Here is a 144,179-nt window from a genome sequence, read left to right as displayed (position 1 = left end):
CGTTTCATCTCTCGTTTGTACGACTTTTTATCCCTCGTTTGTACGGCTTTTTATCTCTCCTTCGAACGACTTTTTATCCCTCGTTTGTACGACATTTTATCCCCCGTTTGTACGACGTTTATTGTTTCGTTCGTATGACGTTTTATATTTCGTTAGTACGACTTTGTATCTCTCGTTTGTACGACTTTTTATCAATCGTTTGTACGACGTTTTATCTCTCGTTTGTACGACTTTTTATCCCTCGTTTGTACGACGTTTATTGTCTCGTTCGTATGACGTTTTATATTTCGTTTGTACGACTTTTTATCTCCCGTTTGTACTACGTTTCATCTCTCGTTTGTACGACTTTTTATCCCTCGTTTGCACGACTTTTTATCTGTCGTTTGTACGACATTTTATCCCCCGTTTGTACGACGTTTATTGTCTCGTTCGTATGACGTTTTATATTTCGTTAGTACGACTTTGTATCTCTCGTTTGTACGACTTTTTATCTCTCGTTTGTACGACTTTTTATCTCCCGTTTGTACGACTTTTTATCAATCGTTTGTACGACGTTTTATCTCTCGTTTGTACGACTTTTTATCCCTCGTTTGTACGACGTTTATTGTCTCGTTCGTATGACGTTTTATATTTCGTTTGTACGACTTTTTATCTCCCGTTTGTACTACGTTTCATCTCTCGTTTGTACGACTTTTTATCCCTCGTTTGCACGACTTTTTATCTGTCGTTTGTACGACATTTTATCCCCCGTTTGTACGACGTTTATTGTCTCGTTCGTATGACGTTTTATATTTCGTTAGTACGACTTTTTATCTCTCGTTTGTACGACTTTTTATCTCTCGTTTGTACGACTTTTTATCTCCCGTTTGTACTACATTTCATCTCTCTTTTGTACGACTTTTTATCCTTTGCTCACAGATAACGTCGTTACTTCAAGAGTTTCCCTGATAAAGCCATAATTCTCTTGGCCCCCGTATGGTGTCATACCTGCATTTTCAATCCTCCTCGTGCCTTGCTTAACAACACCGTACAATGTAGTACACTGTGACAAGTAATCCACTGATGATACCATAATGTTTAGGATTTCCCTGAAATCTTATTTGCATGAGTTTTCCCTGGAAGTTCTCTGGGTTTCCCCTGATAATTTCTTACTTGCATGGGTTTTCCCTGACAACACAATACATGTTTGGATTCCCCTGACAACATCGTGCTTGCTCGGCTTCCGCTGACCGCAACGTTCTTGCTGGGGTTCCCCTGAAAACACCATACTTGCCTGATTTCTCCAGACAAATATATATTTGTCTGGGTTCTCTTGACAACACCATATTTGCCCGGGTTCCCCTGACAACACCATACTAGTTAGGGATCCCCTGACAATACTATTTATTTGTTTAAGTTCCACTGATAACACCATACTTGCTCGGGTTCTTCTTGGCAACCCCATATTTACAAATGTACTTGAGTTTCCCTGATAACTCAATATTTGTTTGGATTCTCCTGACAACCCCATATTTGCCGGAGTTTTCTTGACAATACATTGTTTGTGTTCCCTTGACGACACCATACTTGGTTAGGTTTCCATGACACTTTACATAGGTTTCCACTGACAACAACAAACATTTCTGCACGCATCTGTCTATGTACTATACTATTTTGTTGTATATCACGTGTTTTCCTTAGAGTATAGATTTTTTTATCAAGATGAACGTCTAATCGTGGTTGTGGATTATTTTTCAACCATTAAAACAATGTCCTGGACAGGCGAATTACGCTGCCGCCTGAGGTTGTAATAGGGCCAGAAATAGCGACCGATTCACCGATCGGTGCATTAATCACGTCACAAGGAGGTGGTAAATTTATCTGAAAGGGAGGAGCCCAATCGACCGCGCGAAACATCACTATCAATAACACAGCAGAAGGCAACACCGTCGTGTACTGTACACCACGTTCTGATAGGACATCATACACTGGTGTAACTACAACAATCAACCTTTACAGACGGCAAACCAGGCTCTATCAATCAACAATATACTACTTTCAAGTTATAATGGAAATTGAGGCTGTTCAACAACAACAACAACAACAACAACAACAACAACAGAAAGAGGCGACAAGAACGCGGCGCTGTTAAATAGTGTTCATCGCAGTTTACACGAGTTTGTAGCAAATGACAACTTTATGTTGTATAGCTGTTGCAGTGGTGACTACGACACGACAATCACCATTGTAACTGAGTATAGCTACACGAAGAATTGGGACATTTCCAATGTAAGACAGTAGGTTATTCCATACCGTAGTACTGACAGGGTCCCGATAACTACAACAGCGGATGTATCTTACGATGGATGAAGCTTGGAGGGCGTCAGAAGAATATTGGTGACACTAGGTGGAAACAGTCATAAGCAGTCTAGATAACGGCTAGTACCTGTTTAAACATGTAATTATGATATCGTATTAATACGAAAGAATACCAGGAACATCACTTCTTCATCGAAGTGCGCAGCAGAGATCAGCATTGATCCACTACAGCATAAGCCACAAGATGTCACCACTGACTCACTTCAATAGATGGCAGCACTACAGGGTCCAGTAGTAGCCACAAGATGTCACCACTGATGCACTTCAATAGATGGCAGCACTACATGGTCCAGTAGTAGCCACAAGAGGTCGCCATTGATGCATTTCAATAGATGACAGCACTACAGGGTCCACAGTAGCCACAAGAGGTTGCCACTGACTAACTTCAATTGATGGCAGAACTACAGGGTCCTCAGTAGCCGCAAGACGTCACCACTGATGCACTTCAATAGATGGCAGCACTACATGGTTCTACAGTAGCTGCAAGATGTCACCACTGACTCACTTCAATACATGGCAGCACTACTGGGTCTACTGTAGCCGCAAGATGTCAGCAGGGTGGACTTCAATAGATGGCAGCACTACTGGGTCTACAGTAGCCGCAAGATGTAAGCAGGGTGGACTTCAATAGATGGCAGCAGTTCTTGTACCTTGCGGTGTTTAGAGGAGACGATATTTGTTTTCTTTCGGCCCATTTTAATTCTAATTGTAAATCAAATATTTTATTTCAAATCAATATGGTTATCAACGAGGTGATTATTTATCATTGATTACGATCTCTCGTTCCATTCAATTCCCGTCCTCCTCTGCTGACTAAATGTGGCGATAGCCATAAAGCGTGTGCACTAATTCCCCGTTATTACCACTGTAATCGCCCCTGTCATTATGAGCTGTAATAGACAGCCTGGAGTTAGTGGTCAAGACGTATATGGACCATCCTTAGCCAAGGCTAATCACGTGGCCTCATCAGTTCGCCATACGTGTATGTGGCATGACTTGACTAATGTAAATGGCAAACTGATGCTCCGTGTTATATGGTTATCCCTGAGACATATCATATCAATTATTTTGAAACATTATTGAAGCAAAAGATGATCACCTCACAGTTATAGTTAGAATATACCAGGTGGTGAACATATCGACTGGACAATGTATAAGCGAACTCAAACAGGTTACAAATTCAATAAACTGCATATTTTATCGTAGAACGGAATGAAATCTTCCGACCCGTTGATTGGATGAAAAATATCTTTTCCTTTCAAGCTTTTATAAGAAAATAATTCAAATAAGCTTTACAAACACTTTCGAGAATAATTTGAAAACACCAAAAACGTTGATGTTTGAAGAGAAAAGAAGTAATGATATAAACAATGAAGATAAGAGTACGTCTAATTTTCTGTTCACCTGATATCCTGTGTAACCAGCTCAGGAACATAGCACATTTCCGTAGCCGAGAAAGGTATTGTCTCTTACACTTTTTTACACTGTAAAATCATCATCATCATCGTCGTCGTCGTCGTCGTTATCGTCGTCGTCGTGTGTGACTATGCATTTAACTTCCCGCTCACCACTCTGTCGTTTATATTTCCACAGCAAGGTTTTGATATGATCTGTTGCGGTTATTCTGAGAAATGACAAATTTTATGTTTCGTCCCCCGCGATTAATTTCACTTAGCCGTTGCCGACAGCCGACTTTGTAATTCCCCGGATGTAAGGTAAATCCTGCCAAGATGGTTATTATCCCGAAGGCCGGATGTGTCACGTTGGACGTATGACAAGAAGGAGAAAGCCTTGCCGGGTATTCCAAGTCTGGTAAGCTTGGTTCCGGGAGTATTCACGCTAACCGGGGACTGTTATCATCAACCTCTTCATGGTTTTTGGTGGAGTGTGGATATACCATGCCAACGAATATTTCTTATCACACCTGTACGCTATTACAATGGAGCTGAAGTGAAACAAAGATTTATCATGTTTATACACTTTAGTTGAAGCTAATGTACACATCAGTTACAGCTCATCTTATAAGCCGTGTCGGATAAGCTGGATTCACCATGGACGCAGCGCGATTAACGTCATTTTTTCTCTTCTAACCCCATCCCCTCTGTTAATCTGTGGGAGGAAACAAACTTTTAGATGACGTTACACTAAAACGCAGAATTATTAAATGCCTGTCAACGAAAAGACAATAAACAAAGTGCAATCAGAAATCGCGAGTTTGCTCAGATTGTTTGTCACGTGTCAAAAATTAATGACGTCATTAATCTAGGATTGGCACTGATATAATTAATTTGTAATGTTCTAATGTTTTCTCAATTAGAATAATGAAATGCCTGCCTTCAAGCTAAATACTTTGGAATTTTTAGGTAATACCTGTTCGTATTGGCAGTCTCTTTGTCATCTTATTGTTTATGCGTTATTTTACTTGGGCTCCTCTCCGGGCGATGAACATTGGCCGTTTTTAAACCTTTTTTCTCACTAGTGTAATATTCACAAAAGTCACGAATTTAGATCAGGTTATATCGATAATCCCTTTTCATTTTTACTGTTGGGTGACCTTAGATCTCTTTGGCAAAATTATTTTCATTTTCTGGTTAACGGGCGATGTAAGACAATACTCCAGCTTATGGAGCAAAGCGGAATAATACTTTCCTTGTTGGTCGAACAAGAGTCTGGATTTAGACTATGCCCAGGTGAAATTTCGAGTTGCGTCCCTTGTTGAAAACGAAAGGAGAAAATGGCTGGAGTTGCGGACGACAGTAAAAAACTAAAGGTAACGAGCGATATGGAATCATATGGCGTCTTACAGGCTGTATTTATACTCCAGGTGTAAAGAGTGTAGTCATGACTATTGTCTTAATGTTTGTAGTCCAGTTGAGTGAAGCGGCCTTGAGCTTATTGTACACCACACGTGGACCATGGTCTTGTGCTAACGATTACACTATGAGTTTAATCAATAGTCTGAATAAGCTTACGTATACATGTACACGTGTACAACACATATTGTAAATGTTAGATTTATCTTGACAGAACACTGTGTCCGACGATATAAATATATGTTTTTTCTAGTACGTGTACTTTATTTTTTGGGTGGGAGGTGAGATTGAAAAGGTTATCAGAATAAACAACATCTATTACTGTTTGACCTTGTGACAGCCAGCAAGATCACGATCGAATGTCAAGTCATCCAATAAGCGCACATGTTTTATAATAAGATCAGTTGGTCAAATTGTTCCTTGTGACAGATGCTTTGCAAAGTTTGATGTAATTTCAAAGTAATTTCAAGAGAGACAGACTAGATGGTATATGAAATAGTATTTCTATAACTTCATGTACATCTATGTCATTATCTGATTATAAGCAGTGATGAATTTTAAACCAGACAGTCTGAACACGGGTGTCTAGGCTCTGGAACATACAATTTGTACAGACGTTATTTTGTATTTATACCAGTTACATGTATAAAAAAATACTTCTGAACTATCCAATCACATTCCATGAACATTCTTCAGGAATTGAACCTCTGGCACGAAAATCGACTGGCTGTACCAGCTGAGCCAGAGAAGCATGTTCCGTCAGCTGGGTGACAGCTGAGACTGTATTTAACAATGTGTACAAATCACACTATAATACATTCACCTGTGTAACACTGGATAGTGTCATTTCACCATTAAAAATACTAAGACACAAACTGCTTTCATTATAAATATTTTATCAGAACAATTAACTGGAAAATAGCTGTTAGTGACAAGTTTTGATATTTATATCAAAAATTTTTAAAATGTGAAACAAATACATTAAACACACATTGATGTTTAGATGCTGACTTAAGTAGTAGATATGCATGCCAAATAAAATCCTGATAAAAGGAAATCAATATTTTGTAGGTCATCTTTTCTTTAAAAAAAGTACAAAACGAAGTATTTTTGTAACTATATCTAACCACGTCAGTGATCTTCATATGTAACAGAGGGGGTAATTGAAAAAAATCCATATTCAAATACTAGTTTGAGTCACAAATATGTTGAGAATAAGTGTTGTTATTTTTCCAGGCCATCCTAATATAAACCCAATATGGCTGCCATGGCTGCCACCTTGACAAACATATTTTTAAGCTTCTTTTCAAGCTCCACTATCGCTATTGCACTGAAAATTGATGGGGAGGTAAAAGAAGGGAAGCTGACATTATTAAGCCTCATCAAAAGTTCAATATGGCAGCTATGGGTGCCATATTGTAACTTGATTAAGCAATCATGGTTTCCCTGAACGATACCTATTTTAAACTTAAAACTCCACTTGTGCCATTGCACTGAAAATTGGTGGGGAGGTTAAAGAAGGGAAGCTGACAAAGTGTCATTATTTGGCCTCATCAAAAGTTCAATATGGCAGCTATGGGTGCCATTTTGTAACTGATTAAGCAATCAAGGTTTCCCTGAACAATACCTATTTTAAACTTCATCTCAACTTGCACCAGTGAGATTCAGCAACAAATAAGATATAATGCCTCTGTTAGAAATCTGATATGGCTGCTGTGTTCCAAAACACATTTTAAAATCCTCAAGTTCACAAGTGGTATTGTCATTGAGCTGAAACTTGCCTGAAATGATCATTAGATAATTGTGACTAACCGTTATTATATTTTTTTTGGGTTAGTCCAAATTCAATATGGGTGCCATTTTGAAAATTTCAACTTCTTTCTAAGTTCCATTAGTGCAAATTTGTGAGAATGTGGAAAATCTGAAAGGAAGACTTTCCACCCCTACCCTTTCCCCTTTACTGTTTAAGAATTTTCCCTGCTACAGGTAATGTTACTGCTGATATATATATCATATGTAGGTCTTTGTAGTCAAATGACCTTTAAGGCTACATGTGGGCCTTTTGTTATTATTGGTTTTAGTAAAGCAACAGCTTCAAATCAGCATCAATTCAAATCAATTCGGAGCACAACTTTTTCTCCTTTGATTAAAGTACATACATTGATAAGGTAATGTCATGTGTGTCTGCTAAGTGCATGCATAATGTTCTGTTCATTTATCCATGAATAAGAAATTGTGATTTTAACAAATAATGTTACTTTTGAAAACAATGTCACAGGTGAAAGTGATTGAGTGAAACAGAACTTTTTTTTCCCCTTTGAAATTCAAAATTTGTATTTTGTTATGTAAGCAAATTGTTTTGTTACTGGTGAAACAGTGATATGGGAGCTTTAGCCAGTCATTACTTCGCAAGATGTTTGCATGCTGTACAAAATATAATGATTGTACTGCAAACTGGCAGCTGTGGTGATATAATCAACTTTATCATACCACATTGCCAGTAAATTAGCTTGGTGGTCTCATTTTGTCGCAAACTTACTATCAACACCATCAGGATCACTTGACCTACTTACCTAAGAAAGCAAGAAATAAATATTATGATAAGTTTCTGTGATGGAGTCAACTGAAAAAGTAATATCCTTTTATTGATTAATGTCGCAAATCTTGATTGGTCCATCCATGTGGTGGTCAGTTGTTGATGGTGATGGTCAGTTATTGTGAGATGTGTGAACAAGTCCCTGGCCAGTTTGTAGTGAGCAATCCTGGTGATGTATCTTCTGACCAGGTCACCTTGTCAGTAGGGTCATTGATGTTTACCAGGACACTGGACCAGGTTGTAGAATGTCTCCACCACCATGCTGACCCTCTGTCTGGCTCAGGACAGTTTGACTGTCAGTACTGCTAGACAGCCTGGGCTGATATCACAGAAATGTTTACTTTAAACCAATCTTATTCTGTCAATATAATCAAGATGAAAACTGGTAATGTGTTTACTTCGCATGCTAGTTCCCATGTAATTATGTCAGAGTTATAGCGAGCTTGGATTGATCAATAATTACATGTACATTTACTAGAATGGAAATATTATAAGAATCCTTTTAATTTTGGACAAGGTTATAATGCTGTTGTTCTGATTATAAAAATGGTTTGCCTGCACCACCCCAAGGACTTAGTCCCATGTCTGAAATTATACATGGCATGGAGTAAGTAGAAATATCTTCTTTGTAAACAATATACAGACACTGTGAATTAATATCCAGATGGGCAAGTCAGGCCCTATTGGCTTCTTCTCAGTTGCTAAGGTTAACAATTGTTGTTGTTATCAGATAAAAGCAGTTAAGAAAATACAGAGCAAGCAGATGAATACTTTTACTAATCGTAAAACAAGTTGGAGTGATCTTAAAATATGACAAATTAACAAGATTACTGCAGGTTACTGTTGAGTGATTCAGAAGCATCTGGTTTGTAATCATTATGTTTAGTACTACTTTGTGTTGGTTTCCCTTGTTCACTCAGTTATACAAGAGATTAACAACAAAATGTCAGAATCTATCATCAAACATTCATCATTTGTAACAGCTTCATTTTTTGGGGTTTTTGAAAAAAAAAAGTCATTGATTTTACACATGTATACCTGTGATTGTGCTTTGGTATCTCAGTATTTCATTAAATTGCAAGGTTAATTCATCAATATTTCATAATACACTGTGAGCTGTGAATGTTCTCCCTACGATTATAGAGAATGTATTTGTCTCATTTCAACCTTTGTCCCAGTAGTGATATTTTGTAGAACATAAATCATTTTTGTTTAGAATTCACTGGTTACAGATTTTGTATAGATTGTAGAGAATCCAAGCTATAGTTGTAAAAGGCAGGGCCTGACTCTTGGGTAACCTAGCACACCCATCAGTTATCTCACCTCCTGTTGAGTGAGATGTGAGAACTGATTATGTTATACGAGACCCAGTGTGCCTTCTCTGGACTTGGTGTTCTAACAAATTACTTCTTAACATTGTGGTTCTAAATATTTGAACGATTCTTGTCTGAGGTCTTGGTGGCAATTAGCCACTCTGATGCCGTGTTCGGAGCGGTGACCCAGGAAATCCAGTCCAAGACTTATGGCCCTGTGTAAAAGCCACTTTATCCATTCACCTTGTTTTACGCCTTCAATGCTCCAACTTATACTGGAAAATTAATTTCCTCCAAAACCAGCCATTTGTTTCCTAGGGTTAGATTAAGGGGATAGATCTATTTGATTGTTCTGGTGAACATGTCATTTTTGGATGTAGGGCTAATCAATTTCCATGCATTAATGATAACACACAGCTGTTGTTGCTAAAAAGTAGGCCTCATCTTGACATTTAGGATATTTTCAGGCGCTCAATTACCACTTGATATTTTGTAGGTGTACAAGTTAAATTGGTATTTAACACGGATTCAGGAATCAGTCTAGATTCAACTCAAATAAATTATTTTCCTGATCATTCAGAAGATCTTTGGAGAGTGCTTTCTCGTAGACTACTGTAAAGGTTTTTTTTTTCTATTTTAGGGTTTTGTTTTTTGCAGTTATCAAAAATGCGAAAAAGAAAGAATGAAAATGAAAGAGAAATCCATGTATGACTTCTGTCAAAGCTCATGAATTTGGAAGCATCAGAGATAGATGCCTATACTAGGATCATGATATTGAACTACTTAAAAATAACATGCTGGAATTACAGGAATTGGGCTTATTTATGTATGACCTTGACCCAATTTGAAGGCTTTTTTAATTCTATATGGGATCTTTAGATGTGATACTAGAAGGAAGGGTAACATTTACTTACAAAGTAATACTATATGATATGGTGTATTATGCACAATGTGTTATATCACAGTGCTTTATTTCTATGATTTGATTTTTTATATATCTTTTTTTCAGATACTTTGTCTGCATGGATATAGGTAAGATTGTGAAATTTCTCAAGTTACACAACACACCAATAACATTTTGTTGAAAATACCAAGAGTGTATCCCTACTCTTTTATTCCATACATCATACCTGTAATCTCTGTTAGAGTCGCCTCCCTTACTTAAAATTATTAAATAGTTTATATGACATATGCAGGAGTAATCTCCGTTGTATATTGTAAATGCTACCTTACACCAAAGTTCAGGGTTACAGTAATCTCCCTTGCATATTTTTTAGTTAATGACGCATGCTACCTTACATTGTAGTTCTTATGATTTTGAGTGGCAGTAATCTCCCTTTCCTACTGTTAGGGCAAAGGACCATAAACCATAGTTTCTGTGATCTGTGTTAGATATTTTGTAGTGGTCTTATGATATTTCAATATGTATCGATACCAGCAAAATTTTAGCTTTGATACAATACAGTGATGTTTTTGTGACAGTGATCATGATTAAATAACCACTTGTTATCTAAAATTAAAATTTACAAGTTTGTTTTAAATTTGAAGTAAAGGTGTAGGAAGGGAAGATTTTTTTGGGAGGTATATATCATGTTTCTTTTGGTTCCTTATCATATTGTAGTATCTGTATCACTATACATATATACACCATTTATCATATGGTGAGTTGTTGGCAAAACACAAGCCTAACTTATTTCCCTTAGAGAACATTTATTGGGAATAGCTATTGTGTGATGATATAACTTGCCGAAGAAACTTTGTATACCTTAACCGTTAACCGTTAACAATAATAGAAAAGTAAAAGGATTCATACCATTAGACAATGCAACACAGGATATCATAAAAAGGAAGCATTCACTTGCAAAAAAAGCAATAGCAAACAAAGACCCCCTAGTTCAAAAGGAATATAGAAGGGCAAGGAACCAGGCAAAAAAGGCCACAAGAAAATTAAGAAAGAAATTTGAAAGAGACCTGTCTTTAAAGGCCAAAGAGAATCCAAAGGCAATCTGGAAATATATAAAGTCAAAATCAAAAACTAAAGTGCGTATTGGAGATTTATATACGGATCAAACAGACAGAACATCCCCGAAAACAAGTAGTGATAAAGATAAGGCAAACATACTGGCGGAGTTCTTTAAAAGCGTGTTTGTTGAAGAAGATGGAAATATACCAGCAATGGAAGTAAAAGATATGACAAGTGAAATGCAAGACATGGTAATAAATGAACAACAAGTTGTGAAAGTACTGCAAAAGTTGAAAAAGGATAAATCCCCAGGACTCGATAACCTACACCCACGAGTTCTACGTGAAATTTCTTCATCGATAGCCTCGCCGCTTACTTTATTATTTAACCAATCTCTTCAACAAGGTGCTGCACCAGAAGCATGGAAGAAAGCTCAAATAACGGCCATATACAAAAAAGGCGATAAAAGCGAGGCTGGTAACTATAGGCCAGTTAGCCTCACTTCAATTATTTGTAAAACGATGGAAACACTGGTAAGAGATCATATTGTAAGCTATATGAGACAGAATGATATGTTCACACCACAACAATTTGGATTCTTGGCAGGGAGATCTATTTCATTGCAGATGCTTGAAGTTTTGGATAAATGGACAGAAGCTTTGGATACAGGCCGTTCAATAGATTGTATTTATTTGGATTTAAAAAAGGCTTTTGATACTGTCCCCCATAATAGACTATTGAGTAAACTTAAGGCATACAAATTCTCAAACCAAATTTTAAACTGGATCAATAGCTTCCTGAACAACCGAATGCAAAGGGTAACTGTAAATGGTGAACATTCAGAATGGACTAGAGTGTCATCGGGTATACCACAAGGATCCGTCCTAGGACCAATCCTCTTTGTCATGTTTGTAAATGATCTACCGGACTCGGTCAATTCGTGCATGTTTCTATTTGCGGATGATACGAAAATATTTAGGATCATAGAAAATGAAGAAGATAAGGCAATTCTCCAAAAAGACTTACAGAGCATGGAAGAATGGAGCAAAAGATGGCTTTTGCAAGTACATCCACAAAAATGTAAACATATGCGCATTGGAACTATGGATAAGGAAGAATCAACATCATATACAATCAACAACCAGGAATTAATACAAACAAATAAAGAAAAAGACATCGGTATCACAGTAGATCATAAGCTCACATTTGAAGATCATTTAAGTGAAAAAGTAAACAAGGCCAATTCCATGTTCGCCATGCTTAGGAGAACTTTTGAATACATGAACAAACAGACATTCATACCATTATACAAGTCATTAGTAAGGATTCATTTGGACTTTGCCAGTTCTGTTTGGTCGCCTTACAAAATGAAGGATATTGAAAAGCTGGAAAGTGTCCAGAGAAGATCAACTAAGCAACTGCCAGGAATGAAGGATATATCCTACCCGGAAAGGCTAGTTAAATTAAACCTTCCAACGCTTGCATATCGACGAATAAGAGGAGATATGATCGAGGCTTACAAGATTATTAGCGGAATATATGATCAGGATACCAACAGCATCTTAAAACCATGGAACAGCGCAGCAGCGAAAAACAGCAGCAGAGGAAACTCTAGAAAGATATTCCCAGAGAGATCCAGAACAAACGTTAGAAAGAACTTCTTCTCCCAACGAGTGGTCAATGTATGGAACAATTTACCTGAGAATATAGTATCAGCACCAAATATTAACACTTTTAAAAATAGACTGGATAAACATTGGGCTTCTCAAGAACTTGTTTATAATTATAAAGCTTCAATTATTTAGGAAAAAAAAAATAAAAAAAAATGTTGCTTCATTGTACTTGGAACCGATAAAACAAACGCAATATAACAATTATGATAATCTAACTAACATTTATTGATGAGATGTGGAAACACATATTTATGAACATTGTATTCAAATGTATATATTTGTGTATACATGTATATATATGTATTATGGTTGGAGTCTGGTGTAGAGGGTCGAAAAATCGAGCCTGTACCAGAAATAAACTTAACTTAACTTAACTTAACTTAACTTGTAATCAATTTGATAAAATAGTTCAGGCAAATATTGTATATTTTGCTTTAGAAGGAATTGATACAGAGTCACTTCACCAGTACTTTGTGAGGTATAAGTGAATATTGACTGTAGACTCAGATCCTATACCTAGTTTTTGTTCTACAACAAACTTTGGGTTTTATGTTTAAAAACATACCTAGTTTCTACACTAGGGTACTTCTATTTTCAGTTGTTAAAACAATTCAAATAGTTTCAAGTCTGTGACTACTTCTTTTTAGGTCAACTGAGATAAAGTCTTATTGTGACCTATTGTGATCACTGTCCAGTATCTTGCACCATAAACTTTTTCAACTTCTTTCAAAAACCCCTGAATCGATCCAATGAAAATTTTGCAAAAACCTTCCCTGGCCTGAGATGTACCAGAGTAGTGAAGTATACGGTCCCCACCCAACAGAGGGCTGACCGGGTGGGGCCAAAAGGGTCAAATTGAGTCAGATTTCAAAAATCTTCTCAGCACCCAGATGTGGTAGAATCAAATACTCTTCATGGTTGGAATCATCTTAAGGTGCTATCCCAAAATTGTAATCACACATTTCCCTTTGTGGAGGGGATAAATTTTATTATAGTTTATATAGGGAAAATAGGTTTTTGAGCATTATTTGTGTAATTTCCATTGGAAATACTTTAAACTTGGTTAGAATCATGGAGGATAATGGCTAGATGGTATTCCTACATTGATCCTGACTGACCTCCAGGGGCTGATGGGCGGAGCCAAAAGGGGTCAAATTGACTCCAATTTAAAAAATCTGCTCAACACTGACATTTGATAGAATCAAATACGCTTCATTGATGAAAGTGTCTTAAGGTGCTTTAATGACCAAAATGGATCTCACATTTCTTTCTGTGGCGGAGTTAACTTTACATTAATTTTTACAGTAAAATTACATTTTTGAGCATAATGCTGTATATTTCTCACTTGAAATAACGTGGTAAGAATTATTAGTATAGGATGACAGTTTTGATGGTATGTATGTATGTATTGACACTAGCTTACTATAATCAACGTCACAATTTCTGTTTCATGACACTTGATAACTATCCTTTAACCTTTATATTCAATATTGCTTATCTCAGGTGAGCATTAAGGCCTCTTGTTTGATCATACATCAAGAGAGACAACTCTTACATATCATAATCTTCATGATGTACACATCCTGATTAGCTTGATTTATGAATTTTGATAGAATTTGATCATTTAAACTATACAGTGTTGCCAACATCTCATTGAATCTGGTCATACACCCTTCCAAATCAAGGGCATATGTTAAAGGTCTACAGGTATAAAGGCCTTCTAACCAATTCTTTTTATAGTTATCACATTAAATTTTTATAGATTTAGATGATGATTTGCATTATGGTTGAAAATGATTTTGACTGTTGTAGATCCAAATATTAAAACTGAAGCTCATAAATACTGAGCAAAGCTAAGGAAATACCTCATAATTCTATTATTCTGTTGGCATTTTGTCTCAAGATCATGATATGATCAGGTTGATGTGACAAACTCTGGTGAGTTGGTGAGATGGTACTGTGATGTGCTGAATTATTATAATGTTTGCTGAGTGAGTTGGTGAGACTGTACTGTGATGTGCTGAATTATTATAATGTTTGCTGAGTGAGTTGGTGAGACTGTACTGTGATGTGCTGAATTATTATAATGTTTGCTGAGTGAGTTGGTGAGACTGTACTGTGATGTGCTGAATTATTATAATGTTTGCTGAGTGAGTTGGTGAGACTGTACTGTGATGTGCTGAATTTTTAAGATATTTGCTACCATAACACATATTTGTTCAACAGGGGAAGACTACGAAAGATAAATAGTTTTGAAATGCAATGAACATTTACCCACACATAGGGTTATACAATGTACAGTTTACAGTGTTCATTACATGTGTCCATCCTTTTCAGACAAAATGGTCAGACATTTCGAGAGAGAACAGGTGCATTCAGGAAGATCATTAAAAGTCGAGCAGAGCTAGGTAAAGTCGTATCCCTGTTTCTTATTAACTTTAGTATATGGAAACACCAATTTTCCCTGAAAGTGATTATAAAAAAGTGATAAAATCACATCTTTAGAGGGCGTATCATCCTTTTTTGGCTTGAAATTTTGAATGTGTTCAGTTCCTCTTGTAGAAATGACAATGGACAATTCATAGTTTTAGTACAAAGTCTCATGATGACCTATTGTGATACCATTTTGTCTGGGATCATCTAGCATCGTCCATTGTCTATCCATAAACTTTTAAAATTTTTGACTTCTGGAAAACCCTTGGACTAGTTTCAATGAAACTTGGCAGAGAATTTCCATGGTCAAAGGTTAACTCAAATTGTAAATTAGATGGTCATCAACCATCAGGGACATGAGAGGCGGGGCCAAAAATGGCCACATTGACTGAAATTTCAAAAATCTTCCCAATACCAAATATGGTAGAATCAAATACTGTTAAGAGATGGAAGGGTCAAAAAGTAAAATGTTTCTGTCCTTGAACAATTAGCATTTCACATTTTCTCTTCTCTCTGCTACACATTCTTTCCAATTGTTTGTATTGGTTAGTTCACTCAGGTGACTGTAAAGGCCTCATTTCAATCTGTGGAATTGAACTTTAGTTTAATGGGAATGCCAAGGAACTCAGGTCTGCAAATTGTTGTTTTTTATTGCCTTTATCTCTTTATTGTAACAGCACAATGGATGAAATTAGGATTTGTATACATGTACATTAGTTCATAGTAAATACATAATGCTTAGTTTTAATTACCAATGATTTTTTAAGCCCAGGTGCCTCTTGCTTTTATCTAGTATTTGTGACAGCCCCAAACCGTGTCCCTCCATTGCCAGGAGAGGAAGGAGACACACCTAGTGATGCTGCCTCTGACACACCCAACAAAGGTAGATATACTATAATATGTATCTGTTGTCAAAATTACATAGATCACACAGGTATGAGTGTGACAGGTGTACAGATTACACAGGTATGAGTGTGACAGGTCTACAGATTACACAGGTGTGAGTGTGACAGGTGTACAGATTACACAGGTGTGAGTGTGACAGATGTACAGATTACACAGGTGTGAGTGTGACAGATGTACAGATTACACAGGTGTGAGTGTGACAGATGTACAGATTACCACAGGTGTGAGTGTGACAGATGTACAGATTACACAGATGTGAGTGTGACAGATGTACAGATTACACAGGTGTGAGTGTGACAGATGTACAGATTACACAGGTGTGAGTGTGACAGGTGTACAGATTACACAGGTGTGAGTGTGACAGATGTACAGATTACACAGGTGTGAGTGTGACAGATGTACAGATTACACAGATGTGAGTGTGACAGGTGTACAGATTACACAGGTGTGCGTGTGACAGATGTACAGATTACACAGGTGTGAGTGTGACAGGTAAACAGATTACACAGGTGTAAGTATAATTTTGTTGACAGATGTACAGATTACTGTAACACAACGGGTAAACACGGTGTTTACTTGGGTTGACCGAAATGTTTATTTCATCGTAAAGTGGTTTTCCATAGTAAGTACTTTGCGTTAATATCCATTACAAAAGATAGTTCCTAATCAACATACAGCAGCATGTCGTGGCACCAAAAATAAATACCTGTGTAAGGCAGACAAAAACTAAACACCTGCCCGTCCATACCAAAGAGTTCCATACAAATGTCCATTAGCCAACTTGGCCAGGGTGCGCTCCATCACGGGGCAGGTCCCATACGGGACTCTGTCTGTCTCCACGTCCGACTCCCAACTCTCTCCAGCTACTCGATCCCAGATTCGACTAACTTCTGCTAGCTATTGTCTTAGTATAAATAATACCCAAATACTTAATTTCAGCATAGTCCCTATTGGACAAGAATAACCCAGCCCCTAGAGCATCTAATTATGAATGCATGTGCGACTAGGAGAACCCGTTATCAACTTCCCATCTTTGATCTACTCTCTACATTGTTTCTTATTTTGTTTACTTAAAAATACGTTCGCCAGCGCGAGACATACAAAAGAGAGCATCTATCTGTCCTTATCAATCATACTGGCGATATTCTGCCATTGTGCTTCAACACTGGGGTACACACCCCGCCCGTCATCAGGCGTGCATCACTACCTGTCACTCACGAAATTTTTACCTCGGTCCAGCATTGACTGACTTTTGACCTGATGTACTTTAAACTAAGATGCTGCTCTCTACGACACACATCATTCCAAAGTTACCATTAAATCCATTTTTTACTCATTTTGCTACATTACACAGGTGTTAGTGTAACTTTGTTGACAGATGTACAGATTACATAAGTGTGATTGTAACTTTGAAGTTAGATATACAGATTTTACAGGTGTGAGTGTAATTTTGTTGACAAATATACAGATTACAAAGTAGTTGATGTAATTGTGTTGACAGATGTACAGATTACACAGGTGTCAGTGTAATTTTGATGACAGATGTACAGATTACACAGGTGTCAGTGTAATTTTGTTGACAAATATACAGATTACAAAGTAGTTGATGTAATTGTGTTGACAGATGTACAGATTACTCAGGTGTGAGTGTAATTTTGTCGATAGATGTACAGATTACACAGATGTGAGTGTAATTTTGATGACATATGTACAGATTACTCAGGTATGAGTGTAATTTTGATGACAGACGTACAGATTACACAGGTGTGAATGTAATTTTGATGACAGACGTACAGATTACACAGGTATGAGTGTAATTTTGTTGACAGATGTACAGATTACACAGGTATGAGTGTAATTTTGATGACAGACGTACAGATTACACAGGTGTGAATGTAATTTTGATGACAGACGTACAGATTACACAGGTATGAGTGTAATTTTGTTGACAGATGTACAGATTACACAGGTATGAGTGTAATTTTGATGACAGACGTACAGATTACACAGGTATGAGTGTAATTTTGTTGACAGATGTACAGATTACACAGGTATGAGTGTAATTTTGTTGACAGATGTACAGATTACACAGGTATGAGTGTAATTTTGTTGACAGATGTACAGATTACACAGGTATGAGTGTAATTTTGTTGACAGATGTACAGATTACTCAGGTATGAGTGTAATTTTGTTGACAGATGTACAGATTACACAGGTATGAGTGTAATTTTGATGACAGATGTACAGATTACTCAGGTATGAGTGTAATTTTGTTGACAGATGTACAGATTACACAGGTATGAGTGTAATTTTGATGACAGATGTACAGATTACACAGGTGTGAATGTAATTTTGATGACAGACGTACAGATTACACAGGTATGAGTGTAATTTTGTTGACAGATGTACAGATTACACAGGTATGAGTGTAATTTTGATGACAGACGTACAGATTACACAGGTGTGAATGTAATTTTGATGACAGACGTACAGATTACACAGGTATGAGTGTAATTTTTATGACAGACGTACAGATTACACAGGTGTGAATGTAATTTTGATGACAGACGTACAGATTACACAGGTATGAGTGTAATTTTGTTGACAGATGTACAGATTACACAGGTGTCAGTGTAATTTTGTTTCATACTATAAGTCTTACATTGACGAAATTCAAAGGTAAATGTTCCCTCCAGTTAGGGATAACAGAAGTAGATTTAACAACTGAACAAAAACTTAGTTACTGACTTCCCCAGGTTTTCTTTTGTGTCGCAGATAAGTAGAAGGACTTGTGGTTTTCATTCAATGTTTCTTATACATTATAGCTGACCAGATGGGTTGGTGGTTTTCACGAGAAGATGACTATTACATGGCTCAGGACTATACTGACTGTTGCAAAGGCTACAAGGAATCACTGGATGTGGTAACACAGGCATTTAAAGAACAGGTAAAGGTAACAAGGGGTCACTGGATGTGGTAACACAGGCCTTTAAAGAACAGGTAAAGGTTACAAGGGGTCACTGGATGTGGTAACACAGGCCTATAAAGAACAGGTAAAGGTTACAAGGAGTGACTGGATGTGGTAGTACATGCCTTTAAAGAACAGGTAAAGGCTACAAGGAGTCACTGGATGTGGTAAAACAGGCCTTTAAAGAACAGGTAAAGGTTACAAGGAGTGACTGGATGTGGTAACACATGCTTTTAAAGAACAGGTAAAGGCTACAAGGAGTCACTGGATGTGGTAACACATGCTTTTAAAGAACAGGTAAAGGTTACAAGGAGTCACTGGATGTGGTAACACAGGCTTTTAAAGAACAGGTAAAGGTTACAAAGAGTGACTGGATGTGGTAATACAGGCCTTTAAAGAACAGGTAAAGGTTACAAGGAGTCACTGGATGTGGTAATACAGGCCTTTAAAGAACAGATAAAGGTTACAAAGAGTGACTGGATGTGGTAACACAGGCCTTTAAAGAACAGGTTAATGTTACAAAGAGTGACTGGATGTGGTAACACAGGTTTGAAAGAACAGGTAAAAGCTACAAGGATTCACTGGATGTGGTAACACAGGCCTTAAAAGAAAGGTAAAGGTTACAAGGAGTGACTGGATGTGGTAGTACATGCCTTTAAAGAACAGATAAAGGTTACAAGGAGTCACTGGATGTGGTAACACAGGCTTTTAAAGAACAGGTAAAGGCTACAAGGAGTCACTGGATGTGGTAACACAGGCCTTTAAAGAACAGGTAAAGGTAACAAGGGGTCACTGGATGTGGTAACACAGGCCTTTAAAGAACAGGTAAAGGTTACAAGGGGTCACTGGATGTGGTAACACAGGCTTTTAAAGAACAGATAAAGGTTACAAAGAGTGACTGGATGTGGTAACACAGGCTTTTAAAGAACAGGTAAAGGTTACAAAGAGTGACTGGATGCGGTAACACAGGCCTTTAAAGAACAGGTAAAGGTTACAAAGAGTCATTGGATGTGGTAGCACAGACTTTTAAAAAACAAGTAAAGGTTACAGGGAGTCACTTGATGTGGTAGCACAGGCCTTTAAAGAACAGGTAAAGGTTACAAAGAGTCATTGGATGTGGTAGCACAGACTTTTAAAAAACAAGTAAAGGTTACAAGGAGTCACTTGATGTGGTAACACAGGCCTTTAAAGAATTGTTGATGGTTCAAAGATAAAAAATGTATCCTGTTATTTACTAACAACTTAGCCCATGGTACTATTATTTATAAACTGTTCATAGAAGAGTATCAAAACTTCTTTTACTTTTATGGTCACATATCTTTATCTGTATATTGTATCTGCTGTAGCCATGTTTGGTATCTCAACTGCTTGCTTACAGGGTCCATTTGATGGGGTGCTGGCCTTTAGTCAAGGGGCTGCCTTCCTGTCCCTAATCTGTGCTTTGAGGGAGCAGAACCCCAAAGGTAAAGAAAAACCAAAATTCTACAGTGTCTAAAACAATAATGAAAGTATATCCAGATGTAGAGGCAATGGCTTGTCGTGTAGAGTGATGGATGAATCCTGCACCTTTTGCATGGATACCTGACAGTACGTAGGGCATTGATTTATAAGGTTTAAGCAGAATCAAGCTCAACAGGCAGGAAATTGGTTCATGTATTTTCTAGCTCACCTAGCCTGATTGGCCAAGTGACCTATCGGCATACCGTGTCGTTCTTCATCTGTCCATCCATGTGAAATTAGTTCTGTACAAACCGTGCTCTTACCTACTTGGAATGGAGAAGCAGGGAAAATTTACATGTGGTAAATTAACTTCAGCAAATTAAACCATTTGAGTGACACAGGCCCTATGGTATTGCTAAAGAAGTAGATATAGGTCATATGTTTGTGTCCACTTTGAGAGCCTTTGTTGTACAGGGATAAACAATCCATAATGGAATTAAGAAGAAACCTACTGATATGGGAATCTTACTAAAAGTTTAACTTGCATTTAGATCCAAATGCCATGGAGAATTTGTTTAATTATTGATATATTCAGTGAATAAGAAGCTGCTTATAAAACAGATGTAAATTGCTGATTCCATTGCGATTTAAAGCTAGCATTATAAAAGCATTTCTATGTCCTTATAGATGGTATGACTGTATTATAGGATTGAAGTTGGTATTGTTATCTGCAAGTCCAGTTATACAGTAAGTTTTATCAGTTTACCGTCATATAAGAAATTGATGATTATCATAGGAACTTTATAGTTCTGACCATATCATGCTATTTTATGAATAATATTACACATGTAGTCTGCTATTCCTACAAGAAGCTGAGTATAGATAACACTTGTCCTTTTAGTGAATATCGTGTTTTAAATTGTCCTCATTAGCCAGATAACTTTTGGAAATGATGATATGGGTAAGGACAAGAAGAGCACATCCTTTTGATAATTGTAACTTGATACAGGATTTGTAATGTGCAAGGGCAAGGAACTTCTTGTGAGAATATATGTAGTTGTGAGAAGACATTTGATTGTCTGTGAGAGGTCATGTGATCATGTAAGAAATGTATAAAAGGGAAAGTAAACCCCTGGACTGTTGAAACCTCTGTGCACCTCTCCCTAGTGTGACTTTAGGATAGTGTTCTTACTAGTGTTGTCAACAAATTGTTAGAATAATTAGAGTTAAAGACTTTGTTTAGTGCTTAAGTTTACCAATGTGTTCATTAGTGAAGTTAGTGTGAAGGACTTACCTAAATTTACAAGGTATGTAGTCTATAAAGAGGTATTAGTGAAGTTAGTGTGAAGGACGTACCTAAATTTACAAGGTATGTAGTCTATAAAGAGATATTAGTGAAGTTAGTGTGAAGGACGTACCTAAATTTACAAGGTATGTAGTCTATAAAGAGATATTAGTGAAGTTAGTGTGAAGGACTTACCTAAATTTACAAGGTATGTAGTCTATAAAGAGATATTAGTGAAGTTAGTGTGAAGGACGTACCTAAATTTACAAGGTATGTAGTCTATAAAGAGATATTAGTGAAGTTAGTGTGAAGGACGTACCTAAATTTACAAGGTATGTAGTCTATAAAGAGATATTAGTGAAGTTAGTGTGAAGGACGTACCTAAATTTACAAGGTATGTAGTCTATAAAGAGATATTAGTGAAGTTAGTGTGAAGGACGTACCTAAATTTACAAGGTATGTAGTCTATAAAGAGATATTAGTGATTTTCAATCCTTTGTACTTCAGTTTAATCAACTTACTGCAAGGCCAGGCCTGTTCCTGTCTATACTATGAGGCCAGGCCTCTTATTATGTATACTACGAGGCAAGGCCTGTTACTATATATACCACTAGGCCAGGCCTGTTACTATATATACCACTAGGTCAGGCCTGTTACTGTCTATACTATGAGGCCAGGCCTCTTATTATGTTTACTACGAGGCAAGGCCTGTTACTATATATACCAATAGGCCAGGCCTGTTACTATATATACCACGAGGTCAGGCCTGTTACTGTCTATACTATGAGGCCAGGCCTCTTATTATGTTTACTACGAGGCAAGGCCTGTTACTATATATACCAATAGGCCAGGCCTGTTACTATATATACCACTAGGTCAGGCCTGTTACTGTCTATACTATGAGGCCAGGCCTCTTACTATGTTTACTACGAAGCAAGGCCTGTTATTATATATACCAATAGGCCAGGCCTGTTACTATATATACCACTAGGTCAGGCCTGTTACTGTCTATACAATGAGGCCAGGCCTATTACTATATATACCATGAGGCCAGGCCTGTAACTGTCTATACTACAAGGCCAGGCCTGTTACTGTCTATACTACAAGGCCAGGTCTGTCACTGTACATACCTTGAGGTCAGGTCTGTTACTATATATACAGTGAGGCCAGGCCTGTTACTATTCATATCGTGAGGCAAGGCCTGTGACTGTGTATACCATGAGGTCAGGTCTGTTACTATATATATTGTGAGGACAGGCCTGTTACTATATATATTGTGAGGCCAGGTCTGTTACTATATATACCACAAGGCTATATATACCATGAGGTCAGGCCTGTTACTATATATATTGTGAGGCCAGGCCTGTTACTATATATACCTCGAGAACAGGCCTGTTACTATATATATACACCGTAAGGACAGGCCTGTTACTATATATATACCGTGAGGCCAGGCTTGTTACTATATATACCATAAGGCTAGACATGTTACTATATATATATACCATGAGGACAGGCCTGTTACTATATATACCGTGAGGTCAGGCCTGTTTCTATATATACCGTGAGGACAGGCCTGTTACTATATATACCATGAGGACAGGCCTGTTACTATATATACCGTGAGGTCAGGCCTGTTTCTATATATACCGTGAGGACAGGCCTGTTACTATATATACCATGAGGACAGGCCTGTTACTATATATATATTGTCCTGTTACTATATATATACTGTGAGGACAGGCCTGTTACTGTATATACCATGAGGCTAGACCTGTTACTATATATATATACCATGAGGTCAGGCCTGTTTCTATATATACCGTGAGGACAGGCCTGTTACTATATATACCATGAGGACAGGCCTGTTACTATATATACATGTACCATGAGGCCAGGCCTGTTACTATATATATACCATGAGGCCAGGCCTGTTTCTATATATACCGTGAGGACAGGCCTGATACTATATATACCGTGAGGACAGGCCTGTTACTATATATACCGTGAGGCCAGGCCTGTTTCTATGTATACCGTGAGGACAGGCCAGTTACTATATATATTGTGAGGCCAGGCCTGTTACTATATATACCGTGAGGACAGGCCTGTTACTATATATATTGTGAGGACAGGCCTGTTACTATATATATTGTGAGGCCAGGCCTGTTACTATATATACCACTAGGACAGGCCTGTTACTATATATATTGTGAGGCCAGGCCTGTTACTATATATACCGTGAGGACAGGCCTGTTACTATATATATTGTGAGGTCAGGCCTGTTACTATATATATTGTGAGGTCAGGCCTGTTTCTATATATACCGTGAGGCCAGGCCTGTTTCTATATATACCGTGAGGACAGGCCTGTTACTATGTATACCACTAGGACAGGCTTGTTACTATATATATGGTGAGGCCAGGCCTGTTACTACATATACCTTGAGAACAGGCCTGTTACTATATATACCGTGCGGACAGGCCTGTTACTATATATATTGTGAGGCCGGGCCTGTTACTATATATACCTTGAGAACAGGCCTGTTACTACATATACCTTGAGAACAGGCCTGTTACTATATATACCTTGAGAACAGGCCTGTTTCTATATATACCTTGAGAACAGGCCTGTTACTATATATACCACTAGGCCAGGCCTGTTACTACATATACCTTGAGAACAGGCCTGTTACTGTATATACCTTGAGAACAGGCCTGTTACTATATATACCTTGAGAACAGGCCTGTTACTATATATACCTTGAGAACAGGCCTGTTACTATATATACCGTGAGACCAGGCCTGTTTCTATATATACCGTGAGGACAGGCCTGTTGCTATATATATTGTGAGGCCAGGCCTGTTACTATATATACCATGAGGACAGGCCTGTTACTATATATATTGTGAGGACAGGCCTGTTACTACATATACCTTGAGAACAGGCCTGTTACTATATATACCTTGAGAACAGGCCTGTTTCTATATATACCTTGAGAACAGGCCTGTTACTATATATACCACTAGGCCAGGCCTGTTACTACATATACCTTGAGAACAGGCCTGTTACTGTATATACCTTGAGAACAGGCCTGTTACTATATATACCTTGAGAACAGGCCTGTTACTATATATACCTTGAGAACAGGCCTGTTACTATATATACCGTGAGACCAGGTCTGTTTCTATATATACCGTGAGGGCAGGCCTGTTGCTATATATATTGTGAGGCCAGGCCTGTTACTATATATACCGTGAGGACAGGCCTGTTACTATATATATTGTGAGGACAGGCCTGTTACTATATATATTGTGAGGCCAGGCCTGTTACTATATATACCACTAGGACAGGCTTGTTACTATATATATTGTGAGGCCAGGCCTTTTACTATATATACCGTGAGGACAGGCCTGTTACTATATATATTGTGAGGACAGGCCTGTTACTATATATATACCATGAGGACAGGCCTGTTTCTATATATATTGTGAGGCCAGGCCTGTTACTATATATACCACTAGGACAGGCCTGTTACTATATATATTGTGAGGTCAGGCCTGTTACTATATATATTGTGAGGTCAGGCCTGTTTCTATATATACCGTGAGACCAGGCCTGTTTCTATATATACAGTGAGGACAGGCCTGTTACTATATATACCACTAGGACAGGCTTGTTACTATATATATGGTGAGGCCAGGCCTGTTACTACATATACCTTGAGAACAGGCCTGTTACTATATATACCGTGCGGACAGGCCTGTTACTATATATATTGTGAGGCCGGGCCTGTTACTATATATACCACTAGGCCAGGCCTGTTACTACATATACCTTGAGAACAGGCCTGTTACTATATATACCTTGAGAACAGGCCTGTTTCTATATATACCTTGAGAACAGGCCTGTTACTATATATACCACTAGGCCAGGCCTGTTACTACATATACCTTGAGAACAGGCCTGTTACTGTATATACCTTGAGAACAGGCCTGTTACTATATATACCTTGAGAACAGGCCTGTTACTATATATACCTTGAGAACAGGCCTGTTACTATATATACCACTAGGACAGGCCTGTTACTACATATACCTTGAGAACAGGCCTGTTACTATATATACCTTGAGAACAGGCCTGTTACTATATATACCACTAGGACAGGCCTGTTACTATATATACCTTGAGAACAGGCCTGTTACTATATATACCTTGAGAACAGGCCTGTTACTATATATACCTTGAGAACAGGCCTGTTACTATATATACTTTGAGAACAGGCCTGTTACTACATATACCTTGAGAACAGGCCTGTTACTATTTATTCCTTCATGGTTATTATTCTGATTGTTTATTACCTTATAGGAACTACATCATCCTTCCTCCTGCCTGTTTAGATTGTTTCTACTTGCTTTAATTGTAAAAACATTGGTTTCATAACTCTAATATTTGCGTTTTGTTTATTTTGTGTCATATTTCTGAACTGCAGATACTCCATATCAGTTTGATTTTGTGATCCTGGTGGCTGGATTTAAGAGTAGACAGTCTCCACACCAAGACCTTTATACCACAAAATTATCTTTGCCTTCCTTACATGTATTTGGCGACACTGACAAGGTCATTCAGAAAGGTGAGTCAAGGTTATAAATAAATCTTATTACAGGCAATGTTATAGAAAAGACGCAACAAAGAAAATCAAGCCAAAAAGATTATCAGGAAATAAAATGAATTACCATGACTGTAACCATTTTTGAGGATTGATATCCCTTTGTTGAAGACTCACTTGGATTGTATCTGATTATATCTATACCCTGTCCCGTTTAAACTGGCCTTGTCCAAAGGATCGGTGAACTTATGCCATAGCACAACGTTCTGCATCCATCAACTTTGAACTAACCATCACTACTAGTCATGAACCACGAAAAAAGACTTGGAGACCAAATCTGGTCTGAAGCATCAGTGGGGAATGATAGGGGGAAAAAAAGAACAAATTCTTTAAAATCCTACTCATGTAGGAATGATTGAATTTTGCCCAAATTTGGTCTGAAGCATTCTTGGGTGAAGGGAAACAAGTCTTGTATAAAAGTACGGGTTGCTACCCTGGGACAAGAACGGCAGGACCCAATGGGGAAATAGAGCAAATTCTTTATATCCTCCTTCTCCTGTAGAAATGATAGAAATTTGACCAAAATTGATGAAGTACTCATGACCCATTCTTGAATCTTTGCCTCAGTTCTTGTTTTGTTAGGTCAATGGTTAGGTAGAAGCAGGTCAGTGTATTAAAAAAACTCATTATGTGATGAGGGATGTCTTATAAGATTTTCCTGATCATAAATATTGTTTTCATGGATGTAAAAAGAAACAATTCATATTGGTTTAAATTTTGTCATTGTTTTACGGAAATATTTATGGTTTACAGGGTTTTGATTGAGAAACCCATTTGTGGTAACAGCTTTAAAAAAATGTTTGGTTGTTTAGGATAAGCATGCTCAGGGGAAATAAATGATCCTTCTGATGAGAGTTGATGTCTTTGTAACAGAGATGAGTGAAGAACTCCTTCCCTGCTATTCTGACAAAATGATCCTACAACATCCTGGTGGCCATTTCATCCCTGCCTCCGGACCACAGAAGAAGGTGTACATCGAGTTCTTGGATAGAATGCTCGAGAGGAAGAAAGCACGCACATGATTTTGAGATGTAATAGTTAGCCATTAAAGAGGTAGAATTGTGATGCTTTGTTGATTTATTTGTCAGAAAATTATTTATATTGTTGATCATTTTGAATTACAGTAGAACTTTGTTATGTGGAAATTGGCAGGACTGTGGGAAAACTTCCAAGTTATCTGGGTATTCGATTTTAAGTACGTTCAAATGTTTAGTGTGAAGTTTAGGTAGAGGTGATGAAATACTTTGAATTATACAGGGTCTTTGAGTTATGAGAGTCAGAGTTGAGATTATTCAACTGTATCTTAATTTAATGACTAGATATTAACTAAATAGTGAGATACAGTGAACTTTGATTGAATCATGTTTATAATATCTTTATGGATTTCACATTTTACTCGTATTAACACAGAATACTGAATACATAATAACACCTTGGTTAGTTAGCCCACCATCATCCCTCCGTCTGTCATCCATCCCTAAACAATTATTGTTATCCGTATGAGAAGTACTGGATGGATCTATCTCAAATTGCAGATGTAGGTTCCCCTTGGTCCCTAGTTGTGCCCTTTGATTTTGGGACTGATCAAAAACACAAAATGGCGGACAAGCATCCATCTTTGATTTTTTCAGTGAAGTTTGTCATTACTATTTCTTGAGAAGTACAAGATGGATTTTTCTTAAATTTCATATGCAGGTTTCCCTTAGTCCTCAGTTGTGCCTATTTGATTTTGGGTTAGATCAGAAAGCAAGATGGCCGAAAGGCAGCTATCTTGTATATAAACTTTGAAAGTTTGTGATTGCTATTTCTTGAGAAGTACTTGATAGATATTTCTCAAATTCCATATGTAGCTTTCCTTTGGTCTCTAGTTGTGTCTGTCTGATAAAATAAAAATGGCTGACAGGCTGCCATCTTGTATTTTAACTTTTTGCAAGTTTGTTATTGCTACTTCTCGAGAACTACTGTATAGAACTTTCTCAAATTGGACTGATCAGAAAAATAAAATTGCTGACTGACAGCCATCTTAGATTTTGACTTTGAAAGTTTGTTATTGCTATTTCTGGAGAAGTATGTGATGGTTCTTTCTTAAATTTCACATTTACTTTCCCCTTTATCCCTCGTTGTGCCAATTTGATTTTTTACTTAAAATCACTGCTTATTATGATCAACTGAGCTGATTTTATAAACTAGAGTGTTGAAACCCCATGGGATTTGAGAGCACAATAGAGGAAATATTGCAAATTCTTCAAAATCCCTCTTTTGCATGAATGACATTTGGTCTGCAGGTAAAGTTGGTCTGACCCCTTGGAGCAGTGGAGCCTTAGCCTTATTGTGGATAGAGCTTGAATATCATTCTTTTATTTTGACCAAGTTGATCAGAAGTATCCTTGCGAAAGAGAAACCAATTTTGTGAAAATAATGAGTCTTGATCATGGGACCAGAGGGGATAGTGTAATAGGGAAAAGTTGTAGGTGTGAAATGATTTTGTCAGAGGACTCAATTTTATGTAAACAAAACAGTGGTGGATGGATAACTAAGGCTGGGTATGGGACAGCAAGATGAAAAACAGAGGGAAGAGGTTCAAGTGATGACAGGATTCATCCTTTTTTTTTCTTCCTATTAAAAATTGAATTCATTTTGATGACAAATATTTTATTAGTTAACCTCGTATACAGAGGCAATGATCACAGAGTATTACATAAAACAGTGGAGACTGTAGAGACCAGTCCAATCTTTGTAACTGTCTTGTTTCTTATTTTAACAATATCACACAGTTTGCATTCACTCATCTTCAGTGTAAAAATAAAACTGGTAGTAATCACTGTATTGCACAAACTTGGTTATCAATCAAAAACATACCAAATTGCAATACCAATTTTGATGAAAAAAGCTGCTGAACGCTCTGACCTCTGTTGCCAGCCAAGCCTCTGATCACTGAGCATATCAGTAAAGACATATTACCACCACCTAGTTTTCTAACCATCGCCTTATGTTATCAGACTAGTCTCTCAGCATTGTCCAAATCACCTGACTAGGTCTGGCTATCCATCTATCTAGCAAAGGTCTCTGACCATTGTCCTTGTGTCCATCCCAAGGCTCAGCTAAATGTTTGTGTCAATTCTAGGTTTCTGAGTATTGTCCATCCTACGTTTCTTACTATTGTCCATTTGTCGATTCTAGGTATCTGACCATTGTCCATTTGTCCATCCTAGGTTTCTGACCATTGTCTATTTGTCCATCCTAGGTATCTGACCATTGTCTATTTGTCCATCCTAAGTTTCTGACATTGTCTATTTGTCATGCCAAGGTTTCTGACCATAATGTCCTTTTGTCTTTTAGATTTCTGTTCATTATCCATGTGTCCATCCTGAGTCTATGACCATCATACATTTGTCAAACCTACATTTGTAGGTCTCTCACCAAAGCTAATTAATACAGTACATCAGAAGATGATTTTGTATCTGCAATTGCATTTGAGTTAGTCCATGAGAAAAAGCATGTGAAAAGTAAACCCTGAAGAAGGATTTGTGCAGTGTATGGCGCATGGGTGGGGAGTGGGGGCGGGAGTTTGACCAGTCTGATCTGAAGAAGGTGATGATTTGAGTCCTGGAGCAATGTCTCAACAGAATGCACCTGCAACAGAAGGAATTGAGAAGTGATTACTGGTACGAAAAGTACACTGTTGATGTTAAGATATCCATATTCAATATGTTACTATGACAACATACCTGTTATCACACCCACATGTAATAGTTGTTATGACAACATACATGTTTTCACACTTATATTTAAATGTTGCTATGACAACATAACCATTGTCACACTTATATTTAAATGTTTCTATGACAGCATACCCGTTTAAACACTCATATTTGTCTGTTGTTATGACAACAAACCTGTTCGTATTTAATTGTTGTTATGACAACATATCACACTCACATTTTTGCTAAACATATTATTGTGACATACCTGAGATCACAGGCACATTGTGCATCGCAGAAACTGAAAAAAAAATATGTTCAGTGCTATTTTATTATGACATTGATTTTTTATTTCAAAACAAAAGAATCACAGTAATAATTATTGTATATAGTGTAATTATTGTATATAGTGTAATTATTTATATAGTGTAATTATTGATATAGTGTAATTATTGATATAGTGTAATTATTATTTATATAGTGTAATTATTGTATATAGTGTAATTATTGTTTATATAGTGTATATAGTGTAATTATTATTTATATAGTGTAATTATTGTTTATATAGTGTAATTATTTATATAGTGTAATTATTGTTTATATAGTGTAATTATTGTTTATATAGTGTAATTATTGTTTATATAGTGTAATTATTGTTTATATAGTGTAATTATTGTTTATATAGTGTAATTATTATTTATATAGTGTAATTATTGTATATAGTGTAATTATTGTTTATATAGTGTAATTATTATTTATATAGTGTAATTATTTATATAGTGTAATTATTATGTATATAGTGTAATTATTATTTATATAGTGTAATTATTGTTTATATAGTGTAATTATTGTTTATATAGTGTAATTATTGTTTATATAGTGTAATTATTATTTATATAGTGTAATTATTGTATATAGTGTAATTATTGTTTATATAGTGTAATTATTATTTATATAGTGTAATTATTTATATAGTGTAATTATTATGTATATAGTGTAATTATTATTTATATAGTGTAATTATTTATATAGTGTAATTATTGTATATAGTGTAATTATTGTTTATATAGTGTAATTATTTATATAGTGTAATTATTGTTTATATAGTGTAATTATTATTTATATAGTGTAATTATTGTTTATATAGTGTAATTATTTATATAGTGTAATTATTGTATATAGTGTAATTATTGTTTATATAGTGTAATTATTTATATAGTGTAATTATTGTATATAGTGTAATTATTGTTTATATAGTGTAATTATTATTTATATAGTGTAATTATTTATATAGTGTAATTATTGTATATAGTGTAATTATTGTTTATATAGTGTAATTATTATTTATATAGTGTAATTATTGTTTATATAGTGTAATTATTTATATAGTGTAATTATTGTATATAGTGTAATTATTGTTTATATAGTGTAATTATTGATATAGTGTAATTATTATTTATATAGTGTAATTATTGTATATAGTGTAATTATTGTTTATATAGTGTAATTATTGTTTATATAGTGTAATTATTTATATAGTGTAATTATTTATATAGTGTAATTATTGTTTATATAGTGTTATTATTGTATATAGTGTAATTATTGTTTATATAGTGTAATTATTAATATAGTGTAATTATTGTATATAGTGTAATTATTGTTTATATAGTGTAATTATTGTATATAGTGTAATTATTGTTTATATAGTGTAATTATTATTTATATAGTGTAATTATTGTATATAGTGTAATTATTGTTTATATAGTGTAATTATTTATATAGTGTAATTATTTATATAGTGTAATTATTGTTTATATAGTGTAATTATTGTATATAGTGTAATTATTGTTTATATAGTGTAATTATTAATATAGTGTAATTATTGTATATAGTGTAATTATTTATATAGTGTAATTATTGTTTATATAGTGTAATTATTGTATATAGTGTAATTATTGTTTATATAGTGTAATTATTGTATATAGTGTAATTATTATTTATATAGTGTAATTATTGTTTATATAGTGTAATTATTCTTTATATAGTGTAATTATTATTTATATAGTGTAATTATTGTATATAGTGTAATTATTGTTTATATAGTGTAATTATTGTATATAGTGTAATTATTTATATAGTGTAATTATTATTTATATAGTGTAATTATTATTTATATAGTGTAATTATTATTTATATAGTGTAATTATTGTATATAGTGTAATTATTGTTTATATAGTGTAATTATTATTTATATAGTGTAATTATTCTTTATATAGTGTAATTATTATTTATATAGTGTAATTATTTATATAGTGTAATTATTTATATAGTGTAATTATTATTTATATAGTGTAATTATTTATATAGTGTAATTATATATATAGTGTAATTATTATTTATATAGTGTAATTATTATTTATATAGTGTAATTATTGTATATAGTGTAATTATTGTTTATATAGTGTAATTATTATTTATATAGTGTAATTATTGTATATAGTGTAATTATTGTTTATATAGTGTAATTATTTATATAGTGTAATTATTTATATAGTGTAATTATTATTTATATAGTGTAATTATTTATATAGTGTAATTATTATTTATATAGTGTAATTATTTATATAGTGTAATTATTTTATATAGTGTAATTATTGTTTATAGTGTAATTATTATTTATTGTGTAATTATTATTTATACGTTGTAATTCCTGTATATATCAAATGTAATGATTATCTTTACTATTGTTTATACAGTGTAATTATCGTCTTGAGTGAGACCTCTGGTCATCCTTACATCATCATAGCCAAAGGTACTAGTACCGGTCTCCTGTCCATGTTGTTGTTGGTCTCGCCGCCGGAACGCATCTGTGGCAATAAAAAATACTGACATCAGTAATTGAAACCTTATCTTGATATAAAACCACTGTAGCCAGGACAGTAACATACAATGTAAACCCTCTGTAGACAGGACAGTAACATACAATATAAAACCTCTGTAGACAGGACAGTAAAATACAATATAATAGCTCTGTAGACAGGACAGTAACATACAATATAAAACTTTGTAGACAGGACAGTAACATACATTGTAAAGTCTTTGTAGACAGGAGAGTACATACAATGTAAAACGTCTGTAGACAGGACAGTAACATACAATGTAAAACCTCTGTAGACAGGACAGTAACATACAATGTAAAACCTCTGTAGACAGGACATTAACTTACAATGTAAAACCTCTGTAGACAGGACAGTAACATACAATGTAAAACCACTGTAGACAGGACATTAACTTACAATGCAAAACCTCTGTAGACAGGTCAGTAACATACAATGTAAATAGCAAAATATATGAAATTTCTGTATTCTACAGAGCACATAAAAGCTCATATTTTTGCATGAACATTAAACAATTACATAAGTTCAATATATGGCTAGAACTGAGAGAGAGGCTGTTGCAGAAGACTATCTACATATTATGTACGTCTCCAACAAAACTGGTCAAACCACCATTTATTCCTTCATGCCTATCAATATACTGGTACGTTGTATGATGTGATTTCTAAGTAAAGAATATGAAGGCATAAATCTGATCTCAAACTTACCTGTTAAGGCCCGAAGTTTGACACACACAGTTACAAAGTCGTCAAATGAAAGCACACATCTTCCATTGGGTTCAACATAGGAAAACCTTTTCAACAGTGTTGTCACACACTCTTGTGACAGATTAAAACCTGAAACAGATCAAGGTCAATACCTGATTCTCAGCTCAAACCTGGTGTAAGTTAGTGATTACTGATATCATTAGACACAACCTGGTGTAAGTTAGTGATTACTGATATCATTAGACACAACCTGGTGTAAGTTAGTGATTACTGATATCACTAGACACAAATAACCTGGTGTAAGTTAGTGATTACTGATATCATTAGACACAACCTGGTGTAAGTTAGTGATAATTGATATCATTAGACACAACCTGGTGTAAGTTAGTGATTACTGATATTATTAGACACAAATAACCTGGTGTAAGTTAGTGATTACTGATATCATTAGACACAACCTGGTGTAAGTTAGTGATAACTGATATCATTAGACACAACCTGGTGTAAGTTAGTGATTACTGATATCATTAGACACAACCTGGTGTAAGTTAGTGAATACTGATATCATTAGACACAAATAACCTGGTGTAACTTAGTGATTACTGATATCATCAGACACAACCTGGTGTAAGTTAGTGATTACTGATATCATTAGACACAACCTGGTGTAAGTTAGTGATTACTGATATCATTAGACACAACCTGGTGTAAGTTAGTGAATACTGATATCATTAGACACAAATAACCTGGTGTAAGTTAGTGATTACTGATATCATCAGACACAACCTGGTGTAAGTTAGTGATTACTGATATCATTAGACACAACCTGGTGTAAGTTAGTGATTACTGATATCATTAGACACAAATAACCTGGTGTAAGTTAGTGATTACTGATATCATTAGACACTAATAACCTGGTGTAAGTTAGTGATTACTGATATCATTAGACACAACCTGGTGTAAATTAGTGATAACCGATATCATTAGACACAAATAACCTGGTGTAAGTTAGTGATTACTGATATCATTAGACACAACCTGGTGTAAGTTAGTGAATACTGATATCATTAGACACTAAAAACCTGGTGTAAGTTAGTGATTACTGATATCATTAGACACAACCTGGTGTAAGTTAGTGATTACTGATATCATTAGACACAACCTGGTGTAAGTTAGTGATTACTGATATCATTAGACACAACCTGGTGTAAGTTAGTGATAACGGATATCATTAGACACAACCTGGTGTAAGTTAGTGATTACTGATATCATTAGACACAACCTGGTGTAAGTTAGTGATTACTGATATCACTAGACACAAATAACCTGGTGTAAGTTAGTGATTACTGATATCATTAGACACAACCTGGTGTAAGTTAGTGATTACTGATATCATTAGACACAACCTGGTGTAAGTTAGTGATTACTGATATCATTAGACACAACCTGGTGTAAGTTAGTGATTACTGATATCACTAGACACAAATAACCTGGTGTAAGTTAGTGATTACTGATATCATCAGACACAACCTGATGTAAGTTAGTGATTACTGATATCATTAGACACAACCTGGTGTAAGATAGTGATTACTGATATCATTAGACACAACCTGGTGTAAGTTAGTGATTACTGATATCATTAGACACTAATAACCTGGTGTAAGTTAGTGATTACTGATATCATTAGACACAACCTGGTGTAAGTTAGTGATTACTGATATCATTAGACACAACCTGGTGTAAGTTAGTGATTACTGATATCATTAGACACAACCTGGTGTAAGTTCTACACTGATATCCTCTAATAAATTCCTGTACACTTACGGAATTGATTTTTCACCACAGTAATAAGTTCATTGGCATCAGCTTTGTTATTGCGGTCCATGTCATGGGTCTGAAACATTCTGTACCATGCAATCAGACACTGTTGTAACTCCATAAACTCCTCCCACTGCAGAAATCCATCTCCTGATCGCTCGACTTTGGTCAAGGTAGAACTCCAGTAAAATCTCACAGAATCATTAGTTTGTGAGATATCATCCCTAGGCTTTTGACTTGAAATGTCACAATTATGTTTTTGTTACAAATTTTGATTGATACAGTGATGAATTATTACACAATGTACCCAATTTTTGTTTCATTGATTTTGGAAAAATAATCAGTTTAAATAACTTCCAATACAAAACTATCAACTCTGGAAACCTGGATTCCTTCCAACTTAGACAATTTAACATTTTATTATTTAATGTAAAGGATACATCCAACATAGCAACCATTACTCTGAAACAAAAATAATCAGTACATCAATATCATGTAAAACAGTAGGTCATACTACATACAACTGTCACCATCATGTCCCTCTACACAGTAGGTCATACTACATACAACTGTCACCATCATGTCCCTCTACACAGTAGGTCATACTACATACAACTGTCACCGTCATGTCCCTCTACACAGTAGGTCATACTACATACAACTGTCACCGTCATGTCCCTCTACACAGTAGGTCATACTACATACAACTGTCACCATCATGTCCCTCTACACAGTAGGTCATACTACATACAACTGTCACCATCATGTCCTTCTACACAGTAGGTCATACTACATACAACTGTCACCATCATGTCCCTCTCAGTAGGTCATACTACATACAACTGTCACCATCATGTCCCTCTACACAGTAGGTCATACTACATACAGCTGTCACCATCATGTCCTTCTACACAGTAGGTCATACTACATACAACTGTCACCATCATGTCCCTCTACACAGTAGGTCATACTACATACAGCTGTCACCATCATGTCCCTCTCAGTAGGTCATACTACATACAACTGTCACCATCATGTCCCTCTACACAGTAGGTCATACTACATACAGCTGTCACCATCATGTCCTTCTACACAGTAGGTCATACTACATACAACTGTCACCATCATGTCCCTCTACACAGTAGGTCATACTACATACAGCTGTCACCATCATGTCCTTCTACACAGTAGGTCATACTACATACAACTGTCACCATCATGTCCCTCTACACAGTAGGTCATACTACATACAACTGTCACCATCATGTCCCTCTACACAGTAGGTCATACTACATACAACTGTCACCATCATGTCCCTCTACACAGTAGGTCATACTACATACAGCTGTCACCATCATGTCCCTCTACACAGTAGGTCATACTACATACAACTGTCACCATCATGTCCCTCTACACAGTAGGTCATACTACATACAACTGTCACCATCATGTCCCTCTACACAGTAGGTCATACTACATACAACTGTCACCATCATGTCCCTCTACACAGTAGGTCATACTACATACAGCTGTCACCATCATGTCCTTCTACACAGTAGGTCATACTACATACAACTGTCACCATCATGTCCCTCTACACAGTAGGTCATACTACATACAACTGTCACCATCATGTCCCTCTACACAGTAGGTCATACTACATACAACTGTCACCATCATGTCCTTCTACACAGTAGGTCATACTACATACAACTGTCACCATCATGTCCCTCTACACAGTAGGTCATACTACATACAACTGTCACCATCATGTCCCTCTACACAGTAGGTCATACTACATACAACTGTCACCATCATGTCCCTCTACACAGTAGGTCATACTACATACAACTGTCACCATCATGTCCCTCTACACAGTAGGTCATACTACATACAACTGTCACCGTCATGTCCCTCTACACAGTAGGTCATACTACATACAGCTGTCACCGTCATGTCCCTCTACACAGTAGGTCATACTACATACAGCTGTCACCGTCATGTCCCTCTACACAGTAGGTCATACTACATACAGCTGTCACCGTCATGTCCCTCTACACAGTAGGTCATACTACATACAGCTGTCACCGTCATGTCCCTCTACACAGTATGTCATACTACATACAGCTGTCACCGTCATGTCCCTCTACACAGTAGGTCATACTACATACAGCTGTCACCGTCATGTCCCTCTACACAGTAGGTCATACTACATACAACTGTCACCGTCATGTCCCTCTACACAGTAGGTCATACTACATACAACTGTCACCATCATGTCCCTCTACACAGTAGGTCATACTACATACAACTGTCACCATCATGTCCCTCTCAGTAGGTCATACTACATACAACTGTCACCATCATGTCCCTCTACACAGTAGGTCATACTACATACAACTGTCACCATCATGTCCTTCTACACAGTAGGTCATACTACATACAGCTGTCACCATCATGTCCCTCTACACAGTAGGTCATACTACATACAGCTGTCACCATCATGTCCCTCTACACAGTAGATCATACTACATACAGCTGTCACCATCATGTCCCTCTACACAGTAGTTCATACTACATACAACTGTCACTATCATGTCCCTCTACACAGTAGGTCATTAATATATTTAACTTTCATCATCATCATCATCATCATCATCATCATCATCATCATCATCATCATCATCATCATCATCATCATCATCATCATCTAGATGGTGACACAGTATACAGTTGGTGGTGCCACAGTATACACTGAGTGGTGCCACAGTATACACTGGGTGGTGTCGCAGTATTCACTTTATGGTGCCTCCGTATACACTTGTAGGTTCCAAAGTATATACTGAGTGGTGCCACAGTATACACTGGGTGGTGCCACAGTTTACACTTGGTGGTGTCACAGTATACACTGTGTGGTTCCACAGTATACACTGGTTGGTGCCACAGTATACACTGGGTAGTGCCACAGTATACACAGGCTGGTGCCACAGTGTACACTTGGTGGTGTCACAGTATACACTGTGTGGTGTCACAGTATACACTGGTTGGTGCCACAGTATACACTGGGTGGTGCCACAGTATATACTGGGTGGTGCCACAGTATACACTTGGTGGTGCCACAGTATATACTGAGTGGTGCCACAGTATACACTTGTTGGTGTCACAGTATACACTGGGTGGTTCCAAAGTATACACTCGGTGGTGCCACAGTATACACAGGCTGGTGCCACAGTATACACTGGGTGGTGCCACAGTATACACTTGGTGGTGTCACAGTATACACTGTGTGGTTCCACAGTATACTGGATGGTGCCACAGTGTACACAGGCTGGTGCAACAGTATAAACTGGGTGGTGTCACAGTATACACTGGTTGGTGCTAAAGTATACACTGGGTGGTGCCACAGTATACACTTGGTTGTGCCACAGTATACACTGGGTGATGCCACAGTGTTCACTTGGTAGTGCCTCAGTATACACTGGGTGGTGCCACAGTATACACAGTGGAGCCACAGTTTACACAGTGGAGCCACAGTATACACAGTGGAGCCACAGTATACTGGGTGGTGCCAATGTATACACAGGGTGGTGCCACAGTATTCACTGAGTGGTGTCACAGTATACACCGGGTGGTGGCACAGTATACACTGATTATTGCTACAGTATACACTGGGTGGTGCCACAGTATTCACTGGGTGATGCCACAGTATACACTGGGTGGTGCCACAGTATACACTTGGCGGTGCCATAGAATACACTGAATGGTTCCACAGTATACACTGGGTGGTGCCACAGTATACTGGGTGGTGCCACAGTATACACAGGCTGGTGCCACAGTATACACTGGGTGGTGCCACAGTATACACTGGTTTCTGCTACATTATACACTGGGTGGTGCCACAGTATACACAGTGGAGCCACAGTTTACACAGTGGAGCCACAGTATACACAGTGGAGCCACAGTATACTGGGTGGTGCCAATGTATACACAGGGTGGTGCCACAGTATTCACTGAGTGGTGTTACAGTATACACCAGGTGGTGGCACAGTATACACTGGTTAGTGCTACAGTATACACTGGGTGGTGCCACAGTATACACTGGTTAGTGCCACAGTATACACTTGTGTGATTGGTGGCACAGTATACACTAGGTAGTGCCACAGTATACTGGGTGGTGCCACAGTATACTGGATGGTGCCACAGTATACACAGGCTGATGCAACAGTATTCACTGGGTGGTGCCACAGTATACACTGGTTTGTGCTACAGTATACACTGGGTAGTGCCACAGTATTCACTGGATGGTTCCACAGTATGCACTGGTTTGTGCTACAGTATACACTGGGTGGTGCCACACCACAGTACACACTGGATAGTGCCACAGTATACACTTGATGGTGCCACAGTATACACTGGTTTCTGCTACATTATACACTGGGTGGTGCCACAGTATACACTGTGGTGCCACAGAACACAGGGTGGTGTCACAGTATTCACTGAGTGGTGTTACAGTATACACCAGGTGGTGGCACAGTATACACTGGTTAGTGCTACAGTATACACTGGGTGGTGCCACAGTATACACTGGGTAGTGCCACAGTATACACAGGCTGATGCCACAGTATTCACTAGGTGCCACACCACAGTATTCACTGGATAGTTCCACAGTATACACTTGATGGTGCCACAGTATACACTGGGTGGTGCCACAGTATACACAGGCTGGTGCCACAGTATTCACTGGGTTGTGCCACAGTATACACTGGTTTGTGCTACAGTATACACTGGGTGGTGCCATGCCACAGTACACACTGGATAGTGCCACAGTATACACTTGATGGTGCCACAGTATACACTGGGTGGTGCCACAGTATACACAATGTGTTGTACTTACTTACAGAGCTCCCTGCTCCAGTTTACTGTGTAGGAAGAAACAAAAAATACTATCAATTTAATAGGAAACACAAGAGCGAGGATGAATAGACATGAATAAGACAAGAGGTTTAAGATAAATAGGCATTACATAATGAGTGGTTGTTGTATATGATATTCCATACACTTGCTCAATCTCATGAGATAATAAAAAATAAAACCACATGTCATTTGGTTCTACCATAATAAAAACTATTCTGAATGTGAAGTGCTCTATTATATTATGTTCTGTACCAATATTAACATGTGATTTGGTTATGTAATCAGTTTGGGTGAAATTATATGATATATAGAGAAATGTCAAAATTAATAAGCAAAATCGACAATTCCAGAAAACCATGGGAATACTATGATTAATTACAAGTCATGAAAAGTAATAAATCAAACTTATTTTCAAAGAAATCAATTGATAAATCCATATCAAAATCAAATTATAACAAAAACAGTTGTGAACTGCTTGTTGTATGTTTTAAATTTCCATGAGTGGATGGAATGCCCTTTCAGTCAAAGTTCCACTTCTCAACCAATCAAAATGCCGAAAGGTCATATACCACTAGTGGTATATATGATACATATTCCTTTATCCAAACATCAGCCTGTTTAATCAATGGTTTGAAAATGGAATAACACAATATTTTGTGGTAGAAAATGAACATTTTTCAGAACCTTAAATACTATTCATTTTAATGCAATGCCTATGTTTAGTTGTACCTAAATAGATACAATTCAATTCAAGAGTAGTGTTCTGTGAAGAATTTCAATTTTAATCACTAATACTTTCAAGTGGATGGACATTAAATTTTTTGTTGACAAATATTAAATCATCTGAGTTTAAATAAATTTTCAAACAAACAAAAAAAGAGAGATATATTTAGAAGGAAATCTTTGTTTCTCTTCAAATACATTTGAAAACAATAAACTGTATTAATTTTACAAAAAATGCAAAACAAGCTATGAGATCTGAAAACAACAAAACCTTTCCACATCTTGGTCACCAAGGTGAAAGGCTAATGTGTTATCCCTGTACCATTCCCCTTTAGATCTGAAAACTGACACAAAACCTTTCCACATCTTGGTCACCAAGGTGAAAGGCTAATGTGTTATCCCTGTACCATTCCCCTTTAGATCTGAAAACTGACACAAAACCTTTCCACATCTTGGTCACCTAGGTGAAAGGCTAATGTGTTATTTCTGTACCATTCCCCTTTAGATCTAAAAATACAAAACCTTTCCTCATCTTGGTCACCAAGGTGAAAGGCTAATGTGTTATCCCTGTACCATTCCCCTTTAGATCTGAAAACTGACACAAAACCTTTCCACATCTTGGTCACCAAGGTGAAAGGCTAATGTGTTATACCTGTACCATTCCCCTTTAGATCTGAAAACTGACACAAAACCTTTCCACATCTTGGTCACCTAGGTGAAAGGCTAATGTGTTATTTCTGTACCATTCCCCTTTAGATCTAAAAATACAAAACCTTTCCTCATCTTGGTCACCTAGGTGAAAGGCTAATGTGTTATCCCTATACCATTTCCTGTTATATTTGCATATGAGGCTGAGTTTCTTGAAGAGCTTATCAAAACAGGTCACAATGACCTTGAAAAGTCATTAAAGAGTTTTACTTTCAGATATATTGATGATGTCTTGTCTTTTAATAACAAGAAATTTATTGACCATGTTCATCCTACATATCCACCAGAATGAGAAATCAAAGACACATTCGTTCAACTATTTGCTTGTCATTTTATACTTTGTTCTCATTTGAGAATGTGACATTACTTAATTGAATTGATGGAGATTTACATGGTGGGTGTCAGCGATGAAGCAGAAGATGCTTACTCTTCTGGGACATCTGGTTGTTTTCTCCTTGTACATTTTCAGGAGTCTCCATGTAAATCATTCTTTTGTTCATATTTTGCCCTAGTTTTATTAAATTTGTGTTTAGATTATGATTTTGCTGACACATTGGTATTTTTTTTGTTTTTTTACGAAGCTTTTGTGGTCCTTACAGTAATATTTACTTACTGTTAAAGAAACTTCGGATCTCAGAGGAATTATTCATTATCCCTACGAGGTCCTCTGACTGGATTGCCCTTCGCATCTACAATGATCAAAATACTGATTGGTTATAATCCACAATAGTCTACAATCAGAGGTACATTGTAAGAACTGGCAATCACTGTACTGTACAGCCAGTCTCACTTACCTTAACTTTTTAATATTCATTTGTACTTTAAACTGAATAAGGTTTCTGACAACCAAGTAGCTTTCTAATAAATAGCAAGAGAATATTGTAATTGACACATGAATTATAACATTGAATTTTAGTTTGAACATACTGTATTCGGTTTGGGGGATTTCATTCTCTTTAAGCTGTATGACCATATGTTAAGTGCTGAGAGCAACTGGATATCTATAATGTTCTCCATATGAACAGAACTCACTATTAGTTAGTATAATACTGAAACTGTAGTCAAACTCACAGATATACATACCCTATTTTGCTCATTTGACTGGACACTTTGATCAAAAAGAATCTGTAGTTCATTAGGGCTGTTAAATCCAAGAGCCTGCAAAACAAAATGGTTGTTGTGTAGTGATTTAACATTCAAACTTTTCTTTTTTTCCCCAACTGGAAAAAAAGTACAAAAATATCCCCAAAAACGAAGATTTTTCTAAATGAACCATGGATCAGTTTGTAAAGATTTAACATGGTTATTTACAGTGTTATGGCTCAATTAGTCAGTACTGTAAAATATCATTTAATAATTATTTAATATATGTACTTATGATTTTATTCAATTTTAACACGACACAACTTTTTCACATTTCATTCACAGCCTTTTCCATTAAGAAATTATGTACACCACACATCTTTACCAGTGGATAGAATAATACCAGCTGGACAAGACACAAGGAGGTCAGGGGGACAAATAAGTCAGGATGAGGGTTATAAATGAATGTAAGAGTAGAGCACAATGAAGGCCAGGGAGCAGGACAAACTAAGGCCAAGGGAAGGTGACAAATGAAGGTCAGGGTAAAGATACACATTAAGGTTAGGGTAAGGGCACAAATTAAGGTAAGGGTAAGGGCACAAATTAAGGCCAGGGAAAGTGACAAATGAAGGTCAGGGTAAAGATACACATTAAGGTTAGGGTAAGGGCACAAATTAAGGCCAGGGAAAGTGACAAATGAAGGTCAGGGTAAAGATACACATTAAGGTTAGGGTAAGGGCACAAATTAAGGCCAGGGAAGGTGACAAATGAAGGTAGGACATTAAGGTTAGGGTAAGGGCACAAACTGAGGTAAGGGTAAGGACAAAAATTAAGGCCAGGGAAGGTGACAATGAAGATCTGGCAGAGGGTGTAAAAGAAAGTCAGCCGGAGCGGGCAAATGGAGTCAGTAGTGAGGTTGTTGAAAATAAAGATCAGGTAAAGGGACAAAGTGAAATCTGTGGGAGGGGACAAACTGGGTTACGGGAAGGGACCAAATAAAGAAAGAATGTGGGGGGAAAATGAGAGACTGGGAAAGAAGTAAAATGAGATAACATTAAGGTTGACAAGAGAAGGACGTGAAAGGGGAGGGGGGGGGGACAAATGAAGGTATGGGGGAGGGATGCAGGGAGTAATGGAGGTCTGTCAGAGAGAAGTGTATGATTAAAGCATTTCTCCCTAGTTTTATAAGGAATCAAACATATACGGTTGCAGGGTTGAATAGGATTTTTTCCATGTTTGCTAAAGAAAACTGTTAGCTATAGGGTTGTTTATAGGGTGTATTTTTCATACGTTTTGGTTATTTTCCTTTCATCACGTTGAATATTGAATTCTGGTGATGACATAAAGAACGGTGCAACTTCTGTACGTACAAGAGGTACTGCGTCGGCGCCCGTCAAAATTACTTGTCGAGTTGGACATCTAACATTGTTGGTGTACATGAATTAACAATCCCTTTCGGGGTTCCTCCTTGGTGCTCATTTATATCGGACGTTTGACAATGTCCCTAGTCGGAGGAATACCAAAAAGGATTAATGTGTACATGCTTACTGTCACTAATGTGTTTTAGCGTCCCTGTGTGTGTATCTATATTTACATATCAGATATGTCATCAGCTGTTTTTACCAACCTGCCAGGCGTTACACGCGAATGCGTCACGCTGCAAAACCTGTCCATATCCGCCATAATGTTGGCTTGGTTGTTGGTAGTGCTGGTAGTTTTGCTGGTAGTACGCCATTATTCCAAGTCTTTCTAATGCTTGTATGACAGGTGCTTGTTTACATTGTTGCTAGGTAAACATTCTAATCAATAAACCGACAAAAATCCCGAACTATCCGTATTTTTTGTTTTTCGTTTTTTAAAGTTACTAACTAACCTTCATCATCCCATCTATGTAATTTTGGGAAACGTATCTGAAATTTATAGTTTTGCCAATGGATGTAGAATGCACTTAGGCATCAAAATACCAAAGGATTCTTTACACCAAATTTGGTAAAACTCGCATCATACAGAAGACCAGGAATCACACAGAATTCCCTCTCTGACTTAGACCTACTCCTTAAACCCCTGAGGGTCCAGATTTATACCACTACTTATACAAAATTGTGTTCCTTGCCCACATGATGCCATTGACAAAATGTGGTGAAAATATTTTCATCCCAACAACAAAAAGAAGCATTTCAACGATTTTCTTAGTATATATCATGTCAATTTTTTTTAATTCCCTCAACTTTTTTCTGTAAACACTAATAATCATAATCAACTAAGTGGATTTTGACTAAATTTGGTTTAAAAGCATCCTCAGGGAACAGGAACCAGTTTGACATGAGCATCCTTGGTAAAGGGGACTCAAAATAAACAGTACCAGTGGGTCTGAACCCTGCCTGGCCTGATCGCTAAGACACAATGCTGGTATACACTTAAACAACACCTTTTTGTCAGAGGTTGTCTATAAAAACATTGTCAGCAACCACAAAAGCAGTCAATTTTTGTGAAGTGTTGTGTCTGCAAAAAGTTTAACATGTAAATACCATCTCTCTAAACAAGCTTATAAAAGTTTGCCAGCCAAAATTTTGACCTGTGACTATCTCCCTCATAACAGTTTGTCTACCAAAAGTTTACTCTGTGACTATCTCCCTCATAACAGTTTGTCTACCAAAAGTTTACTCTGTGACTATCTCCCTCATAACAGTTTGTCTACCAAAAGTTTACTCTGTGACTATCTCCCTCATAACAGTTTGTCTACAAAAAGTTTACTCTGTGACTATCTCCCTCATAACAGTTTGTCTACCAGAAGTTTACTCTGTTACTATCTCCCTCATAACAGTTTGTCTACAAAAAGTTTACTCTGTGACTATCTCCCTCATAACAGTTTGTCTACCAAAAGTTTACTCTGTGACTATCTCCCTCATAACAGTTTGTCTACCAAAAGTTTACTCTGTGACTATCTCCCTCATAACAGTTTGTCTACAAAAAGTTTACTCTGTGACTATCTCCCTCATAACAGTTTGTCTACCAAAAGTTTACTCTGTGACTATCTCCCTCATAACAGTTTGTCTACCAAAAGTTTACTCTGTGACTATCTCCCTCATAACAGTTTGTCTACCAAAAGTTTACTCTGTGACTATCTCCCTCATAACAGTTTGTCTACAAAAAGTTTACTCTGTGACTATCTCCCTCATAACAGTTTGTCTACCAGAAGTTTACTCTGTTACTATCTCCCTCATAACAGTTTGTCTACAAAAAGTTTACTCTGTGACTATCTCCCTCATAACAGTTTGTCTACAAAAAGTTTACTCTGTGACTATCTCCCTCATAACAGTTTGTCTACCAGAAGTTTACTCTGTTACTATCTCCCTCATAACAGTTTGTCTACAAAAAGTTTACTCTGTGACTATCTCCCTCATAACAGTTTGTCTACCAAAAGTTTACTCTGTGACTATCTCCCTCATAACAGTTTGTCTACCAAAAGTTTACTCTGTGACTATCTCCCTCATAACAGTTTGTCTACAAAAAGTTTACTCTGTGACTATCTCCCTCATAACAGTTTGTCTACCAAAAGTTTACTCTGTGACTATCTCCCTCATAACAGTTTGTCTACAAAAAGTTTACTCTGTGACCATCTCCCTCATAACAGTTTGTCTACCAAAAGTTTACTCTGTGACTATCTCCCTCATAACAGTTTGTCTACAAAAAGTTTACTCTGTGACTATCTCCCTCATAACAGTTTGTCTACCAAAAGTTTACTCTGTGACTATCTCCCTCATAACAGTTTGTCTACAAAAAGTTTACTCTGTGACCATCTCCCTCATAACAGTTTGTCTACCAAAAGTTTACTCTGTGACTATCTCCCTCATAACAGTTTGTCTACAAAAAGTTTACTCTGTGACCATCTCCCTCATAACAGTTTGTCTACAAAAAGTTTACTCTGTGACTATCTCCCTCATAACAGTTTGTCTACCAAAAGTTTACTCTGTGACTATCTCCCTCGAGAAATATAGCAAATTTTCTTCTTGTATTCCATAGCAACAGTTCTAGAAGCACCTGATTGGTCAAATTGCAGGCATTGATAAGTTACACCATTGATCAGAGAATTGATGAGTTACAGCCATTACAATAAAATCTGTTTATAGTGACCTGGTAACCATGGCAACCCAAATTTCTGCTAAATAAAAAAAAAGCCACTGGTAAGGATTTCTGTACAGTCACCATTAGCTACATTGTACTGATAAAGGCTTCTGTACAGTCACCACTAGCTAACTTGTACTGGTAAAGTCCTATGATAACAGGTAAACTACATTTTTGTTACCAACATGAGAATATTTCCATCTTGTACAAGGTCACCACTAGCTACCTTGTACAGGTAAAGACTTCTGTACAAAGTCACCACTAGCTACCTTGTACTGGTAAAGATTTCTGTACAAAGTCACCACTAGCTACATTGTACTGGTAAAGATTTCTGTACAAAGTCATCACTAGCTACATTGTACTGGTAAAGATTTCTGTACAAAGTCATCACTAGCTACCTTGTACTGTAAAGATTTCTGTACAAAGTCACCACTAGCTACCTTGTACTGGTAAAGATTTCTGTACAGTCACCACTAGCTACATTGTACTGGTAAAGATTTCTGTACAAAGTCACCACTAGCTACCTTGTACTGGTAAAGATTTCTATACAGTCACCACTAGCTACCTTGTACTGTAAAGATTTCTGTAAAAAGTCACCACTAGCTACCTTGTACTGTAAAGATTTCTGTACAAAGTCACCACTAGCTACCTTGTACTGGTAAAGATTTCTATACAGTCACCACTAGCTACCTTGTACTGTAAAGATTTCTGTACAAAGTCACCACTAGCTACCTTGTACTGGTAAAGATTTCTGTACAGTCACCACTAGCTACATTGTACTGGTAAAGATTTCTGTACAAAGTCACCACTAGCTACCTTGTACTGGTAAAGATTTCTATACAGTCACCACTAGCTACCTTGTACTGGTAAAGATTTCTGTACAAAGTCACCACTAGCTACATTGTACTGGTAAAGATTTCTATACAGTCACCACTAGCTACCTTGTACTGGTAAAGATTTCTGTACAAAGTCACCACTAGCTACCTTGTACTGGTAAAGATTTCTATACAGTCACCACTAGCTACCTTGTACTGGTAAAGATTTCTGTACAAAGTCACCACTAGCTACCTTGTACTGGTAAAGATTTCTATACAGTCACCACTAGCTACCTTGTACTGGTAAAGATTTCTGTACAAAGTCACCACTAGCTACATTGTACTGGTAAAGATTTCTATACAGTCACCACTAGCTACCTTGTACTGGTAAAGATTTCTGTACAAAGTCACCACTAGCTACCTTGTACTGGTAAAGATTTCTATACAGTCACCACTAGCTACCTTGTACTGGTAAAGATTTCTGTACAAAGTCACCACTAGCTACCTTGTACTGGTAAAGATTTCTATACAGTCACCACTAGCTACCTTGTACTGGTAAAGATTTCTGTACAAAGTCACCACTAGCTACATTGTACTGGTAAAGATTTCTGTACAGTCACCACTAGCTACATTGTACTGGTAAAGATTTCTATACAGTCACCACTAGCTACCTTTTACTTGTAAAGGCTTCTGTACAGTCACCACTAACTACCTTGTACTGGTAAAGATTTCTGTAGAAAGCTGGTAAAACTTTATATTCTCACCTAATATTTCTAGAGTAAAGATGACTCTGTCTCACACATGATAGGAAAAAGCCTGCTGACACGCGCTATGATGGTATTAACAGGAGTGACAGTGATATTGTGTTAATGTTAGGTCAAGCCGTGTAAGCGATACCCATGTCTCAAGTAGCTAGTGCCATCAATATAGATATATTTCATGGATTATTGTTGATGATAGAAATTTTTATAACAACAACTTTCAACAAATTACAATTTTATTTGCAATGGCGTGAGAAAAATAATTAAACCTAGGTCTGTTTGGTGTACAGAGATATCTCAGTCCTTGTATGTGAGTTTGGCTGGCCAGCACTTGGCAAGTCTGAAGCTGACCAGCTAAACTCAAACTTTGGTTGAGAGATAGCCATATCCTTGTAACAGACCTATGTAAGGTTTTATAGATATATATAACCATACACATGTAAGGTATTGACTATATGCTATATATTGAATTATGACTTGTAACCATGGCAATACTTATCCTAAACAGACATTCATAAAAAGTATTAATGGGACAAGAATGTTCATCATAAACAATTTGAAGTAAAATTTTCACAAATTTAACATATTTGAAATGTAATCATACACATTAAGCTTTAAAATATTCTAACATATTTAGCAGTATTACATTTTCAAAACATTTTCTGACATAATTCAAAGTCACAAGGAAGATAATCTGATTTAGATAAAACTCAATGAATTGATGACTGGTCATCACACATGATAACTAGTCACATTATTCATCATAAATCAATGTTATTTTTATTTCATTCAAATACAGTTTATATTAAACATATACGGAATATCAATACACTGTTTCTTCAGATATCTGATGAAATTACCCTCTCTGATGACATCCCACACACAGTGATGCACAATATCTCATTACATCCCACACACAGTGATGCATAATATCTCATTACATCCCACACACAGTGATGCACAATATCTCATTACATCCCACACTCAGTGATGCACAATATCTCATTACATCCCACACACAGTGATGCACAATATCTCATTACATCACACACTCAGTGATGCACAATATCTCATTACATCACACACACAGTGATGCACAATATCTCATTACATCCCACACACAGTGATGCACAATATCTCATTACATCACACACTCAGTGATGCACAATATCTCATTACATCACACACTCAGTGATGCACAATATCTCATTACACCCCACACACAGTGATGCACAATATCTCATAACATCACACACACAGTGATGCACAATATCTCATTACATCCCACACACAGTGATGCACAATATCTCATTACATCACACACACAGTGATGCACAATATCTCATTACATCCCACACACAGTGATGCACAATATCTCATTACATCACACACTCAGTGATGCACAATATCTCATTACATCACACACTCAGTGATGCACAATATCTCATTACACCCCACACACAGTGATGCACAATATCTCATAACATCACACACACAGTGATGCACAATATCTCATTACATCCCACACACAGTGATGCACAATATCTCATTACATCACACACTCAATGATAAACAATATCTGATTACATCACTTATTCTGTGATATACAATATTTGATGACATCACACACTCAATGATAAACAATATCTAATGACATCACACACTCAATAATCTACAACATTTGATGACATCACACACTCAGTGATAAACAATATCTGATTACATCACTTATTCTGTGATATACAATATTTGATGACATCACACACTCGGTGATAAACAATATCTGATGAAATCACACTCTCAGTAATATAAAATATCTGATGATATCCCACACACAGTGAAATACAATATCTCATGACATCACACACTCAGTGATACACAATATCTGATGACATCACACACTCAGTAATGAACAAGATCTGATGACATCACTTATTCTGTGATATACAATATTTGATGACATCACACACTCAATGATAAACAATATCTAATGACATCACACACTCAATAATCTACAACATTTGATGACATAACACACTCGGTGATAAATAATATCTGATGACATAACACACTCAATGATATGCAGTATTTGATGACATCACACATAAATGGTTTTCAAGAGCTGAAATGATGCATGATAAAACAAACTAAAATTTTAGAAACACAACAGAAATACAATCACAAATAACACAATCCTGAGTCAGTAATGACAAAGATTATTTCATCAGTATACTCTGAGTTAGGTTGGACGGCACTCTGGTTTGGAGAGTATATATTGTGATGCATGTATTATTTATTTGGCATCCATGTACACCTCATGACATGACCTTCAAGGTCAACCATAAAAACAGGGAGTCAAAATGTAGCTTGTATATAAGGTAAACATTGGCAACACTTAGCTCTTAAAAGCAATAAATAAATTTAAGTAAAATATTAATAAATATATAACTGTATAGCCTATGCAAGCAATGGAAGAGACTACATTTTTAACCAATGTATCAGATCTATAATCCCACATCATTACTTACATACTTATCAATAATACAAACATGAACACATTAATCAGTGGAAAGGCATATAGTAAGTACTGTATAACATAAGATGTATGTTCAGTAGAAGTTTGTCTTTTTGTGGCTATAAACAAATCAAGAAAATCATATGCAACAAAAAACACTTCTGATGAAGTAATTTTGTGCATATATACTGGTGTACGATATCCATGAAAGTGTTTGTCATTGAAACGATTCACCGGGCTCAAGCCACTGAGGAAAGTATTCACAAACATTTTCTGTTATACAGTTGTTCATATGTAAAGTCTATTAAGTCACTTTCTTGAGAACCTGTTGCTATGGTTAACAGAAGCCTTTTAACTTGGGGTGAAGTTTTTCACTTGTCAGGTTCCTGTATCACATAAACTCAAAGAATGCCCTCCAAACAAATATTCTTAGTTTATTTTAAATGATCTCATCATACCATGACAGTACCGGTTTTTAAGGAATTTCTTAGTATACATAAAAAATTACCTTTAAATTACTTTAAAAAAATTCTAAATTATTTTTCCAGGAATATCAACCACTAAATTCAATCTTACTACTTATACACGTTTTGATGTATTGGCAATGGTTCAAAACGTTTCATAATTTAGTGATGCAAGGTCAAGGCTAAATTTGAATATAATAATAAGGTATAATTCAACCCTTAAATAAAACTTGTTTACAGTCTTATTTCTTTGCAGTAAATGTGTCAACTCTCATCAGGTTAAGTTTTATTTTTGATAATGATGGAATATTCAATTTCATATTTGATATCAGTAAATTTTACTTGAAGGACTAAAATAGTCACGGTACCACAGCAGCACGGTCTATTGGCACTAATATCAGAGTTCTTATCCTTAATTTCTCGTTATTCACTGTATCAAGTCATTACTTGGTTTTAAATTATCAAATAAAGGCATCAATTGCTTGCTATACTATGGACCTTCACCAACAACTTTCTAGTGATTCTCTGATGATTAAACTGCTTCAAGTCAAGGTCATCTGGTTATTTTGTCAGTGCTTAACAATGCAGTGTGATACATAAGATTTGTTACAGTTTTCCTTTGTAAATGTAACACAAATATTCTAGTTTTTTTTGGTTCTAACAGCGTTCTGTTTTCAGGACACACAGGGTCTGTATTAATGACTTAATTTTTCATGTGGAACACAAGGTCCTGGTTCATTAGCCACTGTATTTTATGACATGCAGTATTCTGATTCAATGACTGTTTTGTATGATACACAAGATCTGGTTCAATGACCTTTGTTGTGTACAACATCCAGCCTTCTGATTCAGTGAAGACTGTTTTGTATGACACACATGGTTCTGGTTCAATGACCTCTGTTGTGTACAACATGCAGCCTTCTGATTCAGTGAAGACTGTTTTGTATGACACACATGGTTCTGGTTCAATGACCTCTGTTGTGTACAACATGCAGCCTTCTGATTCAGTGAAGACTGTTTTGTATGACACACATGGTTCTGGTTCAATGACCTCTGTTGTGTACAACATCCAGCCTTCTGATTCAGTGAAGACTGTTTTGTATGACACACATGGTTCTGGTTCAATGACCTCTGTTGTGTACAACATGCAGCCTTCTGATTCTGTGATGATTGTTTTGTATGACACACATGGTTCTGGTTCAATTATCGTTGTTTTGTACAATACACAGGGTTCTGATTTAAAGATGACTATATTGTATGAAACACATGGTTCTAGTTCAACTATCTGTTTTGAACAACACAGTGTTCAGGTTCAATTATGACTGTTTTCTTTGATACACAGTGTTCAGGTTCAATACAACTGTTTTGTATGACACACAGCTTTCAATTTCTGATGACTGTGTTGTATGACACACAACTTTCAATTTCTGATGACTGTGTTGTATGACACACAGCTTTCAATTTCTGATGACTGTGTTGTGTGACACACAGCTTTCAATTTCTGATGACTGTGCTGTATGACACAGAGATTGACGAGTCTGACAACTGCACTGTATGACATACAGGGTTCTATGTCTAACTAATGTTTAGTGACTACCTACATCACCTGATATATAGCCTGTACAGTTTTAAAGCATTTTGAGTCACCAGTGTTGTACATAAAATAGTATAGTCTTAAGCTTTATCCTCTTTACGTATACAGAACCCGGTATCATGGTCAGTTAGATTTTATTTGGGAAGTTAATGTAGAGGACCTCCAGCAAGATGTACTACAAGTTTTATCACTTTGTAATAATATGGATACGTCCTTCTTATATATGGTAAGTAGTGGTGTAGAAATTTTTTGGTTTTAACTGTATATTTGATGAGACGTCCCTTGTCATAACAGTGGCTCTGTTCCATTCCAGTCAACAACAGCACCTTTCCACCTGTAAGAAGGATATAATTCAGAATTACACTGCCTGTACAATATTTGTCCTAGTAAATACAAACTTTATTTTTTTACAACATTTGCAAAACAAGCTATCAGCTTATAATGATCACTCTTATTGGCTCAGATGGAAACGTGCAGGGGTCTTTAATGAAGATGGAAACCAGAGTAACCAGGGAAAACCAATGTGGTGAGGCAGGTGACCCCATATCTTTTCACATCCATTCCGGGAATAGAACCCCGGAGGCTAGGTGACATTTGAGTGTGTTACCACTGTGCCATCCGATCAATAGCCTATTAATACAGTTCTGGTAGAATTGTTCCTTCTGATTCTTTGAACAAGGAAGAATCTGTGATAGGTAAAGCATTAGACTGGTGAAACAAAGGTTCAAAAAATCTTTATCAGGGTAATTGTATTAGGATGCGAAAGACTTAAATCAGACCTGATGTGGTCTATCAGTGGAGAGGTAAGAATCAATGTTACAGAAAGAAAAAAACCTTTTTCTAAAAGCCAGAATATGATAGTCATTGTCATACTAGAAAGACTTACTTGGTTCTGATACAATGTTCCAGTGGAGGTACTAATTCTTCTTCTCCACCTTCATATTTTATTGTTGTGTCTGTAATAAACAGATTTACATAGTTACCATGTTTCATCACCATAGACAGTAGACAGATGTTCTGATTTATATCTTAACTCTCACTACCTTACCTATCTCTTCAGACAGTAGACAGATGTTCTGATTTATATCTTAACTCTCACTACCTTACCTATCTCTTCAGACAGTAGACAGATGTTCTGATTTATATCTAAACTCTCACTTCCTATTCCTACAGAGGGTAGACTTCCTATTCCTACAGACTGTAGACTTCCTATTCCTAAAGACTGCAGACTTCCTCTTCCTACAGACTGCAGACTTCCTATTCCTACAGACTGTAGACTTCCTATTCCTACAGACTGTAGACTTCCTATTCCTACAGACTGCAGACTTCCTATTCCTACAGACTGCAGACTTCCTATTCCTACAGACTGCAGACTTCCTATTCCTACAGAGGGTAGACTTCCTATTCCTACAGACTGCAGACTTCCTATTCCTACAGACTGTAGACTTCCTATTCCTACAGACTGCAGACTTCCTATTCCTACAGAGGGTAGACTTCCTATTCCTACAGACTGCAGACTTCCTATTCCTACAGACTGCAGACTTCCTATTCCTACAGACTGTAGACTTCCTATTCCTACAGACTGCAGACTTCCTATTCCTACAGAGGGTAGACTTCCTATTCCTACAGACTGCAGACTTCCTATTCCTACAGACTGTAAACTTCCTATTCCTACAGACTGCAGACTTCCTATTCCTACAGACTGCAGACTTCCTATTCCTACAGACTGTAGACTTCCTATTCCTACAGACTGCAGACTTCCTATTCCTACAGAGGGTAGACTTCCTATTCCTACAGACTGCAGACTTCCTATTCCTACAGACTGTAGACTTCCTATTCCTACAGACTGTAGACTTCCTATTCCTACAGACTGTAGACTTCCTATTCCTACAGACTGCAGACTTCCTATTCCTACAGACTGCAGACTTCCTATTCCTACAGACTGTAGACTTCCTATTCCTACAGACTGCAGACTTCCTATTCCTACAGAGGGTAGACTTCCTATTCCTACAGAGGGTAGACTTCCTATTCCTACAGACTGCAGACTTCCTATTCCTACAGACTGTAGACTTCCTATTCCTACAGACTGCAGACTTCCTATTCCTACAGACTGTAGACTTCCTATTCCTACAGACTGTAGACTTCCTATTCCTACAGACTGCAGACTACCTATTCCTACAGACAGTAGACTTCCTATTCCTACAGACTGCAGACTTCCTATTCCTACAGACTGTAGACTTCCTATTCCTACAGAGGGTAGACTTCCTATTCCTACAGACTGTAGACTTCCTATTCCTACAGAGGGTAGACTTCCTATTCCTACAGACTGCAGACTTCCTATTCCTACAGACTGTAGACTTCCTATTCCTACAGAGGGTAGACTTCCTATTCCTACAGACTGTAGACTTCCTATTCCTACAGAGGGTAGACTTCCTATTCCTACAGACTGCAGACTTCCTATTCCTACAGAGGGTAGACTTCCTATTCCTACAGACTGCAGACTTCCTATTCCTACAGAGGGTAGACTTCCTATTCCTACAGACTGCAGACTTCCTATTCCTACAGACTGTAGACTTCCTATTCCTACAGACTGCAGACTTCCTATTCCTACAGACTGTAGACTTCCTATTCCTACAGAGGGTAGACTTCCTATTCCTACAGACTGCAGACTTCCTATTCCTACAGAGGGTAGACTTCCTATTCCTACAGACTGTAGACTTCCTATTCCTACAGAGGGTAGACTTCCTATTCCTACAGACTGCAGACTTCCTATTCCTACAGACTGTAGACTTCCTATTCCTACAGACTGCAGACTTCCTATTCCTACAGACTGCAGACTTCCTATTCCTACAGACTATAGACTTCCTATTCCTACAGACGGTAGACTTCCTATTCCTACAGAGGGTAGACTTCCTATTCCTACAGACTGCAGACTTCCTATTCCTACAGACTGAAGACTTCCTATTCCTACAGACTGTAGACTTCCTACAGAGGGTAGACTTCCTATTCCTACAGACTGCAGACTTCCTATTCCTACAGACTGTAGACTTCCTATTCCTACAGACTGTAGACTTCCTATTCCTACAGAGGGTAGACTTCCTATTCCTACAGACTGCAGACTTCCTATTCCTACAGACTGTAGACTTCCTATTGCTACAGACTGTAGACTACCTATTCCTACAGACTGCAGACTACCTATTCCTACAGACTGCAGACTTCCTATTCCTACAGACTGTAGACTTCCTGTTCCTACAGACTGTAGACTTCCTGTTCCTACAGACTGTAGACTTCCTGTTCCTACAGACTGTAGACTACCTATTCCTACAGACTGTAGACTACCTATTCCTACAGACTGTAGACAGAAGTCCTAGTTTCTATTTAGACACCACTCTTACACCCATCCCTCTCTTTACTGCAGGATTAGTGTTGAGTGTATGATTTTAACCAACATATAACCAAAAGGTTATTGTATAATACTGACCAATGGTCAGCTTGATGAGTTCCTGCTGTCTGGCTAGGCCATCATAGTAGAAGAGGTCAAACCTTCGCTCTGCCTTCCAGTTACTGACCAACTCTTTATTCAAAGAAAAGAGCACACTGAAGTGACTCTCACTACATATCACCCATATAGGAAATCGTGGTGTCTTTAGATATGTCCCCACCTGTCAAAATAGAACACAACAAAATCTTACTAAACAACACAAAGTCAGGTAAATATGGTGTCTTAAAATAAATTCTTGTCTGCTATGAAGAATCAGATTAAATCTTACCGAGAGAAAGGCAGTATATCATAATGTATGTAGGTGCCTGAGGAGGTGCATCAATGTATGTTGGTGTCTCAGGTAGTGTACCATAATGTATGTAAGTGTCTCAGGCAGTGTATCATAATGTATGTAAGAGTCTCAATCAGATAACCATAAAGTATGTAAGTATCTCAATCAGATAACAATAATGTATGTAAGTGTCTCAGGCAGTTTATCATAATGTATGTAAGTGTCTCAGGCAGTGTACCATAATGTATGTAAGTGTCTCAGGCAGTGTATCATAATGTATGTAAGTGTCTCAGGCAGTTTATCATAATGTATGTAAGTGTCTCAGGCAGTGTACCATAATGTATGTAAGTGTCTCAGGCAGTTTATCATAATGTATGTAAGTGTCTCAATCAGATAACCATAATGTATGTAAGTGTCTCAGGCAGTGTACCATAATGTATGTAAGTGTCTCAGGCAGTTTATCATAATGTATGTAAGTGTCTCAATCAGATAACCATAAAGTATGTAAGTATCTCAATCAGATAACCATAATGTATGTAAATGTCTCAGGCAGTTTATCATAATGTATGTAAGTGTCTCAGGCAGTTTATCATAATGTATGTAAGTGTCTCAGGCAGTGTACCATAATGTATGTAAGTGTCTCAGGCAGTTTATCATAATGTATGTAAGTGTCTCAGGCAGTGTACCATAATGTATGTAAGTGTCTCAGGCAGTTTATCATAATGTATGTAAGTGTTTCAAGCAGTCTTTCATAATGTATCTTATTTTATTATACTGTGGTAAATACATGCCTGACAGGATCTGTAGTGTTCAAACAGGGACAGGAGACCAGTATCTGCGCGAGTATTTGGGCCCTTTAGGATGGTACCAGGTGTACCATCGCCAGATTCCAGCTCCACAACATCATTGAACACATTAGACACAGCCCTTCCTGTCAGTATCAGGTTCACCATGTCCTGTCAACACCACCATATAGACAAACATGACCGTTTAGTGTACCATATTTGGTAAAGCAGAGTTAAAAGTCTTAATTTGTATGCTGATATTGATTACTAACAACATTATATCCAATAAATGTCCACACACTGAACATGTTGGCCCCTTACTGCAGGATAAAAGTACTTTACTTACCAACTATTTCACTACATGTAATTGACAGAAGAATTCTTGTTTCAAACTACTTTACATTTTTATATTTAGAAACCTTTTTCAAGTGCTCTTCACCAGTAAAATATAATCTCTATCAAACTTACGAGAAATATTCTAAGCCGATACAGAGACATTTTTCTCCACTTTAATTGTTCACCTGTTCTTACCTGAAGGAATAATACTACAGGAAATTACACATTACAAAGCCATGAAGGTGATTAAGATAAAATTCCAACCAAATATGATCCTCCTGGTACAAATGAATACTGTTGTTCTCCATAATGTGTATTGTTCTTCTGTCTTTATACACAGTGTATGTACTTGGAATATTACGGTAATATTTATTTATAAGCAAGTTTCCCTCATTACATTACTAAGTACAGTATCCTGTGTTACTTACCTGAGTACAGTACCCATGGGCCCCCATCAGTTTACCTAACATTACTAAGTACAGTATCTGTGTTACTTACCTGAGTACAGTATCCATAGGCCCCAATCAGTTTACCTAACAATACTAAGTACAGTATCCTGTGTTACTTGTCGAAAGTAAAGTATACATGGGCCCCCCTTTAATTTACCTAACTTTACTAAGTACAGTATCCTGTGTTACTTACCCGAGTACAGTATCCATGGGCCCCCATCAGTTTACCTAACATTACTAAGTACAGTATCCTGTGTTACTTACCTGAGTACAGTATCCATGGGCCCCCATCAGTTTACCTGTGGGTTCATCCATATCACTTCTCACTCTGTAAAAAATAAAATAAAGACTTGTATAACATCTGTTTTATTTAATCAGCTTGGTGGTTTCTTCATGATCATAACATTACTACAATCGCAAGAGGTTATGGGGTTTAAAAATAACAAGAGGCCCATGGGCCTTAACGGTCATCTGACAAAAAACAAGCCAAACCTAGAAAGTGGGTTGAGGTCATTCATTTGAACAAACTTGGTAGCCTCTCCTCCAAGCATCTTACAGGCCCAATATCAGCACTCATGGACTTTTGCTTGTTGAGAAGAAGTCGTTTGTATATTTTAACATATTTGACCCCTGTGACCTTGAAAGTGGGTTGAGGTCATTCATTTGAATAAACTTGGTAGCCTTTCCTCCCAGCATGCTACAGACCCAATATCGGCACTCATAGACTTTTGCTTATTGAGATGAAGTCCTTTGTATATTTTAACATATTTGACCCCTGTGACCTTGAAAGTGGGCCAAGGTCATTCATTTGAACAAACTTTGTAGGGCTCCATGCCAGCATGCTATGGGCCAAGTATTAGCCCCCTAGGCCTTCTAGTATTTGAGAAGAAGTTATTTAAAGATTTTGACATATTTGACCCCTGCGACCTTGAAAGTTGTTCAAGGTCATTCATTTAAATAAACTTGGTAGCCTTTCCTCCCAGCATGCTACAGACCCAATATCGGCACTCATAGACTTTTGCTTATTGAGATGAAGTCCTTTGTATATTTTAACATATTTGACCCCTGTGACCTTGAAAGTGGGCCAAGGTCATTCATTTGAACAAACTTTGTAGGGCTCCATGCCAGCATGCTATGGGCCAAGTATTAGCCCCCTAGGCCTTCTAGTATTTGAGAAGAAGTTATTTAAAGATTTTGACATATTTGACCCCTGTGACCTTGAAAGTTGTTCAAGGTCATTCATTTAAAGAAACTTGATAGCCCTTCATCCCAGCATGCCACAGGCACAATATCAGCAATCTGAGCCTTTTGGTTATTGAGAAGAAGTTGTTAAAAGATTTTAACATATTTGACCCCTGTGACCTTTAAAGTGGGTCAAGGTCATTCATTTGAACAAACTTGGTAGTCCTTCATCCCAGCATATCACAGGCCCAATATCTACACTCTGAGCCTTTTGGTTAATGAGAAGAAGTTGTTTAAAGATTTTGACATATTTGACCCCTGTGACCTTGAAAGTGGGTTGAGGTCATTCATTTGAATAAACTTGGTAGCCTTTCCTCCCAGCATGCTACAGACCCAATATCAGCACTCATAGACTTTTGCTTATTGAGATGAAGTCCTTTGTATATTTTAACATATTTGACCCCTGTGACCTTGAAAGTGGGCCAAGGTCATTCATTTGAACAAACTTTGTAGGGCTCCATGCCAGCATGCTATGGGCCAAGTATTAGCCCCCTAGGCCTTCTAGTATTTGAGAAGAAGTTATTTAAAGATTTTGACATATTTGACCCCTGTGACCTTGAAAGTTGTTCAAGGTCATTCATTTAAACAAACTTGATAGCCCTTCATCCCAGCATGCCACAGGCACAATATCAGCAATCTGAGCCTTTTGGTTATTGAGAAGAAGTTGTTTAAAGATTTTAACATATTTGACCCCTGTGACCTTTAAAGTGGGTCAAGGTCATTCATTTGAACAAACTTGGTAGTCCTTCATCCCAGCATGTCACAGGCCCAATATCTACACTCTGAGCCTTTTGGTTAATGAGAAGAAGTTGTTTAAAGATTTTAACATATTTGACCCCTGTGACCTTTAAAGTGGGTCAAGGTCATTCATTTGAACAAACTTGGTAGAGCTCCATGCCAGTATCCTCTGTGCCAAGTATTAGCCCCCTAGACCTTCTAGTATTTGAGAAGAAGTCGTTTGAATGAAAAGTTTACGGACGGCGCACGGCGGACGGCGCACGGCGGACGGCGCACGGCGCACGGCGGACGACGACGGACGAAGCATGATGACTATAGGTCATCGGACCCTTCGGGTCAGATGACCTAAAAATCTAAACAAGGATATCCACCTAGAGATTACAGATTTTATAACTTGGGGTAGACAGCTGGCCTTGGTTTGTCAGTGAAGCTTATGAGGATCATTTCTTCACAAACCAAACATAAAAGGACTATAATAAAACAGCAATAGGATGAATGATATTGACTCAGCAATGATATATACTTTTAACACTGAGGACACTTACAAATCCATGAAGCGGGACATAATACAGGAATATAGAGCCAGGATTACTCCACTGGTGCCGTCCAACTCAAACTGTCAACAAAGTAATGATCAGATTCCAATCTGTTTACTATATTATGGTAGATTTACAATAAAAGCTAAATCAAATACTATTGATGACCCGTGTTTTCCTTCGGATGACAATTTTACTGATACAGATTTATTTTCTTAATTTCTAGACTTTTTTGCACACTGATCAGTTTATTTTAGCAGTATACATTGAATTATCATTGTTTTGATGATTGCTAGTTTCGAAAACTATACCAGCAAATGTACATCCACTTTTACAATACTAACCTGACTCAAATTTTGGATTATGAAATTCTTCAGGTCTGAATGTGTTTTAAAGTGGTTTATCATCAACTGTAAGAAAGAAAACAAGTGTAGATTATACCTATCGGGTGTTGACTTAGTTCATAATGAAATCTTGTCTGTGAACCCAAGCAAAATGTACAAACATAAGTGCAGACAAGGTTGGAAAACTACCCCATCCCTTGGAAGCTTAAACTTCATTCACGGACCACTAATTTTGTTAGTATACTAGAGCTAATCTTTGACATTACAATAATGTAATGAAGTACATAATTCAAGTACCTGGTATGCGTCTCAGAAAATAAGATTCTGAAGCCTCTTAATGTTTTAATGCTGTGACTACATTTGGTTTAAATCGACCAAGAGTCTTGAGAAGAAACTTTAACAAACAATGCATGACAACAGACAAAAGGCAATGGCAATAGGTAACAACTGCTAACATGAATCGGCAAGAACTCATGCCAAGATATATACAAAATGTATTGTATGGCTGTAAAGTATAGAGACCTAAAGTAAGAAATTGTAGGGGCTGTAATCTAGGTAGAGAGAAAATCACAAAGGGACATTTTTCCTACAAGTAGTCAGCAAGTAAGAAGTCATAGGCCTCATATTAAAGTTACCACTCCTCACTATGATAATATATATATATTTATAGGGGTGATGGTCCAGAGAAAGCAACAGCAAAAAGGAAAATTTATTGTATATCATATACTAACAGGATCCTTTAAGCAGTTTTTTCTTTGGAACCTAACAGACTTAATCTCCACAAGATTTAGGCTTCCCACACATAAACAATAAAAAGATGGGGCTTCAAGGCTTTCCACACATAAACAATAAAAGGATGCGGGCTTCTAGTTACACAATTCTTAGTTTCCATACAGCTAGTATATTTACCGTTTCTGTTAAATCATCTTGTTTATATTTGCCTTTGCTTGCTTGGAATTGAGGCTTTCCTGATGGACTGAAAAAGTATGATACAACAATGTAAAAAGCATGACAAAAAAAAACAATTGGAAATAAACTTACAACTAGTCAAGTATCAGAAAAACAATTTCAATCTATTAAAGAAAGTGTGGATCACCTACAGGACTACTACGGCTGTCCTATTCTCGCCAGCCCTCCAAAAGATCCGTGCCAGAGCAGTTGCCAAACAACCACTGCGCTCCTCAATACTGGGGTCACTGCTGTTAACATCACAAACAGAGAGGATCTTACATGAGCTTTCATTCTGATCAAATTTATGAAACAAGCCTTAGAATTTTTCATTTTACAGAGGTTCTAGCTAAATAAATCTTAAATAAAATGGAAATTGTTGTTTGACTATGATTATCACATAACTTTGATAATTTTGCCAATACATCACAGCACATCATTAGACTGATACAATTCTGGGCAATATCGCTATCATACATATTGTGCCATGAAGTTATGACATCACAATGGAAACAGTAGAAACTTTCCACCAATCACAACTAAGCTTGGTCATATATCACATTGTGTAATAATAATCTTGTACAATGGGGTAGTTATGTGATAAAGCACTTTAAGCTATAGAAAGATGATATATGGCAACAAACTTTGCTACCATATGTAAATAAGGATTTACTCACAATCTACTGGAGGGAACAGGAGAATCACCAAATAACATCTCCTGTAGAACACAAGCCTGTACCGCTGCCAGAACACCACAAGGTCCACCCTAAAACAGTCATACAACACAGTAATACATGTTCAACCCTGCAACAGTCATACAACACAGTAATACAGGGTCCACCCTACAACAATCAAACAACACAGTAATACAGGGTCCACCCTACAACAGTCATACAACACAGTAATACAGGGTCCACCCTACAACACTCATACAACACAGTAATACAGGGTCCACCCTACAACAGTCATACAACACAGTAATACAGGGTCCACCCTACAACACTCATACAACACAGTAATACAGGGTCCACCCTACAACAGTCATACAACACAGTAATACAGGGTCCACCCTACAACAGTCATACAACACAGTAATACAGGGTCCACCCTACAACAGTCATACAACACAGTAATACAGGGTCCACCCTACAACACTCATACAACACAGTAATACAGGGTCCACCCTACAACAGTCATATAACACAGTAGTACAGGGTCCACCCTACAACAGTCATACAACACAGTAATACAGGGTCCACCCTACAACACTCATACAACACAGTAATACAGGGTCCACCCTACAACAGTCATACAACACAGTAATACAGGGTCCACCCTACAACAATCAAACAACACAGTAATACAGGGTCCACCCTACAACAGTCATACAACACAGTAATACAGGGTCCACCCTACAACACTCATACAACACAGTAATACAGGGTCCACCCTACAACAGTCATACAACACAGTAATACAGGGTCCACCCTACAACACTCATACAACACAGTAATACAGGGTCCACCCTACAACAGTCATACAACACAGTAATACAGGGTCCACCCTACAACAGTCATACAACACAGTAATACAGGGTCCACCCTACAACAGTCATACAACACAGTAATACAGGGTCCACCCTACAACACTCATACAACACAGTAATACAGGGTCCACCCTACAACAGTCATACAACACAGTAGTACAGGGTCCACCCTACAACAGTCATACAACACAGTAATACAGGGTCCACCCTACAACACTCATACAACACAGTAATACAGGGTCCACCCTACAACAGTCATACAACACAGTAATACAGGGTCCACCCTACAACACTCATACAACACAGTAATACAGGGTCCACCCTACAACAGTCATACAACACAGTAATACAGGGTCCACCCTACAACAGTCATACAACACAGTAATACAGGGTCCACCCTACAACACTCATACAACACAGTAATACAGGGTCCACCCTACAACACTCATACAACACAGTAATACAGGGTCCACCCTACAACAGTCATACAACACAGTAATACAGGGTCCACCCTACAACACTCATACAACACAGTAATACAGGGTCCACCCTACAACAGTCATACAACACAGTAATACAGGGTCCACCCTACAACAGTCATACAACACAGTAATACAGGGTCCAACCTACAACAGTCACACAACACAGTAATACAGGGTTCACCCTACAACAGTCATACAACATAGTAATACAGGGTCCACCCTAAAACACTCATACAACACAGTAATACAGAGTCCACCCTACAACAGTCGTAATGGACAGTTATTCAGGGTTGACACTACAAAACACATACAGTATAACAATACAGGGTCCACTTTACAACATACATGGAGGTACATCACATTAATACAGGGTCCATTTGAATCTAGGAAAGTCATAGAGGCTTAGTAGAATGATTCTCATTAAAATCTCCACCTTTCTATGTATAATGCCTACCTTGAGGCTAGAGAGATAGCTGTTAGTAAATATTACATTTAATATCATAAATATCTCTACCTTTTTCTGTACAATGCCGAACTTGAGACTCGGAAGATCACAAAAGGTAAAGCTTTGATGTCGCCACTCATCATTGAAGTTCTGGTTGGCGCTGCCAAATATAATGGTCTTCAGGTTCTATAATTAAAACAACTGAACTGAAGTTATTAGGTAAAATAAATATCAACAAAGAGGAGACAATGGCATGGACACTGGAATCAACTGAAATATTTCTCTTCCCAATTCTTGATACTGATTACATACTCTGCACATATGGGTCTATACCTCTTCTTGCTCATATCAAAACAAACACTCCTATTTAATTATGGTAAAAATGCAGTGCTCTAAAAACCCATAGTGAGGAAAATACAATTTGAAATTTTTGAATAAATTGTTTCATGCTACCTAGTGATTCATAATTTTTGATAAAGCATTTTTTGTAATAAAGAAAACGAAGATAATTTTTCCTCAGTCAGTGGCCTGAATCCTTTTAAAATACAGACAGCATATCTTCGTACGATGCCTCATATGGCAGTTATAACAAAATACAAAAAGATGAAATGGGACACAAAGCAACAGGACAAGATGGATGAATGTAGATAACACTATCTGCCCCACCCCATAAAGTGTTGGACGCATACAAATAAAAATTGCTGACAAGACGTACCACAGCTGTCTGTAGTGATATAGGTCGAGCTGCTAAAAGATTCTGGATTGGCCGCCCTACAGGAAGTCTGGGTCCAAGGTCAAGATTTGCAACTTCATTGTCAAGGTCATCCACATCTCCAATTTCCACATCACCAACCTTTGTTGAAGTAGATTTAAAAGAGGAAGGCCTACCAGAAAACAAAAGAAAAAATATTTAAACTTTTAAGGAGGAAAACTTTTGAGAGGTATCAACTCACAGTCAAGTGGTCAAAAACAGAGATATTAGCAATCAAAACTTCAGGCAGAACAGAATTGAATTATTTTCATGACAACATGAAGAAAACAATAAAAATTAAATCAAAATGCTTCAGAAATTCTTCAGTGAGCACCACAATTCTAAAACATTGGCTGTGAGCCCCGAGTGACAGTCTCTGTTAATTTCATGTACTGAGCTTCCTTGTGTGTATTGTACATACCTCTGTTGCACTGTATCACGGGACGCAGGCTGTTTACTGATACTTGACTTATCCACGCTATAATGGGGCTCTTCCTTCTCAACAGAATTCTGACGCCGGCTCATTTTCCCAGTCTTCACAGGTGCATCAACATCTAAAACATTTTGTATTGATTTTCTGTGCTCTAATGGTCGTGAGATCAGTGAATCTATACTCTCCAGATCAGTTTTAGGAGTCACCATCAAAGGTTCTTTGTTACTGGCCATCACTGTGGACACTTCCTTTTCATTGGAAGTTGAAGATGGAACACTTCCTTTTCTGGATACACCCGACATTGGCCTTGGACGCTGGCCCCTCCGTCTGTCCTGATAACAAAGTTTTACACAAAATATGCTCAGAAAGTGAAATAATTATTATGCAATGTGATCTGTATATTAACATATGCACATGAATTTTCTACAGTACCATTACTATGGTATATTGACAGAAAGTCATCAGAAAAGACAAGTCCTTATCACCTGATCTGATGAAACTGTCTAAAGTCCACTTCACAGACCATAACTATATATTATCCTCTTAACTAATCCTAGCTCTCATGAAATCATACTTAACAAAAAGAAAAAAGTAGAAACTAGTCAGGGCTACATGAATACTCAGCCAACAAAAAACTAAGGAAAAGGACAAGTTGGGAAGTTCTGTCAGCAGATCTATATATGTGTGTTAAATAGCTATCTTTCATATTCAGACATTCAGCACAGCCAGACCAAAAATGATCTTCTTCAGATCATTGGGAAATTCTATTGTGTTTATTAAGCAGATAAGTATGTCCAGTTTACTTACATCTAGGTTACTAGTGACTGGTCCAGACAGACCTCTGTGTTTAGTAGAAGAGCGGGGACGAGACTTCTGTGTGGAGGGAGTGATTTCAGGACTCTCCTGGGCAAGGACGCCAGATTTTCCATCACCAAGAATAGTTTCGCTCTCAAGATTGTCTTCAATCACAAGGTCTCCTGTCTCTGACTTAGTAGGGGCTGTAACAAAATTAATTTTCAGTAAATATTTATACCTATATCTGGCTACAACCATCAGTGTGCTTTCTATGAAATCCCTGAAACAGCATTTCAGAGGTTGTTGCAAAGACACCAAATGTTTCTTTTTTTGTATAACAAGATTCATTTCAGGAATGTTGCTTGATGATATACATAAATACTTTATCAATGCAGTGTTTACCTAAGTAAATGTTAAGGAATCATCCTCCAGTTTGCCACTGTTGTGAGGAGTGTGAAGAAACGGCTTTGTCTCTATATATTAGACAGAGCTACATTTTCCTTTAATTGAAGAAGATAACATACATGAATTATAAATTATTTGAAACCTGTCCGGATGGCTGGGGATGACAGAAAGCATTATAATTACCTGCACTACTTGCAGCAGAGCCTGCAGTTTTCCTCTTTGAAGAAGCAGCAGCCATTGCCTCACTAGAAAACTTGAAGTCCAGTTTATCTGTTCCTGGGGAGTATTGTGTGTCTGGACTACAATCATCTTGTTGTCGACGATCCTTCGAGCTGATAGGTCTGTCAAGGTTTCCATCGTTTCTGTCTAGTAGGTACTTGGTGATAACTTCAATCATAGCCCGGAGGGGGTCCACCATCTCCTGTACAACATATTTTGTACACACTGAACTCTAATAGATGACATTCAAATCTTACCAAAAGTTAAAAACATAATACTTCCTTTTTTGAATATTCCAGACAATGGACAGTTGAAACTTCATCTGTCCTGCCATGACAAAGTTTTCTATGACTTGTGTAGCATCATCCCCACATAAATTAACATCTTATCAAATGCAAATTGGTAAGAAATATTCAGAACATTAGAGCAAAATGTAATAATGATAAAAAAATAACAATATTTGGGTGGAACTTTGGTCTCTCTTCTGATGTTTTATAACACTGTCACTTTTCAGACAGACAGTGGAGTTACAAAAAAATAATATTTACAAAGAAACTCAACTTTTTAATATATCATCACATATTCATTGATACCTTGTTTTTCTTCATTAATTTTTCGATACGCAACTCCTTCATCAAAGCCTGGCGGTTACTGATACATCCATCTGACCGCGGCATTTCCTCATCCATTGACTGGAGAGTTCCTTTTAAACCCTGTTGAAAGAAACAAAAAATGTTTTTGATTTAAAAACACTTTTATTTGACCTCAAATTTCAATTGAGGGTGTTGGTGTTATATCACCTGTATAATGAATTCTAATATCAGGATAAATGAGATTTTTACAGAAAGTTTGACCTGTTTTAGTCAGCTGTTGGACAACAAATTAACACCACTGTAAATATGCCTATAAATGTATATTAAATTTGGTTCATCAATGTTGATAAGTATTCAACATACTTCAATATAGTAATGATTTTGGTAGTATGTATATGTTTACAAACAATAGAAAAAAAAAAGAAAAAAATAAGTGCATGGTTTTCCATAATTTTGTTAGTAGTAGTTTGTGTAGTGAAAGGAGGAGGCTGGCGAAGCCAGCCGACCCGAGCCGCAAAGCGGCGAGGTGGGGGGTGGCCTGCTGTGTACGAGTAGTCGTGTACGGAACATTATTACGGAACTGGATTGGTGTAGGTGGCGAAATGATCAAAGTAGCCGGTTAAATTGGCCGGCGACCAGCTCTTATGGAAAACCCTGTAAGTGGTATGTGAATCATTTCACATAAGATCCAAAACAATGTACTGTATATTAACTAGTCTAGTTTTAAATGACTGAACAATGAAAAAATATTTCTGACAAGTGCTACAACAGGTATTGAATCCTACAGCTTTATATCAATGAGCGAAAGGAGCATGTAACATTATGGAGGCAGCTGAATGACACCAAGACTACATACACAAGCAACACTGACCAACTTTTTTTTTTAACACTATTCTATCTTTCTCTCCCTAAGACATTAATACCACATGTGTAATGCAGCTTGTGGATTATTGTTGTTTTTTTTTTTTTTTTTTGTGGGTGTAATAAGAAAACTTGGAAAAGCATTTTCCCTGCTGAATGCCCATACAGAAATAGAATCTGGGTCTTCAGTATGATAATCCATACATTCATCTACTGAGCTGAATTGAATAACAAAAATCAACTGTGTTTAAATTTTGCTGTTTTAAACAGGGCAGATTTATTCGTAACTAAAAATGTTATCTCAAAACTGTGACTGTCTCAACTTTCCAAAGGGGTACCCAACCTGAAAATGCAGCCTTATGAATGCCTGTGATATTATTTATCTGTAGACCTTAATTTTGTCGAAGGCAATTGTATTAAACAATCCATAAAAGCATTATTAATGGATGACACATTTTTACTTTGGTTTTTTAACATTCTAGATACAAGTGCTGGTGGTAGACTGATTGTGATTAGCATATGATTTTATTCCCCTTTCGGACGTGAAAAAAGTACAAGTTTCATCTGTCCTACCAAAGGTAATATGTTTTCTCACGTCTCTCCCGTTATGAAGTTGTGACATAAGTGTACATCCATCACGGTCAACAAGAATTATCAAAGTTGGTAGAACTCGATGTAATAAAGTTTATATTTTATACCAATAGGCATAGGTGATCCCCTCTTATTTTAGGACCGATTTCCTATGGATCTTGAGGAATGGTGCTGAAGTGAAAGTCCTTCTTTATCAGGCTGGGAAATTAATGTTATATATAATATATTCATAATCAGGTTATAAAGTTTGTTCCCAGGCTGTTAATTACTAGCGATTAAAGTTGCTGATAGAAAGAAAATAGGGCACTATAAAAGTACAGCATGAGCTCTGTATAAGAACGGATATCATTCACGACCCGAGAAAAAAAACATAAGCTGAAACTTGAATAGTGCCGAATTGTTCGACCGGCAACTGCCTAGAGTTCCTAGACTAGGGAGGTCGGCGACGGTCATTTACAGGCTTATTACGTTCTGTTGGAGCAAAAAACCCCATTTTTTCGGGTTTTTCACACTAAAATTAAAATATCAAATAAGCGTAGTTGGGGGATAGAAATATATCAAAATAAAGTTTAAGACTTCTATTTTCTTATTTTGGTAATTATTTTGTAATAAGATATAAATTCCTACCATTGCATGGAGTTCGAAGTGAAGTCGTTTCCAAAAATTCGGCCGCCATGTTGATTTATGTGTCAACAAGTGTGCCAAGTTCAGAATTAAATCCGCTGGCTATTACTGGACCAATTTTTACCATTAATGGCTTAAAATTTAGGAAATATAGTCTAGTTTTTGAAACTGAGTGATCTCTTTTGAAAAAGTATAGGGATCACACTGTAAAAAATATAAATTTGCAAAACAGTGTTTTTTTACCGTGATATCACTTCGCCGCGAACAGGGATCACTCGGATTATGGTAGCCTGGACCTTCATCTAGCGATTGGTAACCAAGGTTTCAACAAAATAACAAGAGCAGCCAGCGGAAATCATTGGATATTTGAATGACTTTTGCCACAATGTTTTGTTCGTATGAGTTATCGAACTTTGCTGCTGCTGCAGGCCGGGTGCAAATCCTCCCGACCCGGTAAACAAAATTGACCAATGGGACATCAGTATGTCCATTCGGAACATTTTGGGGTTTTTATGTTAAATATCAAAGGAAACATTCGATTTTCTTTAGGATTTATATAAAAGTATGTTTTAGAACAAAAGAAAAAACGCGGGGGGGTGGGGAATAGTTGCTGTGGTTAAGAAAATATGTTTGGGGGTATAACAAAAACATTTTCTGAACACAGAACCATACTTTACTTTTCTTAATCTTTTAAGTCACAAATACAAATTATTTTCCATGAAATAAATGAATGAACATTTGATAAGAAAACAATTTTCTCTGTAAAATATCATGATTATACTCCCTCTCAACTAGCCCATTCTTCTTAACTCAGAAAGTTGATTTTGGTCTATATCTTGGTTGTTAAATTCCTTCTGAATGTAAGAACTGCCCTTCTTTATCAATGCAAGGGGGTATTGTTGAAGTGAAAGAAAGTTGTTTTATTTATTTTGTTGAAATTCTTTATATTTTTAATTGTTTTGCTAATTTATGACACTTTTTAAAATCTCTTTTATTTATTTAAGTTTTATTTTACCTTATTTTGGTTTCTTTTTAAGTTGTCAAATTTTTCAGAGGAAGAATAATAATTGTGATTTATTTTATTTAATTTTTAATCTAAATAAATCTTTTTCTAAAAAAAAAAATTATTTTGATTTATTTTCTTTTTAGTTTTTTTACACGCTCTGATATACTGAATTTCATTTTATTTTTGGTAAGTGTGATAAGTTTTATTTACAATCCAATACACTTTTTTATTTGCAGTTTGATAAGTATGTGATGATTGTTTTTACTTTTTTTTCAATACTATCAATGAATTAATTAGATAACAATTTTTATGACCGTTAAATTTTAACATTGATGTTAAAAGTAACTTATGCTAGATAATGACAGATTTACCAATTTTTTGTGCTTTTATCTTAATCTTAAGGATAAACTTATAAAGACAAGAATAACCGTGTTTCAACTCTTAAGGCTTATAAAAGGTGAACTAATATCAACAGGAACATTTTTTCTCAAATGATATTGTTTGTAGGAGTAAAAAAAAAAATTGGGGGGGGGGGGGGGGGGGGGGGGGGGGGGGGGGGGGGGTTCACCTTCTGAGAATGTTTGATTTTGGGGTAGGGCTAGGTTTTTATAGAAATACTTGGTGCTGTTAATAGATAGAGGTACAAATATGTGCTAGTTGCATTCTACATATTTCTATCTTTAAAATGATACCTTATACACCATACAATAGTTTATATTCTTCTCGCATTTCATGATTAAACACAAATTTCAGGTTTTATCCAAAATTTTCAAAACGTAGAAAAACAACCTTAAATGTTGCAAAAAATTGTTGTTTTGAGTTAAAACTTGATCATTTGTATGTAGAAATAAGCATTCTTATATAAATTGTCATTTTATTACCACCTGGGAGTAGTTGAAGATCTTTTTGTCCTGAAAAAATGTTATTTTTCGTCTTTTCGGGGCTAAAAATATACCTCTTTGGCAGCTGTATTTTGGAGCTGTTGCTTTCAAAAAAAATTTTTAGGGGAAATATTACATATTTTCTGATAAAACATACAAAGATCAACAAGAAACACCATATAAAAAAAATTCCAGATTTTTTTTGAGCTTTCTGCATCAAAAAAGTCATTTTTTCTGAAATTTTCGATTTCGTCTCAAAAAGGGGCTGCGCAGGGTATTTGATATCAAAATATTTAAAAAAATAATGATCTTAAACCCTAACTGGAATTTTTTTTCAAGAAAATGCATTGTGATCTGTAAAAATAAGGAGATTTGGATAAATTGGGTGATTACTTTTTAAGATAAAGTTCTTCAAAAGTGGTAGTCTAGCAAAGAGGGGTGCCGACACATTTCTCAAAAAAACTAAGTCCAAACGAATAATTCCTCATGTTCAGCTGCCAATTTTTTTTTTATCTGTCCCCACCTAAACTAAGTAAATGTTTCTTTTTGAAGCTTAAGGGGAACTTGGCACCCTACAACAATCAGACAATACATATCATAACCACATTTTCAGATATAAGGCCTCAAACATGCCTCTTTTAGGGACTATTTGCTAAAAACAGAAAAAGGGTCGCTTTTCGAGGTACAAAAATTGATGTAACTTTTGAACCGCTCAACCGATTTCCAAAATTTTTGCACCAAAATTCCTCTTTCTTTGAGTTTTGTCCAAAAAACATGTTTTAAAATGTTTTCTAGGTGGTCCATTTTTTGAGCTGACCTCCCTACCTAGACGCCATGGGACGATTTTATATTTTAAGTAAATCTGTGATTCTATGTACCTTTCGACTGAGATATTCTCGAACTATGGAGGAAGCTATAGCCTCCACACGTACGTTGCTCATAATAAGGCTATTTTTCTAACAGGCCCTCATAACTTAAGTAAATTACAACCGACTGTTGAATTATTGATATTCACAATCCATGGTCCGCCATATTGAAACATTCCGCTGAGATCTCGGTCTCGTTTAAATACGAGCATATGTTATATTTTATATATGAAGCAAATCCCTGTATGTTTCATCTGTTAATATCAAAATGCAGAGTTTCTAAAATACAGATTCCAATAAGCATAGCCTAACAATAAAAATAAAAAGAAACACTGTGTATACTAAAATCATATTACTTCACACAAGCAAGTGCTTTTTTACTTTCGAATGTTATTTACAAAATTTGCATTTTTCACAAAAGAAAAGACTAATTTTGTAAGCAAAATTTAATGCATTTTATATCATGTAATATGTCACTTGAAAGTTCATCATTAAAGCATTATTGATATTGAATATAATGCTAATATTGTTTAGTTCAGAAGATAAATAAAACCCACTTTGTGGCAGTAGCATAAATTGTTTTCCAGCGGGAAGATTTGAGGAGCGAAAAATTCATGTTCTTGCTTATCTTTCGATTAGATCTACGTTGATTCGGGATTCAGAATATGGGCTACGATTTATTCCAGCATTCTATAAAGTGATGCGACTTATCTGCAACTTTATTTGAGGACAACCTTCAGTGTACAGTGGAATCATCACACAACTTCATACATGCACGTTTTCATTGAATTAGCTTTTTGTAACTTTATCATATTGGTGTGCACAGACACTTGTATCTGGAATGTAAACAAGTGCAGTAAACATCCATAGTCCACGTTCCAAATACAAGTACTTCACGTTTAGTCCTAGGTTTCATATTCTTATTTCTACATATCTATTCTTGTCTTTAACTCACATTCACACAGCGGGTGTGAAAATTAACTTGACCCACACCTGGGACAGCCAGTTCCTGTGCTTGGAGAAATGCAAAATGTTGGTAAACTTATTACAAGGGCATACGTTTTTTAAGAGGGGTGACCATTAATATTACCTGATAGACTAAAGGTCTGAAAAAAGTTCAATGGACCTATCATCTGAAGGCTTAATTTTTGGGAAGAGGTTTTCATTACTTGTTTTTATGTTTTCATTCCTGGACAAGCTTCTCTCTCTGCAGTTATTATTATTATGTAGTATTTCGAACTAAATTCTTACATTTTTATTGATGTGTTTGTAGGGAGAGTTTTGGTGGGTATGCAAAGCATGCTTACAAACGGCAGGTATTAATGGCTTCAGACAGATCCACAGACAAGTCCTACATATCCCCAAACACAACGCAGAATGAGAATGTATTGTCTAATAGGAAAATAACACATAATACTAGAGACTCTTCTCAAACAGATGACCAACAATCCAACACAATGCAAGCAAAGAGGCACTCAACACATGATGCAGGTATCAGAAATGTAATGCCGACTGAAAGGAACCTTGACAAAATTGATAAAAACATTGTGATCACGGAGAAGAATATAATGGAGACTTGTAGAGATAATTTTCACAAAAACATTACTGAAGAAGGAAATGACAATATTCTACAGGTACATGAAAAATATAAATAGAACTTTCCAGTCTTCTAATCTTGAATTTTGCAAGTTCCTAAAGCAGTGCTATTACTTCAGTTTTAATCTTTTTACTGAAGCTTTATATTTAGATTGTACTTACCTTGTGCTGTGCCATATATATCACACATAGGATTGTAGCTAGACTTTCTTCTGGTAGCAGTTTTAAACATAAACTTCCAGTCCATCAAATCTTTTTTAATGAATCATGACTTTGAAAACCGCGTTCTGTCAGAAAATGACTTGTTTTATGATTTTTTTCTTTCATTATTGCTTTCTTTTGTTTTGTTGTGAAGGAGAGTCAATTAGTAATGCAATGTAATTTTCTGAGGCTAGTTATACTTGACAATCTCCATGAAGACAAAGAAGGTTATACAAAACACTGGCAAGTGTCATGCATGGATATATGGTATATTTACAATATACTATTACATAACAGTTAATGTATACATGTACCTCTTGTTTTTTCTTTGGAGGAGGAATTATGAAAACAATGTATTTCTCAAATCATTAATTGCTAAAAATACGATATGCTGTTTTATATTGTGTTTTGGAATAGGCATCATCCTCACATCAAAAATATCCTGACATGTCGGTGCAAGATTCTGGATTTAATGATGAGGTAAGTATACTCTTTGTTGTACAGTTGATCAATATAACTATAAGCATCACACAATTACCATCATTTATTCAATAAATGCAATAAAATAATAGTTTTTATGTATGAACTTACATTGTTTTCCAAAGTTTTATTTAAACAATAATTTGTATATATAGAGGGAAGATGTTGTCAAGAAACCAAGAAAATCCCATAAAAAGCTTTCATTTGAAAAATATTGTGACAAATTTGTATCAGAATTTTCTCAAAATTTAGCTGGAATCTGAAAGATATTAAGGCCATTAAGGAATGTGTATAAATATGTATATATGAGCAAGTTAGATATCTGAATTGCAGCCAATCATAAGGAAGATATCCCTGGCCAAGACTTTGTCAAAATCTATAGTTACTGGTAGTCTGCAAGCTCATCATTCAAGGACACAGTTCATTGAAGGTCAATATGAGAGGAAGATGACAGAACCATCGAAACTCCGGGAATTTATGGGATCAGAATCTCTAATGTAAGTATACTATCTTAAATTTAAAATGAATCTCTTCTTTGGGTAATAAAACCTCCCTAATGAAAGTGAAAGTGCAGAGCATTTGAATTCAATTAGTGTAGGAAAGATACTTTTTTTAGGGATGGGATGAGGGTTGGGGCAAGTTCTTTGAAATCCTGTAGTAATGATTGGATTAAAGGAAGAAGCTTGGAAAATGGCATAAGTATTTCCCATTCTTCAAAAAATTGGGAAAATATTGTTACAAGAAAATTTGACACTGTCGAGGAAAACATAACATAAACAAACCCATTTCAGACAAGGGGAGAATGTGCTTGATTAATTACCTGAAGTATGATGCCGACACCAATCTGATAAATCATGTTCTCCCCAGCAGAGCAATTCAGAATGAAAATTTGAATTAGCACTTTTTATTATTCCAAGGATAGACCTGAAAAATAACTTCTTATCAATTAAAAATGTAAGAGATAATCTTACGAATAAATCATCTATATCACTTGTCAGGTTATGACAAGAGCTATTGCACAATACAGTTACCAACCAGGTCATGTGGATTTTCTCATTACAAGAACGATTGCCATTACCCCGATCTGTGTTCGTCAACAATTTCTTGATCTGCAGTGAAATGTGTGGCTAAGCCCAGAACAATTTAGTTTGATTTTTGCATTATGTCTGGTGTTAGCCCCCTGTGGCTTCTGAAATGGGTTGCCTGGATGGATGATTTTTATGCACCAGCCATCTCCTGTGTATGATACATAATTAATGATAATAATTATTATTATTACATTCTTAACAGCCTGTCAACACATAAAAGGTCATTAGGGCCATCAAACGTTAAAACACACAGCAATCCAATAATGAATGATGATAGTTTCATATGAATAATGAATATGTGTGAAATTATATAAATTCTATTTTTCAGAAGCGAATTGAAAAATATTATATAAGACAATATAAGTCCTTATTGACAAATTGATATGAACCAGGAAAATTCTTTTAAAATCCAGGAAATGATCTGGAATTTTGTGTGTTGAAAAGTGTGGGAACTCTGAATATAGTAAACTCTTTAAAATCCTACTCCTCCTGTAGGAGTGATTGGAGTTTGGGGCAAGAAGAATCAATGAGTAGATTTGGTCCAGGGTTAAGGGAAATCAATTTTGAATAAACACACAGGGTCTTGGCCCCCTTGGACAGGAAGGGCAGGACTCCATAAGGGAAAAACAGCAGATTCTTTAAAATCCTACTGCAGCCTGTTTGGGTGAAGGGAAATCAGTTTTGTACAAATGATGGGTCTTGGCCCCCTAGAGGAAGGGCTGAATTGCGGAAATGTGTTATATCTTTAAAACCATTGAGATTCCCACCCCATAACCACATATAGCATTGCTAGGCATCAAAAGATAAACTCAATCATGATGTAAAAATTGGCCCTGGGGTGTGCCCCATCCCTAGAAACTAAGTTTCTGGGTAATATATTTGAAACGTTTGGGATCTCCACCTCATAACTATATGTAGCAATGATGGGCATCAAAAGATAGACACAACCAGCTGAAACAAGGGTGAAAGGGTCAAAATAACAACCTTTTTCCATTCATTTTCCATATTTTGTTATTAAAACATGGAGTATAAAACATGTACACAAAATTGGATAGAGGCACAGGATCAGAAATGTTAAAATACATAATGCATTTCTTACAAGTTTGCGTTAAATGACTCCCTTTTTTATTTTTTATTTTTTTTTGAAGATGTAAACCAATTACATGTATCATTTTATAGCAATAAGATCTCATAGGAATTTTGATATTGGTGCAAGTCTGTCAATATTTACTAGAGTTACAGGACTTTAAATCCTTACAATTGAATATTGCTTTATGAGTAAGAATTTGTTATCATTAAATATTCATTATAACCAGAAAAACCACTTTTGAAAATTTTCAAAACAAACTGAAACACAAAATTGTAGGCAATTTCACATCATAAAATAATGATGCATCCTGACCAATAAAGGAGAGGATAGTTCTGTTTTGAATAACGGGAAAAATACAGCTGTTTTGTGACAGGTGCCTGGATGTACTAGCCGATACTGACACCAAAGATTGTAGTTCAGGAGTATATTTTCTCCTCAAGTATATTTTCTTGTCAAATTCATGATAATCATTATTAATGTAAACATGGTATTTCTTGGAATATCATTAACCTCAATTCTAAGCCACAAAAGAGGCTTAATTTACAAAAATAATCAGCGGTTTTAAAAGGACACCAATTTTGCAATTAAAAAGGGATTTTTGTTGATTCTCTAAAATCATGTCCGGGACTGATCAATTATCACATCATCAACTGGCTGATCCTCCATCACCTCAACATGGACTTGTCCTCCATTATGCCATCAACTAACTGGTCCTTCCAACACCTCGACAGGGGCCCGGTCCTCCATCAACTCAACTAGGGCCTTGTCTTCCATCATGTCATCAACGTGTCTGGTCGTCAAACACCTCGACAAGGACCTGGTCCTCCGCCATGTCATCACAAGACTGACCCTCTGTCATGTCATTGTAGGGCTGGTCCTCACTGATGTTATAGATATCAAAATCTGTAATAAGACTGTCAAATTTCTTCCTGGAATGTCTGTTGCTTTCTTGAGAAGCTGTTCATGTTTTATAGAATGTTTAAAGTTAAGTCACTTTTCAGCTAGACTCTTAATTGCAGTTAGATCAGAATGCCTAGCCTAAGGACATAATCAAATCAACCCAGGGTGGCCAGTTAACTTGGTTAATCAAATCAACCCAGGGTGGCCAGTTAACTTGGTTAATCAAATCAACCCAGGGTGGCCAGTTAACTTGGTTAATCAAATCAACCCAGAGTGGCCAGTTAACTTGGTTAATCAAATCAACCCAGGGTGGCCAGTTAACTTGGTTAATCAAATCAACCCAGGGTGGCCAGTTAACTTGGTTAATCAAATCAACCCAGAGTGGCCAGTTAACTTGGTTAATCAAATCAACCCAGGGTGGCCAGTTAACTTGGTTTCACAAAAACAAAACCCCAGTTTGATTTGAACTTACAACCCTGTAATCTCTCTGTATGGATTCCTTCCTTCACTCCATCCAATGGGACACTGTTCCCACTCATTATTGTACATCACACAGAACTTAGTACTTACTGATCAAGAGACTTTAGTAAATATGGGAGCATTTCATTCTCTAGGGACATGCTAAAGTCCCCATCCTTTCCTGTAACAGTGTGTCTTGTTGTTCTAGTGGAGACATCCTAGGATCCAGCGGGACAAAATGATTTGGAGTCCAATTATCTAACCACATATCATTCTGTGTTAAGGCCCACAAAACCAATGCTGTTTTGTAGCCATTTTTCTTCCTGTTTTCAGCTTCCCTTGGTAATATAACACAATTAAGGTCACATTTTGGAAGATCAGCACCACATACATAGAGATAATATTGCAGTTCAGGAAAGTTGCAAGTGCAAAAAGTTGTCAAGTACCTATAAACTTTATTTTCTCATATTAATTGTCTCTTCTGCAAAAATTCATTCTTCTTGCTACAGTTGGTGTTATTTATTCACCTGGTTAATACATGTCAGAGAACATTGTGTAAGACTTTATCAGATGTTTAGCATCTTTGCTAGACAGATGAATACCCGTAAATTACTGATCCAATCATAAATACCATATTGTTCTATTCCTAGATACACTTCAACAACTATTCTAGGTCTCATTTCTTCGTGGGCAAGCTCATCATCTCCAATTGTCACAACAATCATGATCATGGAAAGCAATTTCAAGTTGCCTTAATTAGTACAGGAATTTATTATCACTGAGTTAATCAATCGGCAACAGTCCCAATGCTACTTTGTCAACTGTATGCTTGTTGTTGAGAGCGTTAATACTCAAATCAACCCCAGCCAATGGACAACTGTTCATGTACACATGATTTGCAACTATTTAAAGTTATTAACCTTCTGCAAGTCAAGAAGTTTTCTGAAATATTCTCTCCTTGTTTCCCTCCTATTCAGTGTTTGAGGCATAGATTCATCAACATTTGTATCTGATTCTTGTGTTTTCATTCCTGGATCCGTGTTGGCAGTTTTCAGATACTAAGTTGTTTGTGTCGAAGGCTGGATTTCTTGAGGCCGTGTTAATGCTTTCCTGTGAGACTTCTCTTTTCTTCTTTGATTGCGGTGATTTTTTTACAGCCATCCGTTTGATAACACTGTGTTTCTTCAATTTCCAACGTAATATTTATTTTAGCTCTCTTGCGCCACTTTACGACATTTAAACAACTAATGCAAAAACAACTCAGCTTTCTTGCTTTGATAATATCATTTCTAACTTCACCGAGTGTTATAGAGAGAATAGGAAAGTTTTGGATGCCAAATAACTTTATACCAGTAGTTCCATCACAGAAATGACATATGCAAACATGGTTACCAGCAACCCACCACACTCGCCAACATCTACCCCCAACGTCAACCCCCAACAAGCTTGACTCTACATCTCCAACATTCTCTAAAATTAAGTGCAAGCCATCTACAAACGATCACCTTTGCTGGAAATTCTAGACCATTCCACCAGGAAACAGGATCGCCTTCACATCCCACAAAGACGGAAGCTTTCCACTTTCCACTTGGAGTATGAGCTCTGGAGAGACTACACGGTATTTTTTAACATAAACAGATTTAAGGACCTGAGCAGGGTAATTTCAATCGACGTTGATGCCTCAAACAATCTTGACATTTGAGATGCCGTATTAAGGTCACTATTCATAGTTATTATCATAATTATACAAGTTTTCCATTAAATTTTCAATCAGTAATACTGATCAACCATGATACCAATGCCACAAAATGTGTAATCCTATGGCTTAATTGTGCACTTAAGGTATTGTATCGTGCATGTGTGCAGAAAGTGTATTGCATGGTGTTCGAACAATGTATGCACAATGTTTTTGGTGCATTGTACAATACAACTGTAGATATTCATATATATTTATTCTTATGAAACTTTGATGGCTTAAGTAGTTTCGTGTCATATGATATTGAAACTGACACAGTATTATAGAAAATTCTTTATTCTTCATTCAACAGAGTTGATAGATCAAAAAAACTACAGAAAAAGAATGTACGTGCCCATATGAATTTTCTAACTCTCCTAATTCACGATTTCAAGGTAAGTTTTTCTGTTCTAGTAATTTTGTAAATAGTTATTTTGACCAATTATTCATCCATTGATTGATTAGTTGATTGAGATTTGATTGGCTTATTGAATATAAACATAAACTTTATTTATTTTCCAATATTTGTGAAGTAAATTTTTCCAAATTACATAAATCATGCTTGTTGACCCTGCTGGAAGCATGTGAGGGGTCTGACTGTAGGGGAACATCGGTACTCGAAAACCCTTACCTTTTCAAGTACCTGGTAGGTCTTGGTGAAAGGCAAGTGTTTAAACCCTGTGCCACATGACCTCCTTAATTGATTGATTGAATGATAGATATTTGATTGAGCATATCGGATGGAATTGATGTATTGTATACACATATGATATGTAGGTAGAAGATGAATTGATAAAGTGTAGTTTCTTCTGTTGGAGTGAAGTTAAATAACCACATTATTACAATGTATTATGTGCTGGAAAGAGCTGAGAGCTTTTCCTGGACACTCTCAAGTGTAGACAATATGACGGATCTGTCTTAGTGTGGAAAATGATGCTGTCTGTTCCAGATCATTGATTGGTTAATGCTTAATTGTTATCTAACCTTTTTAGGCCTGGTACAGACGATGGAAAAACAAACGTTGGGAACTACCCCTCCTCAAAAAGTACATTGAAAGGATAGAAAGTAAGTCATGATATTATTTTCTTTTGAAACCAAAAAAAAAGTTAGTATTTTCTACTTTATGAACAGTTAAAATGATCTCACTATGATAAACGCTGCTTTAATGCACATCCTATCAAGTTTGAAATCATTTACGTTTAAGAAACAATGAAGATTATTTAAACAGCTTATTCATTTTTTTTTTTTTTTTTGTCTGATTTTACATTGACGTATCATACATCTGTAAATTAGAAAACTTGAGATTTAATAGATTAGTCGGTAAATACATGTATATATAATTGATGTTTGATCATGGCTTTCTGAAGAAATTTGTTTACCAACAAGAATTGACTGAATGGATCTATAAATTTTTATTGTGAAAATAATGGAAGTTTATACATGTAATTTGTATGTGGAAAAAATAAGCTATTATTTTTCAACAAAAACCATAAGATATGTCAAGTAAATCACTTAGCTTGCATTCTGGCTTGTGTAAAAAATGACTGTAGACAAGCTTTGATCAGTTTCCTAGCAGTAATGAACAATAATAAGTGATACAGGCCTTTTAGGTCTCTTGCCTTAGACTTTGAGCTTTTCTATGTCTCATGGGTGAATCCAGTGGCTCATTTCAAGAAAACAACATTGAAAGGGACTTCAAAATGTTTTTAAATACTGAGAGTCTCTTGACTGATTAAAAAAGCAGTGGACACTAAATGATAATGGGATAGAAACTGAAGTTTCCTATTTACTGTTGTAGGTAACTTTGGGTCTGGTCTGGGTTCTCTGTTTGTGTTTACACGCTGGATTCTGTGTCTGAACTGTGTACTGAGTTTACTTTGGATCTCCTTGGTCATCCTACCAACAGCTATTACATTCACCTACCACCACGTTACAATGGAATTCAACTTTAAAAATCTGCTGGATGGCAGGGTAAGAGGTCAACAAGGTCAATGTCAAATAAACTTTGTGATCTGAAGACTTGGGTTAATGTTTTTAAATTAGTCTACACATTAATTAAATTGGGGTTTTTTTCATAGTAAATTATTTTGTGAAAAATAATGTAATTAAACATTTGAATTATTATTTGTTTTGCTATGTAAATGCTAGAAGTACTCAGATAGTATAAGCATTCTGGTAATTGCAGGGAGCAGTAGGGCAGTCATGGCTTTTCTTTGGAAAATACCAAGAGAAAGTAGGTGATGATTACTGGTTGTCTGTGGCATACCTTTTCCTCCTCCTTTTCACCTACTTTGGCAGTCTGCTGCTGGTTATGAGAAGGTATAGATTTTACGGGATCCCTTAAAAAAAATTTAGAGAACAGTTGTAATAAGTCCTGCAATGATGTTACATAGAGCAAGAAAATATTAGAATAATTATCCATACAAATTTCAATCGCCCTACAATGAAATATTTGGGGTTTTTTTTTTCATGTTTTCTCTTAAAATCTCTGACAAGCATAAAAGTCATCACCTAGAATGATCTGAGATGTAAGTTGCAATAGGGAATGAATGAATTAACTAAGGTAAGGTATGAATCCTATTTGAAAAATTCACCAGCTTCAGAAGAGAATAACATATTGGAAAATTTTTATATCAGATAATTTAAAGATAATAAATTTAGAATTTGGCTTAAAGCAATTCACATAAAGCATTAAGCATGTTACACTGGGCCTAAACCCCTTATATCTAATTTCTACATCAGATAAATGTTGTGAATTGTAGTATTGGAGAAGCTAGCATGCCCACATCTGCCTCCTCAAGCCAGAGCCAGAACAAATTCTCTCTTCTTCTGTTTACGTCCTGGGATCACTCCATCACCAATGAAGAGGCAAGCAGTAACATGGTGCAGGGTATAGCTAGCATTATCAAGGTACAACATTTAAAACTTCTCATACAAACCTGTTCTCAGAGCAGCTAGATAGAACTATTATCCTATGTACAATATTTCTACAACAGCTTTAAGAAAAAAAGGACAATTATATCCTATTGTCAATATCAGATGACATCACTGGCCACAGATTCTTTGCACCTCCAGATTTTTTTTATTTTTTATTTTTTTTTTTTTTTGTGGTGTTGAAGAACACAAAATTGATTCACTCTCCTTATCACAATTAGCAATTCAAATTGATACCTTTTCATTTGTACCCTGTGATCTTCCATTTCTTTTGACAAAGTTTGTTTAAATAAATTACCTTGACACATTTTTGAGGTCAATGAAATCTGTCATTAGATGATTTCAATGACTTCTCAATATCCAAAACGAAAGCTGTATCTAGGTCAAAGCTCAAAAAATAAAAAAGAAAATACATTTACCTAAAGTCCACATCTGTCATTGTTAAGAGTTGAGTATTAGGAGCTATTTCTAGAAATTTGTTAAAATTGATTAGATGTGTCCACTTTGAATGCCGATGTTAATGTCTTTGTGATAAACATTGATTCTATTTTCAATGAATATTGGATACCAGTTGAGTGATGCAAGCCCATTGGACCTCTTATTTATTCAATTTCTTTTTCAATATATAAATGAACTTGATATAGTTTCCATGGTTTAGGGAAACAATTTTGAGTAAATACATTTCAGTTTTGTGATTTCACCTGAGTATTGTAAAGTGGTATTTAGTTTGGGATGAACACTAAAGGGACATCACAGTAAAATCCTTATTTTTGTTCTTGATTGTATGTGTTTTATACATAGGTATGTGCGTTTCTATGCTTTCCCGATATTCACAGTCGAATTCCAATGTCTAGCTTGATCACTTCTGTGGTTTGAGAAATATAGTGCTGATAAGGTCTAACAATAATTTCAAAAATGAGGCAGTTCATTTTGTATGAACACATGATGGTGGGAAGAAATCACAACAACAGTAGTGACAGTCGGTAAAATAACGTTTTTCAACACCTGGTTTTGTTCAGTAAATGTTATTTGTCAATTCAAAATAACAAAATAAGTAACATTAATTGCCAACTGATTCAGGCGGGAAGCCATTTTTGTTTTTCAGGTGACAATGTTTTGTGCACATGTGTTATCGTATACCACACAAAAATTAACATATCCAGACTTAATAAACAGAAAAGGTTTTCTTTTTATGATTACTAATTGACCTCTTTATTTTTCATTGGAAAAGAATTGTTCTTCCATGATGTCACTTTAAAGTTACTAGATTAAAAATCTTTAAATAATTTCTTTTGTTTTGTTCAATATTTGCAACAAATTTAACAAACCTTAATTTTAATGTTATGAAGATACTCTCATGTTGGACAAATTACAGAAAACCAATGATAAAAAGATAGTTCGATCACAACCAAAACAGAAATGAAACCTTGCACAGATTATGTATATATAGTCAGAACCCTTTAGACTTGCTTCTCACCTGCTGTCGATATTTGATTTGTTAACAGGACAACCTGTACGAAGTAAAGGCGTCAGATGCTGAACGTAACCGCAGTGTGAAGGAGAGACGAGGCATTTACTGTCGACGAGTCCTGGCCTGGTTCTGCACCATGTAAATACACAGTACACTTTTGCTGCATGTCCTGTAATTGGTGTCCTCAGTTGGTATAAGTATTGTAACCTTTAGATGTTATTCACGAGTTTTAGTTTAACAATCATTGACGTTTTATACAATATACTGAGTAGAAGACAGGGAAAGAATATCCCTGCTGTATCACACATTTCCTAAGTGCTGACTAGTTGCGGGACATTCCTGCAATTGAGCATGATTATTCTAATGTCTTCTGTTAAAGGGTTTTGGACACGGTTTTGATTAAATTCAGTCACATCATCATCTACATAGCACCACCACTCAGATGGCACAGCTCAATTACTTTCCGATACCTGTTTATAGGCAGTCAAAAGTACATGTGCTCATTACACATGAGTGAGAAATTCAATGAGGCGACCAGTCACATGGTACATGTGATGTCACAGTGTTACTTTTACTTATCTAATATGTAAACAGTAGTGTATTAGGCAGACACTTTTCTATGATCCTGGCTTTTTGTGATGCCTTAATTTGGTTGAAAGTAAATTATCTTGCTTTAACTAAACACTATATATTGTTATACAAAAACTTGTACACAGGTGCCATTGAGCTGGACTAGGTGGGAATGTTAAGGAAAGGATACCAACATTGTTATTTTCTGATCATGTTAAAATATGAATGTGGCAGCTACAGCAGCAATTAATTTTATAGCATGATTGTGGTCTTCCTGAACATGTGTTTGCAGGGGATATTGAGTTGTGCTCCGTCTGTCTGCCCCTACGAGGGCTTTTTCCAGTCTGTAACTTCAAAACCATTCAACTCAACTTCACAAAACTTTAGTAAGTTAGTGCCATAGTTTTGCCTTTTGCTATTGAGGACATCTCATGTTCTGTTGCCATTTAGTGTTAACTTTAACTTCAAAATCATTTCACTCAACTCTGCAAAACTACCTGCATATATTATATTAGTGCTCTAGTTAGTGCCCAGTTACCATGGTAACAGATATCCCTCATCACAAATTTCAGTTTTTCAGGACCAAGGCTCTAAAACCATTCAATATGATTGGTCAAAACTTTTTACACTTACTAAGCTAGTAGTATCTTTTGCTATGGGGAAGTTCTCCATTTAGATACTTTTTCTGTTACCATGGAAACAGATCTGCCAAAATACAAGGATTTTTCCGACCAGTTCTCTTAAACTGTTCAAGATAATTACCCAGTTCTCAAAACTTTATACAGGCATCAAGCTAGTACTCTAGTAGAAGTTCTCTATTTCAATACTTTGTACAGGCATCAAGCTAGTACTCTAGTAGAAGTTCTCTATTTCAATACTTTGTACAGGCATCAAGCTAGTACTCTAGTAGAAGTTCTCTATTTCAATACTTTGTACAGGCATCAAGCTAGTACTCTAGTAGAAGTTATCCATTTCAATACTTTGTACAGGCATCAAGCTAGTACTCTAGTAGAAGTTCTCTATTTCAATACTTGCATTATCTTTTCTGAAGTTAGCTTTATACTGCTTAAATATTCCAAACTGTTTCCTTTAATAAATTGGAAGTCTTCATAGTCTGTTAACTGTTAAGATCCATAGGCCTCTAATGTAAATGCCTTATTTAGAAAATTAACAGTTGGTGACCGTTAGCAACTCACATGTGTATTGAAAGCTAACCACAGGTCATAGTCTGTTTGCTATTTACAGATCTAGACCTCCATTTATGGAATATGCAAAATCTATGTTATGTAAATAAATGATTTTTTATTTTAGTCTGTTGGTTGGAGGTGGATGTACACTGATTGTTTTCCTGGTCATTTTCAATGTCTCCAGTGTCATAAAACAACAGGTTTGTACCTTTTTTTTGCGTTTACAGATACTACAGGGATGACATCTTGTAGATAGAATAGTAATTTGATCCTTTTGTGTATATCAAACAAATCTAATGGTGACATAACAGTATCTTTGCTGGCTTTGAAGATAAAAACAAGATCAGAAGAAAGTGGAAAGATTTTTATTTATTTTCTCCCATTTAACATCTTTGGCTATTAGCTAGCTTGTCCTGAAGTGAGCTTATGCCATTGTGAGTGGTCCATTTGGCATCAACTCTTCCATTTAAACAATTTCTTCTCAATAACCAACCAACCAGATGTCATGGTATTTGACTGGTGGATTGTCAGGATAAAGTCTGACAAAGTTTGCAAAAAGAAGTGACCTTGACCCTTATTCAAAGTCATAGGGGTCATATTTAAACAACTTCTTCTGACTAAACCAAAGGCACAGATTAAAGCATGGATGACAGTATGAAGCCAGTATAAGATAATCTTCATCCATATTCAATGTCACAAGGGTCAAATTTTTCAAAACGTTTTAAATGACTTCTTCTGACTAACCAAAAGGTGCAGGACTATGGTGTATGGCTGACAGGTTTCTAGAAATAGTGACAATCAACATTCAGGGTCACGGGTTAAATTTGTTTAAAGATTTAGATGGCTTCTTCTGACTTACCAAAAGGTGCAAAAGCATGGTGTTTGGATGATAGGTTCCCAGGATGAAGCCTGACACAGTTTGAGAAAATTCTGACCTTGACACATATTCAAGGTCACAGGAGTTGAATATGTATTTGTTAAAAGCTTAGAATAACTTTTCTGACAAACCTCAATGCTCAGAAGCATGGTATTTGGCTTATAGATTCTTAGGATGAAACCTGACAAAGTTTGCAACAGAGAAATGATCTTGGCATTTATTCAGAGTCACGGTGATCAAATTGCCAAAACCTGTAAAAGAGTTCTTCTGGTAAGCCAAAAGTCCAAATAGGTTATTTGGTAATCAAGTGTTTCTAGGTCAAAGCCCGACAAATTTGAATGTGCCCACTTTGAATGCAAATGGTTTACGTCTTAATGTATTTGTAATAAACACTGATTCTAATGAACATTGAATACGCAGTGATGATGCAGGTCCATTGGCTCTCTCATTCGGAAATGACTTTGAGTGACAGTCGGTTGTAATAGTTATGTTACTAGAGAATTTGAGACAATCTCTGAGGACAGTCTGTATTTGTTTATATTTCAGGAAAGTGTGGGGCTCTCAGAAGACAGCATAGTTGTTGTGTACAGCACTCCAATCATCTTTACACTGATCAATGTCTTGGTGCCTTTATGTATCAAAAAGGTTAGTTGAATGTGTATCTGTTACATCATCTGATGTGGGATAAAAGATATGATACCTGGCAATGAAGCATGATGGGACAAAATGTTGTCAAACTTGCTTGAATTAATAAATATGACCAGTTTCAAGGTCAATATTAAAGGGGATTAAATGTATTCAGATTTTAAATTGGACTTCTGTATTACCAACAGGCCTGTATATTGATATGATGAGCTACAAATTGTTCAATAAATGACCATAACTTTCAAGATCTTAAGGGGTCAGATGTGTCAAGTCTGAAAAATCAGCACATAACTGATATATGATACATATGTACCTGTAAAAATGGGATAATCACCAACAGCATATTCAGCACTTCCTGCAAAATCTTCTTATACAGGCTGCACAACAGGTGAGAGATTACCAGCCAGTCTGTTTGTAACGGGCAATTGTATCTCTGCAGGTGAATTGGCATTGTAAACTTACACCAAGTTGAAGTGACAAATTTTTAGTGTCTAACCTCACAATGTAGTGATGATATAAAATGTGCTGCAGTTACCCCAGATGGAGGATTATCATAGTGGCAGAACAGAGCTGTACATCACACTGGCACGAGTCTACTTCCTGCGAATGGCCAACCTCTTTTGCCTGCTTATATCTCTGTATACCAATATAAACTCCCATGTAAGTCTATAACAACTCTTTTACACTACTGGTAATGCATGAGAGTAACAACTCGCACACAATAAGAACTTCTATATACTTGTATCTCATGTGTAGAGTATATAAACAACTAAAAACTGAAATACAGAAAAGCTCTCCCATACTCTTTTACAACTTGATCTAAACCTATAGCCATCAATCCACCAAAGCAGCAAGTCCTCGCACACATATAATACTATATAATACAAACTTTAGTGGTGACTTTACTTTAACCTTTTCATCAGAAAGTAAGCTCTCCTGACCAAAATTGGATTGCCTTCAACTTGGTGCAGTTTCTGTATCTCGTTTATATAGCAATTGTTACAGTAGTGTAAAGTCATCATTAAATTTCTTAAAAAATAGGTAAATGTTTCCTTGTTTGCCTATTTATTAGCCAAAAAGTGATAATGCACTGAAATTTTATGCCACTGAATCGGCAAGTTTCCAGTTTTATATACCACACTTCTATTACATTTTTATATGCTGCAGAGGCAGTCATATATTGGCGTCATCTCCGTCCGTCCATACGTCCATTTCTTGTGAACGCAACTCCTCCTAAACTAATCTTCAAATTTTCACGAAATTTGCTCAATGTCACTACTACAATGGGTAGATGTGCATGAAGGGGCAATTTTTCCGTTCATTGATTTTTGTAAGATTTATGCCATTTTCAACTTTGAATCTGTAGCTTGCTCTTAGTGGAGCTTTGTGAATGCAACTCCTCCTAAACTAATGATCAGATTTTCATAAAACTTGCTCAATGTCACTAATACAATGGTCCTATGTGCATGAAGGGGCGATTTTACGGTTCATTGATTTTTGTAAGATTTTTGCCATTTTATCTTGATCTTTATATTTTGTGGCGGCGTATATTGTGTCCACAGCACTCTCGTCTTATAAGTAGGAACTCTTTACACTAAAACAACCTTTTACCATGTTTGTCACATTTTTTTTACAACAGATTGAAGGTGGTGGATGTCTTGGAACTGTCATTGGTCAGGAGATCTACAAACTAGTTGTCATGGATACCATCATTCATGTAAATTTCTTTAATTCTTAAACTGTGTTGATGAAAGTAACATTATGAAAAACATGCAGCAAGGGAAGGAATTGATTGTGTTTCAGGAATAACAGAATTAATACTTAATTGAAGCAGCATTTTAAAGGTTGTCATAAATATTTACTCTGTAACCATTAGTGTGACCTACACAACCATTAAACATAAGCACTCTGTAACCACAGATGTGACCTACACAACCATTAAACCTATTTACTCTGTAACCACAAGTGTGACCTACATAACCATTAAACATATGTACTCTGTAACCACAGATGTGACCTACACAACCATTAAACATATTTACTCTGTAACCACAAGTGTGACCTACACAACCATTAAACATATGTACTCTGTAACCACAGATGTGACCTACACAACCATTAAACATATTTACTCTGTAACCACAAGTGTGACCTACATAACCATTAAACATATGTACTCTGTAACCACAGATGTGACCTACACAACCATTAAACATATTTACTCTGTAACCACAAGTGTGACCTACACAACCATTAAACATATGTACTCTGTAACCACAAATGTAACCTATACCACCGTTAAACATAATCTGTAATTACAAGTGTGACTTACACAATCATTTAATATATGAAAATGTGATCTCTATACAAGTTTTCATAACCAGAAAAAAGCATTCTAAAAGTATTGTGTTTGTATTTTCAGGTAATATTCATCACTACTTCCAAATTTCTACTTTATTTCTGGACCAGAAAGAAGTCCGAGTTTGATCTATCATCAGCTGTTCTAGTCTTAGTGTACAGACAAGGATTGGTGTGGGTTAGTGTTGGTTGTGTGTACTTTGATGTAGGAATGTATGTGCATGCATACTCTGTGTTTGCAGTGAACAATTATAAGTATAGGGATGATTTTGTATTTTCATGTTGTAAAAGAAAATTGTTGTTACTTGTAGACTACATCAAATACTATATGTGTTGCAGGTGGGGACAATAGCTTGTCCATTGATGCCCGTTGCAGGTGCCATTTCTTGTCTTGTATTTTTCATCACAAATTACAACATTGTTCGGTGTGTGTGCAGGCCACCCTTGAAGCGGTGGAACCAGTCACGTAATACCAGGTTTTTGATGGGATTCCTTATCATTACACTTACTGCTGTCATATTGCCTATGTCTGTGGTCATTGGCAGGTAAGATGTCCTACTGTTCTACAGAATTAAAACTTATTAAAATGATTGAATAACTATGGAGTCAGGATTTACAGTATAATAAATGTAGTACTCTGAGTTCACCAGCAGTCATTTTCTTTGAAATTGCATTACTGTAATTCACTTAGATTTTGTTACAACTTAATTTCGTGAAAATACTTCTTCAGACATATTCACAAATACATGATTTCACAAACGGTGATCTAGAAATGACTTTAAATTCACAAATGATGGGCTATTAGATATATGGATCTAATGTCAGTAACTGAATCAGCATGGATGTCATCAAGACTTATTTCAGTACAAGTAATCACGAGGGATTTGTTATATACAGGAAGTAAAAGTAATTTGAAGTATAACTTGCATAAACAATATAAGAATGATGAACATGCTTGTTATCTTGCTATTAGTTGCCGAGTCTGTACAGGTCAACTGTAACCATGGCCCATGTTTTGAATCATAAATCCTCAGATATATTCATTAAAGTTAACTGTATACATATGACAACATACTCACAAATGCTTTTCTCTGCCAGTCGGGACTTAATCCATTTAGGTCAGACCTCATCCCCTCATCGTTTCTGTGGACCATTCGCTGGGGGTCGCCCTACTGATGCCTACAGACGTTTTGTTGCCAAACTTGACAGCTGGCCAGGCCTGGTGCTAAAATGGTTGGGCTCCGATATTGTCACTATCCCTCTAGTCCTCATCATCATGTAAGTAAGAGAAAAAAAACAGGTTTGGGATTTTTCTAAATTCCCCTTCACTCTCGAATTTTGTAAAGCAAATCCACTTATTTAAACAGAAAATGTTTCAAAATCTATAGATCTTTGTTTCCTCTATCAGGTCAAGCACCTCTGCCACCAAGGGAAGTGCAGACAAAATAGATTTCCCTTCACCAAAGGATGCTGTTGACCAAATTGGTCAAACCCCTTTATCAAAACGAACAATTTTAGATGTTCATATTACAATTTCTCTTAGGGTATGATGTATCTCTTTTCTACTAGTCCTCAATCACTCTGTAAATATAGAAATTGTCTTAACTTACAGAGCAATACTGAGCTACCAGCGAAAACTTTTATCTGGGGAGAAGCATTACCGTGTCCTGCTCCAAGCAGAGCTTCAGCAGGTGGGTATAATAGTAGAAGTGACTTTGAATTGAGATATGCAGGTACTTCAGTTAACATTTACAACCATTGTCAAAAGTTAATATTTTGTAAAAGTTAGGATGAACTATTATATATTGATACTATTTATTGATTTAAGTTTATTGTATCTATTATGATTCAGTATTTTTATTGCCATTAATTTCTTAATTACTTCAAATAATAAAGTTTCATGTGCAGTGTCACAGTGAGTTCCAGATATGTTTCATATTTCTACATTAAGAATGATGTTGCCAGGGTAACCGGGTCATAATACATATGTTTTTATGTAACGGCTGTAACTCATCAATCCTCTGATCAATTTTACTGATACTTGGTCAAGTGGTGTAATTTATCAATGGCTGTAATTTGACACATTAGTTGTTTCTGGAACTGTTTCTATTGAGACATGATTGTGGTAAAAGTTGGTATGTAAGGACATTTAGGGAAGGCAATTACCATGGTACCATGGTGTCATTTGGTTTCTATGGTAACCACATAAGGTCCATGATATGAGCAGTCTTTTCCAGACTGCTCCTAATGTTGTGGACTGATTTCAATGAAACTACACAGGGATGTTAGGGACTATGTGTAGATGTGCAAATGTGCCACAGTAACCAGGTCACTGTGCACAGGTTTACATATATGTATGCAGTGCCATAGCTCTAAGCCCTTTCATTGATTTCATTTAAACTTGATCAAGTACTGTAGTAAATTATAGTTTATAATTTGACATATTAAGTGTTACAAAGCCATTACCATGGAAACACATCGGAGGCTTCTGATTGGTCAGAAGTAAGATATTACTTATTTAAGTTGATAATTGCTATAATTGGTGGTTGTATTAGTCAGTCATCCTGGCGACAGTTCTAGTGAATAGTCAGGTCTGGGCCAAATAGTCAAATAAAGAGGGGAACAAAGTAAGTATTTTTAGTTCTTATGGAGTATATGTAAACAAGAAAGAGATAAGCAAAGAGGAAAATGATATATGTAGTTTTGCTGTTGCTTTGTTTTGGGGATATGAAACTAGTTCAAAGATATGAAAACTTTCAGCGTTAATAATCACGATAAAAAATTATTTTGGTTTTCATAGGAGAGAAAGGATAACCAGGAACTCATCAAAAAGTTACAGGTGGTTGGTATAGATATGTGATGGTAGTCCAGGAACTCATCAAAAACACACAGGTGGTCAATACAGATACATTACAGGAGACAGTGAAACCAGGAACCTGTCATAAACACACAGGTGGTTGGTATAGATATGTGATGGTAGTCCAGGAACTCATCAAAAACACACAGGTGGTCAATACAGATACATTACAGGAGACAGTGAAACCAGGAACCTGTCATAAACACACAGGTGGTTGGTATAGATAAGTGATGGTAGTCCAGGAGCTCATCATAAACAAACAGGTGGTCGGTGTAGATATGTGATTGGAGACAGTTTAAAGAGGAACTCGTCATCAAAATACAAGTGGTTGGTATAGATATGTGATGAGAGGCGGTATAACCACGATCTCATCAAACCCAACAGCTGGTCGCTATAGGTATGTGATTGGAGACAGTGTAATAAGGATCTCGTCAGCAAAATACAAGTGGTCAGCATAGATATGTGATGAGAGGCCGTATAACCACGAACTCATCAAAACCAACAGCTGGTCACTATAGGTATGTGATTGGAGACAGTGTAACAAGGATCTCGTCAGCATGATACAAGTGGTTGGTATACATGTTCGATGATCGTAGATATGTGATGGTAGACAGTATTAGCAGGAACTCATCAAAAACCAAAAGTAGCCAATGTAGATATGAGATTGTGACTTGGAAAAATAATGAATGACCACTGGCTACCAAACACAAGAATCCTAGGTAAATTCACCCAGCTTGATGGGCTCATTCCCCGAACACCAACTCTGCCAACTTGAAAGGAGGGTGTTTATAAAGGGAATCCTTTGATGTTAAAGTTATAGTCTGTTTCAACTAAGAATGTCAACTTGTCCTTGTAAATAGGATACGTACATATCAATAAGGAAATAGGTAAAGTTTTTTTTTTGTTTTACATATATAAATGTAACACATTTTTGTAGTATATGAAGTATTACAAAATAGTTATTACTTATTAGTATTTAAAATTGTTATTTATTATTTTAATGATTATCATATAAGATTATATTTAATTGATAAATAAAATTTAGTAAGTCACAATGATACACTGATGTCTGTTATTAAATTGTATTTGTATTACATATATATAATGTTGAAACATTATCCACATCTTAGCATTAAATAAATTATTATCTAATATAAATAGTAAACCCCTAAATGAAGCTGAATTAGCACTATGTGTGACAATACATTATCCATTTATCTAGATATTATGTCCTTTTACAACCTGTGATAATCAAGTAATCCATAAGTCCAGAAAACACAAAACACTCTATCCAAGATGCAGAAGCTCGGATTCTGAATCGGCATAGGTCATCAGGTCGATTGTCCCAGTCTGGTAACGGTCCTTCAAGGTGGCCAGGCGTCTGTCAATGTTGGCGTATTTCTTCTTCCGGGGTTGAATGGTGCCTCCTGCATCTCTCTGAATCCGGCTGATGTCGTTCATGTCCTGTATGTCCTTAAACGTCTGGATAATGGTGTAGATGTTGGGGTGGGCATGCAGTACCTTCTTCAGTTTTCCGTGCCAAGCTTCCAGATGGTTGGTAGTCCGGGGTCCCTCGGTTGAAAAGTGGTTCCAGGTGGTACGATCTCCCTCTATCCATTGTGTGCAGCTACCTCGAAATCGACGAAGGCTGTAGTGGGTCGGAATGGAATGTCGAAGTGTACCATGTGATCCTGGAAAAGGGTGAAGAAACGGCTGTAGATTGCCTGGCTCTTTCCGGGAAGTAATGCGTATACGACTGGTGTCATGATGCCTTCATTCTGTACATGGACGCTGTAAATCTGATGAAACATTGTTGGACAGTTGTAGAAAGTTCCGTCACAGAAGAAGGTGTCAGATGCTGCAAGTTCGGCCAGGTTCTCCGACGAAGCGAATGCAATCATCCTGTTGTTCTGTTCACCGTTGTCAAAGAGGAGAAATGGTTCGCCTGTAGATGCTTCTGTCCATCTTCCATCCAAGGTGATGTCGGCCAAAGTCTTTGGTAGTGGAGGAGTCTGCTTGCGGCGAGCACGGTAAAGAGACAATTTCGCTGTGTAGAATGTTGGTAGTCGCTGGACCACGGCCTTGGAAGTGTCATCCCAGTCGTTGTCTCGGAGTTGATTGAGCTCTTCCTCAAAGATGGACGGAATAGGCTGGACCGATTATACGCATTTGTTGGTGATCTGGTTCATGATCTGTTTGGCTACAACACTGGCTGGGTCTGAGGCGTGGGTGTGTGGATTTCTTCCGAAGTTAGCTGGTATGTTGTCGATTGTCGAGAGTGATGCTGAGCAGCCTGAGGTCGAACATCTCCAGAATGTCCTGCTGCCGTTCTTTCGAATCTGTCTGAAGATGAATCCATTATGTGAAAGGTTCTGTCCGCCTCTTCTGTTGGTGATGAACTTAACGTTGATCTTAGCATTAGCCATACTGTCCTTGTATCAAACAACAAATATAATAATATCACTCAAATTAAACACAATTTACATAAAAACTGAGAGAAAATACAAGATTAACTAATTTACACAAAAACTGAGAGAAAATACTAGATTAACTAATATTTGACAAAAGTTACAATTTACACAAAAACTGAGAGAAAATACAAGATTAACTAATATATATATGACAAAAGTTATGATTTGACAATATATATCTGTGACAAAAGTACAGTAATAAATCAAGCAATGATTGAGACATTGATCTTTCAAAGTGCAGATTGAAATATGATAATTTCCCAAAATGAACTTGGCTTTTATACATTTCCCATTGAATAGCTTGGGATTTAAACAGATTTAACACAGATATTTGATTCCTTTATTTTACAGTTATTAGCAGTTTTCAGTTTTCTGAACAGTTATCAGAATCAGAACTTAATCATCTGATTTACCTGTTTTCTGAACAGTTATCAGAATTTACCTGTGCAAGTTACCTGTACTACAATTCTAAAACAGCTTATAATCCACTATCATCACAGTTGACCTCCTATGTAAACATGTTGCCATATACAGAGTTGGTGTTCGGGGAAGACCCCGCTTGATTGACAATCATCACTGTAAGAGGCATGCATTTGGACTCCTTCAGTAGTGGTGAAAGTTTCCTCTCAATGAGGTGCTACTAAGGATTACAGCAGAGAGAGAATTAACGAGATTTAATTTCCAAACATTCATGGATATGACATGACTAACACGAATGAGTGTACTAGTACTGACACAATGGCAGAAAAACCACTGAGAAGAATTAAAGCTGTGCCAGCAAGAAGTCCTTTCGATTATGCAAGTTAAAACTGGTACAATGCAATGTTACACCACAAATCCTTCATTCTATAAATTTAATTTCTTGTAAATCGATGTTTATTTTGACTTGTAGAGGATTACTTGTTGACAAGATAAGAAATATTGTCAATCATAAGTATATTGGGTACTGATGCACATATTTTTGTACAGGCCATATCCTAGTTTCTCATAATTCAACAAGAGATCCCAGAGGGATCTTGATGCCCACCATTTTGATCTTTATTTGTTCTTTAGAAGTTTTATCTTTTCCCTTAATTTTCTCTTCTCTCACTGTTTTTACTCTTGATTATACCAAATTTTAGCATTCCTCTGACGAAAGAGCATTAATAATTTTAATTGCCAAATCCAAGATAGCTGTCAACCATTTCCATTTTTCTGATCAGTCCCAAAATGAAATGTGCACAACAAATTACCAAAGGTAACCTACATATCACATTTGAGATCCATCCAGTACTTCTCACAAAATAGTGATAACAACCTTTCATTGTTGAAATCCAAGATGGCTGCCTGTTGGCTTCTTTTTTTTTTACTTTTAATCAGTCCCAAAATCAAATGGGCACAACCAGGACAAAGAGGAACCTACATGCACATATGAAATTTGAGAATGTTCCTTCTAGTACTTCTCAAGAAATAGCAATAACAAACTTTCTCTGTGGAAATTCAAGATGGCCACCTATCAGCCATTTTGTTTTTCTGATCAGTGTTAAAATTATATTGGCACAACTAGGGAGCAAGGAGAACACACGTGTGAAATTTAAAAAACAAAATATCCATCCAATATTTCTCAGGAAATAGCGATTACAAAAAAACTTTATTTACCGACAGACGAAGGGTGATTTGATTAGCGAAAAAACAAAACTTTGTATGATTTCTGTTTCTGACATTATTTAATCAAAACAAAAGAAAAAACTTTGTAAACTATTTTCATATTTAATATACTTGGTCAAGATATATGCATACATGGAAATATCACAGTGAGCCAACTTCTGGTTTCTAGAGCTGTATTTTCAAATTAGATCAGCTAGAAAAATGTCTGCAGGTAAAGAAGGCAAACGAGACAAAAATTGTTTTTATCGTGAGTCATTACATTCATTAACCAGTGGTTACAAAAACAGTTGTAGCTCCCATTAACTGAACATTTTCTTTGTTTCAGCTCAGCTCCCAATATTGAGAATAATAATGTTAAGAAAATAAATGCATACATTTCTTTTTAGATCAACTGAAGGGCAAATTGCTTTCATCAGTAAAAAAAAGGATGTTCCAGATCAAAAATATATTCCGCTTTATGAAATACAAGTACATGTACATTTGTATAAATATTAATTTGACAAATCTTCTTACCTCTGTTGTAAAAAGTGGGGGCATTAATTGAGGACAATATATAGATATTGTACTCTGTATCACTTCTCATTATAAATGCTAACATAATTGCAGATCCTTTGAAAAATGAAATAAACACTATAGTAATCATGATCCTTACAACAAGAAAGTAAATTAACAAAGTATACATATATGTGGAGAGGTAAGTAGTCTAGAATATAGTGGGTGTAAATAGAAGCACAGATTAACAATGCTGATCATGGCATTTGGCCTGTATATGCTAAATTAGTGAAAACTAAAATAAAATATCTTGACTAGTGCTCTCCTATAACTGTTCATCACATATTAAATTGTTTTATAACTGTTCAGGCGATGTAAAATTGTTTGTTCCATTTTAGAAAACATCTTGCATTAACCAGCTGAACATACCAAGGCTGACTGATAAGTTGTGAGCCATCTATTTAAGGGTTTGACTTTAGGCAGACATATTGTATCATTTTTCAACATAATTCCCTTCAGCACCTATATGCTTTTGCCAGTGATGTTTATAAGGGCATCAATGCCACTTTTACAGAAGTCCTTTCTTGACCGTTCAGAAAGTCCTCCACTGCATGTATCACATCATCATCTGACCAAAAATGGGTACCAGAAATGACCTTTTTCAATTTTGTAAAAAAGATTAAAGTCTGAAGGAGCAACATTAGGCGAATAAGACGGATGCTCTATCAATTCAAAGCCACAATCATTAATGGCAGCCATGGCAACGACAGACTTGTTAACAAGGGCATTGTCCTGATGGAACAACATACTTTTACTGAGTTTTCAATGGTACTTCAGCTTAATATTTCTCTTAACTGCCTAGGAAGTTTTGCATAATATGTGCCATTGATTGTTTGGCCTCTTTGCAAAAAGTCTATAATCAGAATACCATTAGCATCCCAGAAAACAGAGGCCACAACCTTTCCACCTGATGGAACACTATTTCCCTTCAATGACAGGGGTGAACCGTGTGCTTCCATTGTTTAGACTTTGCTTGGCCTCTGGGGTGAAATGATGGGTCCATGTTTCATCCATAGTCACAAACCTCTGAAGAAAAGTATGCAGGATCTGCCTCTAAAAGGTTAAGATTAGCATGTGACAAAGTCTGCCTGGTGTGCTTCTGATAAATGTCAGATGTCTTGGTACCAAACAGGCTGAAAGCCTCCTCATTTGCAAGATTTTTTGTAAGAATGGAATGCACTCTTTCCTGTAAATTCCAAATGTACTGGCTATATATCTCTTTGTAACTCTTCTATCAGCCATAACAATATCATGGACTTTATTGACCATTTCTGGGGTTGCAACAGTGACAGACCTGCCAGGACAGGCGTCGTCCTAAAGGCTCTACCTGCCACACTTAAGTTCCGCCAGCCACCTTTTCACATCAGCATATGAAGGGGCATCATTCCCTAGTGTTGCTACCACATCAGTATGTACCCTTAGGTGCTAGACCTTTCTTATGCAGCATAAACTGACCAAATGACACCAGTCTTCGGGAACACAGCCTTAAATAATCAGGGAATAATAGAGCTGAAAAAGTACATCCCTGCTCAACTTCTTCAATACAAGGCTCACAAATTATCAATCAGCCCTCGTAAATAAGCAATGTCTAAAAGTACATATATATACATTGACTGTGATTATAAATATCGATATAATAAAATTTCAGTTAAAATACATATAACAGCAGAACAAATACATACTGTGATTATAGATATCAGTAAAATAACATTTTAGTTTAAATACATATAATGCTCTGCATTGCGTTAGTACTAAAGCATACTTCATACTTAACAAAATTTCTTTTAACACATATCACATTTACAGGCATTTCTTACCCATAAGGACAGCAATATGTTGGAAGACTTGTACTGGGTATTCAAAATTTGTTGCTATTTCTTTCAACAATTTTGAAATTTTTACCATGAAAATAGCATCTTTTCATACATGGTATACAAAATGTAATACTGAACTATCAGCCTATCACAAAAGCATATCCTCAAAAAATAAATGTGAATATAGTCCATGTAAAACAACTGCATTTTATTAACTTCTAGAACAAACAAGAGTTATCAGTGAAACTGATGAATACTCCCTGAAAGCGACTTTAACAAAGGGCCAGAATTCTGTAAACAAGGGGTTGCAGGACCTGAATCTGGTACACTGCACATCCCCTTAGTATGACTGGTGTATACACCAAGTTTCATGATCCTTGCTCCTAACTGTGGGCAAGTTATGCTCCGGATCCGGACATGAAAGGACAGACAAGGCAGCGACTAGATGCTCCCCCGAAAATTTTTGGGGAGCATAAAAACACTGAAAACACCAAATAGGAATGAGACTTTGCTACACAATCCTTCAGAACCATGTCCAGTTCTTCCTATATTAGTTTCAGGCTGTCCAGCGTCCCTAAAATTCCTAAAAAAAAAAAGGAAAAATTCAAAGGGAATTCCTAAAAAAGCCCCACTTTTTCACTTCAGTTCCTACTTTTTTTATATTTCTTACAATTTACTGAAAATGTTTTCATTAAATTCATACTTAAAATGTATTTTAATGTAGTCTGTAGTTCTAATTCAGGGTAGACAATGAAAGGCAGTTGACCAGTGGATCTATGTACCCAGATTGTTATTGGTTGTGACCGAGTGACAGAGGTGTGATTCTTAAGATCACAGCCAACAGCAGCTGGGACACTGAAACCCTGGAAGACACCTTTCCTGCAATTAAGGCATTGTATGCTAGTTTCTATTTTGTCAAATTTGCAAACGTAAGTCAGTTTAATGCTTTCAAACTTCCTATTCTAGTTACAAAATTCATAATTTTAGCCCTAAATTTGCCCTAAAATTTTGTAATTTTAGCCCTAATTTTTTGTCAAGAAGTGCTGGACAGCCTGTAGTTTGATAAATATATATGCCAATATTGAAGTGCTAGAATGATGCAGAAATATATAATACACAATAGCACATTATCAAATTTAAAATGTATAAAAGGTAGTTTTCTATGCACATTTTCCGAAAACATGGGAAGAAATTACATGTATGCAGCTCTATCTTTTACATCAATGCCAATTGCCACATCTTTTCCTACATCAAGCCAAGTCTTATGTTTTGACATAAGCACAAGCTGCTGCTACACTGACATACAGAACAAAAGTAAAACCAACAAAGGTCTGGGTGAAGGTGCCTGGCGACAGGTAGAGTTTAAGTGACAAGTCAATTAAGGTGACAACCATTGCAAGAGTGATCACAGCAACCAGTGCTGGCCACCACCCTGTACATGTAACAAGTCTTCCAAAGATAACATCCATCCTACCTCTCCAACTTCCTTTCTTTTGTTGAAGAGGAAGAAACGTTGTCTGCTCGTGCTTATTCATTAGCCGTCCAAAGTGAAAGAATCTGCATTGGCCAGCTTTGCGTATTTGTCCTGGTGAGAAGGACGGGTGGTGATGTATCAGGGAGTGACCAGCTAGTCCCTTCTTACACTCTGACATACTATTTTGATAACGACGGTATGTGTCAATGAGCTCCAGACTTATGTCACCCTCCTCAAGATTCTCCAAAAATTGTGTGCCACGCTGGAGCTGGTCTCTATAACTGGCCAGTTGAGTAGAGTAGGTTTCCAGTGCAGCAACACTTCCATCCTCCTTTAGCTGGCTTATCAGATTCTCTGCTTGGGCATCTATCTCAAGAGTGAGAGCCCGAGCTTGTCCACGCAGTGCCCGTACACAGGCCTCTCGATCCTGCAGAATTTTGGTACGTAGGTCATTCACTTCCCCCGTCACTTGGTCAATATGGGCCATCTCCACTCCTACTTGGTCCAACTCTGTTTGTAGCTCTTGCTGGGCTAGGCTTAGTTTACGTCCCAGTGGCTGGGTATCGTGTTTCTTGTGTTCCTCACACACACATGTCATGCATACTAGGATGTCACATGTTGCACAAAACATGTGGAGGGTCTCACCATCATGAGTGGAACAGGTACGTTGTGACGACAACACTGTACCAATGTTACCAGTCTCTATCTTCATTATGTTTGCTTCCTCTTCTATTCCATGGCTGAACAGACGATGGTTATGTATACAAAACTTACAAATGTCAAGGTCGCAATTGATACAGCGGTACTGTGAAACAAGCCAATCTCGACGACATACATCACACACACCAAAGTATGGCCTTGCCCCAATTTCATCCTGGATACAGTTGATATAGAAATTGGGTGGGAAGTCTTTGACTCCACCTCTCGGCACACAAACATCACTCCTGTAATACAATAAGAAAACTGAATAGATAATAATGCCTCTCTTCAGTGAAAGGGTACACGACTCTAGTACTTAGTTCTAGTCAAACATGTTAAACGTATATTAATTCCATCTTTGATACCCCTGGGGTTATATATCGCTCTCTGCACACCTTGAACAATTCCTGGCAAAATAAACGACAAAAGCTAAGTAATTTGATTGATCTAGAGCAGGATTCAGGAGAAAAAACTGGCAAATGACAAACTAATGATTTGTTCCTTTGAAGATTACAAAGGAGCAACACCCAATTTCATAGCCACTAAAACATACTGTTATGGGACCTCGAAATTCATTTGATGTACATCAAAGGACCAAACTAGTCTTCTCGCAACAGGGTGTTGTACATGGAACCTTCCATTTTGCCACCAAATGTTCCAGGGGTGGTAAGAGCAAAAGTGATCATAACCGTTGGAGTATCAAGGATGATTCAATTCCAGAACTCCAGGTTTTAAGGGCACCATCAATAAAATCTTAAATAATAATTTCTATAGGACTGGTTATTTTGGAAAACTATGACTTAAAAGAAAATTTATTTGAAAAAATCTTAAAGAACATTCTACTTCAAACTGTTAAACTTACTAGCATTTTAATGAAATATAAGCCAGCCCAGTTTTAGTACAATTATCTCTGAATCAAATTCTTTTATTCTAAATGATATGTCTTGTATGACCACCAACAGAATCATCATAACATCTACAGTTTGTATACCTGCATTGTGGACATCTGAAAAGGCGACCAGATGAGGAAGAATGTCGGACATAGTCTAGTAAACAGTTCAGACACACAGAGTGGTGACAGGGCAATATGCGTGGATCTTGAAACTCATCCATGCAGATGGGACACTGGAGGATCCGTTCCCGCAAACGCTCTATTTTATCTCCTTCCATACTTTTGTCACACTCCATACTGCCAGCCCTGTAACAAAGTTCAATTACTGTAGGTTTACAATAGTCAAGGAACTTCCATTTATTTAACTGGCAGCCCAATGCAGGAGCTTATAGATTTTCAATACTGTATCCTTTTGTTCAAGTATTGAAAATAATATGTATCTAGTTACCCATTTGTTTCATTCAGAAGATCTTGAATGAGTTACAATTCAAAACATTTATGGAAACTTTGATACTAGTATCATTAATATTGTATGAAATGGAAACTTATCACATAACTTTGATGCTATTGCAAATATTCGTGAAACTATCATCAAATCTATACACTGAAACAACATCTAAACTGGCAATATTCTCTTTTTCTTTGGTGATGTATGAACATATTGAAACGATAGTTCATGACAATTTTGCTAGGCCATTACCTGTGGTAACAACAAAGACCTATAGGGCTTGTATCTATTTTCTGGTTCAGTTTGCTGAAATTGCTTCATCAAAACTAAACGAAGGGTTTTCTAAAGATTTATATCTATTTCCACTGGAGAGTCATATGCACTGCTTATACAAAACCATGGTGTCTTCACTGAAGGATGCTTCAGATCAAATTTGGACAGTATTCAAATATTTTGGCGACAAATTTGCATAATCCCATATTTCAGTCTAAAATGATGAAATAGTGTATTATATATTATGTGGTATCCTATCTTGACAAACGGAAGACTGTCAAAGCAGGTCTCACACCCTTTCACTTAATCTCAAGAATACACATTTTGATGGTGAACAACATCACATGACCCATGACATCAAAGTGTTACTTCAGCGAAAGTGTACACTGCATATTTACCTTGTTTATAAGATACTCCTACACATGTCAATATTCATTTACATATACTTAAATAATTGTTTTAAAGTGAAACCTGCTGATAGTTTGCTTACATAATAATATATAAAGCATTTTCATAAAGCGAAGCAACAACAAGGAGGGCAGGATATGACTATTACTTAGAACAGGTACATATAATACAGATATATATAGTTATATACATCCCTGCCTAGAATAACTACACTGAATTGTTAATCGTAACTAAACTTTTTCATGGAGTAAATGTTATAATTGATAATTGTCAAGACTGACTGTTTTCTCCAAAGGAACCCCTTCCTGGTCAACAGATAACAGTAAAACTAAATGCAGATTGCTTGCAATAGGCCTACTGTTTATCCTTCATATGTGTAATTAACTACATGTGTTAAATGTTGTTTGTATAATTTGTGAACATTCGGGGTTCACTATCCTGACGTCAACATGTACAATAACTTGCTCTACTTGTGCATATGCACACTATGTCACAAATATTGTGACTAATAGATACACAAATCAGCCACCATGCTATAGAGACAATTCTATATATAGCTATAAATTATGTGTTAACAATGCTTTCTTGTACTATCAAAATGTAAATTTCACTAATTGCGACAAACTAACGTGCTGAGGATATCCGACCTCGGGCCTTTGGTACTTTGGCTGATATCAGGACTCCCTGGTTGGTTAAATTGGTTGACAGCTGCTCCCGTGTCCGAGCATCGTCTCACCGACGAAGGTCAGTGTTCTGGAGACCTGTATCCACGCAGAGGGGTAGGGATCCTGGCCGACAAGGGATGTGATATAAAATGGTTATATAATCTTCTTTTTAATATATATATGTTAAATATAGATAGCATGCTGTTAAAATAGTAATACTTCGTATCATTCAAGCTTTTCTAATCGTACATCAAGTTAATAGCTATACATGTAATTCGTATATACCTGTATTGTTAGGATTGGCAGATGATTGCAGTGAATGGCTACGGAACGTCCTACATCTGTCCCGACTCCCGTAGATCTAAACTTCTGCTGATGTTGACGTACCTGTATGGACACCGGAAACTGCTACTGTTTACAGCATTCTGACGATAAAGCTCCCCTAAACCATCTCGAGATACCGTCTACGCCTTTCAGTTTCAGACAGTTACAAATAGTGTAAAGCGCTAGTGGTCTGTTTATACGTGTATGAATCATTAGGTCATGAACAATTAACGCACTTCAGACAGTGTTTATCAGCGACTGAAACAGACAGGCTCTACTTTCGTTTTAGCCTTAGATTTTCATTGTCGTCAAATTTCATAGCAAAAATACAACAGACAGGGCACCAGGCACACCACACAAAAGTTTTCTGATAACTTCGATATGATCTCGGGCTCAGTGGCTTCCTTACATATAACTACCAGATCAGATGAGATTTTGAATCAAATCAGAGACGTATGATCAAATCATTAATGTATCTTTATGTGTATTGTAATAATAAATAATTTATTTCTTTATCACATTCGTGACATCCTTTGAATTATGTGTTTATAAATGTTGAAATCCATAACCAAGGTAAAATGAGCTGTTCAGGTCACCTGAGACTAAGTCTCACGATTACCTACCCCGATCCCTTTTTGTTCGAAGTCGTCCATCATCTACATTTTTTTTACTTCTTCGGAAAACTTCTGGATTGATTACAATGAAAATTAGTAGAAACCTTCCATGGTCATATGGAAACCAAAATGATGCAATATTATCCTGATTCCAGGGGCTTAAGGAGGGGGGGGGGGGGGGGGGGCGTTGCCAAATTGTCAAATTGACTGAAATTTCAACAATCTTCTATGTAGATGGTAAACTCTTGGTGGATGGGGGTGGATGGAAGGGTATTTACCAAAAAAAGCAAATTCTATCAAATCTTTCTTCTTTCTCTGGAAGGTATGGATCATGTGCCAATAAATGTCAGGATTCTGCTCAACTTGGTCAGTTTTGTGAAATTCGTGTGTCTGGAACCAATGTGATGAGAAGGGCGGGACCCAATAGTGGAGTGGACCAAATTTTAAAATCCTTCTTTTGTGGGAATGAGTTAATTTTGTCTTGGTTTAATTAAAATTAAAACTTCTTGAGAAGTATAGGATGGCCGGCTTTTATTGAGGTGTCCCAATATATAGAATTATAGGATGGCCGGCTTTTATTGAGGTGTCCCAATATATAGAAGTATAGGATGACCGGCTTTTATTGAGGTGTCCCAATATATAGAATTATTGGATGGCCGGCTATTATTAAGGTGTCTCAATACATAGAATTATAGGATGGCTGGCTTTTAATGAGGTGTCCCAATATATAGAATTATAGGATGGCCGGCTTTTATTGAGGTGTCCCAAAATATAGAATTATAGGATGGCCGGCTTTTATTAAGATGTCTCAATATATAGAAGTATAGGATGACCGGCTTTTATTGAGGTGTCCCAATATATAGAATTATAGGATGACCGGCTTTTATTGAGGTGTCCCAATATATAGAATTATAGGATGGCCGGCTTTTATTAAGGTGTCTCAATATATAGAAGTATAGGATGACCGGCTTTTATTGAGGTGTCTCAATACGTAGAATTATAGGATGACCGGTTTTTAATGAGGTGTCTCAATATATAGAAGTATAGGATGGCCGGCTTTTATTAAGGTGTCTCAATATATAGAAGTATAGGATGACCGGCTTTTATTGAGGTGTCTCAATACGTAGAATTATAGGATGACCGGCTTTTATTGAGGTGTCTCAATACGTAGAATTATAGGATGACTGGTTTTTAATGAGGTGTCTCAATATATAGAAGTATAGGATGGCCGGCTTTTACTGCATTTCATTATGTCCATGGTGGTCGCAATAGGCTACTTAATTGTAAACAGAAAAAATAAATTATAACCTACATTAGAATTTGAAGAAAGAAAAGTTTACACGAAAAGTTATTCCCGAGTCTCTCCTCAATAAAATCAGGTAAACAGGAAATGACATACTCTAACATTGATTGGTTAAAAATAGTTTTGCAAGTTTTGAAAACATACGTTTCAAACCATTAATGTAAATACTTGTTCAATTTATTTGAATTATTTAAGTTTTTGTTGCTTGATAGCTTGAAAGAATATCTTTTCGGTTAATATATTTTGGTCAGGTTAGAGTTTCTAATTCCGTGCTGCGATAAAAGTTTCAGCGACCGACTGTTTAAGGCGATCAAATATGTAGTTTGCTGGTTTTTATTTTAATCGCTTGACTTTTCACTCCCTTTAACGTAGCGCTTTCGCTATAATAGAGGACAGTGGCTAAGTGAAGAATTTTCAATGAATAAAAGAACAAGTGGTTGGTATTTTTCATTTTACTAAAAAACAAGTATTTATTCACGATTTTTCTTCCTGTCGACCATATCGCAACGGCTTCTCCCAACCAAATTTTCGAATTCTAGTACAATATTCCTTTTGACTAGATTTCGAGCTATCATGGGAAATGTACAGAATTTTCAGCAAAACCTATGCTATTATATAATAGGCTATCTATTTATAACTACACTATGACATAAATCTATTTATATACCTACGTAATCTAGTAGTCCAAATATATTGACACCTACATTCTTGACTGTGTCCCAATGTCATTTTTCTTTTTAATTTTTCAAACAGATCTTTCAGAAGTTTACAAGCCTAGATTAATTCAAACATAACGAAATCTTGAACCCTTGTGATCCAAATTCAGACAGACGACATTTGGAAATCCGTTACGTCACGGGTGTTCTAACAGGTAGCTGGGTAAGTTAAAAATTTTGTGATCGAAAAATGAAATTGCATTATAATGCATTAAATTAACTGGTTTAAGTCCATAATTAGATAATGATATTTGTAATGATAATATTATAAATATCTTATTACAAGAAGACGCAAATATATTACTACTTATGCGGATATATGGTCAATATTGTATGCTGTCTTCCGCTTCCCACTAAGGTACAGAAACCAGGTCACCTGTTGGTGTGCACACACGTTTGGTTAGACGTAGAACTGATGTACTAGGTTTGAAAGAACGGGATTCGACATTTGGTGGATAAAAGGGATGTTATAAAATGTTATACATTTTCTTCATGTCGATTTGGAGCTGTGCCGGTATAGAGGATCGTAACGATCATGCACTGACAATAAACTAAGCTAACTAAACAAAAATAACTATTTGCATATTCGCCATCTTGTTTTTTTAATATTCTATACTAAAAGGATAAAGAAACGCAGGGTGAACTTTAAACCAGAAATTAGGAATGATATCGGGCTTCATTTTAAACGAAATCTTGTATACTTACAGATAAATTAAGGCTTAAAAATTTGCAAAGTCTGTATTTTGCATCTGACAATTGGTTTAGAGGTAGTAACGATTAAATTGAATGGACCCATAGGATTTTGAAATTGAAATTGAACTGAGTCATCAATATCTTGTGTGTCCGTCGTTTGCTGTGGTCACGGCCCTTATTCTTCTGGTCATAGAGTTCATGAGAGCGTTAATCCGTCTTATGGTGATGTTGTCCCACTCTTCAATCAGAGCTCTGGTCAACTGCTCTCGAGTAGCAGGAGATGGCTGGCGCTTTCGAACCTGTCTATCCATCTGGTCCCAAAGATGCTCGATCGGGGACAAATCAGGGCTATATGGCGGCCAATCTAGTGGTTGAATGTTATTGTTGGCCAGAAAGACTTGGCAAATCCTTGCTACGTGGGGCCTAGCATTATCCTGCTGGAGGGTTAGATTATGCTGCTGTAAGAAAGAGATAACATGGGGTCGGAGGATCTCATCTCTATACATAGCTGCTGTTAAATTGCCATCAATAACAACCAATTGTGATTTTAACCCGTGTGAGATTCCTCCCCACACCATTACTGAACCGCCTCCAAACCTATCCCTCTCTACAACGCAAGCGTCCGTAAAACGTTCGCCACGACGTCGGTAGACACGTTGACGGCCGTCAGATCGATAAAGATAGAATCGAGACTCGTCCGTGAAGAAAACTTGTCTCCACTGCCTCAGTGGAAACCGTCGTGGAGCATGTGCAGCGACGTTCTATGGTGGAAACATGAACACCAAAGTGCCTAGCAACCTGATTTTGCAGCTGTCCTTGCATCAGCATCTGAATGGCCTGACCCCTCTGAACTTCTGCGAGTCGTGCCATTCTTAAAACGAATCAAATTCTCAATTAATGTTAGGGAAGCAGTTGGTCTGTATAAAGACTAACGAAGAGTGACTTGACCAACGCTGCATGAGACCAGAACAACACAGTGCACGAGATTCTTGTTTTTTCCTTCCTCCATTTACCAGAGCTGCGCACTGTACCGTGACTAGATTTTCGATACATGACAAGGTGTAATATGACCTAATTACTCAATCCACAAAGTTTCACTTTATTTGGAGAACGCGTTCAAAATATCGGAATAAATATTACCCTGCGTTTCTTTATCCTTTCAGTATATATAGGTATAGCAGGAGAACAGATAACGGGTGCATTCTTAACATTAATGGGGCCGGGTACATTATTTCTCGGTCAATTATACTTGACAATGTTCCGTATGCATTGATATAAAAAAAATAGATATTCTGAACCCGGTCTCACAGTTAAACCTTTTTCCCGAATAATAATTAGATTGCTGCTGTAAAGCCATCAGAGGGACTATCACAGTGAAACGCTTGTAAAGTTATAGAAAGTGTAACACAGTTCAAGTTCAAACGCAAATGTGACTGACGGGGGCTATCACAGTGAACGCTTGTAAAGTTATAGAAAGTGTAACACAGTTCAAACGCAAATGTGACTGACGGGGTAAGAAAGTGTAACACAGTTCAAGTTCAAACGTAAATGTGACTGACGGGGGCTATCACAGTGAACGCTTGTAAAGTTATAGAAAGTGTAACACAGTTCAAACGCAAATGTGACTGACGGGGGGCTATCACAGTGAACGCTTGTAAAGTTATAGAAAGTGTAACACAGTTCAAACGCAAATGTGACTGACGGGGGGCTATCACAGTGAACGCTTGTAAAGTTTTAGAAAGTGTAACACAGTTCAAACGCAAATGTGACTGACGGGGGGCTATCACAGTGAGCGCTTGTAAAGTTATAGAAAGTGTAACATAGTTCAAGTTCAAACGCAAATGTGACTGACGGGGGGCTATCACAGTGAACGCTTGTAAAGTTTTAGAAAGTGTAACACAGTACAAACGCAAATGTGACTGACGGGGGGCTATCACATTGAACGCTTGTAATGTTATAGAAAGTGTAACACAATACAAACGCAAATGTGACTGACGGGGTAAGAAAGTGTAACACAGTTCAAGTTCAAACGCAAATGTGACTGACGGGGGCTATCTCAGTGAACGCTTGTAAAGTTATAGAAAGTGTAACACAGTTCAAACGCAAATGTGACTGACGGGGGGCTATCACAGTGAACGCTTGTAAAGTTTTAGAAAGTGTAACACAGTTCAAACGCAAATGTGACTGACGGGGGGCTATCACAGTGAACGCTTGTAAAGTTATAGAAAGTGTTACACAGTTCAAACGCAAATGTGACTGACGGGGGGGCTATCACAGTGAACGCTTGTAAAGTTTTAGAAAGTGTAACACAGTACAAAAGCAAATGTGACTGACGGGGGGCTATCACAGTGAACGCTTGCAATGTTATAGAAAGTGTAACACAGTTCAAACGCAAATGTGACTGACGGGGGGCTATCACAGTGAACGCTTGTAAAGTTATAGAAAGTGTAACACAGTTCAAACGCAAATGTGACTGACGGGGGGCTATCACAGTGAACGCTTGTAAAGTTTTAGAAAGTGTAACACAGTTCAAGTTCAAACGCAAATGTGACTGACGGGGGCTATCACAGTGAACGCTTGTAAAGTTTTAGAAAGTGTAACACAGTTCAAGTTCAAACGCAAATGTGACTGACGGGGGCTATCACAGTGAACGCTTGTAAAGTTTTAGAAAGTGTAACACAGTTCAAGTTCAAACGCAAATGTGACTGACGGGGGCTATCACAGTGAACGCTTGTAAAGTTATAGAAAGTGTAACACAGTTCAAATGCAAATGTGACTGACGGGGGGCTATCACAGTGAACGCTTGTAAAGTTATAGAAAGTGTAACACAGTTCAAACGCAAATGTGACTGACGGGGGGGCTATCACAGTGAACGCTTGTAAAGTTATAGAAAGTGTAACACAGTTCAAGTTCAAACGCAAATGTGACTGACGGGGGGCTATCACAGTGAACGCTTGTAAAGTTATAGAAAGTGTAACACAGTTCAAGTTCAAACGCAAATGTGACTGACGGGGGCTATCACAGTGAACGCTTGTAAAGTTTTAGAAAGTGTAACACAGTTCAAACGCAAATGTGACTGACGGGGGGCTATCACAGTGAACGCTTGTAAAGTTATAGAAAGTGTAACACAGTTCAAGTTCAAACGCAAATGTGACTGACGGGGGGCTATCACAGTGAACGCTTGTAAAGTTATAGAAAGTGTAACACAGTTCAAACGCAAATGTGACTGACGGGGGGCTATCACAGTGAACGCTTGTAAAGTTATAGAAAGTGTAACACAGTTCAAACGCAAATGTGACTGACGGGGGGCTATCACAGTGAACGCTTGTAAAGTTATAGAAAGTGTAACACAGTTCAAGTTCAAACGCAAATGTGACTGACGGGGGCTATCACAGTGAACGCTTGTAAAGTTTTAGAAAGTGTAACACAGTTCAAACGCAAATGTGACTGACGGGGGGCTATCACAGTGAACGCTTGTAAAGTTATAGAAAGTGTAACACAGTTCAAGTTCAAACGCAAATGTGACTGACGGGGGGCTATCACAGTGAACGCTTGTAAAGTTTTAGAAAGTGTAACACAGTTCAAACGCAAATGTGACTGACGAATTAATTTTGAATACTACTGAATAGGTGCAATTGTCAAATAAATAGCGTAAATTTACATGTTCAAACATCAAACTGAATTGATGTTTTTTTTTACAAATAAAACAAAAAATACGTTTTGTTTAGCCACTACGTCTAATGTTGAAAACAGTGTTAAAAGTAAAGAAAAAACTATTTGTACCCCTCTCTTTCCTAGAAAGTTCTGTAGATACTAACCTAGATGTAATTATAACTAGAGATCTAAACATTAACATGAATGATATACAACCTCGTAATCACTTTAGTAGACGGATGACTAAATGTAACCTGATGAACTTTACGTTTTTAATGAACCTACTCAAATTACTATATCTACAACAAAATAGATGTGATCATTTCAGCTAATCAACGTTGTAGTATCTCTTCCTATTTGTCGTGATCATTGTCTGATTAACTTTATCATCTCTTATACTGTATGTAAACAAACAAGTAATCAGAAAGATATTTTGTTATATAAGGACGCAGAGTTCGAAAATATGAACAGAAATTTGAAGGTTCTTGATTTGATTTCTATATCAGATACACAGTAATGAGTTTACCTTCTCTGTAATGCTATTAACAGTAAATATAAGATTGTATTCCTGTCAGACACGTATTACATTAGAAATAACATCTCAACAAATGTTTGCTAAATATCTAGTCAAATGACAAATAACATATTTAATGTGTTTTAGTTCGCGAGTCAAATTTCTATAAGCAAACAAAATCTGGTAGGTAGGACTTTCTTCATGTATATTTCATGATTGTTATCTAATGACTACACTGTACGTTAATGTATTGTACCACTGAGTTTATGTGCGATACGTATATAGGCTCTGCCTGATATTTAATCCCTTTGTTATAACAAAGGGATACATATGTTATATATATATTTGCCAATAAAAATGTTTGAAATTGAAATTGGATACATTTTACAAATATGACCTTGACTGAACAACTTGCATATGCGTGCGAAGAGAGAGAGAGAGCTTATGACATACATGACAAGCATTTGCTGTTGACTACACTGTCCCCACGTTGTTCCAGTAAATAGGTGTTCTAGGCAGTACGAATGTCTAAAATGAGGATCACACTTGCTTGGTCCTTCAATTCATTAGTCTCTTGTGTGCCCTTTGTAAGATCCTTTGATATTGCAGGTGCTTGTGGACGTTCGTTCCCGATGTTTTCCGAAACCTCCCATTTCATTTTTTGAATAGTTACATGGTTAAGAATGTGTATATATATACGAGATGGTCTTTGGCAATCATATGATATTTTTAAAATATAAAATTTCATTGAGTTATGGGACTGGTTCATCTTCCAATTTAGATTTTTTTTATACTTCTTTCGACAAATGTTGATTTCCCTCAGTCGTTCGTCTTCTACATATGTCAATTCCTAAGAATTAGATATGAGCGGATACTAGAAAATGTTGAGGCGTCGCATTATTTGCAGACAACTATTTTCCATGTGAAGAAAAAGCAAACTTTTCGAGCATTTGATACGTTGGTTTGTTTTCTTTTATTGCAGATTCCGTCACATTATCAATATAAGGAGTATTGGCAAATGATAACCGATTATCCAAAGACGAAACGATGCTGAATTTATTTAATTTGTTTCGCGGATCTAAGAGAAATCGAAAAGCTAAAAAGAAATTGGATTCCGTTGTGGACAAAGTAGATATAAAACACGAAGTAGACCCATTAAATCTATCCACTTCGACAAACACCGACGTGAAAAAAGCAGCTATATTTGATGAACCTGTTATTGTAAGTAATAACAAAGTATTACCAGGTGAAGCTTACCTCGTTCCTTATTACAACAACTTGACAGTTTCCAGTGAAGCTCCCTCTATAGAGACCAATGCCAGATATGCCATCAACGGATCTATTTCCAAGGAGGAACAATATGTTCTGCCGTGCTCATGCGGGACTCATGATAAAGTTACTTGCAATACACAGAAAACTGAATTGTCTGACGAAGCTTTCAAAAAAATCGAAAACTTTATGATTAATCTTAATTTCGATACCTCACCTTACGCCGAAGGAACCTCTACCCTAGACATTTGCCACAAGAAATGGCAGCTACAGGAAACGGTAACATTAAAAGGAGGCGTCCTACAAACACAGCACTCTGATGTGAGACTTACAATAAAAGAGAACTCGGTTGCAGTCAACACTGTCGTTTCCGGGTCAATCATACTTGACGTTCCGTTTCTCAGAAACGAATTCAAAGTACAAAAGACTGAGATTATTGTGGCTCCAGCTGTTGAGTATCAGTTACGCGATGTACTTCACCTGAACAAGCATGCTCGTTTAGAATTACCACATTGCATGAGCTTTGGAAAAGTACCAAACATGAAAGTGTGGTGGTTTAAACGTGTACAAGGGTGCATAATAAAACATGCAATTCCCATGGTTGAAGACGTGTTACATGTTAATCCAATTCCGGATATTTACTGGATGAAGGGATCTAAACGAAATACAATAAACATTTTTGCGAAACATTTCTGTGTTATCCTGTGCACGGCATGTGAAGAAGATGTTGAATTCGATCTCCGAGCGTTACTGTTTCACAAGTTCGGTGATATTTCCGACCGCTTATCTCTCACGCTCCAGCTTCACCTTGGCGGACCACTTTCCTAAATAAGAGACTTCGAACAGGTAACCATGACAACGATAAGAAATATCCGAGTCTTGATGGATCTGGATCGCTTATGATCCTGATTATGTGTTTCGCATATGCTAACATCATTGCCTTTTTAATCAGATCTAAATTGTTCAACAAGCTTGTGAAACTAGACCAGCATACTACAAGGAACAAGTTAGTAGTCTACAAGCGATGACTTCTGTTGTTGTAAGAAGAACCAAGAAAATACCAACATGGCAACATAATCATATTGCAAGCTCGAATTGCATAAAACTATGGAAAATTTAACAAAAAGAAAGAAAGCTTCTTCAGCTTCATATACGACCTTGTAAACCTTGGTCAATCCATGTAAGTAATGTCACGTTCTCAAACGAGAACTTGGTGCATATAACAACGGCACCAACAGGCAAACTAACGAACATCAAACACGCCCAGCCTCATATGGAACACAACTAGCATATTTTTCAATGAGATCATTATCACGACCATAAAACTTCGCCATACTTTCATTAACCTGCATCTTTTAAACATTTCAATTAATACAATCCGTAAGCATGTGAAACTGATTGAGTGCTTCAACAAATCTGGCTCATGCTACCTTGAATACGGCTTAAGGTCATTTTTTTTTATCATGATCTGATTTCCTCCGAACCAACCAGCCTTATGTCATGATTCCTGGCATTTTGGTTAAACGGGAAAAGTTTAGCATTGAAAAAAATGACCTTAAGTATGGACCAAGATTCTATTCGCAAATGTCGTCAGGAGTTTTCCAAGTAACGTACCAGCCAGATACAGGATTTTCTTCATAATTTAAGATAATTCGATGACAAACAACATATTTCGTTTGACAGCCAAATTTAGATAAGGTATTTAATTTTGGTTGAAGTTAGACAAATGACAGATATTGTTTAGTGGTAATGTAGTAGTATCGTGATCCAGCCACGATTAGTTATTGAAATTGTGCAGATGTATTTTACCTTTTTCTGAACCAAGTGAAAAAATACGAAATTCTATGCAAATCTGCAAGTTCTACACATTGGATGACATGCAGTGTGGGTAATAGTGTATGTTTGATGTCGTTTATGAATCATTGAAGAATTAAAACAAAATTGTTGCAAATAAGTACCATGTTTTTTTTAAGTCTATGCATGTTTCGATCATTTAGGCTACAATAGAAAGGATGAAAAAGAACAAGATGGATTTCCTCGAAGAGACTGATATCAATCTTGTTCCAAAATTAGAAGGTGCCCTCAGGTTTCATTTAGGGGTGTTGGAAAAAGCTCGAGGAAATTGGGTACATGTGACTAGAGAAAACGGGAGACCTGTCTATGACATCCAACAGGTATGAGAAGTAACACAATATTAAGCAATGATATTCAGCTAGTAGACATGGTTACTAAGGAGATTTTGTCTCATCAGATAATACACAGCAGTATGAGGAATTACATTTCAAGATCTCAAAAGTCAATTTTCTTAAAATATGTTTTTTCTTCTGATTATCAGAAAATTATTTCACAAAAACGCGCCTCATACACTTTTTACAGGAATCCTTTCTCAGTTAATGAAAATGTATAGTTTTGTAGCCTATAAGAGAAGTAAAACTGGTCGTTGTTAGGTAGAAAATACATGACGAGGAAAGGAAACTTCTGTACGGATAATTTGTTCAAAGATGGAGAGTACTTTTTTATCTACATGTAGTCATTGTTTGTGCAGACAATTGACATCAGAAGAATAGCCAAGTGTGGAAATGAACACGTCATAAATCACGGAGTGAAATGGTGGCTTCAACGAGTGACTGTTTTGGCGAAGACTTGCCGTTTTTATACTGATGTGGTACACGACATTGATGTAGGCAACGCTGACAGCGAAACTACAGCCACAACGACAATGCATGCGGAACTATCAGTACCGGAAGTAAGGATGAATTATTGTTTAAGGATTTACAATATTCTGAAAGAAGGGCTAGCTTGCTTATATATGAAACCTTTTTGTGACTAAATTAGAATGTACAAAAATTTGATGTTTGCCTAAACTAGACCCGTGTGTCTATAAATAGCGTGTCAAAGATGATACTATTTTCATAGAAAAATATTCAAAAGAATGATATAAATAGAAAATACACCAATACACATTGCTGCATCAAAGATATAAATTTTTGGAAAATCTTTTTAAAGTACGCCATTTTCCACTAGTTTGGTGACCATAAGAAAACATTAAAAAATTAAGAGTTTAATTCCACTGGTTCCAAATTCCTTAAAAAGATATTAAAATTTCATAAATCAAATTTAAATTGGAACCCTTACTTTACGGAAATGCTAATTACATTGTAATTCACAATTAAACTCAATGCACTCTGTCTTCCATACATTTGGAAGCGGTTACTATGCAAAGAGGATAAAATGTTTCTCTGTCAAATTTTATATCAATTAAAAAATTAGTTTATCAAAGAAACTTAATTCAAATTATGATATGACAGGTACCTTAAATTGTTTCCATCTGTGATATACTCTTTTAATTACACCACTTACAGAGATGTCATCTCCTGGAATAAAAGTCTACAATAAATTTTACAACAGTTCAATGATCTTCATAAATTTAAAACTATTTATTGTATGAGAGGGGTGAAATGGTCCGGGAAGGGATGGAGGTGGAATGTTATCATTGGACGGTCTTGATTTTAACTTTATTACTGAATTAAGGCGAGTAGACAATACAACATCAAACGACTTAAGGATACGTTGACGATAGATTGTAATAGTATTACATTCCTGTAGTTAACTCTACTGTGCATTATCTATTTGATATGTACTAGCAAATATATAGATAGTAATTAATTGCATTCTCATTAATTCGCTTCTCTCGACACTTTGCTGAATTTTCTCATGATCCCTATGAACCATGGCTACCCACCAATTAAAACCCCGGTATGGAGGGAATTGGTTGACAACGAAGCTATTGAATGTTTTATGATTTTGAGGAATTAGATAATTCTAACGATAACTTTATGTAGACCATAAACAGTCAGATGAAATTTGCCAGAAGTTCTCAATTTAAACATATTTATTGTCAAACTTGGAACAAGGGATGGGGAACCAGTTATATACATTTACATATATCTGCGTTAATTAATACATATAAACTTAAAATCTGTTGCCAGACCTAAAGAAGGACTGCACGTGTCTGAAGATATTTATCCCCCGCGAAACGCGTTTGCAGGGAATATTGATTTGGGCTCTGTCCGTTTATGCGTCCATCAGTCCGAGGGCTTTTCCGGGCTTTAACTTCAAAACCATTCAACTCAACTTCACAAAACTTGCTGTAATTATCAAATTAGTGCCCAAGTTGTGCCCTTTTCTATTGACGACATTTCATTTTTCATATAAATATATTTTTTCTGTTACCATGGAAACAGCAATAAACACAAAATAAGTGTTTACTTTCTTTTCCCGGCTACAACTTCAAAAACATTCCACTCAACTCTATAAAAACTTTATGTATATATTAAATTAGTGCCCTAGTTGTGCCTTCTCTTGTTGTGGATATTCAATTATTTATCATTTTTCTGTTACCAGGTAACCAGATATTGAAGTTGAGGAGATGAAAATGAAATTAATTGATCATTGATTGACGTCACAAATTGTTATACCGATATATTCATACACCAACCGCTAGATACGTAGTCAAAGTAGTAAGATTACAGATAAAAATATCCCCTTATTTAGTATAAAGAAGGCAATATAAAAAGTAGTAAAATTATAGATAAAAATATCCCCTTACTTAGTGTAAAGATAACACTATAAAAAGTAGTAAAATTATAGATAAAAATATCCCCTTACTTAGTGTAAAGATGGCACTATAAAAAGTAGTAAAATTATAGATAAAAATATCCCCTTACTTAGTGTAAAGATGGCACTATAAAAAGTAGTAAAATTATAGATAAAAATATCCCCTTACTTAGTGTAAAGATGGCACTATAAAAGGTAGTAAAATTATAGATAAAAATATCCCCTTACTTAGTGTAAAGATGGCACTATAAAAGGTAGTAAAATTATAGATAAAAATATCCCCTTACTTAGTGTAAAGATGGCACTATAAAAAGTAGTAAAATTATAGATAAAAATATCCCCTTACTTAGTGTAAAGATAACACTATAAAAAGTAGTAAAATTATAGATAAAAATATCCCCTTACTTAGTGTAAAGATGGCACTATAAAAGTTAGTAAAATTATAGATAAAAATATCCCCTTACTTAGTGTAAAGATGGCACTATAAAAGGTAGTAAAATTATAGATAAAAATATCCCCTTACTTAGTGTAAAGATGGCACTATAAAAAGTAGTAAAATTATAGATAAAAATATCCCCTTACTTAGTGTAAAGATGGCACTATAAAAAGTAGTAAAATTATAGATAAAAATATCCCCTTACTTAGTGTAAAGATAACACTATAAAAAGTAGTAAAATTATAGATAAAAATATCCCCTTACTTAGTGTAAAGATGGCACTATAAAAGGTAGTAAAATTATAGATAAAAATATCCCCTTACTTAGTGTAAATATGGCACTATAAAAGGTAGTAAAAGTCGTTTCTGCAAAATAAACTTGAAGAAAACGAAGCATTATTCACTAGTAATTAACGAGGGATTTGCCGTACTTCGTGCCAGAATTTCGATATTACAAAGTTATATATCGTGGTAGCAGTATAAAATACACAAATGTATAAGTATTTTCAACGTTGGTGTCTGCTGTTGTTTAATAATGATAAGTTGTATGACATATGACAGTTACAATTTAACGTCATTTTGAATTTCCTGTTAGGTAGGCAGTGAAAATATTTGATTCAGAGCACATAGGTCGGCAGGTAGGCAAGGGTAAACTAAACGTGAAGCTAGTTAGTGATTAGTTAGTGTAGGCTATGCTTCTGTCGATCTTCCATTTTACAGCAATGGCATCAGTTCTGATAACGAGCAAATGTATATGGACTAATTTGAGGTAAAATATCATTAAAATGATGAAGTCTGATCAGATGATTCATTGATGCATTACTTATCTAAGTGAAATTCGAACGGTCAACTCTCCTTCCGCAAAATAAAGCATAGTGATAGCAAAATGATTTCTTCTCCTTTTCTCTAATTAAATCAACTGTTGAAGATAACTTCTGCCACGAATACAATATACTTATTGACACCGATTCCGCGGCTTTTATAACTGCAATTTGAAATACACGTGTTGCTTATGATTATAGATTAAAGTACTAGCGTTCCAATTATTATAGTATATCTACATTTGAAAAGAAAGGATGGCGGGTGCGTTTTTGTAAATTAGACTGAATTTTTAATCGGTTTGTGCCGGTTAAAAAATGCAAACGAGGCGCGAAGTGTTGACAACCCGTTTGACAGCTCTCATCCAACATAACCCGTGTTGACGTTGTATATCTTAAAGCCGTTTTGCCTTCTTCATGGATGCTAACACCTTGCATTTTACCCAGGTATATCCATGACCCCTTGAAACTTCAACGGAGGAAACATTTCCTTCAATAAAATAGGTGTACAACTGGAGTTTTTTGTAACACGAACCCTTCATTTCCACATTGTCTAACTTTTGTGTCCTCACAACTAAATAGTCATAAAGTTAATGAAAATTACACTCACATAGTCTTCTCAAATCATCGGACCACACACGACCTTTAGCTGACGCGTAAAGTCGTGACCATCTTTTTCAGAATTCACACATATCGGCTCATCAAATAAACGGGACTTCAGAGAGATACATCTTGCAACCAGCATTTCCTTATTACCTTTTAAACCCTTCACGATGCTCTCACAATATGTCTTTCAAAACTACAACGCTCAATTTACCGATGTCTTTTATATCAATATCGCGCAGATTTACATTTGAAGCCATGTTGAATGGGAAGTTTTGACACCCTGCGCCTCGTTTTCGAATGGAACTCTCCTTACTCGGGGTTCAAAAACTCGATATCGTGAAGCTCGAGACTATTGTATCAAAACAGTATATTTAGAATATTGACATTAGTCATTAAAACACAAACTAATTTATATGGCATCCGTGTGTTCAGACACTCGCATACAGTACATCTACTGTATGTAACACTTTAAATATAGAAAGTTTCAACGGCTCGTATATCGAACACAAGATGGAAGCCTGCTGGTGTATTTCTATAGGGCGGCTTTGACGGCGTTGAACTTGTGACGTCACATATATGTGGACTACCCATATCGAGGCGATCGATTCGTCAAACGTGTGTATTTCGGATAAAACAACGATATTCGTACTTTCTTGACTTTTTATTGTACAATATGAAGGTTTTTTGTATAGGTTAATATAGCATAACACTCGGGGTAAACTTTAAAATAACATCAAGTACATATTTACAATTGTATATTAAAACGTGCCTTTTAGGGATATATCAAATCTCAAATCTGAGACCCGCCCCCATCGCCTCGAAAATGTACAGCATCTTCATCTAAACAACCCCCAGTGATATATCCCAAAGCTATATCAAACAAAATCTAATTAAAAATTGTTCCGTGGTTCAGAAAAGGTCTTTAAAGCAAACATTAACCGGTGCCAGAAAAAAAAACACATAAAAAATATCAATCATTATAATCACAGGTTTAAAAATAGACGGAGGTGGTATACTTTTCACTGCTGTATTTGTGCACGATTATTTCACATGCCTTATAAATATATATCTTTTTCACTTACAGAACCATTTAAACGAGACTATGGATCAGACCGATTCGAATCTAGCAATCTTGCAATAGCCACATCTTGACATTTACAATGTATCACGAGACAACACCGATATCAACCATCCAGCTGATGGAACAGCCACCTAATTACATTTACAATGTATCACGAGACAACACCGATATCAACCATCCAGCTGATGGAACAGCCACCTAATGACATTTACAATGTATCACGAGACAACACCGATATCAACCATCCAGCTGATGGAACAGCCACCTAATGACATTTACAATGTATCACGAGACAACACCGATATCAACCATCCAGCTGATGGAACAGCCACCTAATGACATTTACAATGTATCACGAGACAACACCGATATCAACCATCCAGCTGATGGAACAGCCACCTAATGACATTTACAATGTATCACGAGACAACACCGATATCAACCATCCAGCTGATGGAACAGCCACCTAATGACATTTACAATGTATCCCGAGACAACACCGATATCAACAATCCAGCTGATGGAAATACTCACGAGCATAGAACATATTAAACTTCATATCATAACATAACCACCAGACATACTCACGAGCATAGAACATATCAAACTTCATATCATAACATAACCACCAGGCATACGGGGCATAGATCATATCAAACTTCATATCATAACATAACCACCAGACATACTCACGAGCATAGAACATATCAAACCTTATCATAACCACCAGACATACTCACGAGCATGGAACATATCATACTTCTTATCATTGGCACTGAGTATAATATTATATAGTAACGCCGTAAACAAGGACAGATTCAAAATTGGCAGGGACGTGCCAATAGGCACTACCGACCAACGGTTAAAATTTCACTAGATTCGAAGCAAGAAAACTGCCAACACACGCCGAAATCAACATGCCGCAACCAGCCGGCAAACATGGCGACGTAAACAAACAACAGGCTAAGGATACAGCGGCCCGCGCGACAAGATCCTCTGGCAGGACTGGAGCTAATGCGGCCACCAGAAACCCATTCTCTCTTCCGTGGGATGGAGATTGCTGCAGGGTTTGCTCAGTTATACCGGACTCGAAAACAAAAGCGTTGAAGTGTCGTAGATGTAGCCTTCAATACTGCATTAAATGTGTAAATAAGGATATACAAATCGAGCAAAAATGTGCACGGAGATGTTCGAGGAAAGAATCAAATCTCTGGAGAAACTTATACAGAGCAAGTGTAACGAGGAACAGGTTAAGGAAATCATTAAACAAGAGGTAAGCAAGAACAAAGAAGCGGATGGAAAATCTGTGCATGCCAAGCACAATACTGCTGATAAATATACACAGCAAGACGTGATCTCAGAACTCAACGAGAGGAAAACTAGGGAATCTAACATTGTTGTATTCGGCATAAAGGAACAGAACGATACCGATGGAAAGGCAAGGCAAATGGCAGATGAGAAGGAAATACGGGAAACGTTAGAGACATGCAAAGTTAAATATGAGGACAATGTTGCAAAAGTAATCAGACTTGGCAAGTACGATCAATCCAAGAACAAATTTAGGCCAATCTTGGTTTCTTTTTCATCACCAGAGAAAAAGAAAATTCTGTTTGGGAATATATCTGCTCTTAAGGGCAATGAGAAATATAGCAGCATCCGGATCAGCAACGATCTTACTACAAAAGGAACGGGAAGATGAAACTGCCTTAAGAGAGGAGGCAAAATCAGGAGAAAGGAACGAGTCTGGGGAATACGTACACCGGGTACGGGGTCCGCCGTGGAACAGGAAGATCGTACGGCTGACAGTGAAAAATGCCTAATAAAACGCGCCGATAAACTCCGATGTATGTTTACAATCGCGGACACACTTACAAACAAAACTGAAGGACTAAAAGCTATCATTAAACAGGAGAGGTTGGATATTGTTGGAATAGTCGAGGCTTTCCCTAAAAACTCTAGGTACCAAATAAACAAGTCTGAATTATGTATACAAGGATTCGAGGTTTTTCCAGTGGAACTAAAACAAGACCAAGGTTCGAGAGGAATCGTCATATGCACGGTACAAAATCTTAGAGCTACATATTTAGACAACAAAACATTTTGTTTATTATGTAAAGCGCTTGTACGTCCGCACCTGGAATATGGGGCCTGTGTATGGAATCCCTATATGCAAAAAGATATAAATGAGTTGGAAAATGTACAAAGGAGAGCAACGAAACAAATACCGGGAATGAAAGACCTAAGCTATGAAAACAGACTGGGGATCTTTAAATTACCATCATTGAGGCACAGAAGATTGAGAGGAGACATGATCCAAGTATACAAGCTAACACATGGAGGATATGATAGTGCTGTCTCTGAGGGCTTACTGGTCCCGAACATTAACAAAATAACACGAGGACACAGTCTTTCTTTATCAAAAAGGAGAAGCAGACTGAATTTGAGAAAGTACTCCTTCAGTGAGCGGATGGTTAACTTCCGGAACTCCCTTTCTGATGCCGTTGTCACGTCACCAACAGTCAAGACATTTGAATTCCGATTGGGTATACATTGGAGTAATTCCGATTGCATTTACAATCATGAAATAGACAATAACAAACTTATTTATCTTCGGGAAACTGGATAACTCAGATCTGGATATATATAGGCTTTAAAAGCCTGCGTCCAGAATTAGTATTATTATAACATAACCAGACATACTCACGAACTTAGAACATATCCAACATGTTAAATCATCATTACTATATGCATCACTTTGGAACTTGGTGTTGATAAATTGCTGGTTATAATGTATACGTCAACACGCTGTCATATTTCTGTAAACGTGATAATAGTCTATCGATCCGTATTTCAACCGTGGATAATGTCAAAGAACTTTGTCCTTTGGTAAAATTCGCCTATGAGACAAACATCCTCATGAAATAGGATTGTCTTCATTCTCTGTTTATTCTCTAAGGTCGTGTACATAAGAATTGTATACTTATCGTCAGTGACCTAAATTTTGAACATAATTTGAACCTTGAATGACATAACGGGTTCACAAAGTATTTTGCATCTGAATAACTTGACGAAGAACACTGTCTTTTTCAGCAAATTTGCGTATAGGTCTAAACCGTATTTTTGAATACATGCAGTTGGTTGGAACTCTATGTATATGTGATGAGAAAATGTCTTACAGTAGACATGTATATTATCCCACTCAATTATTTTGTTTATTGCTGCCATTTTAGATATGTACGAGAAAAAACATCCTCGTGACTTCCATGGCAAGAACTATTTTACTCTCTGGGTTTTATTTATTTTTTATTATTTATTCTGGATTTTAAAGTACTTGTACAGGAAATGAGTCGTTGGGATTTTTTCATCGCCTAAGATGTTGAGCCTTAATATACTGACGAGTCCTAGAAGGAAAAAAAAGTGTATAATGCTGTTTAATTATTAGTTGTCTCTACCGTGTTTTGTTTTGTGTTCAAAAAGCTATTTGTACAATCTTTTGAAGTTTGAGTGGACCGATCAAACGATATGACATCCACATGTCTTCGTTATCGATTTGTAACATAACGTTTGCGTGTATTCTGTTTAATAAAACTATCCGATCACATGCATAGAAACTGACAAACATGAAGCACAGGGCTTCGTAAGGTGCAAAATGATGAAAATGTTTTACGGTCGCCATAGTGATCTCATGGAGAAATACATGTATGCTATTTCTTTGTGCGATGTGAAGCTGGACGTGTTTGATAGTCGTAAGTTTGCCTGACATGACAATACTTACTTGGATTGACCAAAGTTGACATGGTGGATGTCGTCGATGGAGCAGAAGACGGTAGGTCTTCTGGAGCATCTTATTGTCACTGTACTTTCCCAAGAGTTCTCATTAAATCTTTCTTTTGCTCATATGTTGCCCTTGTTTTGTAAAAGTTGATTTTAGATTAAGATGATGTTGACATGTTAGTATTTTTTGTTTTGTTTTCTGAAATACTATTGACGTGCTTTAAGCTACTAAGTACCCGTATCACTACCATCATAAGATGGTAAACCGTTTTAATCGCCCTGCGTCCGTCGGCTAATTATTGTTATTGCTATTTCCATATAACTACTGGATTGATGATTCTCAAATTTCATCATGTAGATTCATCTTGGTCCTTGAATGTGCATAGTCCATTTTGGGACTGATCGAAAAAAACCAGGGACGTATGACATATATTTAAATCAGATGACCGACAGAGTTATACATTTTTCTTGAAAAGTACTCGATGAATCTTACTCGGATTTCAAATATATTCCCCTTAGTATACCCTGGTTGGTCCCTTTTTTCTTATTTTGTATGATCAGAAAAGCAACATTCAGAGAACAATTAAGGATCTAACAATGGTTGGCACCAAGATTCATGCGAGATCTTTTTGAGATTTTTCAACACCTTTTCAATTGATGAGGGTATAGGTACACATGAGTGATCATGAGTCACAGGTAGAGCCTCATTGTAACAGGAAACACAGATAATAATCAATTAAATGTATCCAATATGTAGCATACAGACCAAAGCCTGCAGAGTATTACTTAGTAACAAATGTGGATTTAAAGAACATGCAAAAATTTGAACAAATACAACTCCTAGGGCCATGCACTGAAGTTTTCAAAACATAGAACCTCCTTAACAACGAAAAAAACTTTGACCCCTGTGACCTTGAAAGTAGGTCAAGGTCATTCACATGATTAAATTTGGTAACCCTTTATCCAAGAATGATACAGGCCCCATATAAAACCTCTGATCCTTTCAGTTATTGAGAAGTTTTTTGAATATATTTCAGGTCATCTGTGACCTTGAAGGTGAGTTTAGGTCATTGATTAGAACAAAGTTGGTAGCCCTTCACCCCACTATGCTACAAGCCCAATATCTGACCTTTGGGTATTTTGGCTATCGAGAAGAAGTTGTTTGAAGATCTTAACACATTTGAACTGTAACGTTGAAAGTAAATCAAGGGCATTAATGTTAACAAATAACTAGGTAGCCTTTCATCCCAGCATGCTACAGTCCAAATATAAGAACTTCTTCCAGTTATTGAGAAGAATTAAAAAATGTAAATTTATAACAGCTGGCACGCAATGCAGAACACTGGACAAAAGGAGAACGCAATGGGTCACTTGAGACTTTGAAGTGGATAAGTGGAGATGACCCAAGTCTTGTACTGATTTAATGGTATCAGACAGTCACCTTAAGGCTGCTAATTTGATATGAAATCATAATGATTTCATTCGCCAGGGTCACCAAGCACATTTCATAGGAAAAACTAACAACATTAACGTTATTTTCAGTTTATTCGCATACCACGTCATGTAATGTTAGAATAAGATATATATTTTAGAACAAAAATAATCACGAGCAGCACAAGTTATCTTTTCAGTGACAAAGTCTATTTGCTCAAAAAATACCATAAATCCCTCTTGAAAAATCCCAAAATAAGATATCTGTGAAGTACCAACACTTCTATTTCAGTGGATCAACATTACGTATTCGTAATGATATCAAATATAGCACTACAAAATGATTTTTAACTAAAACAATTTCATCATCTTTTTGTGTTCTTTTTCATACATTTCACAAATTGACAGATTTAATGTGTTTAGGGGGTTGTTTGTTGTAATCATGTGTTTTCTATGGAAGAGCTAATTTGCTCTAACAAAGTACAAAAATATCAAAATATCAACAAACCAGACAAATACATATGTATGAATGTACAAAAAGAACTGAAAGCATTAAGGGGACAATAACATGAATGGAAAAAGTTAACAAACTTTTTATACACACATATAACAAGCTTTTCTAAATGATTGCTTTTCTAAATGGATGGATTTCTAAGAGTAAACATTTTGACTTGGTTTGGATGAACACACAAGAAATTAAAAACCTCAATCTAGTCTTAATCTAGAAAACTGACATTATCAACAAATATTCTCTGGAGTTCATGTTTGGTTTAGGTACTAAGGAGTGTGTAGATTTGTTAAACTTCATTTTGTGTGGGTTATCTTGGTAGGATTAGCTTACACCACATTGCATGCATAATTGTTGATACTAAAAGTGTAAATATTGTTGAGACTTCAGCCTTGTAGCTTACTTGTTTTGGACTTTAAATACTGTGTGTATGTACAAATGTGTTCTTTATGCTGCATACAATATACAGTAAAGAAAATATTTTATAGAATAGTTATGTTACATGCTGCATTTCACAGAGAGTAAGAATAAATCAGTGGAGTTTTCATCTGATCACTATTGAAGACATTTGATTAGATACCATGGTATTTTTTCTTTAATCTCAATTACGAATCAAAATATTAAGGCATGCTTTGTACAATTTGGTCTTTTGAAATAATAGTAACTGTATACTTATATTCTACAATGACCATCAGCAACAAAACTATCAATGCAGCACTGACAGTGTAAAATGGGTGTATAACACATTGAGAACCTTAGATCTTTACAATATCACCAAGTTTACACTACGGATATTGATTAAAAAAGAGGGTTTCTTGATGTTGATATCAGTGGTGAAAGTTTGAAAGAAAGGCCGCATTATAATGAAAACATTTGTATATGTTAACAGTTATCTTACAGTAACTGGAGATCAATGCTGTGACATTTTATAAATGTCTATGTAGTTATAGTATCACAGTTTGTCATGGTTTATCACATGTAATAGGAACTATGTCAAACAAGAACTTTTCACCTTACACTCAAATTACTAAATAAAATAAAAGATATAACTAACCTGTGCATACTTTATAATAACCAATACTCCAATGATCAGATAAAATAATCTGTGCCTTTATGTTTAAAACTTGAAGATTACCTTTAATCAGTGTTACTTACGAATTACCCATTTCTTATTCACAGTACTATACAGACGAATCAGACATCTAAACTCCACATAGAATGATAAAAAACCTCAACCAGAAAATAAGTTAAAAATGTAATTTTTAAAAAATAACAAAAACAAAGAAAAACAGTTATCCACAGTTAACTCCGAGTGTAAAAACCATCAGAATGTAAAGAATGCATACTAGGAACACAATTCTAGAAGGGGAGGGGAATGGGAGGGGGGAAGGGAAGAGGGGAGGGAATGGGGAGGGGAAGGGAAGTGGAAGGGAAGTGGGAGAGGAAGGAGGAAGGCGAAGGGAAGGGGGAAGGAGGAGGGATAGGGAAGTGGGAGGGGGAAGGAAAGGGAAGTGGGAGGTGAAGGGGGAAGGGGAGGGTGAAGGAAAGAGAAGTGGGAGGTGAAGGGGGAAGGGAAAGAAAGGGAAGTGGGAGGTGAAGGGGGAAGGGGAGGGGGAAGGGGAAGGGGAGGGGGAGGGAAAGGGAAGAGGAGATAATAAAGTAACAAGTGCAAGAAAATTTCTTTAAACAGTTGAAGAATATTGGAGAGAAAACTCAGCAAGCTGAAGGTTCATGGATCACTTTGAAGTCACTTTTACTGTCGTCATACATACTCATATCATCTTTATTCTACCAATGTTCATGGTTATGAATATTTAATTACTGTATCCGTAATAAGTCTATGTACACATCTGTAAATGGTGGAGGCTATAGCAGCCCTGTCTTATGAATAACAATTATCATAGAATGAGGGCTAGGAAAAATTTCGAAAGATTAAGACAGGGATGAAGCTTTCTCACGAATACAACTATAGACATTTTTAAACGTTTATATAATTGGTTTGTGTCACAGTTTTTATGTTATATACAATGTACATATATAGGTATAACATGGAAGATGCTTCAAAAATAAATTTGGCAAGACTCTTTTGTTAAAAAGGCACAATATTAGTATATGATTACTTGTTTAATTAGCATATATCATTAGTACTTGTAGAAACTGTTGTATGTTTCAACACTTTCACTAGACATTCTTTGGTAATACTAACTGGTGTATAGTCATGGAAAGCTTTCCATCAACTGTCATATTAAATCAGAATGTAACATTAATGCTGGTTCGGTGAGATAAACTACAAACTATTCTACTGGTAAAACATGACCTACTGGTAAATAACACTCCAGTAAGATATATGTAGGATCTATTCTCCCAATAAACAGGATCAATTAGTCAATAAATCTGTCATGTATATAAAATTATCACATACGATTTTGATTCTGCTGAAATACTGAATAGTATTAAGGCTGTAAAAGTGTCCTTTGTAACCCAGGCAAGAACATTATACAAATATATAAATTCTAATATTTACAATACTAATATACATTTAAGTAGGTTACTTACAAAGAGTCCAAGTTGTCTCAAGCCTTAATGTAATACATTTTTGCAATATTAGTAATATTTTCTAATATAATCTACCAAAGATGATAAAACTGGAATACAGTTGGCACATTTAATTTGACATGCGCCAGCCCCCCTCACCCAACCCCTACCCCTACTATCTTGGACAGAGGCAGTAAAGAAAGCTGACCATCGTAATAAGAATAAGGTTATTTTAAACTCAAACACATTCTAGGTTAATTAACTTTTAAAGGCATTCATATTTAAATTTGGTCAACTATACAGATATCACAATTGAGAGAGAGAGAGAGAGAGAGAGAGAGAGAGAGAGAGAGAGAGAGAGAGAGAGAGAGAGAAAAAATTCAGATATACTTTAATATATGTGTTTTATAACTACAAAAAAATATATATCGCTTTAAAACAAGAACGCTAAAAAAATCAAATACCACTGAATATTGTTTGCAACAGAAAATTGTATGAATAATAAAAAAAAGTATCCTTACAAAATGATGTACAGTACATGTATGTAGCTATGAACCACTGCAGATAAAATGATATCAAACAATACAAGCATAGCTTAAATCCCTCATCAGACAATACAAACAGCTTAAATTCCTCATCAGACAATACAAACAGCTTAAATTCCTCATCTGGAATCACATGTAGATTGATTTGTGCTGTAACTTCCCTGACTCTTCAAAGCACTAATCGGATCTGATTTAAGCTGTTCATTAATAATCTTGAATGTCATCTAAACAAAACACAAAATCACAAAAAAGTATTATTCTATTCAGTCTTTAACAAATATTTCGGAACTCTTAACCAAATTTAACTATAATAGAATTACCAGTGAGCCCTAAACCCCGTAGAAAAAAAACCCCTTACATCCTTTTGTATAAATGAAGTTTTATTTGGAAGAAGTGTTAAGTTTTTCTCACTACCCTCGGTCTGTTTCATTACACAGGATTACACAGGTGTACCATTACCCTGGGGTCTGTTTCATTACACAGGTGTACCATTACCCTGGGGCCTGTTTCATTACCCTGGGGCCTGTTTCATTACCCTGGGGCCTGTTTCATTACCCTGGGCCTGTTTCATTACACAGGTGTACCATTACCCTGGGGCCTGTTTCATTACCCTGGGGCCTGTTTCATTACCCTGGGCCTGTTTCATTACACAGGTGTACCATTACCCTGGGGCCTGTTTCATTACCCTGGGGCCTGTTTCATTACCCTGGGCCTGTTTCAATACACAGGATTACACAGGTGTACCATTACCCTGGGGCCTGTTTCATTACCCTGGGCCTGTTTCATTACCCTGGGCCTGTTTCATTACACAGGATTACACAGGTGTACCATTACCCTGGGGCCTGTTTCATTACCCTGGGGCCTGTTTCATTACCCTGGGCCTGTTTCATTACACAGGATTACACAGGTGTACCATTACCCTGGGGCCTGTTTCATTACCCTGGGCCTGTTTCATTACACAGGATTACACAGGTGTACCATTACCCTGGGGCCTGTTTCATTACCCTGGGGCCTGTTTCATTACCCTGGGCCTGTTTCATTACACAGGTGTACCATTACCCTGGGGCCTGTTTCATTACCCTGGGGCCTGTTTCATTACCCTGGGCCTGTTTCATTACACAGGATTACACAGGTGTACCATTACCCTGGGGCCTGTTTCATTACCCTGGGCCTGTTTCATTACACAGGATTACACAGGTGTACCATTACCCTGGGGCCTGTTTCATTACCCTGGGCCTGTTTCATTACACAGGATTACACAGGTGTACCATTACCCTGGGGCCTGTTTCATTACCCTGGGGCCTGTTTCATTACCCTGGGCCTGTTTCATTACACAGGTGTACCATTACCCTGGGGCCTGTTTCATTACCCTGGGGCCTGTTTCATTACCCTGGGCCTGTTTCATTACACAGGATTACACAGGTGTACCATTACCCTGGGGCCTGTTTCATTACCCTGGGCCTGTTTCATTACACAGGATTACACAGGTGTACCATTACCCTGGGGCCTGTTTCATTACCCTGGGCCTGTTTCATTACACAGGATTACACAGGTGTACCATTACCCTGGGGCCTGTTTCATTACCCTGGGCCTGTTTCATTACACAGGATTACACAGGTGTACCATTACCCTGGGGCCTGTTTCATTACCCTGGGCCTGTTTCATTACACAGGATTACACAGGTGTACCATTACCCTGGGGCCTGTTTCATTACCCTGGGCCTGTTTCATTACACAGGATTACACAGGTGTACCATTACCCTGGGGCCTGTTTCATTACCCTGGGCCTGTTTCATTACACAGGTGTACCATTACCCTGGGGCCTGTTTCATTACCCTGGGCCTGTTTCATTACACAGGATTACACAGGTGTACCATTACCCTGGGGCCTGTTTCATTACCCTGGGCCTGTTTCATTACACAGGTGTACCATTACCCTGGGGCCTGTTTCATTACCCTGGGCCTGTTTCATTACACAGGATTACACAGGTGTACCATTACCCTGGGGCCTGTTTCATTACCCTGGGCCTGTTTCATTACACAGGATTACACAGGTGTACCATTACCCTGGGGTCTGTTTCATTACCCTGGGCCTGTTTCATTACACAGGTGTACCATTACCCTGGGGCCTGTTTCATTCCACAGGTGTACCATTACCCTGGGGCCTGTTTCATTACACAGGTGTACCATTACCCTGGACCCTGTTTCATTACACAGGTGTACCATTACCCTGGGGCCTGTTTCATTCCACAAGTGTACCATTACCCTGGGGCCTGTTTCATTACACAGGTGTACCATTAACCTGGACCCTGTTTCATTACACAGGTGTACCATTACCCTGGAGTCTGTTCCATTACCACAGGTCTATTTCATTACCCTAAGGCCTGTACCATTACCCTGGGGCCTGTTTCATTACCATGGAGTCTGTTTCATTACCCTGGGGCCTGTTCCATTACCACAGGGTCTATTTCATTACCCTGGGGACTGTTCCATTACCCTGGAGTCTGGTTCATTACCCTGAAGTCTGTTTCATTACCCTGGGGCCTGTTTCATTACTCTGGGCCTGTTTCATTACCCAGGAGTCTGTTTCATTACCACAGGGTCTATTTCATTACCCTGGGGCCTATTTCATTACCCTGGAGTCTGTTACATTACCCTGGGGCCTGTACCATTACCCTGGAGTCTGTTTTATTACCCTCTGGCCTGTTCCATTACCACAGGGTCTATTCCATTACCCTAGGCCTGTTTCATTACCCTGGGGTCTATTTCATTACCTCTGGTTCTGTTCCATTACCCTGGGGCGTTTTTTTTACTTCCCTGCAGTCTATATTGTTACCTTTCAATCTGCTTCATTATACTGAATAAGATTTTTCCTAGGTTTTGTAATACTATTGTGATTTAATGAACTGATTTTATTCTTATTTCAGACAACTTCTGCTCTTTCAATGAATTTTTACATCTTCCTCCTGATTATCTCATCTGCCAACTTTCACTACACCTTGATCAATGTTACATTATGTTCCCCCCATTAAACTACAACAACTTTTTCTTATTTCAATCAGCAAATTAAGTAAGAATCTATGTCTGAGAACAAATGGTGGTTTTATTTTTTGAGTATGTAACCATCTGCCGAGTACATGAGTATAACTTGCAGTGTGTTCCTCATCTCTTGTTTAGTACTTGCCAAGCTGCTCTATTTCATCTAAGAAACAATCACACATCTGAAAAAAAAACAAGTTAAATATAACTAGGTTTCTTTTTTAGGAGATAAGTTATGTAAGAGGAATAATGCTTCTAATACATACAAACTCATTTGTCAGAGGTCAAAAGTTACTTACAAAATTTGTGTTGGTATATAATTGTCAAATGTGAAATAAGATGCAGACATTAATCTGTTGCTTAAGTTGCTGTACATTCTTTTTTGTCAGTTTTCCGGCATGAGTAAAGTAGCATAAACCACTCAAACCTTCATCAGTGATGGACATTATCTTAACGACAATATTCACTCTAACCACAGAATTGTCTTACATACATCAACACATCAATTTCACCCAGTCAAGTCTAAAATTAACCCAGTAGCCAGTCCAATATTCAAAGATACACATCAAAATGACATTATAAAGTCAACTTGGAGGAACATTCATTAGATGTTCCCGTTAGAAAATGATGGATGAGAACAAGTGGTAGAGAAACCAATGACCAATGGATAACCAATGAAACATAAAGTGGATAAATGACATAACATTAGGTGTGGTAACTTTGTTTGACTGCCATTTCACTTATGGATAATTAGCTCTTTCTAATAATGGCTATTCAAGTAACATACCTCATTAATACATAAGACACTGAGTCTGGAATAAAAATGATTTCTTTTTTTGAGTCCTGGGGTCAATTAAATGTTTTACTGGAATGAACTGGATTGTGATTAAATAAGAAGGAACAGTACCTTTTTTTCTGGTAGACAGGGCCCTAAGAATTCCATCATCAAATTTTCTTCCTCAATTCCCTTCTTGTAGTCTTCAAATGACACTCTACTATCATGGTCACCATCCTTTAGGAAATAAACAGTACATGGTAGAAAAACACCTTGATATCTTCCACTTATTTATTAGTAAGTAAAACAAAAGGTTTATAGGGCCTGTATCACTCACCTGGTTTTGTTTAGTTGATTGTTTATCCAAACTAAACAAAAAGGGATTCTAATTGTATGTACATATCTATTTCTCCCATTAGCTACCACCCCTCTACCCTCACAGGATTTGCGAAACCAATTATATAGGTCTCTTTCACCCAAGAATGCTTCAGACTAAATGTGGATAGAATCCTGTCATCCCTTCAGATGAAAAAAGTTTTGAAGGAATTTGTTCTATTACCCCTATTGTGCCCTGCCCCTCCTACCCCAAAGGAGGCACATATCCACATATATTTGATTCTCTTTCACATAAAATTGTGACAGAATCCTACAGAAGAAAGATTTTGAAGAATTGTAGTACTTACCCTACTGCAGTATTGGGCCCTACCCCTAAGGCACCAGTAGGTCGAGAAATACTATCTATACAGAACTGTGTCCCCTTCTCTCAGACAAAATTTGGACAAAATTCCAATCACTTTTACAGTAGAAGAATTTTAAAGGATATCCTCTATTGGGCCACGCTCCTAATTCCCTAGGGGGACGAGACTCATCATTTATACAAAACTGAGTTCCCTTCACCCAAGCATGTTTGAGGCTAAATTCTAACAGAAACCACACCTTAAATTCATACAAAAGAATGGTTTTAAAGAATTTGCTCTATTTCCCCTATCTGGCCTTGTCCTTAAGGCCCCAAAGAGCTAAGACCCATTGTTTATATGAAATTGTTTCCCCTTCACCTCAGAATGTTTCAGACCCGATAAGAACAGAATCCTGACATTCAGGAGGAGAAAGATTTTGAAGAATTTGTTCTATCTTACTTTTTGGGTCTGTCCATAAGGCCCAAGGGGTCAGAGTCCTATCATTTATACAAAATTGTTTCCTATTCACTTGCTTCAAACCAAATTTAAATAAAATCTGATAATTCCTACAGAAGAAGGATTTTAAAAAAATAGCTGAAGGTTCCCCTTTTAGGCCCTGCCTTTCCATTCCAGCGGTGTCTGACCAACCATTAGTTATTTTGATCAGTCTCAAAAATTGAACTGACACAACAAGCTTTACCGGTTATCTGACTATAAAGACCTATATGTGAAAGAGGCCAAATAGACCTAAAATAAATTGCTTAACTACACTACTGCTTACATAGAAGACATTGGTTGGTTCATAACGATATTTTCTACAAACTTGAAATCATATTCTTTTTACATGCACTACACAAATGCAATTGCTCTGGACATATTGCTTGTTGAAAAAAGCATGCTACATGCCTAATATCCAGACCTTTGGCCTTTTGGTTATTAAGAAGAAGCTTGAGATTTTAACATATTTGACTCCTCTGACCTTGAAAACAGGTCAAGGTCATTCATATTTCCAAACTTGGTAGCTTGTTATCCCATCATGCTACAGGCCTAATATCAGCAGCATGGGCCATTTGGTTTTTGAAAACTTTTGTCATTTTAAGATTAAAACATATTTGACCCCTGTGATCTTGAAAGTAAGTCAAGGTCATTTACATTAACAAACTTGATAGCTCTTCATCCTAATATGATACAGACCAAATATCACCACCCTGGATCATTTGGCTATTGAGAAATAGCATTATGAATTCTTACCATTTTTTTGAGAGTAATTTCTACTAATTCTTTAATACTTTCATCCTGGTCTTCATCTGATGATGTCTGTGTATAAAAAATATCAATGATAAAAACTAAGTATAAAAAGTTTAAAAGCAGTCAATGTAAGTGTATTAAAACAAAAGCAATTTTAAATGACATGTCAAAATATTAAACAACATGAAAATTACACACATTTCAATTCAATGATATTAGGATACTACTGGCCATTTTTTAACAACTATTACTTTGTGACACATTTAACTTGGAGAATGCAGGCTGCAGCCATACTGAAGATGTTACATGCAAAATAGAGCTGGAATTGCAAGAAATCCCGAAAATAGGAAAATTTTGTAACTGAAATGTCTTTGCCTGTTAGGCCTGACATAGGATCAACTAGTAAAGATAGAAGCAGATAGAGGTGGATGGATTATACGGCAACTCAAAGAGAGGAGGCTGGGGTGTTCGGAAAATAGAATAGAGGTGGCTGGGGTGTGGTCTAGGATTATAGTACCCGGAATGTGTGTCAACAGGAATAGAGGGGGGCAGGGTATTGGCCCAACTGAGATAAAAAAAACCTGTTGAGTAGAGTTGAATAGAGGGGCTGGGGTATGATGTGACTAGGATTATAGTAGCTGGAGTGTGTTACAGCTGAAATAGAGAGAGAGCTGGGTAGTGGCCCGACTGGAACAGTAGTATCTAGAGTGTGTGAAAACAGGATCAGAGGTGGCTAGATTATAGGGCAACTATAGAAGAAAGGTGGCTGGAGTGTGGAGATAACTGGTAGAGAGAGGGCTGGATAAGGAGGAACCTGGAATAGGGATAGCTGAAATGTGGTGCATTTGAAATATTGGTGGTTGAGATAAGGGGCAGCTGGAATACAGGTAACTGGAGTGTGGGGCAACTGGAAGAGATAGGGCTGACTCATAAGGAACCTGGAATAGAGATAGCTGAAATGTGGTGTATCTGAAATAATGGTGAGTGAAGTGTGCGGCAGATTGAATAGAGGTGACTGGAGTGAGGGGCAACTTGAATAGATGTAGCTAGGGTGTGGAGAAACTGAGATAGATATGGATTTTGTAGTGTGAGAAAAATTGAACAGTACAAATAGTTGAAGTGTGTGACAAATGGATTCATGGTGACTTGAGTTCTGGACAAGTGGAATAGTTGTGGCTAAAGATGAGCTTGAAAAGTGCAGCAGAGATGGTTAGAATACGTGTGAGACAACTGGAATGGAAGTGACTTGAATGTTGAGGAAATGGAGTCACAGTTGTTTTAGTGTCAATGACGGAGACTGACAGGCCAATGAAAATTCCTCGAAAGTTAGAACAACAGCAGTATATTGATATCATATCTTGAATGTGTCATATTATCACAATAAATAAAGAAGTAGCTTTCATATGTTTTCTGTACTAGGTTTTAACAGTGTTTTTCAGGTCCAGCCAACAATGACCTAGTTGTCCAATTAATTTTCTACTGTTATTAGACACTGAATTTTAAATCTTATAAATCTGCTACCAAGTTTACTTGGAAATGAAAATTCAAAAAACCTTGACAGCATATCTATATACTTGTATACATATTATATAACAATTATATGAAGTAGGGGTGAGTTGAAAACACAATACAGACCCTGCTTAGTGATGTCTTAAGAAGTTGGAACATTTCTTCTCGTGATATGTAGCCATCCCCATTGAGATCATAGGCACAGAAACAGACTGGTAGTAGACAAAGAGCAAAAGCACACAAAGACAAGTAAGTAAAGCAGTTACACAACAAAACAAAAATAACAAATAAGTGGATAAATCACACAGTAATCTCCGGAGGCTGAGTTGTACAACAAACCCTTAAGAGGACTGAGTTGTACAATCATTCCTGATACCACATTAAAACGAGTCAATCAAAACAGACCTACAAAATTATCTAATAAATCTACTATCACTGCTTTCATGCATGGGAGGATTTACCAATTATTGTGATCTACCAGTAATATGTTGTGGGGATTGTAGGAAAATTGTTCATATTCAGTTGCTTTTGGTGTATGTGAAGTCACACATCTGACATCATTTGTTTTGATAGACTTTTCAATTCTTATTTCAGGTAGAACCTTAAGGATCATCTGAGCATGCACAATGATGCTTGAGGCTGTAATTAAGTCAAAACTACTGATACATGCTTTTTGTTGTGAAAACTATTCTAAATTAATGTCAATTTAAGCAAGTGAGGGTAATTGTGTCTTTGGCTTGAAATATGCATGTGAAAAAAATCTAAGAAAAAGTAGGATCTAGATGTTGATTAATTAATATATATACATGTGATTAACTATTTTGTCCTTTCCAATCTTAGTATGATTAATGAAATTAAAACTTTAACAAATTCACAAGCAAAACTGGACAATATGTAACAGCAAATTAAAGGTTATGTGTTGTAATCATGTAAAAAGGGGCATTGTTTTATAACCATCTAGCTATATCATGCAATAAGTCAGTTTGCTATGATTAAAAAAATAAAATTGTATTAAGACACCCAAGTTTGGCCAGTTGACTACTTCAAAAACTTACACTTGGACTTCTCTTCCTTGTTGCCCTGAAGGAACACTGACATACCACTAACCCACTCCTCAACATTTATAAAGTTGTCACTGTCTTTATCAAAAGCCCTGAAAACTGAAAATAAAAATCAATATGTTTAATCACTTCTTTATCTAACATAGATTTACGCAAAATTAAGTCCTTATCAATGACAACTAAACAATAACAATACCAGACTAAGAGATTGAAAACTCCAAAGTGACATTCTTGTATCAAATTAAAGGAAAACAAGACATTATAGATTATACAAATCCTCTTGCAGTTTCAACTTGAATAAAAAAAGAACGAAAAAGATGGCCAGGTGTTTGAAATTTGATCAAAATCCCTGTAGAATAATTAAGCAACCACAGTGCTGACAAGTAGTAACTTTGACCTTACATCTCTGAAATTCTAACTTGTCATAGATATTATGGTCATTCATAAATGTGTGATGTTTGATCAAAATAAATGAAGCTCATCTGAGATCATCAGTTCTTGAAATAATTATCCTTTATAAGCAAGTAAAGTTTGATTAAAATACCTCAAGGGATGGGGCTGCTAGAGTGTCAATAAAGATAAGTGTTATATTCACACTAACTTATGTATGCACATATGTTACATATGGGAAAGTCCCTATATATCCCCTTCTTGCACACAAATCATGAGGTAATAGGCTGAGGTTACACAATCCTTCAAATTCACAGGGAGAAATTTAAAATTGAATAGCTGAATTTAAAATTTGCTTCAAGTTTTAAGAAAATTTGAAATCCTATTTGTGTGGAACCAGATGTTCTGGTGATGACAAATTCAAGGATTCCAGAGGCATAGTTTGTGGTCCCAATACAGTCAAGGAAGGTAGTCTAGGCATATTGAGGTAGGTTTATTGCACGGTCAGCAGCAGCAATGTGTATATATTTATCTTGTTCCATGAACACATTAACCTTTTCTTGTTGCAAATGCACTAAGCTGAATATCAAGGTAAAGAAATGTCCTGAAATCACTAGCTAAAATTACCTCTATCAAGTAAGACATCATCTGTCATACTGAAGTAATTGTAGAGGACATCTCGGAACATGCTCCTCTCCATCTTTACAACATGATTCTTGTCCATCATTGTACGACCACCATGGAGATCAAAAAATTTGTATATCAGTTTTTCTATTTGTTGTCTGTTAACTGAAAGGAAAACATATAATTATAACAGTGAAATAAACCATTACCAAGTACCAATATTAATGAAATATTATCCAATATGTTCCTATGATTTAGAAGTGCTTATAAATGTTGAGATTAAATATTGCTATGGTTTACAATTTAAATTAACATACATTGTACTCTTTTCCATCCAAGGTATCTCAGGAAATTCCACACAAAAAATTGGTTAAGCCTTTATCTTAGAAGTTTTGCAATTCTATTCCATTCCAAAAATAAGTAATCAAATTCTACAAAAATATATGTAAACTGAACTATAACAATTCTGAGCTCTACTTATCTAGTGTTATGCAAAATGATTTTGCATTTTTAATTCTTTTTTTCATAGCACCAAATGAGAATTTCCTACCCATTGATAATATAGATTAAAAAAACCCCAACAAATCCTTTGAAGCTTTGGTTTGGAAATAAAAAACATACTACAATCTTATGAATAATTGAAAAAATCATAAATTCAATAAACATATAGACAATACATTAATGATGCTTTGAAATGCATGAAGAACATATCTGATTCCATTCTCATTTTTCATAAACGAGAAAATTAAATGCATCAACTTTCACACAGAAAGCTGCCAATTTATCAGGAATTGCAATATTTATATTTCTACCAATTAGTCAGTAGACATTTCCTTGCTATTTCATATTATGAGTTAGTTATTTAACCCTAGTAAAATACCGGCCACAAGATACCACGTGGCTAGGGAGAACTCTTTAATTTGATTGGTTGAGCATCAGACTAGTGAGTAAGGGGTTCTGGGTTATATTCCAAGCCAATACACTGAGATAAAATAATGACCTCTATTACACTGGTACCCATCTAAGGGCTAGGGAATAATACATGGTAATTCTTTCACAAGCATCACTATGGCCCCTGGAAACTCGAGGATGATTTCTCTTCCTAGAGGTGGAGTATATAACCCTTGTAAAATACTGGTCACAATTTATAGCCCAGTAAGGGAGAATTTCTCTTTTGCTTGATCGGTTGAGCGTAAGCCTGGGGTTCCGAGTTCGGCTCGTAGCGGAGGACCTCCGTTACAGATATAGATCCGGCATATTTACAGTGGTGAAGATGTCTTTAAGAGTCCGGTTCTTTTCCCTTTCAAAGCAATTTGATTAACATAAATATGTGTATTATATGATTCCTGCTCGTTTAGCAGCATGATAGCAACTGCAGGTAGAAGTGTGAACACTTCACATAAAACTGTCAATGCCTACTGTACAGTATATTACAAACAAAAACGTTCTTGCTTTGGTTTGGAGAAAAATTAAATCAACTTGCCAATTTGTCATTATACATACAATGAATTTCTTTTTTCTTTGATAGTTTTTCCACTAGTTTTTGCAGTTCTTTCCTCTTCGAAGTCATGTTTGGCACCGTTCCTCACACAAGAGGGTTAAATTTTCGCTCTTCTCTTGCAACTTGCGTGTTGTTGTCAAGCAGCCTACGCATGCGCAAATTGATCGACTATCATCCCGCAACTTAAGTATTCTTAAACATATCCTTACTCGGTTGGATGCCTTTTTTAGTATTTATACAATAAAAGAAAAAAGATTTACAAGTATTATCGATTCTGGATATTTTTACAAGAAAAAATGTGCAGTAAAAATAACCAATCAAATCGTAGAATGGCTTATGCTTCCGTCTCTAAAATTAGAAAGCATGGCGGATGCGGACTCTCTGCATGACATGAGCTCGGACTTAGATCAAGATCCAAGTGCTGTAGACGCTGACGTTGACGACGATGAAGTGTCTGAACAAGGGTATACACATCATTTTTGTATTGCAGATTAAATAATCCCGATTGAACTTCATTTTCTACAAGACCCTTCCCCGGTGACCCTGCCCTTGCATGCTTGCTCTGTCACGAAAATCGGTTTTAGTTTCTCATCTGTGTTCTGGTTGAGAATATCATCTTATTCGGATACGCCTTTCAGACTATTTATTCTGTTCGATGCATTTGAATGTTTGCTACAAAAGCACAACGACAAAAACAGACAGGATTTTAACATTACATTATTGACTACTGAATAACCCCCCCTCCCCAACGAAGTTGTCGGTAAACAGGAAAAAGGCAATGCTGCAGCAAGCACTAGGATCCGGAATGATTTGACTACCAACAGTTGGTATTTCCTGGAATATGTTTTGTTTTTGTGGATGACAAATAAACTATTTCATGGATTTATTAAACTACTCTGGTCTAAGACAATTGTATATGAATGTCATAATTCAGTCAATGATTCATGGCTAACTTTGCATTAGAAAGAATTGGTACTTAGCAGAATATGCTCATGACCAAGCTATGGAACACTAAATCGGTCCATGACCAATCTATGGAACACTGAATAGGTCCATGACCAAGCTATGGAACACTGCATAGGTCCATGACCAAGCTATGAAACACTGCATAGGTCCATGACCAAGCTATGAAACACTGAAAAAGGTCCATGACCAAGCTATGGAACACTGAAAAGGTCCATGACCAAGCTATGAAACACTGAATAGGTCCATGACCAAGCTATGGAACACTGAATAGGTCCATGACCAAGCTATGGAACACTGAAAAGGTCCATGACCAAGCTAGGAAACACTGAACATATTTCAGAATCCAAGGTATAAGAAAGAGTCGCAACTCTCGAGGATGAATGTAAAAAAAAAAAAAAAAAAAAATAGCCCACATAAGAAGAGAATTGATCAGTGATAAGGTTTTTAGTTTAGACATTGACAACCTGTATGTCATTCCTCAATCATGCAAGCACATTTTATATGCTTTTCATGTACTTGACTCGACTTATTTAAATTCATTTCACATACGAATAGCAGTAATATACCCACAAGCACAGATAAATATGTATATAAGCACTTGAACTTAGGTCAAGGTTGTTATGTCAAAGGTTAAGACTGGAATAATACTTTTTTAACCACTTAACACACAGATATGACAAAATGATTCTGAAGTAAATACATTCAAGTTGGTTGTATGACTTTTGCTCAATTAGCATATAATGGGGTATAACCATCAGATTAACTTAAACAACATTAGGGGAATGGTGAAGGCACCAGTAGAAATTGATGGTTATAGATAAGGGGGCTGTCATAAAAAGGTTATCATATCTTTTCACTCCTATATAGTTAATATTTTATCATCTAGTTTGTGGATGAATTGCATAACTTGTACTGGAATAGATAAGTTGTGTGTTATGTTAAATGCCTCCCATTGTTCATTACTTTGTGTATTTACATTGTAATCTGATTGAAAAGGTTTGAATACTTTTAAAGGTCTTTTAATTGACATACTGTGATATCATGTTCCCTGAAAAGTTTGTTATTCATCACTGTAAAATTTGAGGAAAAATGGCTTAAAATTCAAAATCTGGGAGCCTTGATAGTGTTTTTAGTTTTATGCCGTTCTGCTTTGCCCATATTACAATATCACATTTGTAAGCATTGTTCTTAATGTTACATCATATCATAAGTCAAGTTCACTTCAATTCAATTGCTTCTCTGTCCTTTTTTCAACCAGACTGGAAGCTGCATCTAGAAAGAAAAATAAGAAATTTCTTAAGAAAAGAAAACACAAAGATATCGAAAGGTCAAGTGGTGACTCCGACAGTCAAATAGTTAATGATGATGAAGACCATGGTGTAAGGGTTCCCATGCTCCACGATCAGAATGAACAAAACCAGTCTGGGATGGAGGCTGATTCAGAGAGTCAGGGTTCTGGATCCAAGGGATCTGAAAATGGACAGAAAAAAGAAGTTGGAGCTTCAGGTCCACTCACAGAGGATGCACCAGAAGTAAGATCAAAATGAAGGTTGTGATTAATGTTAAAACGAAGGTATTGATTATATTAAAATGATTAATGTTAAAACAAAGGTATTGATTATATTAAAACGATTAATGTTAAAACGAAGGTATTGATTATATGAAAATGATTAATGTTAAAACGAAGGTATTTATTATATTAAAATGATTAATGTTAAAACGAAGGTATTTATTATATGAAAATGATTAATGTTAAAAGGTTGAAATGAAGGTTTTGATAAATGTTATAATATTAAAAGGAAGGTTGTGATTAATGTTATAATATTAAAAGGAAGGTTGTGATTAATGTTAAAACGAAGGTATTGATTATATGAAAATGATTAATGTTAAAAGGTTGAAATGAAGGTTTTGATAAATGTTATAATATTAAAAGGAAGGTTGTGATTAATGTTATAATATTAAAAGGAAGTTTGTGATTAATGTTAAAACGAAGGTATTGATTATATGAAAATGATTAATGTTAAAACGAAGATATTGATTATATTAAAATGATTAATGTTAAAAGGTTGAAATGAAGGTTTTGATAAATGTTATAATATTAAAAGGAAGGTTGTGATTAATGTTAAAACGAAGGTATTGATTATATTAAAATGATTGATGTTAAAAGGTTGAAATGAAGGTTTTGATAAATATTATAACATTAAAAGGAAGGTTGTGATTAATGTTATAATATTAAAAGGAAGGTTGTGATTAATGTTAAAACGAAGGTATTGAT

The 144,179-nt window shown here is 36.5% G+C and overlaps 7 protein-coding genes and 1 pseudogene across 9 annotated transcripts in view; 4 read left to right on the top strand and 4 right to left on the bottom strand.

Annotated features, from left to right (window-relative positions):
* The first annotated feature begins 5,084 nt into the window (after positions 1-5,084).
* LOC132565487 (esterase OVCA2-like) lies at positions 5,085-27,479 on the top strand. The gene is made up of 8 exons (XM_060230138.1): positions 5,085-5,128; positions 10,090-10,112; positions 15,054-15,124; positions 15,943-16,032; positions 18,881-19,002; positions 20,402-20,486; positions 26,238-26,378; positions 27,288-27,479. Exons 1-8 carry the CDS (start codon positions 5,093-5,095, stop codon positions 27,434-27,436), a joined length of 717 nt encoding a protein of 238 aa, XP_060086121.1. The 5' UTR covers positions 5,085-5,092; the 3' UTR covers positions 27,437-27,479.
* Positions 27,480-29,064: 1,585 nt separating this feature from the next.
* LOC132565552 (sorcin-like) lies at positions 29,065-44,700 on the bottom strand. The gene is made up of 10 exons (XM_060230201.1): positions 44,593-44,700; positions 42,966-43,040; positions 42,496-42,571; positions 40,432-40,456; positions 35,978-35,999; positions 35,544-35,694; positions 33,720-33,848; positions 32,912-32,982; positions 30,384-30,416; positions 29,065-30,047 (listed from the first exon to the last, which is right to left on the bottom strand). Exons 1-9 carry the CDS (start codon positions 44,698-44,700, stop codon positions 30,390-30,392), a joined length of 684 nt encoding a protein of 227 aa, XP_060086184.1. The 3' UTR covers positions 29,065-30,047; positions 30,384-30,389.
* A 4,184-nt stretch (positions 44,701-48,884) lies between these two features.
* Positions 48,885-73,002, bottom strand: LOC132565451 (probable ubiquitin carboxyl-terminal hydrolase MINDY-4). The gene is made up of 17 exons (XM_060230090.1): positions 72,901-73,002; positions 68,060-68,179; positions 67,431-67,668; positions 66,855-67,045; positions 66,036-66,379; positions 65,579-65,747; positions 64,933-65,049; positions 63,068-63,156; positions 62,543-62,641; positions 62,352-62,418; positions 61,443-61,508; positions 61,108-61,178; positions 58,847-58,910; positions 57,804-57,968; positions 56,721-56,901; positions 54,126-54,195; positions 48,885-53,573 (listed from the first exon to the last, which is right to left on the bottom strand). Exons 1-17 carry the CDS (start codon positions 72,961-72,963, stop codon positions 53,525-53,527), a joined length of 2,163 nt encoding a protein of 720 aa, XP_060086073.1. The 5' UTR covers positions 72,964-73,002; the 3' UTR covers positions 48,885-53,524.
* A 2,640-nt stretch (positions 73,003-75,642) lies between these two features.
* Positions 75,643-93,339, top strand: LOC132565579 (transmembrane channel-like protein 7). Its single transcript, XM_060230224.1, has 16 exons — positions 75,643-75,662; positions 80,751-80,832; positions 81,430-81,502; positions 82,236-82,408; positions 82,623-82,756; positions 83,200-83,347; positions 84,877-84,980; positions 86,724-86,799; positions 88,023-88,121; positions 88,653-88,781; positions 89,761-89,838; positions 90,544-90,657; positions 90,819-91,024; positions 91,578-91,757; positions 92,092-92,170; positions 93,280-93,339. Exons 1-16 carry the CDS (start codon positions 75,643-75,645, stop codon positions 93,337-93,339), a joined length of 1,755 nt encoding a protein of 584 aa, XP_060086207.1.
* A 6,368-nt stretch (positions 93,340-99,707) lies between these two features.
* Positions 99,708-105,159, bottom strand: LOC132565468 (E3 ubiquitin-protein ligase TRIM45-like). Of its 3 annotated transcripts, none has more exons than XM_060230115.1 (3): positions 104,965-105,159; positions 102,985-103,191; positions 99,708-102,238 (listed from the first exon to the last, which is right to left on the bottom strand). In XM_060230115.1, the coding sequence occupies exons 2-3, from the start codon at positions 103,179-103,181 to the stop codon at positions 101,083-101,085; spliced, it is 1,353 nt and encodes a 450-aa protein (XP_060086098.1). In that variant the 5' UTR covers positions 103,182-103,191; positions 104,965-105,159; the 3' UTR covers positions 99,708-101,082. The 3 variants fall into 3 exon arrangements, with proteins under 3 accessions (XP_060086098.1, XP_060086099.1, XP_060086101.1); XM_060230116.1 differs by having other exon boundaries at positions 105,067-105,143; XM_060230118.1 differs by lacking the exon at positions 104,965-105,159 and adding an exon at positions 104,644-104,691.
* Positions 105,160-113,544: 8,385 nt separating this feature from the next.
* On the top strand, positions 113,545-121,458 carry LOC132565503 (uncharacterized; annotated as a pseudogene).
* Positions 121,459-133,274: 11,816 nt separating this feature from the next.
* On the bottom strand, positions 133,275-141,051 carry LOC132565564 (calaxin-like). The gene is made up of 7 exons (XM_060230212.1): positions 140,941-141,051; positions 139,441-139,602; positions 138,418-138,522; positions 137,489-137,574; positions 135,857-135,922; positions 134,061-134,165; positions 133,275-133,335 (listed from the first exon to the last, which is right to left on the bottom strand). Exons 1-7 carry the CDS (start codon positions 141,005-141,007, stop codon positions 133,288-133,290), a joined length of 639 nt encoding a protein of 212 aa, XP_060086195.1. The 5' UTR covers positions 141,008-141,051; the 3' UTR covers positions 133,275-133,287.
* Positions 141,052-141,301: 250 nt separating this feature from the next.
* The window catches only part of LOC132565576 (glycylpeptide N-tetradecanoyltransferase 1-like), a 13,036-nt gene continuing 10,158 nt past the window's right edge, over positions 141,302-144,179 (top strand). The window contains exons 1-2 of the mRNA XM_060230221.1: positions 141,302-141,402; positions 143,163-143,436. Coding sequence (XP_060086204.1) covers positions 141,302-141,402; positions 143,163-143,436 — 375 coding nt within the window. The remainder of the gene's footprint in view (positions 141,403-143,162; positions 143,437-144,179) is intronic.

Source organism: Ylistrum balloti, unplaced genomic scaffold (genome assembly GCF_031769215.1).
Source record: "Ylistrum balloti isolate Yb309-2 unplaced genomic scaffold, AGI_CSIRO_Ybal_v1 Utg369724, whole genome shotgun sequence".
NCBI lineage: Eukaryota > Metazoa > Mollusca > Bivalvia > Pectinida > Pectinidae > Ylistrum > Ylistrum balloti.
This window is presented reverse-complemented; position numbering and strand designations above follow the sequence as displayed.

Excerpts from the sequence above, each read along its gene's own strand:
- LOC132565451 (XM_060230090.1), bottom strand. The coding sequence starts at position 72,963 with ATGAGCAACGTACGTGTGGAGGCTATAGCTTCCTCCATAGTTCGAGAA. Across the intron at positions 65,050-65,578 it reads TATCACTACAGACAGCTGTG|AACCTGAAGACCATTATATT; the intron begins GTACGTCTTGTC and ends TTTTAATTATAG. Across the intron at positions 56,902-57,803 it reads AACACTACAGATCCTGTCAG|GTGGGGACATATCTAAAGAC; the intron begins GCATGTATTTAC and ends CTATTTTGACAG.
- LOC132565552 (XM_060230201.1), bottom strand. The coding sequence starts at position 44,700 with ATGGCGTACTACCAGCAAAACTACCAGCACTACCAACAACCAAGCCAA. Across the intron at positions 43,041-44,592 it reads TCGCGTGTAACGCCTGGCAG|GCTCTTGGATTTAACAGCCC; the intron begins GTTGGTAAAAAC and ends TTTGTTTTGCAG. Across the intron at positions 33,849-35,543 it reads TGTGGTGAAAAATCAATTCC|GTTTTAATCTGTCACAAGAG; the intron begins GTAAGTGTACAG and ends GATCTGTTTCAG.
- LOC132565487 (XM_060230138.1), top strand. The coding sequence starts at position 5,093 with ATGGCTGGAGTTGCGGACGACAGTAAAAAACTAAAG. Across the intron at positions 5,129-10,089 it reads ACGACAGTAAAAAACTAAAG|ATACTTTGTCTGCATGGATA; the intron begins GTAACGAGCGAT and ends TCTTTTTTTCAG. Across the intron at positions 20,487-26,237 it reads GAGGGAGCAGAACCCCAAAG|ATACTCCATATCAGTTTGAT; the intron begins GTAAAGAAAAAC and ends TCTGAACTGCAG.
- LOC132565579 (XM_060230224.1), top strand. The coding sequence starts at position 75,643 with ATGGGATCAGAATCTCTAAT. Across the intron at positions 91,025-91,577 it reads ATGTCTGTGGTCATTGGCAG|TCGGGACTTAATCCATTTAG; the intron begins GTAAGATGTCCT and ends TTTCTCTGCCAG. Across the intron at positions 92,171-93,279 it reads TCCAAGCAGAGCTTCAGCAG|GAGAGAAAGGATAACCAGGA; the intron begins GTGGGTATAATA and ends TGGTTTTCATAG.
- LOC132565564 (XM_060230212.1), bottom strand. The coding sequence starts at position 141,007 with ATGACTTCGAAGAGGAAAGAACTGCAAAAACTAGTGGAAAAACTATCA. Across the intron at positions 134,166-135,856 it reads AAATTACTCTCAAAAAAATG|GATGGTGACCATGATAGTAG; the intron begins GTAAGAATTCAT and ends TATTTCCTAAAG. Across the intron at positions 133,336-134,060 it reads CCTGTCTACCAGAAAAAAAG|ATGTGTGATTGTTTCTTAGA; the intron begins GTACTGTTCCTT and ends TTTTTTTTTCAG.
- LOC132565468 (XM_060230115.1), bottom strand. The coding sequence starts at position 103,181 with ATGGAGTGTGACAAAAGTATGGAAGGAGATAAAATAGAGCGTTTGCGG. Across the intron at positions 102,239-102,984 it reads TTCAGATGTCCACAATGCAG|GAGTGATGTTTGTGTGCCGA; the intron begins GTATACAAACTG and ends ATTGTATTACAG.